Genomic DNA, 126,486 nt, shown 5'->3' with positions numbered 1-126,486 from the left:
CAATTCTGCAAAGTGAATACTTTCACTTTTGGTTCTTATAGTATATTTTAATATGAATACTTTTGTACTTAACATTTTGAACTCTTGAATTGTACTTGTAACACAGTATTTTGTATTGTTACTTCGAGGTTTTAAAATACTTTGTTCACAATACGAGAGACACAGCACCAGGCTACAAGTCATCTTCAATCATAGCCTTGCTTATACTTCATATCTCACACGTATCTCTGATTTCAATATGCAGTAAGTGTTTGTAATGTACATGCTTGCTGCGTTTTATCAATGTGTTGATTTAAGAGCAACAGCGTGATGTCAGAGACTTTTTTTGTGAAATACTCGCAACAATTATTAACTGGTTTCCATTTCAACTGGGCTCTTCGCTCTGCTTGGTCGTGCAGTACTTTCATTCCAAACAAAATGTGCGTCAGATATCTTGGATTTGTTCTTCTGGCTTGTTTTCCAGGATTGCTTCACGGTAAGAACATTAAATAATATCACCTGTCAGTTGATTTATTTATCTTTTTAAGCGTTTCACTGCAGCGCTCTCTTACTTATCACTGTTTCAGCACAAATTGCAACTCAGCCTTGTTCAGCTCCCACACTGAATGGTGGTTATTTGGTCCCTGAAAAAGACACATATAATCATGAAGCAAAGCTCACTTATGCCTGCGATAACGGACGTAAACCAGCAGTGGAGGGCTGGTGGGCGACAAGCACATGTCTAAATGGCACATGGTCTCCAGAAACACAATGTATCGGTAAGTGTTGAGATGCAGAAAGCCTTTTCACTTGTTTTTCAGCATAAACTGTCTGTCAGCTTCAATATTTTATGGGTTTTTTTCAACACTGCTTGGCAACTTTATTATATTCATACAATGTATAAATACTTCAAAATAATGAAGTCCTCTATCAGTAGCTTTAAGACACTGTCGAGCATCAACTATGTTTTACATTTCTGAATGTTCAATATTTATATCCAAGAATTAAAAATTACTGAAAATTCAGATTTTTCATTCAGATTCAAGGCAGTGGAGCATTCCCTTTAATCACGTATTTTAAGGTATTTGTTGCTGTAATTAATCAAAAGTAAAAGATGTTAAAGACAGCCACCGTGGTAACATGTTTGTTTCTTTTATCCCAGATGAAAAAGCCTGCTTTGCACCAGATATACCCAACGCACAATACACAGAGAAGAGTGGTTGGTATAATGATGGACACAAAATCAGGATAACATGTAATGAAGGATATGACCCCAAAGGCCATGATGTCACAACCACATGTATCAATGGGAAATGGTCCTCTGTGCCGGTCTGTGAGAGTAAGTCTGTCACATGTTTTACACCAGCAAGCTGTAAAACCAATACAATCAATTCTTACGTTTGAATTCCCACCAGCTCCACTAATCACTCATCCTTTAACTCTTCTTTTTTTCCCCCAGAAAATATCCATGCTTGTGGAGAGCCCCCTCAAATCCCCCATGCCGTCATCATTCTTCAGCGATACCAGGACGTCTTTGCTGCAGATACAGGAGTGCAGTATGAATGTGAAGCTGGATTTACTGTAGAGGGAGGAGACGCCAAGAAATATGTCTATTGCATCACTGGAAACTGGACTGAAGGCCCAGTGTGCAGTAAGTGGGCAATAAGCTGAGACATGAAGCGCTAAAAAGACTTTTTTCTTGACTGCAAAATCGATAATCATCCGATCTCTAAGCAGGCCTTCTCCCCATGCTGAAATAATGTGCACAGGAATGTAGTAAGACTGATATTCAATATCTAACGAATTTGGAGGGGGGGGGGGGGTCATAAATAATATATTTTTCTTGATAAAATACAGTAATTATGTCCTCTTTACCCCCAAAAATCAATGACGTAGTCTTGGATACGCCACTCCCAAATTACGAGGCAATGTTTTTATGTTCACTCCACATGAAAACAGGAAGAAATCTAAATGCTCAATGTTCAATACACTTGAACAAACGGGAAAATGAAGAATACATGTCTGTGTCTTGGTAACATTTCAAATAATGATTTGAATCGTTCTGCAGGTGAATTTAAGAATTTGCGGTTTGTCCATGTTATCAAATATCTCTCTGCAGTATACCGTTTGTATAGTAATAATGTTTTTCCACTCAGACAAAGGTAGTGAACCGGGTGCTGGACTGGGTGGCTCTGCAGAGGTGGGAACAGGTGGGAGACAAACTACATCTGCTGGCAGTGGGACACAACCTGAAGGTGAAGGGAGGTTATTGACAAAGTAGATATGAATGAGTAATCCATCTATCTATTCTCACTATATATATATATATATATATATATATATATTATAGTACATCAAATGTCTTTTCTTATTCCCACTTAGCCAGCAGCCCTGCTACTGGACATGGTGGAGGTTCAACTGGCAGTGGGACACAACCTGTAGGTATGTTATTGACATGTTTATCATTGATTGAAAAGAAAAAAAAGAAGGATCATGGTAAACTTGTTTGGCCGGTACTCTGAATCAGAAAGAAAAGGATGCTAAAGAACATCCCAGAGTGATAATAACTGGTGTGTCTTACCTTTTATCAGGAACATCCACCGCCTCTGGCTCCAATGAGAGAGACGGTAGACCATTATACACAAAGGGTAAATCATTTGGATTCATTGCTCTTTTTAAATCACATTTATCAAACTTGGTTTTTGTATTCACTTGATGTAACTTTTGCAAACCTTGCTGACCAATTTATGTAATAAAACTTAAATGTAAAGCTACTGACCATTCAAAATAACTCTATCTGGCTTGAGCAACAACTCTAATTGGTATGTAACTATTAGTGTTTGTTGGTGGGAAGCCAGTCAGCGATCATGTCTTCATCACTGCACTGATGTTTGGTTGGGGTGCAGCTGGTGACGTCATGGAGTGACAAACACCACGGTGCAGGGGAACTACACAGGAAAAAACAAGAATTAAGTCAATTACAAAAGCTAGCCGGCAAGGTTGTAGTTAAACAAAATGAAATCATTCATTCATTCAAATAAATCATTGTATTACAATAAGTTGTGCTGTTGTGATCAGTGTTTCATTAACGATGTTAAATAACCTCTTTATTCAATTTCAGTCGAACACTGTGGAGCATACCCAAATGTTCCAAACGGGGATGTTGTGCAGCAGAATGATGAGTTTTTGAAATACCAATGCAACGCCTTTTACGCACAAGTCGGATCAGACATCGTGAAGTGTTACAACAATGGCAGCTGGTCACAACTACCCATCTGCCAAAGTATAAACAAGTCAATACCAACATTTGCTGTTCACCAAGTCTATCAAAGAATTACAGTTTTACGTTTTTTTCTGTTCATTTTTTGTAGCAGCGTTCTGTAGCCTGGATCCTGCTGATCCGGTGTGGACTAATTTAAGACTGTCTGGAGTTGAATACATAAAGGAAGGAGAGGAGAAGTACATTCGATGTATTTGGCGGTCTTACTTCAGCCTTGTTAAGTGCATCAATGGAGAAACGTTTTATACCCAGTGTAAGTATATAAGTATGCTCTTTACAGTTTCATTTACCACAATGCTCTTAATTTCAGCAGTTTATTTGCCAGATAACATACAGCATTTGAATATTAACTACATCTAAATCACTTATTTCCAAGAAGAATAAAAAAGTGTTTGCCTCTGTAGCTAAAGCCTTATTCCTGTTATTCTTCTGTGCCATAGAGTCGATGTGTCCTTGAGCAAGATACTTAACCCCAAAATTGCTCCCGTAGCTGTGCCTACGGTGTAGAAATGTGATATCTGAATTGTAAGTCGCTTTGGATAAAAGCGTCTGCTAAATGACTGTAATGTAATAGAGCTCAATTGTTGTCCAAAGTCTATTGAAAACACGTCAGTGAGCCACACTCTTGCATTGGGGAACATGTTCCTTTATTCGATTGAACATGGGCACTGTAGTTTATGTTGAGTCAATCCAACAAACGCCATCCTGGGAATGAAAATACTCACAAGCACACCTGATGAAGTTATTATAGCTTCAACGAGAAAGATCTTTCACTCTGAAATAATACCCTGTTTCCTGAAGGAGTGGCCAGGTCTGACATGACAGGAGAGTTAGAAAACAAGTGAATGAACAGACTGGGAGAGGAAAATGAAAGAATGTCTTTAGTGCATCAGACTTCAATAACAAAGTTTCTCTGAGTAACTACTGAAATATTCACTGCTGTTTTGTATTTTTAGGTTCATTCTGATGACCGTTATTATGTAAGTGTTTTGTGTGTTTAATATTGGAGCACTCTATATTAACATGTATTACACCTAGCGGTTTTGCGTGAATTTATTAACTTGTTTCATTATTTCTTATTGTCTGTGTTGTAACCAGGGACGTTGCCTGTAAAGCACAGCAGAGGAATCACTGCTGGGCCGACTACCTTCCATGAAATAGTCTCCACCAGAAAACAGCCGCACTCAGAAACATGTCATCAGTCACATTAGTATTTGACTTTTTTATTTTTTACCTTTAACATTCTCTTGTATCTTTATGATTGTAACTCTTAATGCACTAACAACTAGACCTATACTTTGCATACAAACTAAGTTACTTTGGTCTACAGTAGTCTGAATAAAATGTTCACGATAGAAATCTTAACAGAGTTCTTTGCATTGTTTACTTGACCCATTGGATATATATCAGTGCGTTTTAGCTCTTCTTGTTTTGAAATATGCGGACACGTGGACCGACAGACCACGACGTCCATTGTCTGTTTCAATGCTTCATGGTGGTTTCATAACTAAATACATTTTAAAAACAGAAAACACAACAATTCAAAAACATGTATAGCTTGTCTGCCATATATCTTTGAAATGCTACAGGTAGATCTGTGGCTGCCTAAACAACAATGATTCAGAAGCACAATTCATGATTGTTCATTGACAGAATCATAAGTTTACCGATTCGATTTACTCATGACCTGCTGATAAGGAAACACATATATGGATAGATAAACAAGATAAACAAGAGGAGTCTACAGCCATGTCTCTGACATTAGCATTAACACACAGAGGGCTTTGAGCTACATGCTAACATCAGCATGCTAACATATTCACAATGGCATCATAAACACAATGATGAAATGCTAAACAGGTATAATGTTTACCAAGTTCAGCATCTTAGTTTAGCATATTAGCATGCTAACATGTTAAATAGCACATATTAGCATGCTAACATGTGTTAAATAGCACATATTAGCATGCTAACATGTGTTAAACAGCACATATTAGCATGCTAACATGCGTTAAATAGCACATGTTAGCATGCTTACATGTGCTAAATAACACTTGGCACAGAGTAAATAAAGTTGAATTCTCATAAAATGAGGACTGATTGTAACATGATAAATGTTCTTGTTATCTCAAGATAATATTAAGTTTTGTCAGAACAATAAGAGAGTTTTCTGTCTCAATCTAAACCCAACAGGAGCAGATGGAGGTAACGCACTCATACTACATGAGATTATTCAATCTACATGTGAAGTGTATACAAAATGTAATAAACCTTCAAAGATTTCACCAAAGCAAAGTATTTGCTGGTCTGATCTGGACTCGGCTCTCAGCTCTGTGCTCCCAGGCTGGATGGTTTCTTTTCTCCAAAGCAAGAGACTTATTCTGATGAAACACGGCTGACCCATACCTGCAATGATGGACGCAAACTACAGTGAAGGGTTGGTGGGCAACAAGCACATGTCTAAATGGTAAAGGGTCTCATATATCACAATGTATAGGTTGGTTCTTTTTATTTTATTTTTACCCCATGGTTGTACAGTCGCTGTGGGTCGGTCCACTCCTTTGAAATATATTCAACAACTCTTGGATGCGTTTCCATGAAACTTGGTACAGGCATTCATGTCCCCCTGTTGATGAATTGTCATAACTTTTGTGATCCCCTGACTTCTCATTTGCTACCATCATTTAATTTGTCCAATAATTTGGTTTATAACCAGCTACCTGACAAAACGAATGATATTGAGATAATAACTAATGAGATTGTGGATCCAGGCCCTTAAAAGAGCGGCTTCGGTTCCCGGTGGTCCTTAAAGCAGCGAGAGTTTGTGCAGCGCCCACTTCCTGTCTGGTGATGCTTCTGTTTGTTAACAGCTACCTAGGTAATGAGTAAGCTAGAGGTGTGTGTGATTCAAACCAATGATGGCTAAACTAAATAATATTGATTTGCTTTTGTAGGTCAGAGTCTAACGAACTGCAATAATCAATAATCAATAATCTCTCTCGCTGTCTCCGATCTATCATTGAGATGAAGCTGCCGAGTTCAGCGGCACCAGTGCCAATCCATCGGCAGTGAAGAGACGCCTCTATTGACTCGCTATGAATTATAACATTGAATTACATGAATTATAACAATTGTTGAACGTCTTAAGACGTTCAACAATTGTTGTAATACATTTAAGCTCATATAGAGTTATATAATTAAATTAGTGCTGGGCAACGATTAAAATATTTAATCGCGATTAATCGCATTGTTATGGCAAAGTTCAATCATGAATTGAAAAGTAGTGTATTGCGCACTTTTATTTTAAAAGTACTGCTATATTAACAAAAATGCAATAACATTTGGTTCACGAGATGCAGGTAGCATGTTTTATACTTAATGTGAATATAATTCATACTTTGTTGGCATCTTATTCTGAAAACCGGATGTTCGTCTGAAGAAACCGGATGTTGTCTCAAGTTAATGTTTCCGCTAACTTTCAAAGTCCTTCGCTCGCTCCCGATCTGTGCCGTTTAAATGCGTTTACCGTGAATGTCAGCATATAGGTGCACTAACATGTAAGTGTCTGCTGAGTTGACCACGGAGATCTGAGTGTCTGCTGACTTTACCGCAGCGATGTCCAGTAGTCTCCAGGGAGAGCAACAGCTGACCGCTCCTCCCGTTTTGGCTCTCTTCCCGTCTCTTCGCTCTCCGTAGTGGGATGCGAGTGGCCAGCTTTTTTTTGACATGCAATCACACCGCGTATCGGCCCGTGCACATAGGCTGATGTTTTCCGGAGGTGTGAGAGGATATTCATAACAGGTTTTACACTTCGTTCTGGTCCCGTCTTCACCTGCAGACGCTGCCAGCTCCGGTCAGACATGGAGAAGGTTGTTCTTGTAACCGGCGCGAGCAGGTGAGTTACATGAAACTGCGTTATAATGATGAATAGACACTCGGTTTGTCACGTTTCTTACAAAGTGACTCCTCTCACGAGCTAATGAACACTGAATGCATTTGTTAACTTGACAGAAACGTGCTGTAATAATGCTTACTCGTTGAATTTTCTTTAATTCATCAAGTTTTTGTATGAGCGTCATAAACACAATAATAAATGCATATTAGAAAAGTCAAAAACATTTAATACAAAATATATTAAAAGTGAAGAAAAAAACTCATTATATATCATAGGCTGCACATACTTGTAAGTATTAAGAACTTACAATGTTGAGAAGACTTCAGTTATATGTTAATGCACTTGTCTGGAATATTTTGATCAAAATGATGTGACTTGCGTAGATATAGAGTTCTCTCTTATTATCCAGGTACATTAAAAAAAAAAGTTTCTTATCTGCCTTTTATAATTCCTTCTCCAGGTGTTACTCTCATCCCTCTATGTTTACCAGTTGGTATTATATTACATTTAAGTAATTACACAGCTCCTTAGAAAAGTTTGTTTTCACGCTTGTGTTTTCTGTCATCCGTCACTTTACCCAGCGGCATCGGTCTGGCCCTGTGCGACAGGCTGCTGACCACGGACAGCCGTCTCCGGCTGTGTCTGGCCTGCAGAAACATGCAGCGGGCCGAGGCCGCCCGCTCTGCTCTCCTGACCTCTCACTCCAACGCGCGTGTAGACTTGCTGCACCTGGACGTGGGCTCTGTGCAGTCAGTGCTCGCTGCTGCTCAGGAGTTCAAAGCCAGGTACCGTCACCAAGATATAGTGATGTCATGAGGCTGCGGTCTCACCTGTAATACCTGAACTATGATTGAGATTGCTCTTTGATGCACATTTGTGTTTTTCCACAGATACAACAGAATTGACTTTCTGTATCTAAATGCAGGAATTATGCCCAATCCACAATTTGATGTCAAAGCTTTTTTCAAGGGTCTGTTCTCCAGGTAAAGCCCCCAAACCAGTTCCTGACTTGCTTCATTTGATTTATGCCTTTTGATTTCACACAGGTTCAAAGCTTGATGGCTGTATACTAGTGCAAGCTGTCTATTGCCCAATGCTGTTGTGTAATAACGCACCACCTCACTCACTGCAGGAATGTCATCAATATGTTTGTGACAGCAGAGGGTCTCTTGACTCAACAGGACCGGCTCAACTCAGACGGTCTGCAGGAGGTTTTTGCCACCAACCTCTTCGGTCATTTTCTCCTGGTACACAATGGACAAATTCCTTAATATGGCATAATATATATGTAGTCCTCATCATTATATGGTGTGAGATAGTGTAGTAGTATTTGCATACAGGATGGATTTAGTTTCTGCCTCTGCATATAGTGTTACGTGAATCTGGGGGGTGACCCCTCACGATTTTTAATTCGATAATAAAAAAAATTAAAAATTAATTAATTCATTTTTATTTTTTATTTTTTATTATTAGAATAAGTATCAGTGTGGTTTGGAGCATGTAAAGAATGCCATCAGTAATGTACCGAGCTGGATCAAACACAACTTACCTCAGGGGCTGAAGGGGATCTGCTGAGGCGTAACCCCTCTCTGGGCTGGCTTCTCAAGAAAATATGAAGAAAAGGATTTGGTCGAAGAAACTAATTCGTTATTTATTTATTTGCATTTAAATCAAAGTATAGTCTCTTGGTCCAAAATACAGAGAAAAAAATCGTTAATCAAAGTATAATCTCTTCAGAGCAGTTTACAGACAAATGATCTTTAAAAGCCCTGACTCAGCCAGCAGACGGGCTGGCTGTGTAGCCTACGGAGGAAAAAGTTAATGATTCACCCAGCGCAGGACTGGACAGAGTGAGCTTTCTCTCCTGACTCGACTTCAAAAAATCTTCTAAGTATTCTTAAAAACTCTGACTCTCAAAGTCCGGAGACCTGCAAAAAGTTAAAGTTTTCCTCCGTGCAGGCAGAAGCCTGTCAGCATTTTCAGTGACTTCACGGTCAAGGGTATGTTTATTCATATGTACCCCGGGGCCTGACTAACGACCTTAACGCCCTCCTGTCTCCCTAGAACTGCTGACTCGGTCTTTTTGACTTTGTCTGGAAGTTCCCTATTTTTCTCTAGAAGAATGATTAACTATTTTAATGGCCAAAACATGTTCGGGTGCCTCTGTCTTTCCGGCCGCCTTGGTGGCGCCCCCTCTGCTTGAACTTCAGGCTTCCCCTTTCCCTCTCATGAACCGAGAAGCACGCCTGGGGGGGTGTGTGGGTGTGTGTGTGTGTATAGGTGAATGAGTGTGCGCCCACCCGTACACATCAGTGCAGCAGGGGGTTTTGGACAACAGAAGCCTGTCTGTCTAACCGGTGCAATCTTATAAGAGCCTCCGAGTCATATGCCTGATTTAAACAAGGCTTGGCCGGTAGAGACATCACGATTTCGCAAAACCTCCACCGTGTTCAACAATAGAGAGAAGCATTAAAAATAGAATTGCTAGGATGGATGATGTGGATAAAATCTATCACTGTATGAATGTTTTGACAGAAAGAAATATTGTGGTGTGGTATATGTTATAGATGATGTATATGATATAGAGATGTTTGTTTTTGTCGTTGAATTGATGACGTGACAAATTAAATTGGGTCAAAAGTCAAAAGTACCTGATGTCCTTGTCTCTGTGGTCTAGATCAGGGAGCTGGAGCCTCTGCTGTGTGAGGCAGCTCACACGTCCCGGATAGTGTGGACCTCCTCGAGTAACGCCTGCCGCTCTGCCTTCAGCATCGAGGACGTGCAGCACGGAAATGGGATGGAGCCCTACAGCTCCTCCAAGTACGCATCAGACATGCTCAGCCTGGCACTCAACAGACACAAGAACAGCCAGGTTTGTCAGTCACACAGTCTGCAGATTACTGTCACAGCCACCCACATCCCAGAGTCAAAACCTCACATTAGGAGGAACTGAAACATGCATCTGTTATGTGGAATACATGTTTCCTCTCTCTGTGACAGGGGCTGTTCTCCTCCGTAATGTGTCCCGGACTGGTGATGACTAATCTGACCTACGGTATTCTCCCCTCCTTCTTCTGGATCCTCGTCACGCCCATCATGTGGTTGGTGAGTGACGTTTGTACTCTGCTCATCTCCGCTTGAGTCGAGTTGCGTATGAACAGTCTCATGCTATTGTGACATATTTCTTCCTGTGCTGAACAGATTAGGATCTTCACAAACACATTCACACTCACGCCATACAACGGAGCAGAGGCGCTGGTATGTTGTCGAATCCGTCCTGTTAACTTCTCCTCAATGACTGCACCATGAACACTAAATGTCCTGCTCTGGCTTTTCACAGCACTGGTTATTTGTACAAAACCCAGAGTCTCTGGACCCGAGAGCAAAGTATCACAGTTTAACGTCGGGACTTGGAGCTTGGAACTACACTCAGCCTCGACAGGTGAGTAACCAGAGGCCGCTGCTCCACAGACATTATATCCTGCTCAAGTCTGCTCTACGTGAACCTCAGATAACCTGAATCCGAGAATCAAATATTTATGAGATTGACTGGGATCAGTTGAGATGCTTTTTATGGAATACCGAGCAGGAAACCTTGAAAACGTGATTCATGTGATCTGCTTTACATGCAACGAATTCTAATTTCCTGCGTGTTTCTGTTCTTGTTTCAGATGGACATCGATGAAGAAATGTCTGAGGTCCTCTATTCAAAACTTCTTGATCTTGAGAAAGTAGTCAGAAAGAACGAGTGCGAAAAATGCTGACAAGGACGCTCATGGACTTTAGTGAGCTAGAGTAAATGTGAGTCTTATATAAAGGGACGGTTTTGGTCTATTGTGTCTATTGTGTACACGTGAATCCTAAAACATGGAAAAGAGGCAGCCTTTATTTTACTCACGCTTACCAGACCGTTGTGTATTTCATTTACAGCCAAACGTTTGCTTTCAACTTCAGGTGTTTGCATTCACGCTTCAAAAATCATAAAAGTGGCGTTCATTTGTGAAGATTATCTTGCTGAACAAACCATGAAAGTATCTTAAACTTGTGTCTTGTGTGCCTTTTTTCTGCAATAATCTTAAATCCATTGTAAAAGTCTCATTGGCTTTTTGTTGAGGGAACCAGTGTGATGCTAACTTCCGGGGTTGGCGTACAAAAATAAATCATTCCTGCACAACTCTACCAGCCTTTTTCATATTTTAATGTATAAATATCTTTAGAATGGTTGGTCATACACAAATCTAGCATGTCCTGAACCTTCCACCCTCGTGAGATCAATAACCAGCAGGAGTCTAACCTGTTTCTCTATGGTTGTAATGTAGAAACCACCGCCTGCTGCACCTCCACCTGATATCTGTATCATGTTTATTCTACAACAGGCGTGCAGCTTTAATTAGCGGGTTTGTGTATGGTCTGCTTTACTGAGTCCACCCACCGACCACCAGCACCACCGTCGGCTGTCATCAGTGGCTTCCTTGTCCACAAATCATAAATTACGATGCACAGTTGGGTGAAAATAATGTAATCGAGCAAACACAGTGTCAGAATAACTCGGATGTTTGAAATGGCATAGTGTGATACATCTCGGCCTTTCACATCCTCTTATGCACAGGCTTTGTTTGAGTAATATCCTCTCACTGACATGTTTAATTGAACTGCTTTGGCAAAAGGCTTTGCTGGATAAACTGCTTAGTGCATGAGTTCCTTTAGCGTTGGCTGTTCCTGACAGACATGCACAGCTGCCACACTAAGTTGCAAGATATTTGCCTTTTTGCCTCCTCTGTTTGAGATTGACTCCTGCATTTTATTGATCAAAAAAAAGATGGAAATAATTAAATATCTATTATTGCTTTATTATAGAGATGAAGAAAATGGGAAAGTAAAGAAAATGTACTTTTTTTAAAAGCTATTTTAGATAATTCCAGCTAAATACCTGAAGCTTTATGAAGGAAATATTCCACATTTGGCATTTATTATTAAATAGTTTCATTGCAACAATGGAGGCGTTTCTCCAATTGAAAATACATTTATTTAATATGCAAATCCTCACACACATTACCACTGGATCAGATTGTGAGCTTACAATCATGTCTCCATGTCTTCGATGGTCAGGTGAAAATGAGCAATGGCCCTAAACATCCAGGCGTGCCCTGGACCCTAAATGGGTTTTATTCTTCTAAATTTTATTTAAAACCAACTGCATCCTCGACTTAAAAAAAGCATGCCTCAACTTACATAAAAAGCTTCCTGAATTCATGTCCTACCGGTTTGAAAGCTTTTTAAGTGCGCTGAGAGCTGCACGTACAGCGGGGAGACTTGTTATCACCAACTGTTACTCAGCATGTCCCTGCTGGCCCTCACCACAGCATTTGATGTTTTTTATGAACTGACAAATCCCACTTCATCTTATGATACGTGTGGCCGTGGTATCAGCACAGAGCCATAGCTGCACATAAGGTGCCACTGGGGTTTGACCTCACTAAGGCAGTGCAAAGTAATAGAGCTATGGTATGATATAAGGAAATATATCAATATGCATTTATTTCGGTAAACCATGGGATATGTCATAACGCATGCACATTGTTATTGTTTTGTTCTGTCATCATGACCTGGTTTACTGCAGCCACATATTACCAGCCTAACGAGAGACTATTCAACGCTTCCCTTGCATGTCATTTCCTCTTAATCAATTAAAACCCGGATTATTCTCCGAGGACACGAGAGCAAATAGTTACATAATGTAAATAAAAACATTGCACGCCACCGCGCGTGGAGATTGGTGCGCGCTACGCGATGTCCCGGATGGTGCTCGCACCGGAAGAGAAGGGGCAGCTCTCCCAGCCATCTTGTGGCAGCATCCAGCGATTTGTTCGCATCAAGCCTCGTAGAATCGGAGGTGAATCCCGCTGAAGGGGCGCCATCATGCCCGGACACCTGCAAGAAGGCTTCGGCTGCGTCGTGACCAACCGGTTCGACCAGTTACTAGACGACGAGTCCGACCCGTTTGAGATCCTGAAAGCGGCTGAAAACAAGAAGAAGGAGGGGGCCGCCGCTGGTTCCGCCAAGTCCGCGGCTCAAGCCGCCAAGCAGCCGAAGAAGGAGTCACAGAAGGACAGAAAGAACCCGCTGCTGGACAAGAAGGACGAGTCCCAGGCTCCGGTCCCACTGAAGAAAGAAGGTTAATAAACACAATTCCCCTGCTCTCTTGCTGCAGTGCATGTTTAATTTCATCTTTATTTCGCATCAACTGTCATAGGCATCCCCCCCGTTTGCTGCGTTAGCTGATGCTGTTCTGAGCGTAACACAGCGGGAGGTCAAACCTGACAGACCGAGGTTAGCGAGACAACAAGAGGCTGTCCGCACCGAGGAGCTGCACGGAGAGGCTCCAGGTGGAAGCACACCTGCAGAGCTCCGTGCAGAAGGCTGCATCGCAGCCATGGTTCCCACCAGCATCCTGCAGGAAGGTGCAGTGTCGGGTTACCGTCTGGTGGATGATGCTACGCAGCGGCCGGTTAGCGGCTGCAGGCTTCGCAACAGCGAATGCGCAAAAATATTCACCTGCGCACTGACGGACGGCTCTTTGTTTGAGTTGGAGACGTCTACCTTCAGTGAATACTTCATTTTTTTTTTGTTTTAAAGCTTAGTCGTCTAAAATTGAGCCCTAAAAACTATAGCACCGAGGTAATGAAGAGAGAGGCCCTGCTGGCCAGTATTGTTAACAGTATGCACAGTGTAAGTAAGTGCAGCGTGCTGTTGTTGGTGGGCGTATCACGAGGTGGAGGAGTAGTTTACAGGAGAAGGAGGTGGGTGTACTCTCCTACATATTTATGTGGCTTTTTGGCTGATACACTGTAAACTACCATAAAGAGGTGGGTACACCCCATTCACCTGCATGTATCCTCCACTCTACTGTTCCTGCACATACATGGTTTTAAAGGGTGTTTACGACAAAGCAGCCTCAAAAAGGACTACATCAAGGAGTTATTCTGCTAATACAAATGACTTCCTTTGACTCCACTTCTATGGTCTTGTGATTGCCAGGTATCAGGCGAGTGGGCCGGAGACCAGACCAGCAGGGCCAGCCTGGTTCCCAGCATCAGGGTGGGCAGGGTGACGGGCGACCTGGAGACAAGCGGCCGGACCGGAGACCTCCTCGCGAGCGCCGTTTCGAGAAGCCGCCTGAGGACAAGCCCGAGGGAGGTGGAGAGTTCTCTGCAGACAAGTGGGTATTTTGGAATGAATGACGGAAGAGCATATTTTAAACATGCTGATAAGCTGAAGGCTGTCTGGTGTGATCACAGGACCGTTGGTGGGGGGGGTGGATGCAAGAGTTTGATATAATCTTAGCCAACTCAACCTCAACACCACCGCACAGCCATCTGTAGATTGTTGCCGCTGACATTATCATTGTCACATGATTGTCATAAGTGCTGATCACTCCTCTGATGAAGGTCCTATTTACACTTTTTATTTTTTGGGGTTTAATTTAGAGTCTGTTTTTGTCCACCAGGCCTTCTGGAGACCGGCCCCCGAGAGGGCGTGGTGGCGGCCGAGGTGGGCGTGGTGGAAGAGGACGGGGCATGGGCCGGGGTGAAGGCCGAGGTGAAGGCTTCGACTCCCGCGGGAAACGAGACTTCGACAGGCACAGCGGCAATGACAAATCGTGAGTCAGTCCTCAACTGAGACCATAGAAGACCAGTGAATATATCAATAGAAAGGACTACATGCCAAAGCACCCTGTTCTTGAATCTTTATTTATTATCAAGAGGCCCTTTCTGGAGCTAGTTAATTGCCAAAGGATTCCAGGACCAGGTGGCACTTTTAACATTTGTGTTGATTTAAAACTTCAGGTCTAACCGGGCTAACATGTCTACAGGCAGTTACTACAACGTTAGACTTAACATTGAATAACAGTCGGAGCCAAATGGCACCTCAAAATGTTTCATAATGACGTCTCAGACTTGAGGTCAAAGGATTTCGAATCACTGTTCGTTGTGGGCAGTGAGTATTTTAGTTTTTTTAAGGCTGCATATCATTGTGTGCGTTTTCCTCTGTTTGCTCCAGCAATCAGAAAAGCGAGGAAAAGCGCAGCGGCAGCGGCTCACACAGCTGGGGCAACGTGAAGGAGGAAGTGAGGTGAGTTTATCCGAGCGTCACTGTCTGCAGGATAACAATGTGCCGCTGAAGTCTGTACAGACTTTGTTGTCCACGTGTGGCCGATAGAAAGTGGCTCTGTTTTTGTGTTTTGAAAAAAAATTCAAGTGCTCCAGTTTTAATGGAACATTTTACAGAATAGTGTTTGGTGCGTATCGTGTTTTGGGGGTTATGGTCCACGCACCAAGAGAAAAATCCTGCTCATTCAGTCAGTTTAGCTTTTTGTTATTCTAGCAAATGTGTAGTAACATTAGATAGACTGGATGCAGCACGCACACTATTGAGCGTATATGTGCATTTGTGATCTAGCTTGGAAAGGTACAACTTAAGAGGTAATGTTTCAGCTGGAGGTAATGTATTCGTATTGACATGGTGGCTGTGTGTGTCTTTTGTTCCCAGTGAGGCTGAACAGACTGCTGCTCCAGAGACGACCCCAGAGGGAGAGGAAAACGCACCAGCCGGCTCCGAGAACAAGTGAGTGTCCATTTCCTGTCAGATGTTCAGGTTGCAAGTAATCAAGGAGGCCGATAACTGATACTTGCAACAAATATACAATTGCAGTAAAAATTTAAATCTTTGATCACAACGTTGCCGTACAATTCTGTGGTTTATCATTTAAGTGCAACTACACTGCAGACTGGATTCTGTACTGACGGCTGACTCGTATGAACAGGACACTTACTGAATCGAACATCTAATAACTACTATTTTTCTTTTATGATCTTTTATGATCCCTAGTTTGTAACTGGAGTTATGTCATCACAGGCGTTTTCCTTTGGATTCTGCACGTTGTGCTGTGTCACAAACGATTCCTCTGCATGTGCATTTTCGTTACAAAGCTTTAGCGCAAACCGGGTGAACATTGTCTCCGACCTTTTGGCTTCAGGATTAAAGAGCATGTATAGAGCCAAGAGGATTGTCAGTTTGAGGTTTAAAGGTCCTACATTGTTGCCGCTGGCTTTCCAGGGAGAACGAGGCTGAAGAAGTTAAAAACGAAGGCCCCAAAGAGATGACCCTGGACGAGTGGAAGGCCATGCAGGACAAGGAGCGCACCAAGGTGGAGTTCAACATCCGGAAGCCCAACGAGGGAGCCGACAGCCAGTGGAAGAAAGGATACGTGCTGCACAAGTCCAAGAGTGAAGATGTAAGTACGGTGATTTATTCTAACATGGAGAACAGAAACCTTTTCTCCCCTCTAACAGAAACCTGACAGACTAGTCTGAGCACTGTTCATCATACATGTAACATTATCACAAAGCTCACAGCCTTGCTCTGCCGATTGATGAGTTTCAAAGGAACATTGTGACACCTAGTAAGGTGACTTCTGTGCCGCATGCACAAACTTGGATTCAGATGCACATCGTTGTCTGTCTCGCCAGCTCATCGGACTCTGTTGTCTTTGACTTTCAGAGGCCTGTTGGAGCTTTGATCGACGCCGTAGAGACGGAAGCAGAGCCAGCGCCGGTGTTCAGCAAGGTGCCTGCAGCGCTCGCACCACAGTCCACAACTATCAGTGTTGAGTCTTAATAAAACCCCCCTGTTAGAAAATGGCCAGTGGTTTAATACACCTTCAAATGTTGGAATTAGTTTATTCATTTTTATTTTGGGTGGCTCCAGAGGAATTGATGAATCTAAAGTGTGTTGGTGCTAAGCAGCTAAGCGACACATGTTCACTCGTTTAAAAACAAAGCTCAGTACAGAGGGAAGTTAATGTCTGACATACTTTCATCGTCTGTTTTTAGCCGCTGGGCGCCCCCGACGAGTCCAGTGACCACCACTTCCGCAAACCAGCCAACGACATCACATCTCAGCTGGAGATCAACTTTGGAGACCTGGGCCGCCCCGGACGCGGGCGCGGGGGAGCCCGCGGAGGCAGGGGAGGCCGCGGCGGAGGAGGTGGTGGTGGTGGTGGTGGTGGTGCCGGGGGAGGCACCAGGCCGGCACGCGGCGGAGGACGGCCCGAAAAGGTAACAATAAAATCTGTTGCTTTCAACAGCAACGGTTTAGTGTCTCTCACAAAGGGTTCCGCGCACTGACTGTGAACAGGCTGGAAAACCTGCTGTGGAACCACTAAGGCCCTGAAATAACAGAGCAGTGACAGTTGTTTTCTCATTTCGTCAGTTGAGTGTGTGTGTGGTCTATAACATTTTGGAAGGCAGTGAATAACGCCCCGCACAATTTTCCAAAGATCAAGTTGATTTATTCCGAAATCCAAAGATATTCAGTTTACAATCAGAAAATAAACAGAGATTCACATTTGGGAAGCTGAAACCATTGGTGCAGACTACTTGTCTGTCATTCAATTAATCCACTTATTGTTTTAGCTCTACTTAAATTACATATTTACTGAGTCAAATATTTGTACTAATTTCAGACTGTTTATTATATATTTAAAAGTAAGCAGTGTTTCCCACAGGATTGAGAGATTATAAGGGAACACCATTTGTACCTTTTCTAAAGTTAAATGCATCAATTTGTTGAAATCAAGTGTTAAGTTGAAAATAAATATGAACTTTGTACAGCTCTGACATGTTCTACACATACACAATGATGTCAAAATACTTTCAAAAGATTATTTTTGTCTGTTTCTGCTGAAACACTTCATTTGGCTGACGGGAACTATAAATTCACTGATTTATCTGTGGGTCTGTCACTATGACCGACACCTCTCGCATACAAGTAGTATTGCGATCCATTAATATAGAAGTATTGATTATAGCACTCTAACCTTGTCCTGGTTTTTGTGTGTGTGTGTGTGTGTGTGTGTGTGTGTGTGTTGCTCCAGGCTAGTGGAGTGTCCGTCCCCAACGTGGACGATCCGGAGGCCTTTCCAGCTCTGGCCTAAAAGGTTCCTTTTCCACCACCGGCCCACCGATCAGCCCTTCCGGGCCCCTCCTCTACGAGGCTTGCATGCTTACATCTTCAAGTATATAAGAAAAGAGAGAAAAAAAGAAAAAGATTTTAAATGACAAAAAAAAAGACTCATTCCATACCACTCACACCACCAGAGGATTAAAAATGTTACCTGTTTTAAAAGGAGCACAAAAGACAAAAAAGGACCTCTTGTTACACTGAAGTTTTGTATTTAGGAACATGAAAGCAGGGATGTTTTCATACTACTTTTATTTATTTATTTTTCAGAGATTATGCATACTTCATTGATTATTTTTGTGCTGCTTGAATTAATGCATTTCTGCAATTAGGTTGAAGTGTGTGTATCTCTTCCCCTGAAGCTTTTGTGCTTCCCCCCCCCCCCCCCCCACCCATGACTTCAGCTCAGTATTATGCAGTCATCTTAGAAAATACTTTCTACTGGAGTTTTTCCTCCCAGTAACACACACTGATGTGGTAGCACTACACTACATAGGATACGTGTACTAGATATCTGAAGTATGGCTAAACATGCATTTAAAGTGTAATTACTCTGATCCTGACAACCCATCCCTTTGCGAGGCACAAATTCAGGATGGGTAACCAGGCAAAGTAACTTCTGACAAAAGCTCGGTATTTTTCTGCTTGTTGTGCAGTGAAAGTAACTGCCTCGTTTCCATTTTTATTTTATTTTTGATAGCTTGCCTTTTATTTGGTGGACCAGTGGTTAGTGATGCTTTGTATCCCCTGATCCAGATGTGCTACCTGTGTTTTCAAGGTGTCCCAAGGCCCAATGTGTATATCTTTAGGCTGGTCCTCGTAGGGCATACAGACTATGCTACTTTTACTTCAGGACCACGAAGCAAATATTGTATTTTTTTGTTAAGGGTGTGTGTGTGTGTGTGTGTGTGTGTGTGTGTGTGTGTGTGTGTGTGTGTGTGTGTGTGTGTGTGTGTGTGTGTGTGTGTGTGTGTGTGTGTGTGTGTGTGTGTGTGTGTGTGTGTGTGTGTGTGCGCGCAGCTAAGTGTGAGACAGACTGTGAATTTGACAGCTAGTTACTTAGAATTTAAGTATTCCTCTGTTCTGAACTTGCCACTCTCAAAATAGAAGACAAGTTATCACCTGAAGTAGTTCATAGCGTCTATTGAGACGTGATTGTTGAAATCTAAGTGAGAATGAGACAAGACTGGACATATCTTGCTATTAAGAGTATCTCTAATGTTTTTCTCGGAGCACTAGGTTTTATCAGCACCAGTCCTCTCAAGATTGTTTCCCCCTTCTGTAAACCGTACTTGCTGTTTTTTTTATTTTAAATTTCATCAGTGCATACTTTGTCTGAAATAAAAGTTGGCCATCATTGTCAACAATCACAAGCTACAGAATGTAACGTACGCTTACGGTGCTTTTAGCCACCTGTGTCAGCATTTCCAGTGAGCATTTTCTGTTAATAAAGCGGGTGTGTTTTACATTAGGTTTAGAGGGGGTGGGATGTTATGAACACGACGGGGTGATTTTAAAGCTTTACATGCTGTTCTGCAAATACTTGCTGGCGATGCACTGATACAGACGGCTGGAGCACTTTTTCTCGTAGGACTGTTTGAGCCACATGACGGTGAAGCGTTCTCTGCAAACATCCCTGTTCTAATGAATTGCTTTAGAGGTGTTACATGTATTCCGCCAATTGCTGTTTGGGTTGTTTGAAATCAATACTGTGATTTTAAAAAGTTGTAAACAAATGTGCTGTGGATTCTTCATTGCTTAAAGCATAAGGAAGCTGTGGTGTTTCATGTCGATGCTTTTCCATTTAAATCCCATATGAACATGAGGGTGATGTAAACAAACCAGAGGGGTTTGTTTACACTTAGTTGCTAGTTTATTAGGTGCAACTAACACATATTAATGCAGTTCAATACAATAATAATGCGCGACATGAATCATTTAGCCTGTGTCGAATAAAAATATTTCTATTTAAAATAGATTACGGGTTTTTCTACACTCCCGAATCTTCAAAGGATGTTGTTGAATCGAGATGTTTCACTTCTTTCCGTTTCCGTCATCGCCGACAACATGTCGCGTCACTCCGGTTAGATCGTTTTACGCATGTGCAGAAGGACTTCGTCGATAATCACGTAAACAGTATGGCAGAGCTCCACCAACGTCGACACGAGCTCGGCGACAGAAAGTTGCCACTCGAGGAAGCATCCCGAACGAGCACAAGAGCCACATCCGGTGACGGCTCCACGGTGCACCTGAAGCTGTGTGCGGCGGGCTTTTACGGAGTCAGTTCATTCCTCATCGTTGTAGTCAACAAAAGCGTCCTCACGAGCTACAGGTAGGCGGTGCAAAGTACGAGCAACCGTTGCAGGAAGCTTCGCTTCGGACACTTGACCACCTGCATGTGTGAGCAATGACAGCAGCAGACAGATGTTTAAACGATGGAGATAAGAAGTATGGAGTAACTGGGCAGGGTTAGATTCTGTCCATCTTGAGAGGATGCTCGTCTTTTTTTAGGCTGACTGTTTTGGTCACTGCTTAATACTTGGACCACATGTCCGTCCAACACACCTGGAAGCTTCGACCAGCCACCAACCAAAAAGCATTTTTTGTATTCAGAAATAAAATGTTTCCTCTTACAAATTTAAAGTTGAATTCATATGCAATAAAACCTTTTAAAATACTCAGGGATTTACACAATGTTATCAGTATAGTTGCTATTTCTGTGTAACTAACTTAACTTTATGACTGATACTGTTAATTAAACTAAGTTACATTATTACAATGAGTAAGCAGCTTTGTAATGTTGGTGGTCTAAGTGGAGTTAATTATAATTAATTATTTAACACTGGATAATTGTATTTACTCTAACAATGCGTTTATTTATATATGCTAATTTGGGTTTTTTAAAGTGTAATCTTTAGTAGGTTTTGGGGGGAAATAGTAAATGAGACTTATCTTAATAGCCCAAAAAACTTCCAAATTTGCATCCCATGAGGTCCACGATGTAGCTGAACCAGGCTCCATTCATCCCTCATGCTCCAGGGATCAGCACACCTCCAGCAGGGCCTTGATGTCCAAGAAAGTTTGACACATCCAGCCGGTTCTTGGATCCCTTTAATAATATATCAACTGTTTTCTTTTTAGATTAAAGATGTCCAGTTAAACTTGAAATGCTCTCGTCCTTTAGCCACTCTCACTCCTCTCTGTTCTCCTCCATGCTGCTTTTGTTAGTTGATCACAGGTGTGTCTCATTTATCTCCTCACCTTCCATCTGATAGCAGCTATGAAAGTACTCAAGTAAAGCCTAAAAATCAGTCGTATTAGCATTTTTGAGTCATTTTCCTCAACTCGTCTACATGTTTTACAGATTTCCATCGTCAACATGTGTTGGAATCGGCCAGGTAAGTTTGTCTTAAGTTGACTCACAGTCACTTTCTGTTCACACAAACAGAGCCTGAAACCCTGTCTGCTTGCTCCAATAACTCTGCAGATGTTGGCTACAGTTGTAGTTCTGAGGACTGGGAAGATGTTTGGTGTTATCTCGTTTCCAGATCTGGATCTGAGTATACCACGCAAGGTGAGACCGTGAAGTAGTTCTCTCACATGATAATAAGACAAACCTCATATTAAAGATTTTAAAAGAATACTGCTTATCTTACTCCATGTGTTTTTGTGTCTTTCCAGATGTTTCCACTGCCTCTTCTGTATGTCGGGAATCAAATATCAGGGCTGTTTGGGACACAGCGACTCAAGTTAGAGCTTCTATTCATTGGCGTATTATCATATGATATGAAACATAATTTCCTTCATGCAAAACTAAATGGACCACGTTTTCCTTTTCCCCCAGTTTGCCCATGTTTACAGTTTTGAGGAGGTTCAGCATTTTCCTCACCATGGTGTTCGAGGGACTCTTGCTGAAGTAAGTTTAAGTCGACACAGTTTAACAGGAATGTTCTTGCGCCTGCAGACGACTGATTTTAATCCCTGCGACCCGTTTCCTCTTCCTCACAGGAAGACTTTCTCTGCGTCGGTTAAGATCACAGTGTTCACGATGATCTTTGGTGCTTTTATTGCTGCCAGGTGAGGTGTTCACACACACAAGGACACCCTTATACCGACCTCATCCGGTTCACGTCTTCCTGTGTCTCAGTCGTTGACACGTTTTGTTGTTTTGTAGCGCGGATTTAGCTTTCGACCTTGAAGGATACGGCTTCATAATGATCAACAACGTCCTGACGGCGGCCAGCGGAGCGTACGTGAAGCAGAAACTCGACTCCAAGGTGAGCAGCGCTGCTACTCGGTGTGTGTGTGTGTGTGTGTGTGTGTGTGTGTGTGTGTGAGCGAGAGATGCTTCTTTGCCGCATCGCCTCTTAACGGATTGTTCTGTGTACTGCTGTTCCAACAGGAGCTGGGCAAATATGGGCTTCTCTACTACAACGCTTTGCTCATGATCTTCCCCACTGCGGCTTACGCTTACTACTCAGGGGACTTGCAAGTGGTGAGGAATGCTTTTTTTTTTTTTTTTACACAAATGTCTTCATGTTTATTAACAATTTAGAGTCCTGCAACTTGAGAATGTCCTCTGTCTGTCTGTGTGTGTTTGAGCACAGGGGTTGGAGTATGACGGTTGGTCTGATCAGCTGTTTGTTGTGCAGTTTGTGCTCTCCTGTGTCATGGGGTAAACTCCAGATCCGTCTTTTGTTACTCCTCGATAATGTCCCGCAGTGCTGCTCCGATCTAATTCCTCTTCAATGTGTTGTGCAGCTTTGTTTTAATGTACTCCATCATGCTGTGCACGCAGTACAACTCGGCGCTCACCACCTCCATTGTTGGCTGCATTAAGGTGCGTCATAACACGCCGGTCCTGCCCTCTGCGGGCTGATAGCATTGATGAACACAGATGTGTGCAGTGACTCCGTCCTCTCCTGCAGAATATCCTCGTGACCTACATTGGAATGGTGTTTGGAGGAGACTACATATTCACCTGGACTAACTTCATCGGTCTAAACATCAGGTAAGACACACAGTTTAGACTGTGCTGTTGTGGAGCTGGTGTTTTATTCATTTATTTATTATTTGTTGTCCCCTCTGTGTCCCACAGCATTGCTGGCAGCCTGGTGTACTCCTACATCACCTTCACACAGGAGCAAACAAGTAAGAGCTCTTCAAATAATGTGCATGAAAGCCTCCCTAGAATTACAAAAAGCTGCAATGTAAACGTGCTGCGGGTGTTTGGTAATTGTATCACATTTAACAGAAACGGCGTAAACCACGGAGACCCGACCGACATCGAAGACCTGCGAATGTCCACATCTCGTCTGATTTTAAGCTGTCAAAATATTTTACACACATTTATGTATTCTCTGTATTTTGTCAGCACGTTTCTACTGCCAAGTAATTAAAAATTATCCAATTTTATGTCTTTAATGAAGACAAAGTGCCTTCATGTTTCACTGATTTAATACCAAGTCATGAGCATTTTTATATTTGACAAATCAATAGATTTAAAGGATTGATTACAATTTTTGTAATTCTATTTTAATACAGTACTTAATTATTGATGACTAATCATTCAGATTTCTTCACACTGGCTTTTAATATATATTTTCCTGTATGTTCCTGCAGCAGACATGAGGCTCAGCTGAAAGCTCTTCCTAACTTAAAGCCTTTGTTGCTCAGACAAAACTTTATTGTTTGCGCCTAATGATTTTGTCCTCTTTTTCTGAAGTGTAATTATTTTAGGAAGGGTTTCTGATCAAGGCCAGTATGTTGTTTAACATATACATGTATATATACACACACGTTGCATTTGAGTATTGTAATACAAAAATAATCAAATAAAGTGTTTGTTGTATTCAAGCGTGTACACTTTGAAAACTCACAATACAACAACTCAAGACTCATTAATACATTTATTAAATATAGCCAATGTTATTCCATTCATAGTCTTGGAATACACTTTTATTTATGTCATTTACAGAGGAAAACAAACAAGACATTGTCAACAAAGGGAAAGAAAAGACTACGTGGATTAACAATATTGAGACAAACTAATCTTAATCTGTGAATGTAAAGTCAAAGCTGGAGTACAAAGTAAAACACGGAAGCATCAAGCCGAACAGCTACTGAACCAAAACAAATGATGGTCTCGCAGGTCACATGTCGACCTGGTGTTTCACTGCTGGAGATCCACTCGCTGAGGAAAGACGGGAACATTGGTTGAAACGAAGCACTTTGAGTTTGAACCAAAGGCGAGCAGCACACTCAACCACAACGTGGCGCCTTTTCTTTGCACAAAAGACGATGCTCTCTGCAACAAACATTTGCGATTGTGCGAGCTCACACAGGAATGGGAAGTGCTGAGGGAAAGCGGAATGGCTACTTTATTTATTACATCCATCTCAGAGCAACACAGGAGAAAGATCTCTAAACAAAAAGCACAGCAGCCTACAAGGAAGACCTGAACATCCGCAGATGAACAGACACGTTATATATATATATATATATAAAAAAAAAAAAAAAAATGTACCAACTGCTCAAGGTAAGAAATCTATACAAACTTTACAATAAAAATCACGGACATTCTGTCTAGTAAAAACAAAGCGTTGAGCAAAGCACCGACTATGAAAATCCAAAAATACAGCGATCTCCTACATGAGTTATAATACAGGACATCACTGATGTCAGCTGCTTCACACAAACAAACCCTCATTTATCAGAATCAAACAGCCGTGACGGAGGCTGGAGCGGCTTTTATGAAGAGAAGTGAAAACGTTAATTCTGCTGGGTTTTATCGACACCGCTCCTCATCAGTACAGATGAGAACCATACAATCAAAGTGCAACTCAAAGAGCCGGCGACAGCACCGGCCTCACTCAACTTGTGTTCGCCCACTTTTGACAATTTAGGCACGTGATCGTTTTAAAACGCGCGTCCCCCCCGTTTCATCAAATGTAGGTTCTCAAATCGCTTGAAACAGCAGTTGTCATAGTTTTCTTTTTGTTAAAAAATATAAATATCTCTTGTGTAAAAAAAATAATCACAGGTGATTTATTTTCTATGAGTACAAATAGAAAAAAGGAAATTCTTGGCAAAAAATGTTTTGTCAGTCAACTCTCCAAAAAGTGAATCCAGACGATGTTTAGTCAGAGATGATGGAGCTGTGGGACTTTGGGAGGAGCTCTGCAGGCCGCCTGTTCATGGATGGGTTGGAGGGACGGGGAGACCACCCCCCTTCCCCCCCTCCCAGAGGACCAGCTACAGTTTGGTTGGCTGTGTTGTGTGAGTCTTTGTTCCCAGGAGATCCTGCTCTCACGGGCCAAGCGGGGCTCATCTTCCCTCATCTCCTTCACTTCTAGGTGGGAAGGAGGGGACAGTTCCCCCAGAATTCAGCATCTATTAGTCCACGTCACTGATCTCCTTCAGTCCTCCTGTGTTCTGGATGGTTCCACCTCACTTTGGCCCAATGGCTCGGCCTCCGTCCTGCACCTCTTGGCCGGCCGTTCGTGTGCTGCTGCTGCTGCCTCCGTGTCTCTGTGGTCCAGCGAAGGCTCCAGAGAACCGTTTTGGTCGTGGCTGGGCACGCTGGGTTGGCTGCAGCCGTTGGAGTTGTCTGAAACGGGAGCCGGAGCTTCCGCTAACGGATGGGAGGGACCGTTGGACTGAACCAACTCAGGTTTCACTTGATTTATTGGGGCCAACTGAGCGCCATCCACTGGGAGACTTGAAGTGTGGCTTACGATACCTGGCAATAAAAAGTGAAGAGTGAGTGGTTTGAGACTTTAAATGTTGGATCACCCAAATTACAAAAACCAGTCGTACCCGGCCAAGCAAAAGCTTTTGGATTTACTTCACCAATCTCAGATTTCATCCTTCGTCTGAATACAGTGGAGGTGAATGAGATGAGAGTTCGATCAACACTCAAACGATTTTGTCAACGAATTGATTAAGTTGATTTAATCTCCTCAATCCAAAATGACCGACTAGTCAAGCGGGGGGAGGCCTTAGTTTTATTTTATTTGTGCCACTTGTGACATTTTAGGTCTTGGGTTAGATTCAAAAATTCAAACATGAACTATATATTTGTGTGTGTGCGTTCACATCAGTACTCTGCAATGCACTCACCGTTCTGGCTGCTGCTGTCCTCCCTCTCCGAGTGGCTGGCGCTGCTGCTGGAGGTGGTGGGAGGCGGCGACGCCGCCCTGCTGGACGTGGCGCTCTCCGTTTCGTCCAGTAATCTGTCCATGTAGTCTCTGAGGACACACAGCGGCACACACGCCGTTACACACAACCACCACTCTTGGTAAACACGTAACCGTAATAATCTGTGACTGCAGGTGGGTCCTAGTTAAGAGTCTAAACCTGCAGCTGTAGCGTTTAAAGCTGGTCGCAATAAACAAGGAGCCAATCAAACCGTGTGTTGTGTCACCAGTTAAATCACCACATCCAGGTGTTGTTCCATACTGCTACATTCATGAATTCTCTCAGTCCGACAGACAGACTGGGTTGCTCTTTTCTTTACTGTTTGACCCCGGCAGTGCATTCAGGTTTCATTACACCCATAAATTGTAACGAGAGTCAAATATACGATCTTTACTAATTCATCACAATGAGACATGAACTGCACATACATCAGGTCTTAACGTCCCAGTGCTCAGGTTTGCCTTTGAGCACATTAGACTTCTCGTGTAATAGAAAGACATTTTATGGGCTTACTGGAGTATTTTAACAGAATACGGATATTTAAATTGATATTAAATATATAGATTTTTTTTCTAAAAAGGGAAACTCACCTCATATTTCAATAATTTAAGATATGTGTTTTTTGAACAAAGCTTAAAGTATAATTTGTGTCAGCAAAAAAGACCAACCAGCTGCTGAATTGAGAATATTACAACAAACAACCAACATGACCGAACACATCGACATGAAACGACTCCTCTCATAAATAATTCACACAAAACGGTATATGCATTTATTTATTTTTAAACTTACGTGACACCGGGGTGAAGGTTGTATTTCCTTTTCCCAAGTCTGGTTTGCTGTGCAAAGAAATCATAACGCTCAGACTTCTTCCACATGTAATAAAAGGCCACACATTCTCCTACAGACCTAGTTCTCACCTGAAAGATTTAATTCAGCAGACATGAAATCACCATTATTACCATCGCCTGAAGAGATTCAGTACAATATCAAATGAGAGACAAATCAAATCATTGTTGAGACTCTGACAAAGGTCATGTGATCTACACTTAAAAACACTGAAAGATCAAAGAAATTTGATTTGTCTCAAAATGCAACAAGGTTGATTCCAACCCTGCGCATCACACAGCAAACACATGGACATTTAAAATGAACGTCATGATTATCAGAATACTTATAATGTCATCAATATGTACTCATGACATCATAAACGGTTCACTAATGTCTTACCTTGTTGGCCTGTATTAAATGAAAGTCTTTTCCATAAGCTTTTAGTCCTTGTTCAAAATTTCTACATTCCTCTTCAGTCCAGACAGATAGCTCCTCTGTTGCAGACAGAATACGTGTTAATCTTGCTTCTTAAGAAGATCCAAGAACAGAACATCATATTAGAATAAAGTGGAGGTCAATGGGTTCGTGATTGTCTGCTTACCTCTGGCTGCTTTTACATTAAACCTCAGTCTTCTTAAAGCTTCCTCTGTGTCAAAGTCACACTTCACTAGTTCATACAACGCCTAAAGGGGAACAAATGATCAAACATGTTCAGCATCACTCCTTTCACTTAAAGCATGATGATGGAGAAATTTAACTTTTTTTCTTGTTGTCAACAAACTCATAAAAAGACCAAAATAAGTGTTTGTGTCCGTCTCTAAAACTCAACCTGAAGACCATTCCTTCATACTCAAGATACAAATCTTCAGAAGTGGTTAGAAAATATATCGTTTCATCTTTTAAAAGGCTCAGCTGGGAACTGTAGTCTTTAGCCAACATCACAAGGGTATTTCAAACAATGGTCGATGGGACAGAGGTGTAAGATATATCAGGCTTCGGCGACACAAGTAACAGACTGTTAATGTTTTGGTCTCATCGTGGGATTTGTTCACAGTAAGAAAACGTATTGGCCAACGTCATCCTCCAGCACAAGCTGCGGATATGTAGCCGTCACCTGTTCATTGTCTTTGATGTGGGATCCCTCTGGGACGGCATCCACTCCCTTCTCCTCTCCCGTCCGCCTTGACGCCTCCGTCAAGAACTCCACCACTTTGCCTTCAGGAAGACACTCGGGGTTCCACAACAACTGGTCGTCGTTTTCATAAACTACAAGAGAAATTCACAGAAAACAGGCAATGCCGTGTCAACTTTCTGTACCAACGTTTTAGACCCAGAAAGGACAGGCAGTGTTACAGCATAGACATGAGACCTCAAACAGTTACCTTTCTCGTTGTCTTTATATTTACACAGGCCAACAGGAGTTTCTGCCTGATACATTGAACCCACCATGATTTCCTGTTGGGAATAAACACATAATTTAGATTGGCTGATTCCTTATAGATTGTAAATATGACACCTGCTGACAATTTCAACTGCGATGATAATTTCTGCCAAAATTTTCTGAACACGTTTGGATTTTTGTGAATATTCTTCCATTGTAAATATTTCTGATTGTCCCCTTTTGCAGTGGGCTCAGTGTGACATCGTGACAGCCAACTGTGATAGCCGAGAATTTATCAAATTCTAAATGATTAGACGAACGTGAAGAGACACTGCACATGCTGCATAGCCTGACATGAATAGGAGGAAGTCTGTATGCAAATTCATCTGATCGAGACATTTAGCATTTAAAAGAAACAATGACTGACAAATGTCTTTGTCAGTGTCATGTGAATCAAGCTCCAATCTAGCAGTACAAATGTCTGATACTCTGATTAATAAAGTTCTGACGCACCTTTTTCCAGTCTTCCGATGGAACATAGTCCTCATCTTCATCCGACTCCTCCTCTGCATCATTATTACCTGAAATACAGTCATGTCTATTTAACCAGCTAAATATATAAAAAACAATATATGCATTTATGTGCAACAAGAAGAAAGAGGAGAATAACTCTGAGGTAAGATGGCTCATACTTTCAAAGTACTTGAGTTTTTGGGGGCGAATGAGTTCCACTGTGCCAAGAGACCTGACTGAGCGCGTGCGGACCTCAGAGGTTGCCTGGGCCTCGTCCCCCTGTACCGACGAGATCTTAACACCCTCAACCTGAAGACACACACACATACACAAATAGTTGCAGACAATGCTGAAACTACACAGTCAACACAACAAAATAAAAATTAAAAATAGTTTTTGGAAACCACATCACTGTCAAGAGACTCAGAAAAACATCGACTTACCTCATTTCTTTTTAACTCGCCGGTGCTTCTGCTGCTTTCATCATTGTCGAGGTCCTCTTCCTCATCCTCGTCCTCATCATCCTCTTCTTCCTCGGGTTCCTCTTCCTCCTCATCATCTTCATCTGCTGGTGAACCGCCCCCATACCCATACAGACTCAGCAGCTCATGAATGGGCATCTCCCCCTCCTGTTGAAACAAAAGCGACACGTTTTTTCTAAACTGTAAAATAAACCAAACTAAGTTGATGATCTGATCTGATGACTAAAGGAATCGTTTGGTCTAAATTTAAAATTCAAAACTCAGGACTGAGACCGATAATTATTCCCAAATTTATGAATAAGACTGTCTAAATTCTGAGCTACACATCAGACAAAACCAAATATGATCTAAGCCTGAAGCTCACCCGTGCAAGATCTTCGATCTCGTTGGCGTTGGTCTCATCTGATGCCTCCAACATTTCTTCTTCTTCCAGCGTGCGTTCATCGTCAAAGTCATGGACAAGCATGTCTACCGATGGGTCGAAATCATGGTCAACGGAAACTGCTGAACCTCCTAGAAAAGTGACCCCAAAAATGAAAATATTACTTCATGAAACATATATTTAAGGACGTTATGAACAAATCCAATAAGGGTGCAGTTAGTATTTTTTGTTTGAAAACATATGTAGACTACAGATATATTAAGGTATGGGGGGGGGGGGGGGGGGAGATGGATCACATCTTCTATTCCAGTATATGTAATTGTATATCTGTAATATTAATATATTTAAAAACAATCTGGATTGATAAATTGCACTACAGGTAAGAGGAAAAATATATAGTTTGGATTTGGGGGGGGGGGGGAACTGTCCCTTTAAATAGTAAAGGGACTGATAGCAGGGTATGAACACGATGACACAATCTCTGATGGTAAACATCATCTTATCGCCCAACCGTAGCTTGAACAGATAGATTGTAGATATATTCACATAAGTTTAATTTGAAGCTGCTAAATAAGCTTTTTTTTATAACCATGATAACAATGCGTTTTATTGTTGTTTGCCAACATTAAAGGTGTAAACAAATCACTGTTGTTTGTTAGTGTTAATAACAATACAATATTTTACATTAAACATGTCATTAAGTCTAAAAATATCAATTTCTATCACTTCTGTGTTTTGGATTTTGGTTCACGGTGCTTCTTCCCTTTCTTTCATTTTGGCCAAAATGGTTGCTTAACGAATCAAATTGAATATGTTTAATACATGTTTGAACAACTTGTATTTGAAACTTTTTTCATGAATCCAAACAACAACAACAACACTCCAGCTTTACGTACCTGGGCTCGAATTCCCGAGGGAGGGCTGGAAAAGGAGAAAACACATAAATAAAGTTAAAGAGCCGCTTCAGAGGCAAACATCTCATCAGATGTACATTCACAGAGGGTTCAGAGGCGAGGAAAAAAGCGCGCTCGTCTCCTAGAAGCTGACTGCAGTTCAGAAAAGAAAAGAAACAAAGAAGACGGTCTCCACTTCCTGTGGGGGAAACGTACGTTTCATCTCGATAGTCCCACCGGTACAGTGAGTTAACCTCCTGGGTGCAGACACAGTTAACACCAACAGACCAGCGCTCACAAGGTGGATTTACTCAGCTGGCTAAGTCAGTTACATACGAATACAAAGCTAAAGCTCCGTTATATATTTAACGTTAGCTAACGCGTCCAAGTTACGCTTGGTATGAACTGCCTGCGATTAACAATCGGAAAACCACACACATAATATCTCAAAGCATGAAACTACCGCTGCGTGTCCAATTTAAAACGTCAAAATAGATAGTTCAGTATTCTTGAACAAAACCGCGAAGTTAACATCGCTAACGCCGCAGCTAACTAACGTTACCTTCCGTCAGAGCTATCTCAGCTAGCGTTAGCTAAACCCGAAGTTTACTAAACATTCTTGCGTAAAGAAGTGGATAATATCCAGCGACGCAAACATCCGGTTCTTAATTCCGTGTGGATAAAGCTACAGTACACAAACGATGTACACGTCGGACTGAACTAACTATTTTGCAGTATAAATTTTATTTCCCCCCTAATATTTATTTCACTTTCTTACCTCCGCCATGTTTGCAATCCTGCAGGGTCACGTCAGGGGTTGCGGCGGTTCCCGGATGTAGAGCCCCGCCCACCTGCAGTATCAAGAACATAGTGCTCCCAAAGCATGGACTTGCAGTTATCATTATGTACGTTATGTAATATTGTATTTATAAAAACAATATCACTTGTGCATATAGGTCTGAATTGTATACACTCTGTTAAAAAAGGTTTAGGCAAATTTAAATTCATGAAATGCAATGTTCTGATATGCTCTAAAATTAGAAAAGCATTAGTAAGGCATAGATAAATGCAAAATGTGTTCGGTTTTAAGATGCCTACGAGAAGTTGCCTTCTTATCCTCAGGATTATTGACACTTTTACTGGAAAAACAAAAGAACCAATCCCAAAAAGATCTATTCAAAGATGTTAAGTTCATAACAATATGGGATTCCAAGAAGACTTCCTACTTTGTGTTCACGAAAACAAAGGTATTAAAAAGGTATGTTGTTTATACTGTAACTTCACATGTCCAAGCTGTAATGCTGGTTACATGGGCAACACTGCCCAAGAATGATGCCCAAGAATGATGCGTATGAACATTTAACATGTAATATATTCAAACATCTAAGACATTATGAGACCTCTAAACAGGACTTGACGAATATGTAATGTTATTAATTACACATATAGATTTCTCCACTTAAACTCCATCCCTGCTATGAAAATGGTCTATTTGTGCGTTGATAAAAACAGCTGCACTGCAAAGGTTAAGTCAAGGATGATGGAGGATGATGGCGAAGCTCTCATCCCTGATGAGCCACGCCTCCCACCCCATGCAGGACACTCTGGCAGCTCTGCACAGCTCCTTCAGTCACCGGCTGATTCACCCCCGGTGTCTGAGGGAGAGGTGCCGCAAGTCCTTTCTCCCCGCTGCTGCCAGGCTGCACAACAAACTGCTCTCGGTTGACCACTAACACTTTGAACACGAACACTTGAACACGAACACTTTGAACACTTCTGAACACTTTAATTCATTCACCTGGTGCAATATCTAATCCGTGCAATCCCGTGCAATATCCAATACGTTTAAGTATTTATCTTATATTTGTATTCCGTCTGTATATTCTGGTATATTTAATACTCTTCTTTACAGTCTTATTTCATTACTGTTTTACTGTTTAGTTTATTATATTACTTGATTTTTATCTTTTATTTTTTACTTGTGAGCAATGCTGATGTAATCCTGTAATTTCCCCACTGAGGGACTAATAAAGGATTATCTTATTTTAAGATATAGTTATATGACAAACCATATATTTTTATTTGGGTTATGCTTGGCCCTGCTATTGATATCTAAAAATGTGTTGTGAATGACTTTCATGGTCAACTTGATTCCAAGACACAAGTGTAGTGGTTAATGCAACAGTCTCTTCTGGGAATCACTGATTGATGGTCATGATAGTGGGCACACACTTCACTATGTTGCTATGTAGAGAGCCATCATCTCAGTTTGTTGCAGGATGGATATGTCAAGTGATCCATTAGGCAACACTTAGCCAAACCCATGGCAATAAAAAAACCTGCAGTTCGGACATAAAGGAGCAATTATTACTCATAAACATTCAATGAGTCAATCAGTGATCATCACAGTGGCCTAGATTCCCACACAAATCCTGAATGACATCCGCTGCTAAAAGCCAGATGGTTATCAAAGATAATACACACCTATTGACACAGGTATTACCCGAGGACGTCTTGGGGAAAGTCTGTGACATCACTGGAGACTCTCGATAAAAGGGTTTGCCAGGACCACAGTGTAACATGGTCAAGACAGATGTTTCCTTGAGAACAAACAACATGAGATCCCAACTCCTGCTTGCGATGCTGCTGTGCATGTTGTGTGTAGCGCAGGTTCAGACAGAGGATAACACAAACGCACTGAGGCTGTGTGGCCGGGCGTTCGTGCGAGCTGTGGTGTACACCTGCGGAGGATCCAGGTGGAGAAGACTGATGGGAGAAGAGGAGGCTTTGCCAGCCGGTGAGTACACAATCACTTGAAATGGTCTTTGTAGCTTCGAGGTATAATTTCACAACTGATATATAAATGACTGATTGGCCGATGTCTCTACGCAGGTAGCAGGGAGCCAAAACTGAAGATGACAGATGAGCCAGCAATAGAGCGTCATTGGCGGGACCAGAACCAGGCGCTAATATCAGTGTGCTGTCAACTAGGCTGTCGAAGGAGTGACCTCTCCATGCTCTGCTAGAGGAGGACATACCAAGAGGGTCATCATCAATCTGCTATTAGTTTAAAATAAAATATTCAGAACATTGTTAGGACAATGTGATTTGATTTTCCATGCTACCAAAAATGAAATAAAAAAACATGAATCTTGCTTTATCACTTTATACGTGGCAAAATATACAACATGGATACAGAACTCTTCAACAGAACTCTACAGTTTTTGAATCGAGAAATGCACAACCAACGTGAGTCTATTCACTGTCTGCTTCAGTCACTCTAAGTAAACAGCGTAGACGGTTGCCAGGCCAAACAGAGAGCTGTTCTTGAAGGAGTAGGACGCAAAGGTGTCATTAGATGCATCCCACAGACAGCGGCTGCTGATTTTCATGCTCTGCCCGGTGAGCTGGCCGATGTGGACCAGGACGACAATCCTATATCGGGGAATCATGAGGTCTTTCACACGGGCTCTTATCACCTGAGGAGGGTAAATCCAAAAGACTGAAACTCATAGAACAGAAATTAAAGGTATTCAGAAGGTGCTTTTTAAAGTTGTATTTACCTCACATATTGTTTTTGTCATTGTTTGAGACCATTCGACTTCATATTTCGCCTCGTGAAGATAATTGGTGAGTACATCCTTCAGTATGTCTGTGACAGTAGGAATGGGCATGCGTCTGCAAGGTCCTGTTGTCCAAAACACAAAAGACAACAATAACATGACAAATGAGTTTTACTTGATGTGCAGTTGCTTTGGTTCGTAAAAATGATTGTTATGGATCGATCTGAAAGCAAACAATTGAAATCACAATTAATATTGCATTGAAATGTCTGCTACTTTGACATGTTACTGATCTTGTTCCATCCTCCGCAGCATGTATCACGTTTTTGTAGTCAGAGGAGGCTCAACCTTCATTTTAAAAAATGTCATTTTTTAAGTGCCTTGGTGTAAAGTTTTAATGATGGCGGCTAAAGTACTGAATTCGCCAAATCAAATCAAATGAATAAAATTGAATTTTTGCCCAAATATTACACTGTTACAGTATTAAACTGTTACAGTATAGTAGTTGGTGATGATGCTGTGGTGCAATCTCACCCATCTGGTAGGTGTTCTCCATTGTTACGGCCAGCTGGGCGTTATCATCATGGTGTGGTTCATCTAAGTTCGACACAATACTTATAGAGCTGAAAGACATGATCAGGGTGAAGGAAAAGTCAGGAAAAGGGACCTTGGTATATGTACAAACTGTGGCTGACTGACCTCATGTGTATATAGAACTGCTCAACCTATACACATGTATTGGGTAAGCATACCTCACTGGTTTATGATTGATAAAGATGATGGTGGATATCGGGCCATATTACCAGCATAGTCTACTCACTCTCTTGTCCTGCCTCTGAATCCATGGCTTATCTCTGAGTACCTCCTGCTGTACCTCCTGCTCTCTCTTCTTTGGAATTTTTGCAGGTCAGACATGACAGCTTTCCCTTTGCTTGAACGCTACCTTGTCTTTACACGACGACAACCGAAATATATTGACGTTTCAGTCAATTATTATCGAGGTAAACAACATATACAGTGGTGACGACATACAGTAGCTCAGTCCAGCAGTTGAGCACGCGGACCAAACACAGCTTGCCGAAATGAAAACTCACGTTTATCGTTAAAACTATGCAAACATTGTTTCGCTAGTCCTTCTGGGTAATATTAGCTAACGTTACGCTAGCGTTGTTAGCTGTTAGGAGTTGGCTTGTTTTAAACCCATGATTATTTTGTTGTCAACTTTTAGACAACCGTATACTTTTACAGGTTATGTCGTGTCAAATTGGTCATAAAGAAATATTACAGAAGGGAAATTTAACACATATTTCTTTACCGGTTTCAGGACCTCTTGAACAGAGCAGAGCAAAGTAGAACGCTAGTAGAGCTTGGTGTTGTCGTGGCAACCATGAACCATCATTCAGTGGGCGGGGCTTCCATGCAGGTGGCCGAACGGCTGCAGAACGGCTCCAACGTTTGTCATGATATTAAAATATTTCACTGATACATCATTCATAACTTCATCTGCTGACAAAGACTGTGAGATGTGACTGAAAGCGATTGAAAGCGCATAAAAACTTAGAGGATCTAAGTTCAGATCATTCTTGAACAATCTCACTGTAAGGTCTGTTTCGTAGCTGTTTTGTTGATCACACCATGATTCAGCATGGAGTTTGCTCCATGGATTTAAAGATGTTCACACATTTCTTTTGTTGTCTGAGCACTTTTTTAAGGTCAATAATTAACTTTGGACCTCAGCTTTTAAACCAACATGGATGTGTAAGTCGCCCACAACATGGAATGGACCTTGCAGTGAGATTGTTTTAACACTTTGTCCCCAAACCCTCTCCTGTCTGAGGGCCCACAGGGCCGAGTTGAGGCTTTGAGGAACCTAGAAGTTGATCATGAAGAATATTAATAAAACATTCTTAATTTAACAGTGGAAATCCGGTTGAGAGATTCACTTCACATATTGCAGTGCCATTTTATAATCTCGCAAATATCCCCAAAGTATACTTTTCTATCCTTGAACAAATGAGAGATATAAATGTCTCATATTTCCTCTTCTTTATTACCAAGTAAAACAGGTATTACATTATATTGATTTTTTTTACATATATTTACTTTGAAAATCTTTGGATGGGAAATGTACATGACATGTTTGCATATTCTGTGTCTAATGCAGTGAAAGGAATACAGCCAACAAGTTGTAGAAAAAATGAACTTACAGAAACCCTCCCGTACGGGAGAATGGTCAAAAATAAGGCAAAGAAAAACATAAACATCATTAACAGAAACACTGAGAACTGTTGCTCTCAATTGACTGAAATAACCATCTTATAATTTATATTTAAAATGATTTTCAAAACTAAAATAAATATTACACCTAGGCCCAAACTGTGAGTCAACAAAACATTCTATAAAATGTGATGTTCAAACACGTATCAACATATGTGACATAAGTCCATGAACTGTTTAATTAATGAAATTTAAAGTGTGTTTTGTGTGCAAGTCAAACACAGGAGAATGTCAAACACCTATATCAGATGCATGGAATGGGAACATCAAGGAATGCATGCCAAACTTATTGACAATGAGTTTCTGAAGGTGCAACAACAGCAAAACAGAGAGTGGAGGTTTAAGTGAAGGCAAAAAGTCTCCTCTCATAGCACGATTATACAATAACACACGTATCAGGACCTTATTGAAATGGATGACTTGGTATTGCGTTGATAAGACTGGAATGGACGAATGCAGATCTCATGCGGCACCATTTGAGGTTATTCTTCAACAGCAACACTTTGTTTTGGTACAAGAAACCCACATGTCAAACAATAGATGAAGAGTGGAGGTGTTGTTACACAGGACCTAATTCATCATGAGCGCTGACATCAATAAATCAAGAGACAATCACAGACATCCATATGCCCAGAGAAATATTTAAAACCTACCTTTTTTTTTATGTACACTTTTTACACTTAAATATTGCTATTAGAAAATGATAAAACATTTATTATTTAACATGGTGGAAAAGGAAGAAAATAAGACAGGGACAAGAATAGCGCTGTCATTTCTTTCTTCTGTGACGACCCCGATAATCTTTTCCAAGACCTCTATCATAGGTCACGGTCAAAGGAATTGGCCACGTTTTTAAGCAGCATCAGAGGGAACTCCTACAATCGTCAGCCCTCTGTATTCATCCTGAATCTTAAAGCAGTGAAAGTAGCAGCTTCTGTTATTCACACCTTGTTGTTACAAAATTTGACCACTCGCACACCACCGCAAATACGACTAGTCTCGCGTCTAGTCCTTTGACATGGGAATGTTTATGTATCTCAGCATTGCACGTGCTCGTAGTGGTAAAGTAATGCATTTGTTCTTCAGGAGGTCAAACCTCTGGAACTGATTTACTTACAGTTTCAACTCTCTGCTCTCATGACCCGTTAAAGGCAAAAAGCCAAAGCTGCATGTGCAAACATATTGCATAATGTGTGCTTCGATCCTGATCGCAGGGCGGGACGAGATGTGTGGGGTTTTGTTTTTGCAAGCACACAAATGATATTTCGGAGAGCAATTATCATCACTCAAAAATGATTCCATCGGCGCAAAAGAAAAATCATAAGCACGCACCCTAAACCTGGAATCTGATGACTTGTTGTCTACTTGTGGGCAGCGGCAACCGGCTGTGAACACAACACACCTTTTAAGATGACATGGTGACCAGTTGACACATCAAGCAGACACTCAGTAAGATGAGCGTTCGTTTGGATTCATGTTTCTGGCCACTGGATGAATGTAAACCCAATATTTAGTCTTCTTTTCGGCCTGTTTTTAATCCCTACCAACTCCTGACGGAATGTCTGCCTTTTTAGAAGCTAAATGCTCCACAATGTTCACCAGCTAGTTGCCAACTTTGACAGCGTGTTAATCTGAGTCATCAGTTAAATTGTAGTCTGGGAAACTAAAACCATGAACTGAACGCTATTTGGGTGAATATTCTCTGTGGGTTTTGTCACTAGGAGCAACGTCATTCACATAAAGTAATCATGTGAACCAGTGCTACTACTGTGTATAACATTTTGATTGTAAATTTAAGATTAAAATAATTGATCTGCTCAAATTGGAGTATTCCTTGCGTGACGATGGAACGAAATATAATTCATGTTCTTGCAAACAAAATGTGTTTACTGTGCTCATAATTCCCCTTCATGCGATCCGGAGTGAGACACAAACAGAATTCCATGTCTTCGTATTAAGAGTGCTGTTCCAGCGCTGCGGGACCTTTTGATCTGTGAGCTGACCTTCAATCACAAGACTGATAGAAAGGACTGTGCCATTTCAAAGGCTGTCTGCACAGAAACATCCATTCTGCTTCGACAACGATAAAAGATCGGTTTCACATGGTGGGGGAAAAAAAAACCTCTGATTTGATGTGGCAGTGTAAATCAGATATTACCATGGAACCTAGAACGTACTGAAATACAACTGCAAAGCAACTCTAAACTACACTTCTTCTTCTTCTTTTTTACATTTTCCAGCCTTTTCCACCGTGTTTAAGATTGTTTTAATATTATATAATCTATTCACATTATCTTTTACAGTGCATTTGCAATGACGACCAATTAGACAACAAGAACTGCAATGAATAAGGCTGGATCACCGTATGAATCCACAATTAAGTTAACAAGAACAAAGGATCAGGGTTTATACTTTACTCCATAAGTCTCCCAAGTGCACGAAACGAATGATTTGTATTCCCTTGCATAAACTCAGCAGCCGTCGGTCTACTGAATATGGTGTTATGAAGTCAAATATCATCTGTGTGTGTGTTCCGTTATTCTGTTAAATCTCAACCATTGACTCTAATGGCTGCTGAAGATAACGTTTCAAAATGCACTAAACATGGGATGGATCCATAGTCTTCACAGTCTTTAAGCCATTGATTCTTTTGGTTCCGTTCACAAAAAGGTCCACTAATTATCCGCCAAATATTTCCCTGTGAAGCAAAACGAAACACGTCAGAGAGGCGGAGGCGTTCAGCCTGGAGTGTCTGTGTAGAAGAGGTCACACACATTTCTGATGCTCAAACTGACCTGCAGCAAATCTCTTCTTGATCAGCGATAGCCGGTAGCCAGTCCCAACCAGCTGGATGTCGCACCCTGACAGAGTGCACCCCTCACTGCTGAACTGGACTGCCAGCTGTGAGGGTTTACAGGGACCTTCTGTGATCTGGAACCGGCCCAGAAGAGCCCCTACTCCTAGGACACAGATACAGTATAGATGGGTTTGTATCTGGGCTTTCAGTTCAATCCAGTCACATAAGGGAAAAATATAATGAACGAACGCAAAAATGAACACTTGCCTCCATTTTCAGATCTATGAGAGAGACTTGGGATTTTCCACTGTATCGTCTGCTGCTCTGGATTCCTTTATGAGAAAGTAATTCCACATGACAGAGGACATGTTGCTGTCTGATGTGCATTAAAGCCACAGGAAGCAAATTCTGACTAATTCCATGTCCACGCCAACACAGAAAAACTTGAAGACATAATACATTTTCAGTCTAATGTGGCATTTTGTGATTGAAAAGCATACATTTCAAACTTGCAACATAGCATCTAAACATCCCATCATTTGGTCCAAAGGGTCGGTAATGGTGCGAGGTTGGCCCTCGCCCCTCTACATGAGACCCACGTGGCGATTCTGAATGCAAGCCCTTACCAGGTGGCGGGGGGGATCATGGCCTGGAGTTTGGCCATGCCTCCATCCACAGGAACCAGGAACTGGAGGTTGTGTAGTGGCACGGGGGCGGCCATGGCCTCTGTGTTGTATTTGTAGTCTATTCTAAGGTCTGTGTGTGTGGCGTCGCCTCTCCAGCTCACCGCCAGGTTGAGAGGACTGGACTGGATCCCCTCTGTTGACACCTGAGGTCACACAGAAACACCAGACGGTGAGGTATATGGATGGAGAGATACTAACGTTAGATCAGCTAGAGACATAGAAAAATGGATATTTGATACCTGATATTTGATCATGTCCACGTTGTAGTATGTCGCCTGAGGCTTCTGTTCAGCCACTCTTTTCAGATGGCTCATCAGGTTTGGCATATTTACCCAGAACTCCTTGGTGTCCACACTGTCTGTTATGGAGTCACTGTGGGACGAGAGGCACGTATTTGGTCCAAACAAAGACCAGCGATGCTGTATTGTGTGTTTGCCTGAATTGTAATTCTTACCAGCACAGCAGCTGTGGATTGGGGAGGACCTGCTCCAGTCGGCTGTAGTTGCTGATGCAAAAGGTGAGGATGGGTTGAGTTGGGTGGCTGGCAAAATGCCTGGTTATGCCCGCGGGGAAGGACAGCACCATCTCCCCTGAGATCTTCACAACACATCTGGGACAGAGGGAGGGAAGAGGCAGATATCAGAGGTCATGCTGGAAAAAAACACACTCCCAGAATCATTTTGGTGTCAATATCTGTTTGCATGTGCCAGGAATGTATTCACTTTATAAGTCTATAAGAGGAGACTCTGCATCTTGCTGCTCATAACTGTTTGTCTGAATTTCATCAATGCATTCTGGTCGTTAGATCAGTAATGGTCACACTGTCCAGATCAAGAAAATGTGGGCCTACTTGCTGGGGTCTGCGCCTTTGAAGTAGGCATTGATGGTTTCTGTGAAGGCAGCCGCCACTGGCAGAGTGTCCTGGGGTCCCATGGTGAGTGGACTGGGTCCTCTGGAGCATCCTGTTGAAAACACACACACTAAATACACAAAATATACACGTAGACTTTGTCTAATGTCTTGGCTCCTTCCCTATATGCTCAAATATTTAGCCATGGGTTATACACAAGGGATAGGTGACCAAAAAAAAGCAAACAATTAAAACTCAACAATCCATCTAGAAATAAGATTGTGGGTGAGTGAGCGGGACATGGGATGGGATGGGCAGCAACATTCTGGCTCAGTGAGCATGAGCGTGGAGAGGGCTGCAGGTAAAAGGAGGGCAGTTGCTTTCAGCCCGTGCACTGGTGGGACTACAGTAGCAATCTGGCTCGACTCACCTTCAAAAGCGAAATAAAACCTGCCGTGGTCAAACCATACCAGAGGCTGTGAGGCCTCTGGGTGAGCAGAGACATGAGGAGGAGAGAATCATGGAGAGGGACAAAAGTGGGAGGCAAGGACACGATGATGAGCGACAGACAACGTGGACACCGCCTGAGATGAGAGGCTGAAGTAAAAACAAGAAGAGCAAGATGACGATGCTGGCAGTGTACCTGCGGCGGACATGTTGAGGTCCCGTCCTAAGGTTGGAGTGGATGCCGCACTCTGCAAAGAAATGGAGGAGATGGAGGAAGAGCTCTCTGCCCGGGCCAGGGGGGCGAAAGGTGGGGGGCTGGCTGAAACCGGCGGACTGAAGGGCCGAGTCTGGACAGAGCACACGACAACAATTGAACCTATTTCATTCAAATAACAGAGCGACTGTCATCAAAGGAGAGGAAGGCAACCAGAGACAAAGGACTTGTTGACATGTACCGGGTCTGTGATGGGTTTCCCTGGGGGCAGCTTTGGTCGCGAGGAAGGTCGAGGAGGAGGAGGCGGAGGGACCGGACTGCCTCGAGACTGAGGCGTGGCGGGACGAGCTGGGGACGAGGGGCCTGCGGCACATACCAGTGTCTGTGGTTAGCACTGCCTTCAGATCACAGTGAGAGAGATTATCATTCAACATCAGCTCAAACATTACCACTCATGTCACTTTCACAGAGCGAGTACTGTTCGCCCCCACCGGGACGTTCTTCAGAAGAAGATTTTGAAGAGCTGTTTGTGGTATTTTAACATATTTTACTTCTACAAGTAATGGAAAAAACAATCGTCTCTTACTTCTAACTCTTTTCAGGAGCAGAAATAAATGAGGGCAGCTGTCGGTCTGGTTCTGGGATTCCACAAAATCACTGCAGAACCTTTTAGAGGTGCTTTGGGTCTGAATCATCCAAAAGTCTGTGGCGAAATACGCCCGCTTGACCACAGGCACACACTCTACCCTGTGACATAGGTGGTCACTGAATGCTGCGGTTGAGGCTCCTTTGATAAACGTCTGACATGTGACATCCGTTATCTATAATCACCAATTGTAGGTCAGGACAAAAATCCTAAAATTGTATCTGAAATAAATGTACAACTTTTGTTTGCCTCACAATCAGTGTTTCTTATGACATTGTAGATAACGCTTTGATCTGTGATTACAAAATGAACCACATTACGTTAACATATGACGTATATTTCTTTTAGGGCAGCATTGTTGTAAGAACTCTTTCTCGAACAAGTGAACGAGAAGAAGCACTCTCATTAGCCGGTGCTCATGAGCTCAAACTAACAAAACTATTTTTGGTGACTGTATGAATATGTTGAACAGACCATGAAGGGGCAAGAGGAACTGCATTTGAAACATCTCTGTGTGATGTTTTGATGGTATGTATGGCAGCGTCATTCTCACTTTTTCAAACAAACCAGCCTGAAGGACACTCCCGAGTTTAAATAGACTGCTCCAATCTTGCGCAGGCAGCTTAGTTATCACTGAAAACATTGAGAAAGAGAGCGGCGTACTCACTGCTGCCTGAGTAGGGCCCTGGGGAAGACATAATAGACCTGTACGTGGTTGGAGGGAGAGGAGGTGGCGTGCCCCTGGAGCTCGGCGTCAGCTCTCTGGGTGAACCCACAAAGTCTGGGATATCATCTCTCAGGTACGTTCCCTCTGGAGTCCTCTTCCCCCCCACGCCCCCCAGGACCAGAGGAGATGTGACTCCTGCCCGAGGAGACCTCCGCTCTGCTGGCAGAGGCGGCACGGGGCTGGTGGGGGCCGGGGACGAACAGTACTCTGCAAACTGCAGCACCTCTTCATCGGCCCCCTCGTCGTCGCAGCACAGAGGAGGCGAATTCGAGGGGGAGAAGTCGGGAGGCAGGGGAGGGGCTGGTTCATCCGGAGGAGGAGGTCCGAGCACGATGGAGGGGGGTGATTCTGGTGGCGTGAAAGGAGGAGGAGACCCGGGCGAAAGCGACGGAGGCGAAGGCGGGGGCTCGTTGGGCGGTGGTCCTGGAGAGAGGCAGGGGGTGCAGGGGGTGGAGGGGGTCGACGAGGGCGTGTCTGGAGCGGGAGAGTCCGGCGGCGGAGGAGGTGCGGGTTCATCGGGCGGCGGCGGTCTGTCGCTGGTGAAAGTAACCCATCTGGGAGACACTGTTTCCTCATCGGTGCGAGTGCCGTCCGCGGGGCCGAACACGTCGTCCAGGTCGGGGACCGGGGAGCCCCGGTAAGAAGCGGGAGACCGGACGTTCAGGTAGATGGGGGCTGACCTGCGACCTGCCCTTCCATTGGGGAGACGAGCTGCAAAGATGGGGAGGTAGCATTCAGAACAAAGCTCTCAGGGGATTTAGCGGATACACAATGCTGGTTGTTAAAGCTGAATTTACCAGCACAATCTGAAGAAGAGGCGTAATGACTTCTTGATGGAATGTTTTTCGGAGGAATCGGAGGAGGAGCTGCAACAAGCGTGACAGTTGTGTCCAGTTCAGCACTACAGAGTGCAACATTTTAAATATGTACTGATGTTACTGAGGTTCACTCATGCCAACTCACCTCCTGTTGGGAAACTTCTGCTCAGCGGCGATTCTGAGCGTGGTCTCGATTCTCCCCATGCATCAGCAGGGATCACTGTGATTGGATTAGGACAAAGAAACAATCAGCGTCTTGAAATATGCTTCTGCTGCATGCCGTGCTTAGTATCAATTAAGCTGATGTAATATCGATAGGGGACGGACCATCATATCTGGCATATTTGGTCTCTGACGGCAGCCCGAAAAAGGCAGGAACGTTCTGCGACAGCCTGTCACTGCAAGAGGGAACATACAATCAAAAAGTAACTCCTGCTCTGACGTTCTTCAAGGCTCATCTGTCGTGGTACCAATAACACGTGGCCTGAAGATCAGTCAGTGGTCAGTGATGCTATAACAGGGACAGACCTTGGCGTCTCAGGGGCAGGACTTGGTGTGGGGGTGGAGCGTCTGGGTCTGGCAATCTCTTCACCTGAGAAACACAAGTAGCACTTGTATTTACTTATATCACAAAAAGCTTATTCATAGTCTATCTAGCGGTGAGGCTCTCGGGATGGTAACGTCGGCCTGTTAGTTGGTCCGGACTGAGAAATCTCAACAGCTATTGGATGGTTTGCCACAAGGAGGATCTTAGCCTTGCTGCATAATTTGATACAGACATTCATGTTGCCATCAGTCACTTTGGTGATCCATGAACTTTTTTCATCTGACGCTATCATCAGTTCAAAATTTCAGTTTGTCCAACACTTTGGTTTTATGTCCAACTCGTGAAAAACTGACATTTCCATCAGCCTCAACTGTATTGTGTGCTTAGCGCTAATCAGCAAATGTCCGCATGCTGACACGCTGAACTAAAACTGTGAACGCGATACACGTTTTACCTGCTCAGCATCAGCACCTTTGCATTGTCACTGGAAGCATGTTAGCAATAGGTGTACTTACAGGACAAGTTCCTTTTCATCTGCCCCTGTAAAAGATAGAATCCAAACACAAGATGAAATGAGGATGAAGACAAACGATATATTGTGACGATGAACACCACAAACAAACGTCCATCTTAAATCATCTTGAAACAGTTCTTTTCTTAAAACAAGTACCAAAGCAGAAATATTAAGTGGAATCTTAAATCAGGTAGATCACTTTCGTCATATCAAACAAATATATTCATGTAAACAAAAGGAAATGCATTTTGTTTTGTCACCAAAAATATCAAATTTTTCTCTTGGTTTAGTCAAATTTGAAAACACTTAGCACTACTTAATACTAAATCCTGATTGACTTAGATGTATTATTCTTATTTGATGAATATCCTTTAACTTTCTGCACTACATTTTTGGAAACAGACCAGACAGCAGAGATTATTAGAGAGCTGTGTTTCAGGCTGTCAGCTCTGAAACACAGCCAGCAGATGGCGTAAGACACTCACCGGGCTGCGTCTCTGAGACCAGCAAAAAGGAAGAGAGAACAGACCTGGGTCAGAGAGTGAGTATCAGTCAAATGGACACACACTAAAAACTGCACACATCGCACCGCTTTACTTGCACCGCAAAGCCTTAATAATGCAACATGAGCCATAACACCTTTGAGATCATGAGGACAATACCAGCAACACACGCGGCGTTCAATTTAGCAGGTTGCTCGGCATGTAAGCGCCGCTGAGACCAAATCAATGGGTTCGGAGCCTTGTGTGAGTGTTATGTTTACCGTGCATTATGTAACACAGACACTTTGCCAGACACTGTGAGGTATTTTTAAGGTCTAAATATGACAGAAAGGACTCTGAGGGTGAGACACAAACTGCATGCAGGAAAAAGGGTGACGCTATAAAGAGGATTCATCAATGAACTATCAAACGGAGATAAACTTTCTCAAGCATCTCAAGGGAATTCATGCCATGGGATCCTTGTTGGTGGTGATACAGATGTGAAAATGAATGAGAGGCTTACCGGACTTCTCTTCTACAAGATGACAGCAGAGGAGCGAGAAGAGGAACACAGGGAGGGTGTAAGACAGAATTCAACAGCTGTTACGAGATATAAATTGCAGCGTGTGTTCCCTTCAGTCGATGCTGTTGTTCAGCAGCACTCACCAGAGACGGAGAGAGGGCTAGGCCTCCCACTGAGGCTTTTAGCTCGTCCATAGATGGAGGGACACACTTGGCACTGTCTGCCACCAGGGGCTTGATTTTAATTTTGAACTTCTTCTTGCTGTCCTCGTCTTCCTCGGAGTCGCTGGAGGAGAAAAACTGCTTCCCTTTGGCAGCCGGTGAACAACGTGTCAAGGACAAAGGTAGAACAATGTGAAATACGGAGGCTGATTCAATCCACAGCATTTTAAGATGACGTATTCTTTTAAATGTCTCGAAAGAGGAGGGGGATGTCAGCTCTGTGTCTCTGTCTGCTGTGTCCCAGTTAACTGCAATACACCTGCTTTAACTGACACTCGGTTAAATCATCGTGCTGGTGGGTAGTCGCCACTGTACCAGCTCTCTATGAATCTATTTCAAACTTACAGCTGCTGACACCTGCGGGAGGAAAAAAGTTAAAATACCAGTGAGCTGGGGGTCAGTTGTTAATGACAACTGTGGCTCAGTGACAACTGGAAAGCCAATCTGGAGGTAATGTGACTGTCCGGAGGCCCTCCTGCTCCTTTCTTTTTCCTTTTTCTTTTCTTGCAGCTGCAGGGGCATACTCCTGTGATGTGGCAAGAGAGGGAGAGAGTATTGATTTGGCCTATTTAATGCGGAGAAGCACTCATCCAATGAGTCACTCAGCCAAACAGGTCAATAGTTTTGCAGGAGAAGAGTCCCAAGACTGCTCGCTCTCATCACTGAAAGGATATCATCGCCCTCTTCACCGGGCCGGAGGCTGAAGCCCTCCTCGTCCACGTCAGGAGAGGCCTGTTAGAGAGAGAGAGGGGAAAGGTGATAACCGTTTCCAGTCTGTCACACGCTGTCACACGCGTCGCTAAACTCTTCCTTGTGAACAGCTCTGCATATCAATGCGGATCAGATTTCGCAGATGTCATGCCTGAGACGTTCAGCTTCCTGGCTGAAGCTCCTGCTGACTCACAGAATTACACCTCGTGTTGCGTGACACCGGTGGCCACAGCGAGGATTTCATCATGGCAAAGCCGCAAAGTCGCTGCTTGGTCAGAAACATTGAGAAGGAGGACGAGCAAGTAGAACAAGGAGTGTACTTACATATCTGTCCCAGTCAATCTCCCCATAGAAACCATTCGGTGCTCCATTGGCCTTTTTCTAGCAAAAACAATGGAGAACAGACAGAATAATAAAAAAGGAGAGCTACATAAAGCCTACAGCAAGTAAAGTCAGTCTAAAAGTGTCAGTGCAAATAATTATTTCTGTCAATAAATGACGAACTAACAGTTGTTTTTTTCGATAAAGAGTCTGGTTTATTACAATTTGGTTGTTCTTATTCCTATAATTCCTATCAGTAAAAATAACATTATGTCACAGTGAATTGTGGCAAAATTGCTAAAAATAAGTAAGACAGAGCAAGAGCTTTGAGCATTCAGATGAAAAATCTATTTAGCTTAAAACCCAATGCTATGTTAACTTATTTGGAAGAAAAGATAAATGGTAACATTAGAACCCAAACTGGTTGTAAACATCCATTACAATGTATAGACTCTAGTAGACTCCTTGTTCTTTCCGGTTTAACTTTAACCGATCATAGTTGACGTAGCTGTGTGCGATGAGGGATTATCACTGACATTTCAGATGGGTTCACTTTTGTGTTTTTACCGATGATAAAGTGGTTTTGATCAAATGTTGTTGGCTTGTTTACGAGATTGTCTGACTTCTCATGTTTCTGGCCTCGTCAGACTTTGTTGCCTTGATGTCACCATGTTTCTAGATCTCAGAATTTACAGCGGCGAAAAGTTATCAGAACAAACGACGACCAAAACTATAAAGAAAATAGGACCCAAGCTAAAATAAACCTAAGTTATCGTTTAAATGCAGTTATAGCTGTGTTGTAACACACTGTTAATCACTGGCAGTATTCCATAACAATGTCTAAAGTATCACTTTGTCACTTCTGTACTTGGATGAGTTCCTTTGTTAAACAGGACGATATCCTTACAAACCCTGAGATGAAGAGTGAGAACAGAGAGGAAACTTCACACCTTTTTCACTGAAAACGTACAAATTTACATACATTTCCTTTCTTTCCGCTTCCAGTTCCTTCTTTGTCAGGTGAACTCCTGTTTGAACAGCAGGGAAGAAGAAACCAATTAAGATGCGGGCAAATCCACTGTTTGAGGTTTGGAACTCATACAATCTAACCTTGACTAATATAAACAAAACGAAAAAAGATGACATTTTGGACATTGGACAAAATATATATATATATATAAATACTCGCCATTCAACATTTGACAAGGCTGGAAACATAACTTGGACAGTACCATAAGACTATTTAGGTTTGATGCCCATCCCTCGATGAATTCACATTCTGAAACTGATGAATTTTCAAGCTGTTTCAGAGGGTGGTTGTAAAACTCTGCATGTTAATTATGCGCCTGAGCAAACTCACGTTGCATCTGCATCCTTGTCTCTCTTGCGTAAGCCCAGGACTTTCCTGGTTCGGTTTTTCAGTCCTAGTGCAGCGAGAGGGAGAACAACACCATGAAGAATTAATTCACTGCTTTAGAGCCTAATATAAAGTTAACTGTCTTGTCGTTAAAATGCACTTAAAAGCAAATAGCATAAAAGAGTAACAGTTTGATGTACAGTAACTTGAGGAGGAAACTGTCCTAGCGGATACACAGGAAACACAGTAACCCCAATAAGTTGATATGAATTCATGTATCGATTCGGGACACAAACATCCTGCCATCTGGAGAAAGCCTCCAAATAAAATGAAGCGGCGCAGATGCAAATCCCCTTAAGTGTCCCCTCCCTGACTGTATAAAATGGAAAGAAAACACGAGCAAAGGCTGATCAATGTGTCCACTTCATTAGCGAGATTCAGGGGTGAGTGGGGAGAGATCTACTAGGCGGCAACCGTCAGCCGGACTGGGTGCCAAGACGCCTGCAGCGCTGACGGCTGGCACCACACAGCGCTCGAATCAGGACGACTGGAACTACACAAAGGACATCGTTCAATCTCTGCAAAGTGAAAGTTCCTGCATGAGTAAATATTGCTCGGTGTAATTCTAGAGTAATGCTGCCTCTGTGTTTTTAGTCACTGACTTACATTATGTATGTAACCACAAAAACTTCTGAAACTATGAGTGGACTGACAGAAATTGATTAATTTATTTTGACTCATTGTTTCAGTCATTTTTAAAAGGGAAAATGTTTACGGCCTTGTTTTCATATGTTCCCCGTCTTATGGTAAAGACTTTGAGGTTTTTGGATTTATTGTCTTGTGGAGGAACAAAACCATATCCAAAAACCTGCTGACATTTGTAACAACGCTATTGAACTAAAAGGAAAAAAAGGTGCGTCGTGTGGCTCGCGTCATATGTTTGGATATAAGAACGTTTTTTAGTGGCATGTAATTAGACCTGTAGGCTAAACATCACAGCGTGACAAAAGAGGAGAGTGGAGGGGCGTGGTGCGCTCAGACATGTCTTTGATACCAGCAGGACAGAGAGGAGTGAACACTGCAAACGCTTTAAGCCAGCAGAGATCACAGCTAAAGAGTTGGCTCATTGAGCGTTGGTGAATTTTATGGATATGGGTGAAAGTAAGTGACGATGAGCCGCGCTGTTGTGCTTTTAAGTTTTCATGGAAGCTGTAGTTTTTGTTGCGCACACAAAGTCTATGTTGTTTAACTTTGTTAAAATCACAAATGTTTGAATTTACAGCAGCAGCTGCTGTAGTGGATGTTGATTTAGTCTTCGAAAATGGAGAGTAAACCTCAGGAACATGCTTCATGTTCTCAGAAAGACTGACGAAAGAAATGCTGAGTAAGAGATTGCATTAAGTAGCAGAAAGCTAGTGTAACAAAGGCCAGCGCGGATGTGACTCAATGACTTTGTTTGTCTGTTAGTTTAGTGTGTTAGCATGTTAACAGCTGCTAACTAACTAACTAAGGAAAAGTCAAAGGACCAACAAAGTTGGAAAGATTGATACTCTGGAGATCGTGACTGTCCGTAGAAAATGTCATGGCAATCCTTACAATAACTGTTGAGATGTTTCAATGTGGACCGACAGACCAACTGACCACAGACAGACGGACATTTCTATCCAGAGAGTCATGAGTGTGGAGACTTAATGACGCTTAATGAGTTCATTGACATTGACAATCCTCCTGCTGCCCTCGGGTTAAAGATGTCAAATGTTGTATTTAACACGTACCTCTGATAAAAGAAAGACAGCTCACCACATTAGTAAAACACAAAGACTAACAGCTAAACCCCCTGGAGAAAAAGGAATTTTCTCTTTTTTATATATTGGCTGTGTAACATGTTTTTTTTTTTCTCCAAAAGAGACAAGCGACGTGTTTGCATAACAGTGTCTTAGACGACAAGAGAGCACAGTCGATTCTCACATCCATACAAGAGCAACAGGGACACGTGACGGCCGGTTGGGCGGATGAACATTTTGTGCTGCTCAAACCGCTGCTCAGTTTGTGTTCTCCTCTGTTCCATGATGTCTTTTTGTAATTTGTGAGCTGTGATTTAAAAGAACAGGAACATACTGTACTACTGTGTGCCCTAAACAGACATCTTGCGTTGTTGATGTCTCGTTTTATATGCCAAATAAAGTATTTGAATACAGTAGTCTGGTGCTGAGCCCTCCTCACGGGGGACGAAGCTCTCCTGGGTACTGAAGGACGTGTCAGGGCCTGTGATGTATTCGTAGCTATAGCCGGGCTGCTCAGTAGCACCGATTATTCCTGCATCACGGCTCTTTATCTGTGGAGACAGCGAGCCTTCTGTCCACTTCTAACCTGCATGTGTCTTCTGTGATAAGGAGTAAAACTAGAGAATCAATCCTGACATTAATATCTGACAAACTTGCTGAACGATACAATAAAGCAGACCGGTTACAAAGTCTGCCTGACGAGAGCCCTACAACGCTCACGAAACAAGGTAATCAATGCTATTAGCTGTAAATATAGTTGAGTTTATTCATTTCGCTTCTCAGAAACGAGATGTTTGGACACATTTCAGCTGAACCCTTTGCTGGGACCACAGTGGTGATTTGTGTTACCCTGCTTACTAAATAGGGCAGATACTTTACACACGACCGCTGACCATTTGTCAGTGAATCATAACGTGACGCAGCATCGTAGGGTTTCAAAAGCATACCCTCATGCTTTGACACTAATTTTAAAAAAGAATTTAGACCGATTCCCACATCGGAAGCCATCTGTCCCTGTCCATTCCACTGTGGTATGAAATTCATTGAGACGCTCTAAACTTGGCAAAATGTTGAAATGTTTCAGGGAAACTCGAACATCTGAGATGTGATATCCGGTCATGAAACAGCAACTTTTTAAATCCAAATAACTTGCGCACTGATTCAAAACATTTTCACGACATCTGACTTTCTTGCTCTCAACTCAAGGTCCACTGACTAGAATTATTTCAACCTTAAGCAGAAAGCTCCAGAAGAACTCTGGTAACCTAAGTGAGACTTCTTCCAGAGCTTTCAGCGGCATTTGGTGGCCTTCATCAGTTCATGGAGTTTACAAGTGAGCAAACACGTGCAGATGAAAGCTACCAGATGCGACTGAAAGCTCCAGAAGAAATGTTTTATTGTTGGTTTATTTGGACTAAGGTAAAAAATGAACCCTAAAATGTAACTTTCTTCCTGTTTGTCCTCTAGGTTTGGTTTTCTGACAAGCTCATTACGTGCGGTCAATCTTTTCAGCAGCGGACTCTCACGTCTCTGATGATGGAGTTTCAAACACATATCTGAACGAAGCAGCAAGAAGACAGTCCCTGCTGTCACTGCTTCAGCTTCTGTAAATTCCTAAAACAGACAAACTGTCAGTTATCCATGCCGGATGTCTGTTGTGTATAGGTGTGAAAATTTATTGCACACCTACCTCTGCTACACCAACACTGCCTGCTTAACAACACCACGCCTCAGTGGCCAGTGATAGAGAGGAGGATTGAATCAAAGAAGAAAGACTGAAGCAATACAACCAAAGTTGGGACCAACTATTTCAGAACAACGTCCAGGACAGATTTGTTCAGAGCTGATACACGTTGCGAGCACTTCGCTCTACACGTTCAACTCCACCTGTAAAGGTACCTGTAAATACAGTATTTCTATTTTCTGTATTGTTGACTTGACCTCCAGTCGATTTTTCATTTGATAGTTTGATGATATGAAGAACATTGTCTTATCTTCCCATCTACCAACTGAACATTGCCTTTGGCAGTGAGCAAACAAACAAATGGTACATTACCACCACCTACTGATGATTATAATATATTTCATATTCTACTGTAAATACACCCTGCTCTATGATGTCTAGCTTCTCAGCCCACCTTCTTATTGGCTTTACAGCGTGGTTGGATGATGCGTTGAGCATCCTTTTGTCCTTCTAAGTGTTCCCTGCAATGGATCGCACATGTGAAGAAGGTTTCAAGTTTTGGCAAGTTGATTTTACACAGTCCTGGGATCAACTGCATCAAGAGGCTGCTTGGAAGAAAGGAAATCAATGTAACGCCGTACGCCATGCTCTGTTTGATGGTTGACATCAGTGTAAAGTATGTTTGATTTGTAGTTACAGGGCAAAACCACCGGTACGGACCATGGAGTCCATCCACAGTTGTATGAACTTACAGGTCAAAAAGAGTTAATTTTCACATATTTGATAAAAGACTCATTTCTAAGTAGTCTAACATTATAGTACATGTTCTGGAGATCTTGCATTATCTTGTTATAGAGATGATAAACCCAAATTTTGCATAAACAAAAAGGTTGCAATTGCAGCACTTCTGTTCTGCAGCCATGTTTGAGTCAAAATAAAATGTACTGAGTCCAACTACACCTGACAGTTTATAGCGTGTGTGTGTGTAGCTAACGAGGGCTATGATGAGCCTGTGACGTCTGCCTTGTTGTGTAGCCCACGAACTGACAGTATCATGGTAGGCTGACTGCAGGCCTTTTGCTAATAATAGCCAACTTCCATATCCACGTTGGCATTAATGGATGGTAAAGGCCCAGCAACTGTCATGGAGGGTTAGACCTATGATCCAGCTCCTCCATCATAGTTTACAATGTACTTTACCTCATTTCACCACCGTTAACTTTGGTACAGCATCCTTTACTTCAAAGTATGCAACACAGGCACCTAATTATGCATTGTTTAATAATCATCATTTTGGCACGATACAACATCATGCACAGATAGCAACAGCAGCAGAGGAATGAATGAGAGCAGATTCCTCGGCTCCTGGAACACGTATTGCTGTGATACAGACTGAGTGTGTAGCCACAGACAGAACTATAATGTGATGCACACAGACACATGTGAACACACAAACAACCAGACATTAGCAAGTGCAGGACCGCACTGCTCTTCCTTTACAAATCACACCTCACACACCTTTGCTCTCCTACATTTTCTCTCAATCTGTCACAAACAACGTCTCACGCACACACACCCACACACACACACACACACACACACTCTCTCTCTCACGATGACACTGTCACACTGATCATTGCAGCTCAAAGGTCCTCACGTTACGACGGATCACATCACTGGATTCACTGGCTTTAATGGCCCAGCAGGACACAAGAGGGCAGGAGGAGGACGCAGAGGGAAGGAGTGCACAGATCGTTTACCTTGCATCATGACTGCCGATGTTCATCCTATGTTGTCCTCCGGTGCGCAGGCGGACAGCAATGAAGAAATCCAGCCGGTCAAAGGATGCCTGGGCAGGGCATAGCTAATTCTGCACAGCTCCCCAGCGAAGCACACGATGCTGATTCCCTCCACCCCCAAGGGCCCAACTCCCAGACACCCGCACAGGGAGGTGGGGTGGGGGAAGATCTCGAGAGCCAGCAGCAGCGGAGGACACAGTCAAAAGAGACACCCGAGGAATATGCAGCAAATACGGGGGGGGATAGGGTGGGGGAGGGGGAGGGGGCGGGGGCTCCTCTCTGTGTGCACGTTAGGCCCGCCGAGCAGCACCGACACACGCCATCTCTGGGAGGGGGGACGCTGAAGGAAAGGCAAAGGAGAAAAAAAAGCAGAGCAGTGCAGAGAGAGAGAGAGAGGGGTAGAGAGAGGCAGAGAAAGAGTGGGAGAGAGAGAGGGAGGCTCGCTGATGTCACATCTGCACTGAACCAATCCCTGCTACCATGGTCACATGGCTGCTGTCCCCTGGTAGCACCTCTCGGCTTGCCTCGAGCAGACACTCTGCAGCCATCTGCATACATATTATACAAGGTTTCACATGGTATCACGCACTGTTGGAGAAAATGACTTCTGCTTGAATCAGAGTGTGTCTAAATGTTCACTTTGATTTGCTTTAAAGAGAAAAAAAACAAGGATTTGCTATATTTGGTGGTTATTTTGGTACAATAATTAAAATGTGAAATTTTATTTCTATTTCAATTTTTTTTTGGGCTCTTGAGCTTTACAGGAGCAAAGATAAATGCATGAATCCAAAAAGTGGGACAAAAGCATCACTCACCCAGAGACATACCGACAAACACAGGATACAAATAAGAGGTCAGGCACTGTTATAAAAGCCTTAAGTCTCCTTAAGTTCTTTGTTGAAATCATGAATAGACTGAAAAAAAGATTTAACAGAAGAGGAAAGATGATCCCATCAGTTTTTTGGTCAGTTACTGAACCACATGATTTTGTCTTTGAGTGCAGCGACAGATAAAAGCTCTGATAAAAGCACCTCAAGTTTCTTAGGGGAAGGAGTTCAGCAATGTGTGCCGTGTGCTGGGAGACCATGCAGTGCTTTTTGTACAAATACTCTACGACTAAAGCGGGACCAGTGAAAGGAGGAAATACTAGGAGTAATGCTGTTTCTTTTCCAAATCTTGTTATGAGGTATTGCTGTAATGTTCTGGACTGCTGTGGAGGTTAAATAGATACGTCTGAGTGATACCAACAAGTTTGACTTGTTTGAATATGACAGCATGGATATGGGTAACTTACTATGAGTAACAAAATTAACTGAAACTTCATCGTTAACTCCATCGATGAAGTCAAGTCAAATTTCAATGCCGAATCGAGCAATTACATTTGGATATGGTTAAACATAAGGGAGGCAAGTTGTTTTGAAGGTGTTATCAAATGTAATCAAACCACATCCACAGCGTCTTGATGAAGCTCGCTCGGATATTTTCTCAATCAATAAAAACTTGGAGTGTTCTTTAAACTTTGACGGTTGCTTATTCGGGCGTGAATATTTGATGTTAAGAGACAAAACTTGAGATTTGAAAACAAGCTTTCAGGGGCTTTAAAGAGAGATTAAATGAAATGTCAACAACATACGAATGGCAGAGACATATTTTTGAATGGTTTGGCCAAATGGGGCAAAATAAATGAAGAAGAGGATTGGACAAACAGTCGAGCCTCAGGGTTGCCTGCAGGATATGGATGCTGAGGATGAGCAAGAATTACCATAAATATGAGGAAAACCCGTCTAAAGAGAGACACTTGTGCTTCAGCTGATGGATCAGAATAATGTTGCCTGGGGCTGTCAAAGGTTAGACTTTAGAACAAGAGAAGATCATTTGTCCAATTTTCAGAGGATGGATTTTATTCTGGAGAAAAACTGAAGACAGATGAGACAGTTGGAAAAAAACTTGTTTTTATAGCACTCTGGAAACTGAAGAAAAATATATCGACTGCACACAACTGCAAGTCGTCTCGCTGGAGCTTTATAAATTCCAGCGTGATACGTTTCTTTAAAAAGTGTGTCACACTGGAGGACAGTGTGTCTACCACTGCAGAGTACACACTGTCAGCTGTGATCATGACACATGCTCACTCACATTTTAGGTTGAGAGAGAGAGAGAGAGAGAGAGAGAGAGAGAGAGAGAGAGAGAGGCAGAGGACAAATTCATCCTAATAGTATTATGCTCTTGTGTTACAGTTTGGTAGAAAAACTGGTGCTTCAGTCAAAGCAATGGTTTGATTAGTCAGCTGCTTTAATGGCTGCGTATTGAACTATCTACGCAGAGTGACTCATCCCCACTGATAAAGAAAGGACAGATTGAGCATAGTGTTGTGTGTGCGAGTGTGTGTTTGGGGTAGAAAGGTTTCCGCTGTGGAGGTCATGTATTTCTAAAAGACGAACATTAAAACACAAAAAAACAGTGATGTATTTGAACCTACACATGGTGTGTTTCCTCTCCGTCTGCCGTCTCTATTCTCACATGTTGAGAGATTGACCCTAACCCTAGTGTCATCCCTTCTTCGGTTGACTATTCCCACTACTGTGGTTTATTTGTAGCCGTTGTCAGGCGTCCTGGAGTAACTGTTAATGAGCTTACCCAACACACCGCGGGCTGCTCCTGTGTGCTTTCTTTAACCAGCTCACATAAGATGCAGTCAAGGGGTCAGAGGTCACGGTAACTGGGATTAGCAAAAGGAGAGCTGGCCAGAGCAAAGACGAAGAGCTGTGAGCCGAGGGATACTGGCAGTAATACTTGGCACTTTAAGGGAAGCAGAATATTCTGCTCTTTCGCATAAAAACCAAGCTATACTATATTCATAAAGAGTTGTACATTTCATTTGTGGGAGTGTTCCATTGTTTTCTATGAGACAATGCACAGGCAGTTTCGTGATATCCCCGCACTTGTGGTCTTGAAATAAAATCCTGAGTCCTCATTGTCTGAGACTGAGACCAGACAGAGTAAATATACGGTCAATTCCCGAGACCTTCAAGAAGTGCTCTTGAGACGGCTCTCGAGTCCTACAACACGGCAGAGGCCCACCTGAAGGAAACAGTGATGAGATTACGATGCGCTGTAAATCCGTTCACCCCGTGTGGCTCAGTACCGCCACCTGCTGAAGAAAGTGACTGAAAGCTACATATTTCGAGCAGTCAGTCGTCATCAACATCATCATTAACATATTAGGCAGAAGCTCAATTTTATAGCCAGTGCTTTACCCAGAAACCAACGTTGCACTGTGCATGGATAATATTGATCAAATGGAGAGTAGGTTGGGCCGGTGATGTATTGAATGTATTCATTAATTACATTAAAATGTAATAAAGATCCTGTCAATATCAGGACAAATCCTTTCAGTGTCTGGGTGCCTTTTTTATTGCTGTTGTTTTTGCCGTTTTGCTTGAGCACTACATCATATAATAATGGGGATGTGGACACACAAACTTGTGGCTTTAATGCAATTCGAACGGACATCCTTATCATTGTATCTCATTGGGTTGCTTGTCACAACGGGTTATAACCAACAAAGTTCCGCACAATACGGCACTGAATTCATAGCGGTCCTGTGAATAGAAGCTAGCAAGAAGAACAGGCAATATTTCCCTGTGTGCACATTGACATGTGAATAACATACCTTGAACAAACATATCTAATCCATAACGTCTACTTCTATCTGTGCAGCAGGGAAGTTTAAGGAAGTTAGGATTTATTTTACACGTACACGAAATTTGACTTCTGCATTTGACCCATCCCTGGATATAGGGAGCAGTGGGCTGCCATTGATCGGCTCCCGGGGAGCCGTTGGGTTCAGTGTATTGCTCAGGTACACTTCAACACGCGACACGTCCCAGTCGGGGATCGAACCTTCCGGTTCCCAGACGACCCTCTTAATCCAGTGCGCCAGGGTCGCCCCCCAGAGACTGCTTGTGTCCTCCGTGTGTGATTATTGTCGTCCATCCTGTGTGGGTCAAAGCAACACGACCCCCTCAGGGGCTGACAGAGCGACGGCATCACTGTGGGTCATTGGTTGGTGCTGTCGGACATGAGCTGATGTAACCTCACCGCCGCTCTGTCTCCTGTCCGGAGGTATTCCACCAGAGGACAGGAGACAGATGATAGTTAATTCATCATTTCTGTTGATTTCTGACTCTTCATTTTTATCAAGAGAAATGTAAATACATTTAAAAATGAAGAAATATACTGATGGGGGGGCGACTGTGGCGAAGTGGATAGCAGGGCTGTCCTTCAATCAGAGAGGCGGTTCGATCCCAGGCTCAGGCTCCACGAGTCACATGTCGATGTGTCCTTGAGCAAGACACTTAACCCCAAAATGTCTCCTGTAGCCGAGCCTTTACAGTGAACTACTAGACTATTATCTGAGATAAATAAATCAATAACGTGAGAGTTTTAGGTGCTCCAGCAAAAGCGATATTTTGTGCGTCTACTTTGCTTCCTCTGGACGTGTGAGCTGAAAGACAGATTTCTGTCGCTGCAAAGAAAGCCAAAGCCTCCCTGAACTCTCTGTGTGCCTCCCAGCAGGAGGATCAGCTGAAGAAATCAGCTGCTCTCTGAATACATTGTGAATGAGGCCAAGCTGAAAAGGGGAAATGCAAGCAGAAATCAGTTCCACGCAGAAAGTCTCCTCTGACTTTACGTTTGGTTGAGTAATACGAGACTCTGTTTCACTTGTATCGTTCAACAGACGACAGAGAAGTTCTTTTACCTTCTCCAATAGCTTCAGGTACAAAGAGGAAACTAAATCGGACTCCTCCATTTCTTCAAGTGCTTATGAGGATGCCTTTGCAAAGAAGACATAAACAGTGAGAACAGACCAGCCGTTCTCATGAACAAACGCTTAGACTGCCTCTTAAGAAGTTATTGAGCAGGATATGCGTTGGCCATCTAAAGACAATCCAACACGGGGAGACAAGGAGCTACCAAGATACACCAAACTGTTATCCACATCCAGAAATGATGATATGCCATAGCTGTACTAAACACAAGCTGAATGGATGCCACCTTACTGAATAATTGATACTTTCTTTGTCTGGTCAGATGCTCCTGGACATAAAACAAATGTTGTATTTCAAATGATGTATTATATGTGGTGTGATAGACATGAAATAACAAGATGATCAACTTTTATTGTCTTCCATGTATCACTCGCTTGTTTCCTCTCCATACAGGAAAAGGGGGTTAGGGGTTAGGGTTTCTCTGGTGGATGTGCACGTTAGCACTACTCACTTTCACATTTTTAGTTGTTTTGTATTAGTTTCAAATGGATGACTGGCTTCTTTGGTGTAATTGTTTGTGTAACCTCACGTTATTTGTCGTAGTGTTCTGCTTATTGCTGTCTAATTGCGTGAACTAGGCAAGCGGCAATCACGTTAAATGGGCCGATGCCAAATTTGAGAGTAATTTGAGCTCCAGAAGTGATGAAAAAATCTCTACACAAACTCACAGGAACACAAAGAATAAGGCGAAAGCACACCGCTGAACTTAATTAGCCGTATAAAATAAATATGTTTTGCCAAACAAAAGTCTCTGTGTGCTGAAGGATCTTCCCCTCCAGCGCTGTAGTTTTGATGGGGCGGATAACAAAGAGACACTAAGTGCTCATGGAAGCTGTGCAGTGGTGTCATGACTGGCTCTTAAAGTCACAGACTCGTGGATGTCAGCTGACAACACAAAGAACTACTGAAACACCAGTACTTCTACATCCAAAAGATGTATCAGGCAACAGAAAGATGTTTTCACACTCCATCATGGTGTGAACATTTTGGTTAAGAATGCCACTGTATACACGGATAATGGAGTAAGAGTTAGATTCTTCTTGTTTTCTGCCAATAGATGGCACAATAGCACTATGCACACACAAGGCACACACTGAAAGACCCGAGTCAGCTCATAGTGGATTATAGGTGAACACAAAGCACTTGCATCTGTTGTGTAATTTCTTTCTACCAATGAACATGCCACTGAACTTCCAGTGATATCGAAAACTACAGTCAATACGGTAATGCCATTTGTTTGTGAGCACTGTGATCTGATCAGAGAGGTGTGACGGATCATGTCTAACATCATGAAAAGCTCAACATGCCACTGAAGGACGACGGTGCGTCGGCTCCGATGGTATCGTGGATCAGGAGGTGGCAGTGTTACACACCGGTGAATTAAGCAATTGTCTCTGGGCAGAAAAAGGCTGAACACTGAGAAATGTGGCGAGGGAAGAAGAAAAAAAAGGAGCAACAAGAATGATGTAATCTTTTAAAGGGACAGTCCCAAAAATAAATATGGGAGCCGTCGATACGAGGCTGCAGTAGAGCTGAAATGACCGTGTACAAACACCTAAATGAACGTTGATTTATTTTTTATGATCGTTAAAAATGCTCATCGCAATTCCCCAGAGCCCAAAGGGACGTCTTCATATTGCTTGTTTTCTCAGACCTGCAGTCCAAAACACAAAGACATTTACAATCATTTGAAACAGAAAGAAGCGGGAAATCCTCACATTCGAGAAGCCGGGACAAGCTCGTGTTTCTGCTTGATAAATTACTTTCACGATTATTATCGAATGGTATCAAAATAGTTGCTGTTTGATCTGATGTCATTCGACTTTAGTTTATAGCGTCTCTTGGAGTACAGAGTAATGTTTCAGCTCTTCAATCATTTGTGATGAAGGGTGTGTGTAAGCAGGAATGTGATGCGATAAAAGTCAATAAAGAGCAACAGGTGAACTATTAATAAAAAAATATTTCTGAGTTTTGTGGCACTCGTCTTGAATTCAGTGGCTCGTGGCTGTTAGTGTTTTCTGTGTGAGATGTAGTCGGACACATTAATGCTATGAAGAGCTTAATGGTCAACAAACAAATCAATTAGGGGAACTGGTCTATGAACTCTACGGAGGAGTCTCGAAACATACATTTCAGTTTCATGGAATAACTTTGCTGGCAAACAACCCTGAGGTAAAACACCTTGAGGTATTTTCCAAATAATTGATAATTTTCTGTTTTACATAAAGTAAATTAAGGGTGTGGTGCGAACGTTTTGGCTGTAAAGTGGGTAGTATATTACATTTCTTAATATACTTTGATTATATCGCCTCATATAGCCAGTTAAGAACATATTTTATGAGGTCCTTATGATGTGAAAGATATGCATGCAAATTTAAAGTTTTGTAAAACACACGGCGCAAAACATTTTGCACTGTGTAAAAGCCGAGGCCTTGGACCGGCTTGTTTGCATATGACCTCAGCTCCAACGCCTTAGGCTAAACAGAAACACCATCCATTATGAGGAGTGGTAAACCAGCTCTCTCCCAAATTACAGTGACTCTGGGCTCCCATTTTACTGATTTAGCGGTTGTGTGGTTCCCCATCTCATGTTACTTGCTGTTATAGTGAGATGTACTCACGCAGGCTATCCTCCCCTTATGAAATGGCATTTGTTGGCCATTTAACAGGCATCAAGGAAAGATCCGTGACATTATTTGCCTATTCTACAAAAACACACCTTTTTAAAATCATACTGGAGCGAAGTTACACTGATCTAAAATGACCAGTGTCTCACTGTTGCTTCACAAATGCAGCCCCGAGCTTCTCGGCGGAGATTTGACCACATCCTCCGACAAAACGCAGGAGGAGCGTTTCACCACCCGGACCAAGAGGCCACTGCACAAGGTTTGCCAGAGAGCTGGAACATTTCCTGAGCATGTATGACTGCTGTGACTGAACCACCGTCCAATCCCTTTCTAAAGCTGCTGCAAGCGACAGGTCATTGGTCTCGCTGCGGTATGATGGTGATTGGCAGCCGCGGAGAGGAACCGAGACAACACCCAGGTTATAGAGTTGACCCTGCTTTTAACCTGCCGGCACACCTCCCGTCTTCACCCTCCTCTGCCAAACTCCAGGCAAACCCTGACAACATTTACCCAGCACCTTGTGCTCCACTCCTCCACACCAGCCTCCTCAGAGACATCTGAACCTTTTTTTTTTTATATATATTGACCTTTGACCTCTTGGTCTAAAGATAAGTTAACCTCTACTACCGGGGTGCGAAGCTACCACCATGGTCTCTGGTAACACTCTTATGTTAGCGCGCACGAGGAAAACTACGGAAACATGTTTTTTTTTCTCCTCACTAAACAGTTTGGTTTAACAGTAAAATCATATGAGGAGTCGAGACTTGGCGTTTGAGAGACTCTTATGAAAGGAAGTGTGAATAGCTGCAGAACTATTTGCCCCCTCTCTCTCCCTACCTTCCTGCCAGCGCAAGTCAAGGGATTTTCCTTCCCACCATCTCCGGCTGGAACACTATTTCCGGATTATGTCGTTCATTTACTTAGTTCGCGGAGCACTCGGGAATGAGAGGCCATGGAAAACTGAGTGTGGCAATGTGGCTAGAGCGGTTGCGAGGGAAAGACAGAGAAAGGGAGAGAGGTGTGTGTGTGTGTGTGTGTGTGTGTGTGTGTGTGTGTGTGTGTGTGTGTACGTGTGTGAGAGAGAGATGGAGACGGAGCTGCAGAGAGCTGGATCGTCAGAGACAAGCCCAAGCAACGGCCTTTACTAAAATAGCACGAGCAAGAATCTCTGTGGGTAACATAAATTTGAACATGATGAGTGTAATCAAACTGAGACGGGTCAGACATGCGAAATAAACTATCTTCAGGACCATGTGATGTTGAGGATACCTTTGTCTCTCCCGTCTCTCCCAGAGCGTCTAACGTCTGTCCCGTTAAAGCCCGGGTACAGGCTGTTAGTGACCTGTTTACCTGGCATGTCCTGTGTTGATTGAAGCTAACCCCGTCTGACGGGCATAATTGTCGGAGAAAGGTGGTAATACAAGCTTATGAGGCCTTTGACCTCCGAGCGGCGTGCTCTATCCTCGTCAGACGCTCAAACAGGATTGAGTCTATTCACTAAGCTCATCTTAGTCTTTACTCCACGGGGACTTTACAGGGCGTATGGGGCAACAACACCAAGGGGCATTCGACCCATTCGGCCCCTTTAATAACTATGTTCAGGACCTATTCAAACCATCCACTCTATAGGGGGAAACATGTTGTGAGTCTACACAGACACACACAGAGATGTCACCACAACATGCTGGTGTCCCACACATGCGCCACAGACCATTGTGGTGGGACATAAAAACACAAAGCAGGCTGTTAGTGAGGCTGAGATTATGGACTTTCTAACTCGACTTCCTCTAATTATATTTGGTTCAACTTTCCTCATTAAATTGTGCCAGACCCCAATAAGAGGCCGATACCTGTCTATTGATTTCTTCTGGTTCTCACCATTATAATAACATCCGATTGCTAAACTATATCTCTTGTGAAATACATATATTATTCTTTTTTTTAAATGTTCTATGGGTGTTCTTTTGTTATTTTATATGATTTTGTGTAGTTTGTCTTTTTTCCTCTTACATTCAGACTTATTTTAATGACGTTGTAGAACTAGTGTAGCCTGTTTTGCCTTCGAAATTGTCAAGACGTAAGCGATTATTATAATTTGGCTGTTATTCTGCAGCAAAAACAAACAAAAACAAAGCTGCATAACCACCGAAAGCGGAGTCGACTGCCCCCGGGAAGAGATGGATGCGAAGCTAACCCAGCTAGGACTCAAGGCTACTTCACCACCCAGCCTACTCCTGGCTAATGTCCGGTAAAAGGAAAATAAGACGGATGAAATAAGCCTTCACATCTTCACAGTGACCTGGTTCCATCGTGGCGTCCCGGATCAAGCTGCTATGAATGGGAAGAGACAGAACTTCTGCATGACCGGACAAAAGGAGGTATACATCGATAATGCTTGGTGCTCAAACATAGTCCGTGTGGATTGACAATGTGGACAAATCAGAACATTCACTGCTGTTTTTCTTTTGTTTTGTCATGTTTTTCTTGGGTTGTAAACGGGCTACAACTGCATTTTGTCGTGTAAACCTGTGTTGCCTAATGACAATAAATTGGGAGTTTATGTGGCATAAATCGTGTATCCAGATTGTTGCAGAAGAGATTTCAGGGAACAGACCAGAGTGACTCTTAATCATTTCGATTGTATTTATTCTGTCCTTTAATGTCAGAGAATGTTTTATTCTTGTAAAACGTTTTCCAAAACTAAGTGAACTATTTTGACTACATCGGAGGAGGCAAAAAAAGGGTCACATACTAGAACCTGATATGGTTTGATTCTTCTGCCCGGTAATATAAATTCATTCATAATAGATTCATTTAGTAAAAAAAACAATCAAAGACCTACTTTAGTTTGCTGCTGATACAAAGTAGCCTAATGCTATTACCGGAGATAACGGGGACACAAAGTTAAGTTAAACAGATAATGATGTTCTAGAACATACATCTCAACCTAGGGCTTTAAAGCACCAAAGTAAATCCCAATGCATGACGCAGAAAATTAGTTAAATGCTCACGGCTCAAGGTGGTCTGATCTACACAGGTCGCCGTCGCTGCCATTGTTTGTGCAGGAGACGTGTAATCCCAGATTCCTTGGTCCTATCCTCTTATTGTTACGGCTCCTAACGGAGCGCTTAACGCATGCTGAAATAACTTCCTGAAGACCAAAGTAAGCAAGGTTATCCCATATGATCTCCCTAAATAAGCAGGGCTTGGTTGTCCATCTGGTTGGCTGTTGAGAGCCCCCCCCCCCCACCACCACCCATTTAACACCCACCACTGCAATCCCAGGTCTGGGGGTCTTGCCTTTCTACCTCCCACTGAGAGGATATGAAAAGGGCGACAAAGCTTTCCATTCTCTTCTTTTTACTGTCAGATTTCTGGATCAGTGTAATCCTCAAATGGCTGCAACACGTGTACAGCGGTTTGGTTGCTCCCTAACAACTAACTTGACAACTAAACAATGCAATGGTTTGCACCGAAAAAGGGACACTCAAAAAGAATTTTGCACGTCCAGAAAAGATTCGGACTCCATGCGTCGTGTGCACACACACACACACACACACGCACACACACTCACACACTCACTCACATAGCCAGGCAACCAACCAACATCCCCTAAAAAGTCCAAAAAAGCCAGATCCGTCCCCAGTCCAAACTGCCTCGGGCTCCCTTAAGCTATTCAGCGTGTTCAAATGAAAGATGTGTCTTGGAACAGCACAAGCCTCTCGGCAGAGCAGAGACGAGCCTCGTGCACAGATATACACAGCAGCCCTCTGGACAAGTTTGGCACCCACACCAGCAACTGTGGGCCAAAACTCATGTTGCGTGCTAACTCTCTCCCTCCCCCCATCCCCTCATGCTATCCCGCTCTGCAATTATATGCTACGCTCCCACCCAAAGATGCAAGAATAGGCCTTCTCAGTCAACAGACAAACCGAGTCATTCTGTCCTCAAACCATGACATCATGACCATTTGACTTCAGAGTGAAATCAAGCTTAATTTAACTTTGTCAGGGGAAAAATAAAATGGTGTATGTTACACTGTCAGAGTGCTGTTCTGGTGTGAACAGTAACTTTATGCAGTTCTGGGAAGGCACAGCTAATTTATTCTGGAGAATATCACACTCATGAGGAATATGTGACTCATGATAATCTCACACATCGTGTATTTACTGAGAGAAATGGTTCGACTAGGCTTGTGCACGAGTAGAGCAGGACAATTCTGTCAAAGTCAAGTACAGTCATATTCCGAGCACCAATGCCATAACAATATTTTAGGCGTGTGTACTGTTATATAACATGAATTGTAAACTGTAAAAAGTAAAGTGTCAGCTTTGTGTGTGCCAGACAGAGGCATGTAATTAGAGCAGTCACATGAAATCAAATGATCATATAATTTAACTATCGCACGGCAAAAAAAATGAGCCGATGACATCTTGACTTCTGCCACAATGTGGACATTATACTAACATATCTGCCACGTCAATGGCCTCCAGTTTGTGGAAGTTTCACGGGGTTTAGTTGCCCGAGAGACATCTATCAAACTGCTGACAGCTATTGTGCGAGGCACACCTCATTTTCCAAATCTGCCATGCAACAGAGTCTTCTCCTCTGTCCTTGCAGCTTCGGGAGGGGTTTCTTATGTGTGTGAGCGCTTTACGTGAGCGTGCATGTGCATGTATATATATATATGACAGAACCGAACCAATGACAGGCACCCCAGCCCAGCCCTCGCAAAACAAAGAGGGCTGGTGGGTTTCACTGCAGCCCCTCTCGCTCTCCCACACGCTCATAAATAACCATACAAAGTCTCTGCCCTGGCCAAGGGGAGAAAAAGGAGAGAAAAGAGCCATTTAGGTAGAACCGCTCCTCTCATGCCTTCCAACTGACCTTTTCCAAGGGTCAATCAGTCCTACCACAACTCCTGACTGTGACCCCCCCTCCCTTCCCTCCCCTCCCCTCTCTCTCACTCTCTGTCTCTACTCGCTGACACCAACCTGAATCATCCCAACACTGGCGCTGTGGAGAGAAGCCACTTAGAAGGCTCGGGTTATTGTAATGGAACATTTAAGACCTGGAAGGCATAAAGCCTCACAAGCCTCTCGGTCCCAGAGCATATGAGATGGCAAGCACGGGGTCAGAGGTGAAGGTCACAATATGGGAGGAGGGGAATAAATCCTGTAGCATGGACGACAATGGCTGCGATCCCCGGCTGACAATGATGCCATTGTGGGCCATGGGTTGCTTAGTGTGTCCTGGAGCTGTGCCTAACAGAGTTATGGTGCTGATGTGATGGCTGTGTAGCCGAGCAGTGTCCTTTTTATATAAAGGGGGGCAACAGCCGAGGAGCTTTAAAGAGTCCACGGCTTCTCAGTTTTTGCTCTGCATGAAAGCCAGGGACACCAACAATATTATCCGACAGCCTTTTCTCATCGGTGTTACCAGCTTAACTGCTCTGAGTTTCCAGCCATGAATCCTTCGCTCACGGACACACATCCTCTCTGCAGAGACTCATAGTTGAGTCACAGTTGAAGATGCATCGCAGAAGTTGTTCTCATGGTGACGTGCAGGTGGGCAGTCTGCATCAGGAATAATACAGTTTTAGTTTTTGAGCAGTTGGGAATTTCAGAATTGAATCAAGCCGAAAATACTGCTTTACATCATAACAATTTGAACGTCATTGGGCTTTTGACTGTTGGTCGGACCAAACGAGCAATGTCAAGATGCTACTTTGAGATCTGGGAAACTGGAGATTTTTCATTCTTTCATTAATTTACATCAAAACGCTTCATCGGAAAGAAAAGACCAACAGATTATTCAACTGTGAAAATGACACTTTAAACCTTACCTAACAAGGACGAAAGAAAACAGGCAGCGTCCCACTTCCATTCTTCATGGTCGGGCCTTCGTTTGACGCAGGGGTGGGGAAAGTTTGTAGAGAGACAGAGGCTGCTGATACCACAGGATCATAATCCGGAGCATTACTCAGACACTCAGCTGGTAAACGTTATGTGGTGGCATGCCGCGAGTACCTCAGTTGTCACCTCTGTTCGTAAGATTAGACTCTGGCAGAATGGAGTGACAGATGATGCGTGTTGGGTATGACCACCGGGTGCTCCAGGACAGAGACAGCGAGGGAGAGGGCCGGACTTCACATACAAAGAGGCAGACAGACACTGGAGCGTTTGAAAAAAAAAGAAATGGTATGTCAGTTTTGCTGATGTCTATAGTAACAGTAGCCTCCAATTTGACATCCACCAAACATTGGTTTTTCTGATTTTTTTTTCCTCTTTTTGGCTTCTCTTTGACCTCCTTAAAAGAGCAAGCTATGTTTCCCAGGGCCCAGCTATTTGAAGCTCATAGTTTTGGTCATCCAAAGTTTTCTGTTCCAACTCAAGCCGTTCAGACACTGTCCCCACTTACGTTTCCACAATGGCAGGGTCCTGGGGGCCAGACCATAGCCGCCCTAAACTCTGCCCACAGTCGAGTTGCCTCTGGCATGACTTCTGCGTGCTTTGTGTGCTGCTGCTGGCCGGCTATCAGGGAAACCCCACAGTCTCTCCATGGTGGATGTCGAACGCCCTGCCAAAACCATTATGCATGCCTTCAATGGCCGTGAATAGCAGCACACTACAGTACAGAAGACTTGAGAGATGTACAATTCACCCTGGGCTACAATGCGAGACCACGACACAGATACCAACACTGGTGAACTGAACTAATTCCTCACATTGTTTCTCCGTGTTGTGTCTTTCAGTCTTTTTCTTTTTCCGACAACAAACAAAACAACTCCTGATAAAATGCATCCTAGTTGCAAAACAGTTGATACATAATATTCCTAGTGAACAGAATCTAAACAAGCATTCGTCTAAAAAGCCAGGAGATTATTCCCCTGATTCTACAAATACTGATTGTTGTGACCGAGTCTGGCTGAGTGAATGACAGCAGGAGGCCTATCATATACACATTTAACACTCTTAAATATGGGGATTAAAGCAATTGGGGAAAGTGACATGTCGTGACAGGCCTCAAAGGCTCAAAGTAGGAACACATGTAAAATACACACACACTCTTGGCGCCCTGGTCTACTGAACTGGTAGAGCGAGCTCCCCATGTATTAAGTCTGATTCCTTGCAGCAGCTGCATCCACCCAACGTGTGCGCACACACACACACACACACACACAATAACATACCTGTCAAATGGTGGATATCATGCCAAAAAAGAAACCTGCTAACGTCCCATAACTACCTTTTGGTATGCTAAACAGCATTTGCATAAACCATGATACACCGTTTTTTTGTATTTTCAGAGACGCTGTCGAGTGTGTTTTTTCCCTGTCTGCCTGTGAGGGCAGCCTGCATACAGGCTCTCTTGCCGAAATACGCTGCATCGTGGCTAGTTTAGGACGTTTCATGGGCACTGACATGGACGCAGGCAAGAATGGTCTTACTGATGGGTAAAAAGGGACGCTGGAGGCAATTACCTCCCTGACTCGCTGTCCTCGGGTCAAAAGGGGAACGACCATAAACGCCCGGACACCAACAGAGAAAGACCTCTGACCATGCAGGCCTTGTTTCACTCTCCCTGCAGCTACTTCTGTCAGCTGGATGAAGAGGCCTTGGTCGTTTAAATTTATAGCACAACGTTAATTCTGTGCCATGAACGAACAACAAACAACGCATGCATTCACCTGACATGGAGATATTAATCCTGGTACTTTGTACCACATGAAGATATAGGAACATTATGAATTTCCCATCATGAAATAATAAATTCTTTATACCTTTACATTGATTTCCAAGGCCCTGATGTTAACACACCTGCTATTACCTACCATGTCTTCAACTGGACGGTGTCAGAGCAGCAATAATTCTGTTCCATTTTTTTGCTGCTGAACGTGTTCGACAAGCTCAACAAGAATAAAATACACACTTGTCAAATAGGCAGGCAACTCTGTCACCTCTCAAACAAAGGGCTTTGAGTCATGGTGCTCTCTGGATGCCAAACAGCTGAAGACGCTTTTATTATCGTAAAATCTATTGCATGATGTCATTCTATTGAAACATATTCACTGACTGGTAAATTGGGGCTAAGGTTTCAGAAAAAATGCATTAATTCCAAGTTGTAGAACGTATTGAAACACATAAGACATAGGTTGTGTTGTCATTAAATGATTCAAGCTTAATAAACTAGATTTTTCAATTTCCATTCATGCTCTGAAAGGAATTTTTCAGCTGTTAGCTGTGCAGGTTGGGGAGAGCTGAATGAAACGGTCTGGAATGAACCATTACAGCTTAGGGTGTCGCTAATGTGGCACACACCAACTATCCGCGAGTGGAATTCACATATTAAAAAGTTATTTCGCAAATTATACGTATAGCGACTTGTTTTCATTTCAACTATGAAACATAAACTTGACTGGGAATGATTTACATGACCGTGAGACCTGCAAGAAAAAACCCCGCCCCTGCTGTAGGTTGGACTGCGCCAAGATGATGTTACGAACAGCCCTTTAAAGTCGCTCTACTTCCGAGATGAAGTAAAGTAGAGCTCCGCCGCGCAGCAAGAAGGCACGAAGTGACAATCTATATGTGCGAAATAACCCCAGTTAGACAGGATATGTTGAGGATACACAGTCGGACTTTGGGATGGTTCATGAACTCGGAATTCAGGGACTTTTATTTTTGTCCGAATCTATGCTGGACGTGGCGGTTCCGACTGCACTGAAGTAGTCTAAATTTGAAACGACCGTTTTTCTTTAATATTTTTCATTTACGTGCCAAGCCACCAACAGCAACCTGGACTACTCTTTTGGACCAGGAATGGTTTATACTCCCGAAGGTTTATTCTACATCGAAATGGATCAAGCACCGCCAGGTAAGTTAGGGTTAAAGGCAGCCATTGTCTGATGTGCGGAGGGTCCAAAAAAAAAAATTCGCTTTTTCTTGCTTTCTCCTTTTGCTTGCATCCTTTCATGTAACGCCTTTACTAAAGCTGACATCTGACAAACGCCGTGCAGGTGATAGTAAAAACGTTATAATGGCCCGGGTCCTCGCTGCTGAGCTCCCCCAGTGGCATTGCCCAGGCATGCATAGCGCAATTCACTTGCCAATTACGTAATACCTTTCGGTGGAACCAGGCGCAGTGGCTTTCTTTTGTCCCGGGCGCAGATGTCAAAAAACTTGGGACACGAAACGTATGACAGTTTTCGCATCTCTCCCGTACGAATCAAACGCATTCACTGCATGCGTGGTGACAACGTGAAGAGTGCGTTTTTAGAAAGGGAACGTGGTTTACAGGGTTGCGTTAATAAAGCGCCGCATGAAACGACCGCTTTGTTCTCCTCTGCAGCCAGCCGTGGTTAATTTGTGCGCTAGCTCTGGAAGTAGGCTAGAGGCAAGCGGGACTGGGCAGCTCGTCTCATGACTTAACTCCGGGCAACTCACGAACACTTCATTTCTTATTTACATGTTGTTACTTGACCTCAACCCGTTATTGCGTTGGCTTATTAACATGTGCGCAACACTTTAATTGTGGCGCTATAGTGCCTTTATTCTAAACGACCACCTGGCTAATTAAATTTGACACTAGTTCATTAAAATTGCACCATAATGTCATTAACTATTTTATGTTTATTATGAATGACTACCGCAGTTGATATGACACAATAGAGTAAGGGCTCAACGTGATTACTACTGACACACCATAACAACAATACAGACGCGCTTTATTGTTCATGATGTCTGTGCTGTAGAGGCACTTTTACTGACACTTCAGACTCCACTGTCTTTTCTGAATTGTACACATTTGATTTGTTATTATTCCACACTTATTATTATTTTATTATCATTATTACACGCTCTGTGCTGGTATGCGCGCGTGTGTGTGTTTTGGAAGCCGGTAGAGTTTCTTGGCAGGAGACGGACAAGGGGGGAAGGTGTGCGGATTTAATTTTGCTGAGTTCAGGAGCTTTCGGCTTTTTTACGTTTTCGTGCCCGCCACTGTGCTGTTGCACCTGCCTTTTGTTTATTTTAAGGTCAGGAAAAAGAGGAGAGCGGATGGTGGGAGAAACCCACATTTCCTCCTCTCTGAGGCTGCTCTTGTATTCTCCCTTACTGCCTCATGAAAGGCACTGTTGTCCCGCAGTGAAATATATCGCCCTTCACCTCCTTCTTGATGCGGTTTTAGGGTAAAACGCTTTAGTCGTTCAGCCACGCTCGCAGATAATATTCCTTGAAAGGTTGATGGAAAACTTAAAGAGTGTCTGTTGGCGTGCAATTGTTATGAAAATGGGCGGGGTGGTCCAAGAGACTGATAATATAATGTAAAGATTACTCAATGCCTGTTCGTGCACTTCGGGACAGAGCCAGAGGCTGCTGCAAACTGAACAAGTTTGACTTTTATCTGCCTTGCAAGAGTTGCAGGCAGCTCGGCACATAAAGCGTAGAATTTCTGGAACACTAAAAGAAAACATGTTTCACATTTGTTGACTAATGGGGCTCAGAAAATGAGGACTGACCTCCACATTTCCTTTTTTTTTTTTTTTTCGTGCCGACCACACTTAGTAATGACTTGGCAAGTGACATCTCTTGGAGACATGCCTGGGCTTGTCCCAAGATCTTGACAGGCTCCATCAAGCAAGGGTGTGACAGTGTGTGTGCGTGTGTGTGTGTGTCGGTTGGGGGGGGGGGCGGGGGGGGGGGCGGTATACATTCAGAACACTGCATTTCCTAAACATGCATATACACAGACATCCTTGACTGTAATAGTCATAATATTGAGAGAGCCACATTCACAGTACTTCACCTGATCTCATAACAGATGAATGCTATGCGATCTCTGATAGATCCTTTGCATTTCCTTTTCTTAAACTGCCTCTTTCCCTTCTGCTTGTAGCTCTCCCCCCCAGGTCAACCAAGCCAGTGTCCTCCACCATGAACAACAACGGCCCTTCGCCACCTACATATACGCTGGAGGACGCCGAGTGGTATTGGGGAGACGTGAGCAGGTAAATGAGCTCCACTTTAAACACTGCAAACACCGAGTATGTGTTGTTTGATTGTTTAGCGTTTTGGTAAAGTAGACCCGTTAACCGATAACTGATTTTCCCTTCAGGGATGAGGTGAACGAGAAGCTCCGAGACACACCTGATGGCTCTTTTCTGGTGCGCGACGCCTCCACGAAGCTACAAGGAGACTTCACGCTGACGTTGAGGTAAGCAGTAACAGAGTCTGATCGTAACAGCACGACCACAAACACCATCAACATTATTACATTAATGATCTAATTTTGCGATACGACGCTCCGCTTTCTCAGGAAAGACGGGCACAACAAGCTGATCAAGATTTACCACTGCGATGGGAAGTACGGCTTCTCCGACCCCCTCACGTTCACTTCGGTGGTGGAGCTCATTTGGCACTATCAGCATCACCCGTTGGTGGAGTACAACGCCACGCTGGACCTAATGCTCACGCATCCCGTGTCCCGCTTCCAGCAGGTCAGTGAGCGCCAGTATTTTAGTTTTCAAGAGTCTGAAAGCGTAAAAATGTGTATTGTTTGCTAGGGGTGTAACTGTTCACAAAACTCACGGTTGGGTTCGGTACGATACAGTGGAGCCATGGTTCGGTACAGTAGAAAACTATAAATGCCAAAGAAATGTACTTGATTTTTAAATATATTTATTCATTACAACTAACATCATGAAGTTATTCTTTGACTTTGAACAATGATGGAACTATACCTGAGTGACCCATCTTCTGGGGTGTCTTCTTAGCAATACATAAGCATAAAAAACAAAAACTGCTCCTTAATGTTATGTAGTATTGTTACTTACAGCTTGCTTACATCTTGTATTGTTACTTACATCTTGCAAAAGAGATTTTTAATCTTAATGGGACTACCTGGTTAAATAAAGGTGTTTTTGTTTTGTTTTTTAAACATTTTTTTATTATTTTTTTATTCAAACGTATTCGGTTCGTCATGCGTACCGAACCGTGAGCCTCGTACCGAACGGTTCAATACGAATACGCGTACCGTTACACCCCTATTGTTTTAATATGGAGGATTATCAATTGTACATATCAAGTGTCGTTTGTTCATTTTACGTCAGGTGAAAGGGGACAGTGTCGATGTCGCTGGAAGAAAGCTCAAGGAGGTTCACTGCCACTATCAGGAGAAGTCAAAGGAGTTTGATCGGCTTTATGAAGCTTTCACAAAGACCTCACAGGTAAAAGCAAGCCTATTAAATGAGCTCTGCATGTTCCCGACTGTCTGTGACGTCAGTACTTTGTCTGAACTGTAGGATTTACATTGATCGGTCTCCTGAGTCTTTTCTAAGTGGATGTATTGTTTGTGACAAAGGAGATCCAGATGAAGCGAACAGCAATTGAGGCCTTTAACGAGACGATGCTGATCTTTGAGGAGCAGTGTCGCGAACAGGAGCGCTACGGAGAAAAGTTTGAGATGAACAAGCAGTCCGAGGGAGCCGACAAAGATCTGGAGAGGTAATTCATTTCATCACGGTCCGAAGACTGTCCCTAAATTTGATTCAATTTGGCTGCATGAGAAACTGTCGTGATCTGCATTCAGACCTGTGACCTTTACTTCCCCTTGTTAGCTTTTTGATAAATTATGAGAAGCTGAAGTGTCGTCTCGGGGAGATATACGAGAGCAAAATCCATCTGGAGGATGACCTGAGAACGCAGGTGGAGGACTACAGAGAGACGGACAGGAAGATTAACAGCTTGCGGCCTGACATCATCCAGCTACGCAACATCAGAGACCTGTACCTTAAGTAAGTGTACTGTCACAACATTGTTTGTGGTATCTGCGGAAAATATTTCTCTCACCGTCCTGTAAAGTACAACTATTCTATATCAAGATTAAACCTTTTCTTTACACTTGTCCCGACTAGCTGGCTTAATCACAAAGGCGTCAGGCAGAAACGCATAAACGACTGGCTGGGGGTACTGAGTGACAGCCTTGATGAGTAAGTATGGAAAGAAACATTCAACAATCAAACTTTTAGCTTATAAATGAGAGACTTTTAACACAACTCTTTTTTTTTTCTTCTTTTTTCTTTTTTCCAGCACATATGTGTTGAAGGGAGACGAGAAGAATTTGCCACATCAGGATGAGACAAACTGGTTTGTTGGCGAGCTGAGCCGGACGCAGGCCGAGGAGATGCTTCAAGATAAGGCTCCTGGAACGTTCCTGATCCGCGAGAGCAGCAAACAGGGATGCTACGCCTGCTCTGTTGTGTGAGTGTAATCATTTTTTGGAAAGCAAGTATCTGGACAACGGATCGAATTTTGAGATTATTATGCATGGTGTAATTGTGCGACACTCACTGATGAGTTTTCTTTCCTTTTTATTTACGACAGCGTGAATGAAGAAGTGAAGCATTGTATGATCTACAGCACACCGCAGGGATACGGCTTTGCTGAGCCGTACGACGCCCACTGCTCACTGAAAGACCTTGTCCTGCACTATCGCCTGCACTCCTTAGCGCAACACAATGACGCCCTGGATGTTCGGCTGTCGCATCCCGTGTACGCGAAAGCTGCAGCCACCACGCCTTCTCAACACGCAGAGGAACGCAAACTCTTACAGACTCCGAAACACACGGCGGGGCTCCCGCCTGCCGCTCCAGAGATGTAATCCATCGGGAAAGAGACAAAAAAAAAGGACATGTTTACTGTATCCTGCGAGAATGACTGCATCGACGGTGCATCGTGTTTCGTTTTGCACTACAGTGATTCCATCGTTTCTGTGAATGGGATGTCACAGATTGAAGTGGGAGTGGAACTTGAATGTCAGCTTGAACTTTTTTATTTTTGTTTTTTCGAAGAGACTGTTTCAGCTCTTATTATTTAAAAAAAAAAATTTTGTACTTCATTTATTGCCGATTGTTTTTTCGGTGGGGAGGTTGACAAACAGAAAATTGCTCACTGACATCGGGTGCTGCACCTTTTGTTAGACTTTGACTTACTTTTACAACCAGAGTTGCTGGAGATGTCCATTTCTCCAGTTAAATTGTATTCAGTTCAGAAAATTTGACCAACAGTTTAGAAATATATTTGGAGTTATATTTGTGCCTCATTCTTGAGCGTGTGATGGCACATTGTGAGCACAGAAAAAACACTTTTGGAACACATTTATATTTAGTAGATGAATTATTGATGATGGAAAGACTATTTTAATTTGAGCAAAAGACGTAAGCACAGAATGAGAACCTCTTTAACATCTTCCCTCTCGATGTGTACATTTCATTAAATGGAATGGTTTTGTTGGGCAGAGGGTGCTACTCCTCGTTTTGTAAGGTGGTTCATAGTAAGTCAGCTAGCCATGTACATATTCAGGGCTCTACACACTGCTCTGGCAATCACAAGGGAAGCCAATTAGCTCAGCTAGCGACTTGTTATATGGCAGACGTTAGCTAGCAACCTACCGAGATAACTAGGCTGCAAGCTTATAAAGTAAACAGTAACTAACAAAGGTTCATAAAACCAGGTATGTCACCAAACCTGCTTAGACTACTTCTGTGGAGCTGCTTATGATCCTGTTTATCTTCTGGTGCTTCCCTACTCTCCTAGTAACCGAAAATACTAACAATCAGAAAATGACTTGCTCCGGTGTTATGATTGACTGGCATTGTGGCATATTGTAACACGCCGAATCGGAAGTAAATCTACATCGTGGCCAAACGGGGGAATTACAATTTCCAGTTCTGTCACGTGATGCCATGGGGCCTGGAAAGATTGTTCCCCATAGACTTACTTAGAAAGAGATTTTTGTTTGACACTTGAATAGCGCTCATTTCAGTCATTCGGTCCTAAAAGTTGTAAAATGCGTAAGACCGACGGAAGATCCGAGTAATTTTATACCCCGAGGTCAAACTTTTTTTTGCTTCATGCGCCACTGAGCAACTTTACCTAGAATGAACTGAGCCTCCACCGCCGTATACAGTTGTCTTTACACATCCGTGACGAGATGTTGAGAGGAAGCGAAACAGTGAACTAGTGTTAAGTCACACATTGAGAGTGGAAACGAGTAAAACTGTGGCGCAGGTGTGGATAACAGGCAACACTGTCAGAAGTGTGTGTTTTAGTTCACTCAAATTAAACAATTCTTTGCATGACACTCTAAAATAAAATACAATTTTTGATTGTAAAATGTATTTTTCTGTGCTCCAAATGTCCCGTTGTGTTCTCTTGAATGAGAAATGCGTTACTACTACTTGGTGCATTTGTGCGGGGGGGGGGGGGATTGTTCTGTAAACAGGCTGATTTCCGTCATACTGGTTTGGTGGACCAAACCGTTTTTTGGGGGGTAAATGCCACGTGTGAATATGTGAAAAGTCGTGGTGCATCTTGACAATTTGCCCCTTTTCTTAACAAGACATTCATATACAGTGGACAACTATGTAGCATTAACATCCTGTAGAATACCATTGTAAGAGCATACTCAATGTTATACCCATTGACCAAAGCACTTAATAGTGAGCAAAACTACAGCCCTGTTAAGTCTGGTTATTGCAATTTGGGCGAGGGAGGGGGCAATTAATGTACACCTGCTGATGTGCTGATCAAAACATAATCTGAAGTACTGTATGTTATATTCTGTTACTCAAAGAAGTATAACCTTTTTGTATTCTATATATATTTTTTCTATAAACATGCCACAAGATGAAAGCTTGAAGAAAGTGCAATCCAACAGTATTTCTACTGTTGCAGTGTGTGACGATGATGATGATGGTGGTGGTGAAGGTAATGCTGTTATGAGAGGTTGACATTTGCCACAAAAATGCACTCTCTTTGGTGGTGTCGGTATGATGTGGCCTCCGATGTTTGTGTGAACTGCCAGAGGTCCGGAAGTATCCTGCCTCCATTACTTGAACTGTGGCATTGCTCGAGCTATGAATGTTTTTTTTTCATGACATGCAGCCTACATAGCTTAAGAGGAAAGGAATCCATGTTGAACTTGGCACATTTTTCAAGTTTGAGGACAATAGATACTCTGTACAGAGAAACTGTCAAATGTATTTCTGAGGTTGGTTTATGGAAAGGAGGGTGATTAAGCCTCTTATAAAAATATAACTCCACTGGGGGATTGAGGAAACTCCTCGGGTGAAGCTAAGCAATGTGAGATCCTGACCTTTTTCTTGCTGAAAGACAATAAACTGATGAGGGTTTTGTCAACTTACGTAATCCGTTGCTTTCTTTCACAGTCCATTGCTGAAAAAACAACAACAGACACTGTGCATTATGTCTGTTTTTTTCACTTATGGTATTTCTTTGACACGAGTAGAAATATCCAATACAAAGCATAGACTGACAAAATGAGATAAGTAGTTCAGTAAAATGCACCGTATGTCTCTAGTGGAGCCGTTTGTCGTCCTTTGAGCTTATCCTCGGGTCAGCAGAGATAGGAGGCAGCGAGGGCACCGGAGGACACGCTGTGGACAGATGGAAGAGAAAGGAAGCGATAAGACAATAGCAGGATACGTGCCGGCCCTTTCCCTACTCAGCCCGGGCCGCCGTTGAGTCACCAGAAAACAATTCATCAAACCTACTCCACGAGGAATTTGCCCCGTTGTTAAAGACAACTTTCCTGAAGCTCCTGTGAAAGGAATGCCGCTCATCCGTGTACATTTAGCACCAGCTGGCTTGAGTTTGGTTATTATTATGTTGATAAATGTTTTTATTGTTTAGTTTTTAACAACCACCTATAGAGATACACTTGTGTTTGTCACTGATGCTGACGAGTACCCTCAACCCCAGTGGCACCACCACTGGTCCTCCGTGACCAGAGCAACAGGTGGCCTCTTTCAACTATCACATGAAGTCTGTGTTAGGTAAGGATTAATGAGGTGCAGAGGGCAGGGATGTTCTGGGGTAGAGCCTCAGTTCCAGGCCACGGATTACTCCCTCTTACCTGTGTGTCAGCACACAGAGAGAGCTGGTGGACAGGCATGCATTGCGTGCCCTGCTAGGATGGACCCACCCGATGCAGGGGAGGCCGATAGAAAAGACAGAACAGACCGTACCAACAGCTGAGTCACACTCAGGAGAGAGTGGGTAGAGGAAGTGTGTGGGGTAGACAGACAAGGGGAGGAGGAGGAACAGGAAAGAGTGCATTTTTCTACCTCCTGTACAGGATGGTATGAAAAAATGAAGGCCGGATAGGTGAAGTTAGACTGTTGCTGTATTTCCTTCGACCTGAAACTACCCCCCCCCCCCTCCCCCCCGCTTTACGCCGAAGCTATTTGCTTTCACAGCACTTCAGCATTTTACTGCCCAGTCCCACTTTTCATTGGCTCCTTGAGTCAAAGTTTAATCTGTGTAAAAGCCCCCACGTCTTTTTTCTTGCTCATACACACAGCACTTATCTTCCCTTTCTCTTCCCTTCTCGGTACACCTCAGTCGCATAAACTCGCTCGTTTAAATTCATAGTCATTGTGCTTTACAGTTCTCAATTTAAATAAGTTCTGGCCGTGGAGGGGGGGGGGGGGCAGGACGAATTACCTTTGGAGTCACGCCTAAAACACACACACACCATCAACTGTCTCACAGGCTCACGGAGGAAGAGGTTTTCGCTTTCAGTTTGGCAGCAGCCAATCGCGTCTCTCCTCCCCTCTGTCTCCGTCCGATTCCAGCGTTTTCACGCTACCCGACGAGCCAATGGGAGGCCGAGAACGTGCCGGTGTGACGACCAATCAGCGACTAGTTGCTATGTTGGAGGCAGAATCGATAAGAGGCATTTTTTTTCCCTCTCTCTCTCTCTTTTTTTAAATTTTTTTACGAGCTCACATTATAGCTGGCTTATAGGCTGAAGGCAAGAGATCCTGTTGCCTGCCAAGCAGCATGCAGGCTACAGATTGAACCCTTAAACATACCAGCTCCACGTTTCCTTTCAAACCTCTCTAATACCACCACAAATAGACATAACAGTTTGTCTGTATATTGTGTATCTGTGTGTTTGAATGTATCTTATATGCATTGAATGCATCTGTAAATTAACAATTTCGGTTCACAGGTTGAGTTGTTGAGGTCATGGAAAAAGCTAGAAAATGAAGGTGGAAAATTGCTTCCAGGCCTGGCTGGATTATGGGAAACTGATGCACAATCACACAGTTTCACAAAGAAAATGATGTTGTGAAAGTTTGTAGGTGAGCTTTTCTCTTCAGGTACTTTATTCCTCAATATCTTGGCTATCATTTAATGAAGAATAGCCAAACAACAACGTGTCTGGTTACTTGCAGTAAGCCCCCAATACAGGCTGAACAATACCGTGAAGGCTACAGTGAAGAGGCGATTGTACATGTTCAACTAAATATTTAGGATAACATTTAGGCACACAGGGATTTTTAAGACATATGTCCTACCAGACGTCTCTTGCTTTACTGATCTGTGAACTCAAATAAAAACCGAAAAAGAAGAAAATGACACTAGATCATGGAGCAATGGAAATTGCATGGAATAACTTCACTAAAGAAACTTTAATGATAAAGAAGAATTCCCTGCTGTGGCGTCACTTACTAGTCACTGATGCTTCATCTATTTGCAATGTCGGTGACCTCTGGTGACAGTGATTGAAGTCGGGCCTCAGATCACACTGAGATGAGAGGTGACACTGAGCACGCTCTGATTAGGGGACAACTTAATGCTGCTTGCTGACAAACCATTCAGGGGGAAATGGCAATCCAGATCCATAACCACATCAGATTCAGATATACCAGCTTAGATGGGGATGGAAGCTGATCCCAGATCCTTGAAACAGGTCGAGCAAGATACGCAACTCTAAAATGATAACCTTCCTTTTGGATAAATGCTCCACAGCTTGCATGGCACACATATTACATTGTACTTCTATTTCTCAAGGGAAAAAAATCCTAACTAATGATTTCAGCTGTAATAAATGAAGGACCTCAGCGTCCCGCAAGCTCGCAGGACAATCTCATTGTGGGAGTTCAGCTCTCAAATAGATTAAAAAGAACCAGCAGGCTCATGGCCAGAAAAACCAGCGTTGCACCGGACCGACTGAATGCAGATGATTGAGGAGCTTCAGAGTTCAAATCCAAAAATCCAGCTCGGTCTGAAAGCATAATGCTGTATGTACATTGTAGGAGGTGAACTCAATCAAGATAAAGTAGGATTTACGCAACTCACAAGTCCTGTCAGGTGATCGGAGAACCTTTGTAGATTAGATAACTTTTGAAACTACAATGTATTTGTAATAAGAAGGATATTGTATGATCAGCACAAAATAAAATGCCCTCATCATACAACAGATATCTTTACATAATAAGTTATATGTAAAAACTCGTACAGAGCCCTTTTATTACTTGTTTTGCATTATTTGGTTTGGTTTTAAATCAAGTACAAGTACCAAGTAAAGGCTGAACTCTCAGCTTCCTCTCATGATGTTTTTCTTTTTTGGTGAAAGCAACGTCTAGCCAGTAGACAGAGGGCTGATGAAAAAGTCAGACATACCCTGCACTTAAAACCGAATGGTAATTATGGTGAAGGCTTTCCATAGGATGACCGTCACACTATTTACTTTTTCTCCCACTACATGGGAGATTCTGGGAGCAAGGCAAACACTCTGCCTCCCATCACCACAATGGAGAGACATGGTGATTGGTGAAAATGATGACAAGTAAAAAAATTGCCAATAGGAGAAAGAAAAAAAAACGAGAGACTAGAGCCATTCCTAAAAGAAATAAAAGCATAATGACACCCTGTAACAGAATCCCGTTCACAAAATGAAGGCTATGTCACCACATACAAATTCATTTTAGCACGTACTTATTAAAACCTGTTTTACAGGAAACACCTGCCCAGGCAGCATAAAGAACAAAAGGAAAAGAAACACATTCATACAACAAATGAAACACATAAAGCCTTAACACGAGGGATAACACACGGGAACTCTGCAATTCAATTAATTTAAAGGATTTAGCAGAGGCAACTTCATGCATCTCTAGTAATGAAGTCAGTCAAACAACGACAAATGCCTCTGAACTATTGAAACCACATTCTGACGGACATATTATCACGCTGGACTTGTAGAGAACATGTGTGTCCCTCACTAACATGCATCATCCATTGATTGAAGGGAGTCTGTTGTCAAACTTATGAGAAACTAATGAGGCTTTTGAATTACACAACGGCACTGATCACAAATATGTAACGTGAGTAACGCTACTCAGGCTTGGGTGGAAAGTGACAGTGCTCGAGCTCGAGCCACCATTGAGAAAAACAAAGGATGAAGGTTACATCCTTCCAAATTTTCATATTTTTGGCCTCCTATGATAAACATGTTGCCAAATTAAGATTGTTTTGTTCAGCATTTAAATGGGGTAATTTAACAAAAGGTGTCACATTACAGGTTAAAACATTACAACGGTTCAAGTTTGCTCATGGAAAGATCAATGCTGAAAGTATATCATGAAAAATTGTAGTATTATAATGCATATATGATATATGTGAAGTATTTATTAATTTGAGTAAAGTTAGGCTGTCATCACAGATTTATTTTGGTGAACAAATTATGCTTTTCATGTTCATAAACCTTGTAGTTTCTCAGGGCAGACAAGTAACATAGTGAGTCTAGATTTCCAAATAGCTCCCAAAATATTTGAGTGATAGGGAAAGTTAGTATTTTTTCAAAAGGGCGAGCTTTGCTTTATATTAGTTTACTCAGAGTCCATTACAGCTGTATCCAATAAGCTAATTGTTCAGCTGAGACAATGGAAATGATGGATGTCCTTTAGGGAAACAGGACACGCTGGAAATGTAATAACAATACAGGGCAGACCAAACCAAACGTGTAGTACAAAGGGTTGCCAGGTTGGAACACATCTACCTTTGAGTTTTAATTGGCCAACGTTGGTGCCACCTCATATTCTCTCGTACATTACTGGCTGTTAGTTTCTGGGTGACACATTGAAACAGCAGGAAATACAAGTCAAGTGACAGTTAAAAGACTTTTTTCCTGCAGCCTAACTGTCACATGCGTTTTTTCTAATAGGCCCAGGTAATGCTAAAGTTGTGTAAGTGATAACAGGTTTCCAACCTCATATTTACATAAATTTGATGTCAAGCTACTGATGTAAACAAACCAGACTGCGCATTGCCTGTTGTCTAAAACGTAGTGTTCAGTGGAAGAGGTTACAGCCAATAGAGTGGAAGATGGCTGCATTTAAAATGACCCTGCTGCTATAGGCTGACATGCTGAGAATAATATGATCATTTAACTACACGCTAGGTTTCTGTGGGTTGTTGTCAAGGACTTTACATTTGTTTAACTTATTGTTCAAAGGCAACACTGCCACCTGGTGTTGTGTGTTATAACAAACTCCAAACTGAGAATAATTGCGTAAACTGACGGGAAAAAAATGTAAACTTAAACTAAATGAGCCATACCGTCGTGTAATCTAAAGTTCCGTCTCCCAGGGCTGTCAATACAATACAAAAAATGATGCAGATACATTAAAATGCAACATTCTCGAGGTTTGATTAGTTATGACTGGACTGGAGATGCCAGACCAGAGCAGTCGATCCAGTGTTGACAGTCCGGAGGGCGACATCCTCATCAGTAAACTTATGGGTAAGTCGCAGCTAAAATCAAGCTGATTTTCGACATTTTTTGTTTCCTACATAAATCCGCAATACTCTTTAAGTTGACACTGTCGGAGAAGGGATTAATCGAGCTGTGAATGTGTCTCATTACAGTTCATTTGATTGATGAACATGGTTGAATCCACCCTGGTATGCCTGTTGGCTAGCATGTCTGGCTAACGGCGGCAGTCGATGTTTCTTTTTATAACCAATATATTAACAGGGTGACGGACAGTGACTTTGACTTCAACCATGAGACAGTCAAGAAAGTTTATGGTGTTATTATATTGCCGATATTTCCAGGCGTGTCACTGACTCCGGGTTGTTTTGTCGTTGGTGCATCAGTTCGTGTGTCTTTCAGGTCTGTTTCATGCTGAGACTCACTGAAGAGGTGGGCCTCCCATGTTTAACACAGACCGACCCCAGCTGCCATGTCCTCCACCTCTATGTCAACATCCACCGGCTGTGTTGGTGGTGATGCCCAGGCGGCGTCCGAGCAGGCTCTGCTGGCCTCAGACCGCTACGCCAGACTCATCCTGGCCCAGATGAACAAGATGCGGCTCCGCACCGACTTCTGTGACGTAGGGCTGAGGGTCGGCAGCCGGGTCTTCCGGGTCCACAGGCTGGTGCTTGCTGCCAGCAGCCCGTACTTCTCCGCCCTCTTCTCCGGGGGGATGAGGGAGGCGGATAAGGCGGAGGTGCAGATCCTCGGAGTGGAGACTGAAGTCTTTGAGGTTTTGCTGGACTTCATATACACAGGTGCGCGCGTCCATCCTGATGTTCCCCGTCATCACCTTCCACAACATCTGTGTAATTTCGTACCATTTTTGCTGAGTGGCTGTGTGTACCCTCTCCTATCAGGCGTGATCAGCGTGACAGTGGAGAACGTCCAGGAGATGATGGTGGCAGCAGACATGCTGCAGTTGAACGAGGTGGTGTCTATCTGCGGAGAGTTCCTCAAGGGCCACATGGACCCGTCCAACTGTGTGGGCATCTTTCAGTTCCTGGAGCAAATCGCCTGCATGGACATGTTGGAGTTTACTGAGAACTACATCCATGTTCACTTTCTGGAGGTATGAAACAACAAGAGGCACTGTATGTTATATTATCTCTCTGACAATACTCACCTTATAGGGTATGTGTGTGTGTGTGTGTTGCTGTCAAACTCTGTTCCAGATTTAGTTTGGTGCTAACAGATCGCCTCTATCAACTGCTTTAGGTGTGTGTCACCGATGAGTTCAGGGGCTTGTCGAAGGATCAACTGGTGAGGCTGCTGAGAAGTGAGGAGCTGAGAATTGAGGACGAGTACCAGGTATTCACTGCAGCCATGGACTGGGTTCTCCAAGATGTGGCAAAGAGGAAAAAACATGTAGTGGAGGTGTTGGAACCTGTCCGCTTCCCGCTGCTGTCTCCACAGAGACTGTTCAAGTACATAGAGGGTGAGGGACACATAATATTTCACACATCCCTTTTATATTTGATATCATTTTTGATTTCTATTCACAATAATTGCTGTACAATTGAGTAGATCACGCATGTTAAACAACATCTTGAAATGTTTGACATTTTGACTGTTTTTAAAGGTATTACGGACTTTAGCCTGCGGGTGGCGCTGCAGACTCTGCTGAAGGAATACACTGAAGTCACAAAGTCTCCCAAAGAAAACAAGATGTACAGTCAGCTGCAACCAGCCAAGATGAGACCCAGGAGAAAAGCCAGGAAATACCTCTATGCCATAGGTTCTTTTCAAATCTTGTATCAACATAGAAGAGTAACCAGATGCATTTTGGGGAATAAAGACTGTATCTCAGTTGTTCCAAATAAGAAATGCCATTTAATCTCTGACTTTTACTTCCTGGTGGCAGGAGGCTACACTCGGCTGCAGGGCGGCCGATGGAGTGACAGCCGGGCATTGAGTTGTGTGGAGCGCTTCGACACCTTTAACCAGTACTGGACCACCGTGTCGTCCCTGCACCAGGCCCGCAGCGGGTTGGGGGTCGCCGTACTGGAGGGCATGATCTACGTGGTGGGAGGTGAGGGAGAGCTGACGCCATCTTTGTGTTTGTGTTCAAGCCCAAAAATAACATAACCTCAACAAGGAATCATTTTGTTTTCTCTCACCAGGGGAGAAAGACTCGATGATTTTTGACTGCACTGAGAGATACGACCCAGTGACCAAGCAGTGGGCCGCTGTGGCGTCTCTGAACTTTCCGCGCTGTGGAGTTGGAGTCTGCCCCTGCCATGGAGCTCTGTATGCACTCGGTAAATGCCACACTATCACCATTTTTAACCAAAATACAAGATGTTTTTAAGGGCGCAAACCATCGATTTTTAAACATGACGCTCAGTTTGCTCGTCAGTGCTACTCAGAAACAGTTGCATAAGCGTCTTCTGTGGCTCTGCAGAGTCTGAATCAATTTCTCAGACTTGACAAAAGCTCTTCAGGAGTTGGAGCACTTGAGTCAATACTGGAGTGAAAGTGAGATTTACCAGGTGGGAAAAGTTTAATGAAATCTGCTATTAAGTTGCATCAAGTGAAATGTAGGATCTCGTGTTTATAATAATCAGTAGACGTATTATGCTTGTAGATTGTGAAAGAACAAAACAAAGACTTACAAGCAATGACACAGCTAAGACTGGCTCATAGAATCTCATCAATATCAGACCGAAACAACATGGAAATACAAGCATTAAAATACCACAAATTACTTTGTGAAATGATAAAATTATAAATAGTAATTCAACCAATAACCAGCATCTTGGGACACGTCAGACAAAAAGCATAAGCTGATGATTGCGCTGTGCCTCTGTAGGGGGATGGATTGGCTCTGAGATTGGGAAGACCATGGAGCGATACGACCCGGAGGACAACAAGTGGGAGGTCATCGGCAGCATGGCTGTTCCTCGGTACTATTTTGGCTGCTGTGAGCTACAAGGTGTGTTCCTCCCGGTTTGTTGAAGTGAAGTGCTTTTCTCAGTGTTGCCGCTGAACTCCCCTTCTCACTTCGGTTCACTACAGTGTATTTCTTTACTTCTCTGATGACTTGTACTCTCGGTAAAGCAGCTCTAAACTAAACGCTGGTGTCTCTCTCTCTCTCTCAGGGTTTATTTACGTGATTGGAGGAATCAGTGATGAAGGAATGGAGCTGCGTTCAGCCGAGGTGTATGACCCGATCTCCCGCCGATGGAGCGCTCTGCCCGTCATGGTCACGCGTCGAGCCTACGTGGGCGTCGCCTGCCTCAATAACTGCATCTACGCCGTGGGCGGCTGGAACGAGGCCCTCGGTGCACTGGAGACAGTGGAGAAGTACTGTCCGGAAGAGGTGACGTGGGACCAGTTCATTTATCAGTTTTCTGTAATCTGTGTCCCCAACAGTGTCCTCACTGCTGTAACTGGTCTTTCTACAGGAGAAATGGGTGGAGGTGGCTCCAATGTCTACTGCCCGTGCAGGCGTGTCGGTGTCGGCTGTTAACGGGCTGCTGTACGCCGTCGGCGGCAGGGCCGCCAGCAGAGACTTCTCCGCCCCGGTGACTGTGGACTCGGTGGAGATCTATGACCCTCATCTGGATACCTGGATGGAAGTTGGCAACATGATCACCAGCCGCTGTGACGGCGGGCTAGCTGTGCTCTGATAGCCACGAATATTCAACTTGTGGACATCCACATCAGCACTTGAATCATCCCAAAACTGCATTGACTGAAAAAAAATGAAAAAAAGCTGTACCTTAAGAAGCACAAAATTGTGTTTGTCTCGTGTAGGCTTTCGCGTGATCATAGATGTTATTTATACATGGATTGGACATGTTTTTCCTTTTTTATTTCTCCAGAACGTTTGACATTCATTGACCATATCTGAAACTGGAAAAACTGCCAAAACTACTTCCACCGATACACGACTCGTCTGGGTCTCTATTTTCAGTCCACTAAATACTTTTACAAGGATATCCGTGGAATTTGAAGACAAAGCGATCCTTGCGATAAGGATATTTTTCATAGCAGAGGAGTTCTATTTCAGATGGAGTTCTGCTCCTTTGGGAACAGTTCTTGGATAACATGTGAAAGCACGGTTTGTTTTGTTGATTTTCTCTTTATTTTTTTCTTCAAGAAACGTTTGAGGTGAGTGCGTTGCTACTTGGAAGATTTATCAAACCACTTGAGCCGACTGAATAATAGAACCAAAGCTCCATGGGAAGTGGTTCCTGTAAACAATTATGAACTTGAACACACCAGAGCACTTATTCCACTGGATTCTTTTTGTATATATATATGATACTGTATATAATAGTGCCTCCTCTTAATCACTATTTACACTCAAGGGTGTTTGGTCATTCCACGCCTGACGTTACTAAAATTTAGATTCAACTTGCTGATGTTGAGATAAGCAACATCATTATAAGACAATGTCTAAACCGGTATGTATAAATATTTGTACCTTTTTTATGGTAAGTTATCTCATGTTTCCTCTTTGGGTGTTGGGACTTCATCACATTTGCAAGCTGACTGAAGTCGTTGCACAGTAACAGTACTTCCAATCCATAGTAATAGCTTTTATTGATTGCTTTTCAAACTCGACAAAAGAATAATGTTCTTGCTGGGTTTAAACTTCACCTACGTTACCTCTCTCCTTATTCAGGATAGTTAAAATTTTAAAAACTTAAAACTGTAATATTATATTGATTTTGCACATACAAGTCAAACACGTCTGAGTCGACTGTATACATTTGCAAGAGATTTTCTGCACTGTGCAAACAAGAAAATATTGGACCGCTTACCTCCAGCTCTGCCACTAAACTCAGCACTCGTGATTTACACGGAACATTTACGTTGAACGTCAATCTCCAGTAAAACTCTGAGATATATTTTGACCTTAAAGGTTGTGATGTGTGAAAATGTATCTCCTTTATGTGACTAATTACAATTCTGGTGTCTGAGTCGTATATTGTGAAGTGAAAGAGATCGTTGAGGGTGTTTTTGAACCGTTAACATTAATAACAGGACTATACTGACTCGTATCGGTTTGGAGTTGGAAAAGAAAGGTATGCAAATAGTCCAATGTTTATTGTCCCCAATTTGCTCATTATGAATTGCCATAATCAAACATTTCAATAAGGGTACTTTGTGTCTGTTATTTTCACAGCAAAGAATGACTTTACAAATGTTTTCTGACAAATGTTTTATTCATTTCAAAGTCTCTTGTTCTACATTTTTATTTTTTAAACTCGCTGGAAATTTCTGTGCCTATTTTGCAAATGTTCTTAATCATTTTCTAAATGATATGCTACAGCTACACATGTCACATTTGTCCCAAAAGATATTAAACGTATTATAGGTAACAAAATGACTGCTGTGCTTTGGTGTACTGTATGAACCCACCTGACTGTCTGCACATCTGTATCTAATTTCATATTTCTATTGACTCCAAACAGCTCAAAGCACAAACTGTCCTCTTAAATTAGTTCCGAATCTCTTTGATCTTCTTCTCAGTGCAGAGGTTTTTAATTGTCAGGGTAGCCACCAGTGAGAAGGTGGCGACCAGAGTGAGGATAGTCCGCATGGCTTTGAACCAGGAAGGGTAGCCAGGCAGCAGGGTCAGGTCATAGTGCAGAGAGAGACCCAGTCCCATAATAACTACCAGGGCTCCCTCTGCAATGTTGTCCCTGCAGAGCAGTGCCAGCCAGGCCAGAAGGGAAGGCACCACACTGTTGCCCAAGTTCATCCAGTCAGGCTGAGCAGGACTACCGGCAGGGAGGGCAAACCCCCAGCGGGCACCTCCCAGGAAGGAGACAATAGAGGCTCCATAGACAACTTGAGCATATGCCAGTTCAGGGTAGAAGGACTGTGTGGCAGCCATCAGGAGAGGGACAGACAGGAAAGGGATGAGCCCCGAGAGACCGAGGTAAAGAGCTGGTTTGGGAGCCTGGGCGAGGGCCCTCAAACTGAAACCCTCTTTGCGGTTGCCTCTCTCTGAGGTGCCTTGTGAATCCCTGTGGCATAGACACGAGACTGGCCAGCTCACAGGCCTGATGCTCAACAACCCGTTGGTGGGAGTTAGTCTGGATGGCATTGACCCTGAGGCAGCTCTGGAGTGAAACAGCTGCTGAGTTTTTGTTGTGATGTTTGGTGCTCTGGTTGTCTGCTGAAGACATCTCCATACTGGAAACTGAGAAATGAATCACAGAGGTGCATAAACATCATTAGTGGGCAGATTCAAAGGTTTAGACCCAGGCAATACACATCATGACTTCTTGTTAGAATGCTGGCACACATAGTACCTCTATATTAATGAGAAAGACGCAAGCTGCATTGATCCAACAGTCAAAGTATCTTTCTCACCCCAGAAATGATGCGTCTTCCAGATGCAAATCGAATCATCCTCAATCTGAAAAAGAGACGTGATTAATTAGTAATCAAACACTCTGCATAGCACAAACACACATAACAACCGCGGGCTAACAGTGGTGCCATTAACAGCTAGCATGCATAATCTCAACCTGATGCAACACAGAGCTATCCGACTGTAACAACCAATAAAACACAGCTGTTGCAATTCACTAAACCTTACCCTTTAATTATTTGTCATCCAATGGTGTGCCACGGCCACTGCAGGCACAATTGCATGGAGTTAGTAGGTACAAAGTTAATGTTAACTGGCTAAACTAAAGGTCGTTTGCAGGCTACCATTCTATCGGTGCTCGACTAAATGCCTGTCTCCTACTGAATAAGGCCGATGCTGGTTGGGCTGTCGGTGGCGGGGAGGTATTAAGTTATATTCAAGATGGCAAAATTTCCATGTCCGTGCTACCAACAACATGTTCTAGAATATATATTGTTATAAAATATTTAAAAAAACATCCTGTAATAATTTCACATGTGGACACGTTGTTTTATTTCAATATAAAATGATTTGCAGACGCTAACTCGTAAGCCTGTTCGACCTTAAAAACACTGCGAAACCTCGTTGAGTTGCATAATCGCGACAGATCTTGAACGTAGCATCATTGAGGTTGTTCGAGTCCCACAGTGCCAGTGCCAGCGCCAGTGGTAAGCCCTCCGAAAATCCAAACAAACATCAATAGCCTATTAGTAAAGAAGTATCGTTGTGAAACGGTGAAGTCTGGTTAATGAATTCAGATTTTATATATATATATATACTCGAACCACTCTCTATCGGAGGCCATGCTGCTCAGGAGAAGGTACACGGTATCGCCATGAAACACTGCAAGTTAGCTCGCTAGCACTTAGCAAGCTGATAAATGTGTGCTGCCGCTGCTAAGGTAGCCATTTTGAAACTGTGTTGTTCCAACGAAGCCAGGTCTGTTTACCTGTATTGTATGTACGTGACAGCTGCTCAAATATACAGTTTCAGCCACCGTGAGCACAGTGAGTGCGTTATTATGGTGCTAAGCCTTCGAACCGTATTCATTTATTTCAACTACCTAGCCGTTTACGCTGGCTGGTGTTACTTAATAGGCTAGGTAACGCTATCTTATTAGCTAACAAATGCTATGCTAACATTAACCTTAGCTAACGTTAACTAAGCAGAGTTAGCCAGCAGCAGATTTGGGACAGATCTGATAACGTTACTAGTGACCGATTAACGTTGAGTGTTTAACACCAGCGACCGTGTTGCGTGGTAATTTATTTCTATGCAGTTTATCGTATAGCATCGCTCAGCTAACGGTAGCTAGCTTGGCGAAACGTGCATGTAACGCTGCTGTGTGTTGGGTTGATCTGCTGCAGTGTTTGTAGACCACATGGTGGAATAATGTGAAACTGAATATGCAAGAATAGTGTGTTGCTGTCATTCATCTGAGAAGTGTTTTACAGTGAATTAATGTTAAATGTCTGTGCCGCACATTGTAGCGCGTGTCCGTGACAAACTAATTGGTTGAGCGATTATGTCAGTGGGAACACGTTAACTGGGTAGCTCTGTGTTTGTGCACGCTGGGATTCTTTTTTTTTGTTGGTGTTTTGTTTAAGTTGTGTACTGGTTGAACGTGTCGTATGGTTGAATATCTGTTGAGATTGTAAACCTCACTTTCATCCAGCATTGGCCTGTGTGGATGCGCAGCGGTCTGGGGAGAAGTACCGATGAAGTTTTTTACACAGTTATAAATAATTAATTTACCTAATTTACCATTTGTCACACCTTTTTATAACATTATGGCTGAACTAAATATTAGAGACGTATCACAATACAAACAGCCTCACTAACACACTTTCATGAAGGTCGGGTTTTATTTATTCATTCTTTGCAGTACCGGTGTATTCATTGTAAGCTAGGTGTACCAAATAAACTGGCACTGTAAGTATTTGTGTATTTCTGAACCTGTAGCTTTGAGATATTCTTTTCTTAACAGAGGCTGTTCTTTATTTGCAGGTCCGGTGTGGTCCTGTGCAAATACCAGTGAACCCTCAGCAAGAGCACTGAAAACTGCACCGCTGTAACTTCATGTGTGATGAAAAAAACTCATTGAAGAAGGGAAGACTCACTTGACTGTCTCGGATTGTCAAAACGAAGTCGATTGAGCTATCTTGAGGATTTATTTTTGGACGCGTTTGATTTTTTTTGCTGAAGAACTCTTGTCCATCATTTGACACGGGAGACCTTTGGACTGGAATATTTTTGTGAAGCTTTGGCGCTTGCATATCTATGAAATCAGAGCTATACCCTTTATCTGCTTCAATCCGAAAACAGCACATAATTAAATGGGCGTCTTACAAATGTGATATTAAAACATATAAAGATAAAATCAGCATTATAATGCATCATCCAGCAGCATCTCTATTTCACTAACCCAAACTAAAAATGATGGCAATGTAACATCGGGTTTTACTTCCTTCATTGTCATGTGACTTTGAACCTTTGGTGCATTGTTTTTTTCAAACTCGGACAGTCTTTTTCATCAGTTTAATGAGGTGAGCAGTGGTTCTCAGTGACCTCCATCGCCAATAAAAGTCTCTTAGCTCACTATTTTTCTTTTCTGCATGTGTTCAGGTCGAGCCTACAATGATTCGTTAAAGGTGAGTCGCCGTGAAGACGTACTGGCACGCAGTGTGGCAGGATAACACCCGGCTGCTTCCTTTCATCTGGTGTCAGAGTGGAACTGCTACAAAATCTGCTGTCCTTGTTCCAGGGCGACCGACTTTCACAGACTGCTTCCTTATATTAATAATAACACAACCTGGTTCTTCCTCACCGGTGGGACACATCACCTGTCAAACCAATTCAGCATAAAATCCAATCATGTTTTGAGTCTTACTCCAGACAATAGGAGATAATGACTGATTAGTTTCACTTTGGGGAAAAAAAACAACCTGGACTGTAAACGGCAGCACACAGACGTGACCTCCACAGGAGCCGTTTGGGAATCCGGTTCCAGTAGGAGAGTCGGTCCTTCGTCTACTTCTCGCCCCGGCCAGTTTTCTGGATCGCCATTCCAGAGCATTCCTGCAACCTCGTCGACCGATCGCTGCGTTTCATCCTGGACGGAGGGATCTGCCTCTGGGGAAAGGGGCTGTGCTGTCCTGGAGGAGGTGGAGAGTGGGTCGTCTGTGTGCTGCTCTCTGTGATCGGTGCCAACAGGCCTGAGGAATCGAGCCCAGCAGCACCGAGAGAGGAGGCAGAGGACTTCAGAGCCACAGACTCTGGGGTAACGATACAGCTTCACCCGACTGCCATGGCTGCTGCACACATGCATGCACTCAATAGACGTGGGACTAATTGCTGTAGTGTCGTCCTCAACAAGTCATTTGTCAACATTTTGTGGGTAGCAGGTGTTCATATATCACCTTGTATGGAAACCGTTAAAGGAAAATGAAGAAGCATGAAGAGCTAATACATTTTTATCACATACACGTGTAGAATATAACTTGTATTTTTCCATCCAGGCTGTCAACCAGTTATCAGCTTCAGCAAGTCGAGCTTTGTTTCCTGCTAAGAATAGTCCTCTGAGTCTTTTAATACGCACTGAGTTTCTAAAGAACTGCTGGTAGAAAAAAACACTTGTAAGAAATTCTATGAAATCAAAGAGGGATGGGTGGGAAAAGGGAATTTAATTCATGTTTCTGGCTTAAATTAGCTGTGAGTTTCAAAGATGTTCTCTTCTTCTGTTAGATCCTGGCCATGAGGTTTGATGCCTCGATCCACTGACCGGAAACACTGGACCTAAATGGCGCAGCATGACTTTGTCCCTGCCTGGCTTAACTTCTCCACTCCCCAGCCTGCCAAGGTGTGTGTGTGTGTGTGTGTGTGTGTGTGTGTGTGTGTCTGTACTGTATGTATGAGTGTGTGCCAGTTTATTACAGGAAGAAAATGGAGAATTGAAATAGACAGAGCTTTAAATGATACCTGTCGGTGTCACTGCTCGAACACCGGATGTATTTCTGTACACCTGAGTGTGTTTGTGTGACGTCGGCGATGTGTGAGCCTCGTGGCGCGACGGTGCAGTCAGCGCACAGTTCAGCAGAGGGACACCTAGACGGTGTACCTCCATGAGAAAGACTGATGACGGAAGAAAATAAACCATTTCAATAACATCAAATGACAACTCGGTGTACTGGTTGAGAATTTCATGGAAGGTTTTTGTGATTTGTTTATTTATTTTTTAATATCTTTTACTAAATCTTCAGTTGCTATTCTAAAAAGCCAAACTTTGAGGGACTTGCAAATAAATTAAAGATTGTAGGAAATTGCTGGGATTCAATGAAGGATAACAAATTACCTAATTTTAGGTGTTCCGTTTGGAGATGAAGGTATATTAAATTCATATCTTCATATGGTGCTACGGTGTCTGGCTATCCTAATATGCTGCCTTGCTTAAAGCTGCAGTCGAGTGATGCAGTTTCTTTAAACTAGCTAATTGCTGCAGCTGAGTGAAATGGAGAACAAATACTCAACCTGTCATATCCACATTATCACTTATTTAGCTTTCTATCATTCTGATGAGACTAAATGGCAATTTTGTTGCTGTCTCTTTATTGTTTCTGGCAGAGGATTTGACGTGCCTTATTAATAATAAAGTGGTATGTGACTGGCACAGCTGGCCGCTCTTAACATCACTTTTTAAGGTAAACACTGAAGCTGAAACAGTCTTAACAGTTGGACCAAGTTGAGTCAGTAAAAAAAACACTGCAATTAAGATGGTGAGGCATCATCACTGTTCCAACATTGAAACAAAGGCTGTGTTTAATTATGGTTATGAAGTGTTTGAGCTAACTGAGATTTGTTGGAGGCAGACGGCTCAACCTACCGGTACTTATCGTGTTGTCCATTCAGCAGATGTTTGGTAGCGGACGAGGAGGCTTGGCTGTGTGACATTTTGTGAGCGAGCAAAGTTTATTTTCCTCATGTTTTAGGATGTTTAACCAAATATGATGAGCACTGATTAGACTGTGCACTGATCTGGTTACAGATTGCCTCTTGTGAGGAAAATTGTTGGAGGGAAATTGCAGATGAAGATGGGTGAATGTTGTTGGTGAACGATTGTATTGATTTGTGTTTTAAACTGTAGATCAGGAAGTTGCTCAGTTAAGAGGCCCGTCTGTGAATCCAAGAGACAAGACAGAGAAACAAGTGCACAGTCGCTGTCCTGCTGACGGATGACGTCATCGCAATGTCATTTGTCTTCAGAGATTAATTTACGTGCACAGGCGAGAGTTCATTCTCCTCCGTTTTTTTTTTTTACATCGTATTTCTGTATGTTGTCTGTGGAAGTTATAAAAACATCCATGAGATGACGCCTGCAGAGAGAGGCTGAAGGACGCAGTCTAATTTAATCTTTGAACCTCCGCTTATGTCAAGGATATGATTCAGATGGAGCTGAGCGTTTGCCGACATTATTATGAAACACAGCTGTGTCAGTGACTTCAGGATCTCTTCCACAGCGGCACATCTCCCATGATGACGCATTCTAAGGTTGTTTTCAGTTTCCTATGACGTGTCTCTCACGAAGAATAGATCCTCACAGTGATGGTTTCACTGTGTGGCATTTAAGGTATCTGAGGTATAAAGAGAGGAACTCAAAGTATGGAGATGATTTCTGCTCGTCTACGTTTCTTCACAAGAGGATGATGTCGAGAGAAGTCCTGAAATACAGTTCAAGGATAATTGCCGTTTCTGTAGTTTTCTGTTCTTTTGTGCGATTCATTGTCCACCGTCTCGGTGCCACTTTGACTGACCATGTCCCCTCTCTGTCCTCCTCCAGTCCCCTGCTGCCAACCTTGACAAACAAGGTGAGCCCCACCACCACAGAGACGGCAGAAACTCTGTGAGCCGCCGCCGCCACAACTCCTCCGATGGCTTCTTTAACAACGGCTCCCTGCGCGCTCCAGCAGGTAACCATTCAGAGCAGTTACCCTCTTTGTTTGTTAACCCGGTTACTGTTGCTGCAGAAACCGTGAGAATATGAGCAAAAACAATGAAACCGTGATGAGCTTAGTAAATACCGGAATCTTCTACGATGCAGTGCTGCTGCACCAGTGTTCATATCAATCGTATGTAAAAGGCTTTGTTGGGAAATGTCTAATGTCACCAAACTATATGGACTAATAAGAAGGAAATCCGGGCAAGTTGTCCCGTCAGAGGGTACATCCCAAGTCTCTTAATTGTCATGTCCTCGTTTCCTCTCTCCTCACATGGTTTCCTTGCATCCCTGGTGAGAGGGACTAAGATGCAAGGAAAGGATGCAAGTGAGGTAAACGGGAATGCAATTAAGAGACTTGGGATGTACTCAGAGAGATAAGGAGACTGTCAATCAAGTGCAGTTTGTACACCTGAGAAGTCTAATCAGACACATGAGTGGAAACACCTGTGTGCTTGGTGTAAGGCCTTTACATGCATCTTGAACGTCTGGTGTTTCCTGGATTAATTTACACTTAACTACATGTAGTGTCGCTGTTGACCAGATTACAAATCTGATTACAATCCGTCTTGGTTTTCCCCTCTACATGCAAATCGGGGCCAGTCTCTACCTGTTGAGGCGGTGGTTTGGCACCTGGAGCTGTTCGATAACTGCCAAAAACACCAGAAGAAGAACGACTTCTGCACTTCTGTTACAGCAGTAACATTTTAGCTAGCGTTGGCTAACAACAAACCCATGAATGAATCGTAGTTATGAGCTAGATAGCTGTTTCATCACGGGTGCTAACCCGCTCTATCGACACTCGCCCAGATCTTTCAGTGGTTGAACTACTTCGTGTGCCTTGTTTTTGATGGTATGTGGATGGTATGTCCTTGTTGCTTCATTGAGCCAGAGAAAAAACAGGTTATTTCAGTGTAACTTTAGCTGCAGTTCTCACAAGCACGGAGGGAGAGAGGCAGATGGGTTTGCACCTTTTCAGCATCTGGCTGGAACGTGTCGCAAACCACCACCTGAGCTGGTTGAACATAAAGACGGATACTAAAGTTGAACACTTTGTTTGTCATAGTTACGGGTTAATACACTGACAGAATTGTTTGTGTGAAGAATGAACGGGTAGAATGTGGAGACTCGTTGAATGGTCTCTACTTTATTGACCTTTCAGGATGGAAATAATGCCGGTTACGTTTCAAACATTAAATCAGTTTTCCAAGTAATAACAGAATAATTCAGCTGGAAGTTACAGATGACTTCTACTTGGAGGACATGATTGAGGTCTCCTGCTCAGAATACGTTACAGCAGTGTTGCAAGTAGCAGCCAGGTGGCGTTGGAGTCCTTTCCCTTGTTGACGCTTCCTTTTACATGACTCATGTCTCCTCCTGTATACACTCATTCAAACCAACCTTTGCTCTAGATTATGGACATTATTTGTTTTCATATCGGTGTCCGTACTCGGCACACAGACGTCGTTGCTCTGCTGATGTGTGGGCATAAGAATCGTTGTGATGTTTTTAAAATGCCACTTTATTCTTTCTCATCTCGTCCTGCTGCTCAATGCTGAAGATCCAACAAGCTGCTCTGTGGTTTGGTGAAATCTCATGTTTCCATTTAATTATGTTCGGTCTCGGTTTGTGCTGCGCCGTGGTTCTGGATGAATGGTTTTGTTGTGGTGATCAGTACCAGGATGCTTTCAGGCTCGGTGGCAAAGTTCGATGCTGTGTCCACGCAGTAGTCAATTAATCAATTAAGCTTCCTGTTAAACGGGTTCTTCCTCCATTTGTCCTGCAGTCTCAGGGGCCCCTCACTTCACGTTACCGTTGCTGTTGGTGCTCTTGGTCCTTCGGTTAAGTTTGTTGTGTCTGTTGAGATTTATTCCAGGAAGCTGTGTCTGTGAATACATCCCTGGTATTCAGCGCTTACTCCAGCATGACGACACTATTCTTACACACGATGTGTATCTACTCTCTCTCTCGAGGTGACGGATGGCAGCAGCCCTCTCTGCTTCTGAGGCATGACTCGGTGGACTCGGGGGTGGCCAAAGGAGGGCACGGCGGGCTGGCGGGGGGCTCCTGTTGGAAGGAAACACCCAGCTGGCACGGAGCGCCGCGGGGTGCCCATGACGGCCACCACCACCACCAGGGACGCCACCCCAAGCGGGTAGGAGTCGACAGGGACAGGCAGGTGGGGCACCGGCAGCGCAACGGCAACTTTCATCCCCGCAAGGGCCCCTCGTATCAGGACAAGTTCCCCAACGAGGAACGCAAAGACGGCAAGGACGACAAGCTGAAGTTTGTGGAAGAGGACTTTGTGAGTAGCTGACCGTGATAATCAAAACTATTGTTAGAAACACTTTCATTCTCTCCCCACATCCACCGTGTGACACAAAATGTAGTTCATTACATCACAAGAGTTTCTCTTCACTGATCCATCCGACTCAATCCTGTGAGCAACAACATGCTCAGACTTTTGGATGTTGACTTAACTTGAATATACAACATTTTAAATGCTACGGTATTTAATGCAGGCGTTTGTCCTTTTAGCCTTCCCTCAACCCTGAAACAACTGGAAAGCCTGGGACTCCCATGCGAGCAGTGGCTCCCCATGCTGGAGTGTGGGGTAAGAGCCCAGAGACTGTTCAAATGTTCAAGCTCTGTTCAACAGTTTCTCGTCCTCGTAACACTTCCTCTCTGATTTATGTTCCAGAAAACCCCCCGAGTGGCAAACAGATGGTGTCCAAAATGCTGGTTATCAAGAAAGTTTCCAAGGAGGACTCCAGCACGGCCTTCTCTGCTGGGTTTGCCATTGCTGGCGCCTTGCCCTCCAATGGCAGCAAAGTTCCCATTTTAAGCGCCAGCATCTACAAGAACCTGGTCCCAAAGCCTGCCGTGGCCCCCACCAAAGTAGGAATCATTTCAACAAACGCATGACGCACATCTGTATTTAAATAACGAGCGTTGTGTGTATTTCAATGTTAGTTATGTCGTTGCCGTGCTGTGATGGAAGCTGTCTCTTTGTTTGTGAAACAAATATGTTCTCTCTTTTTCTCCAGAGCACCCAGTGGAAATCTGGTGGTAGAGAGATCACGAAGTCCGGCCTTCACATGCCGGGCCGAGATTCCGTCTTCACCAGCCCCGTCTCTGCAGCCAAACCCAGCACCCCCGTCAGTGCACCGCTGCACAACACCCCGAAAGAGGTAGGAAACAGGACGGAGGAGTCTGTCATCACAACAAGCTTCAGGGGAATTTCCAACCCCACCATGATGCAGCAGTTTACTCAGACACCCTGCTAACATGTAAAACTGCACAGCAAGCAAACCCGTAGCAGTGTTCAACTCTCGGCTCTTATGGCTGCATGCGTGACTATTTGAGTAAATCACAGGTTTTATGGAAACGTAGTAATTATGTGTCTGTGTGGTTTGCATGAAAGTTTTCCTCTGCAGCAGTGCACGTGCTGTCAAGAGTCGTAAAATGTTAACTGAGAGGGGAGTGAATCTGTCAACGCTTCGAATGCACAACACCTACAAGCAGTTAGATAAATCTGAACTCTCTTTCTATTTAAAAGTGCTTTAATATAGAAAACGTCACATTTTCAATACCAGTATCTATGAGTTACCTCGGTACATAAACATTACAAAAACTACTGCAAATGCTCAAATCTGGTTTTAAAAAAACAATTATAAGAACATAGATTTGGCTCTGCCTCCTAATCTCAGTTTGTCACTGCCCAAACAGATTTCATAGTTGATAGGTTGATGTCCCAGTTGAGAGAAAAAAAGGAATATGTTATTAACTCTCCTCTTTCTCTTCCCTCCCTGCGGCACCGTCTCTCCTACAGCACCCTTCCAGCACGACTCCTCCCATAGACATCGCCCCATCGAGGCTGAAGCTAATGCGGCGCGGTCCGGACCGCAAGAGCGAGTTCCTGCGAGCTCTGAAGGACGAGGGCACCGGAGAGCTGGTGACTAGCAGCAGCCCAGGAACATCAGGAGAGGTAGGCGCCACTTTGACGTAACTTTATCAAACCGTCGCACAGCACAGTAGTTACAGAGAGGAGGACGTGCTGGTCATGTTAGATGAGACACAATAAGGACATTCTAGTGCTAAATTCAACTGCTAAATATTGCAAAAGAAGAAGACATTTTGCCGTTGTTGTATCGGGTTGCTGCACTTCTCACTGCGTTGCAATTGGAGGAGGTAAATGTTTTGTGTGTTGTGTGCATTTTGTCAGGGTGACAGCAGCACCCCAGAGCCCAAAGCCTACAGCGAGGAAGTCTGCCACGAGAATGGTCTGTCCTACTCCATCAGTGACTCCGACACTGAACACCTGTCCAGTTCCCTGGAGGCAGAGCACAGGTAGGTCACCGCTGACCGGCTTCTACACACGCACACACACACGCCTTCTCTTTCTCTCACAACAATCCACTAAGCAGAAAAATTGCATTGCTTCTGAAGGTTGCTGAAGGCCATGGGCTGGCAGGAGTACCCAGAAAATGATGACAACTTCCTGCCTCTGACTGAGGACGAGCTGCGAGAGTTCCAGACTAAAACTGAACAGGTGAGCTCAGACGGAAGGACTTTGTGTTCCTGGAGTGCCTTGTTGTGGCTTTGTTTTTTTTGGTCCTTACTCCTCATGTGTCCTTTGACCAGTTGAAGAGGAACGGCATGCAGAGGAACGGGGCTCTCCCGAGGGCGCGGGGTGTGACCCTCCACTTCACCCCCTGGAGGAGTGTGGCCGAGGCGCACGTCGAGGAGGGCTCCGAGTCGGAAACCAGTAGCAGCAGCCAGACCTCCGACGACGACTGCATCAAATCCTAACGTGGCTTTACGGAACAAAAGAAAAACATCAAACACAAATGCCAACAAAACATCCCAGCAAGCAAATCCCCACTCTTCCTCTCATCTTTTGTTTTTTAGAGCACCATTTTGAATTTTTTTTTTTTTTTTTTTTTTTTTTGTCGTCCTTGCACAAGGGAAAAACCAATCATATCCCAGTGAAGGGGGAGATTCCTGCTCCGCCAGACGTTGTTTTCCCTGCGTTTCCGCCTTCACTGCAGTCCCGGTTCTCTTCGACTCCCTTCCTCTTCCTCCCCTTCTTCCTTTTTTCTTCCTCGCTTTGTGGAACTGACGTGTTCATCAAGAAAAGAAGGGCAATGAATGCACACTTGATTCTGCTTTAAACAGACTAACTCATTTCATTGATGATGCTGATGACACATTATTAATGATATTAATAAAAATTGGTTCCTGACAAGCTGATATGTTTCAATATGAATCTGGCTACTGTGGTGTTTATTATTGATGCCACACTGCTCTGTGGGAAGATGAGTGTTTACTAAAATGCTTTGTAAAAAGAACAAACTGCAGATTTAATGGACTTCATCAATTTAGGGGGAAAAGCTACTTGCAGAACTGTTTTATACTTAGTGTGTAACTTTATCCTCATTTCATTAGTTTAAAGAGGTTTTTCACAGCAGGAAAAGCAGATTACTACGGTAATAACTCGTCCGATGGCTTAACTCCATGTAGGAGTCTCATAATACAGGGTTGTAACATTTGGACCAGAGCCATTATTATAATTATCTACACCTGTGCCTTTAATTTTATGACTGGTCCATATGTCTGCTGTGAAGTGTGTGTGTGTGTGTGTATAATCCCTGAACCCTCAGGGACTTAATGGCATCACCGGTTGTGTGGGCTTGAAATGGTGGAAATACGAAACACTTTGCAACATGTTACTATGTCAAAATAAGTACTGTTGTGGGTGTTTCATACTTTTTACTCCCCGATTTGAATGTCTTCCTGGCGCTTTCTCCTCACAAGATGGCTTCAATGACTGTTTGAATAACTAATGTAATCTCTGCGTTTACGTTCCAACACATGTGCCCTTATCTACCAACGTCTCCATGCTTCCACTGGTTACCCAGTTAGTCAGTGCTATGAATTGGAACGGGGGTTCAGTGGAACCGTGGAAACCTAAATACTTCTCTTGTGAGGAAGGATGCTGGAAGATATTAAAGTAAAAGGATGAAAAAAGTAAAATACCTACAATTGTTCATAACCCGTCAGTGATGCCTAATTTGTGTTTCTACCACTTGCAGCCTTCTGCAAAGTCAGAAAGCCCTCGAGGGTTTAAAGCTTTCGAGATGTTGGGATTGGGCCTCAGACCAGCACCACAGTGAAGTTAGAAGCAACATTTTGAACACAGGATGATATAAAGTATTGTCCAGGTTGAAACCATCTATTCATTTGTAGCCACATTGTTCATCAGAAAACAGGTCAATAGTTTTGGCCAGCTTAATTATACAGAACGAGCAACTCATTCATTCAGAAATCAGAGTACGATCAAACAAGGTTTATCAAAGAATACTCTTTATTGAACGTTAAAGGTTACACATGTGAACACACATCACAACAGGCATAGAAAAAGTCAGGCATATCTACAGCAGCAAACAAGTGGAGCGCCAGTAAGAGCTCGTGCTGGTGAATCTCTTCATGGGCCGAGACAAAATAAAAAGTCCATCTTCACTGACTGGAAGAGAAAGAGTTGAAGTTAGACTCAAACAGAGGAAAACAAATGTACATTAAAGCTCTGGAGTTATTGGAGATCTGCTTTCTTTCACTTGTTTTGAGCTATAAATGGTTGAAGCGACATGAAACTATTCTGGAGGAGTTGGGGCCACGAAGACCTCATCCAACACTGCGTCTCTCACCTCTTGACTTCCATACTGTTAGCGTCTCCGTTGGCTGTGTGAACATCGTTCGTCTGTCCGTCATCCTGCTTCATCTTCTTCACCAGGCCCCCCTTCACCGGACTCTCGACTTTCCTCTGAAACACACGTTCATGCAAATAAGACAAAGTCTGATACGCAATTCATTTTTTGCTTCTGTTAAAAACATCTCGCTCCCTCACCTTCTTCCTGACCAGGTGGGAGATGTCCGAGACTGCAGCTTTGGAGGCGTGTCCGTTGGTAGAGCCGACTACGACGGTCGACTGTGTGTGGAGGACAAAACCCAAGACGTGTCACTACTTAGCCAGAGTGAAAATGTTTAAGCCAAACCAAATATTCCTCTGTAGGCAATACCAAATACATCTATTCTTCTCATAAACACAGAGGCCCATCAGCATTTCTTCACTACAGATGCTTCAGAGTGTGATACTTGCCTTTGAGCTGGATGAGGAGTCACCGGTCTGCACAGTGGAGGCGGGGAATGCAGAGGAAGAGGAGCCTCCGTCCTGACAGGAACATTAAATGAAGTCACACTCAAGCTTGTATACAATTGGTCCTGTTGACTCACACCTGCAACAAGTCTGAAGTTTATAGTAGAGTACATCATATGTGGATCTTCTAGTTTAAAAATGATATTGCACATTCCATTAGCTTCTTGTCGAGGACACCAGTGTGATATTACCTGCTGGACTATAAGTAACACACCATCCCTACAGCACTATTGATATGCAAAACCATAATCTATACGCGTCTGAAATACCTACATGGTGACATGACAAACTACGCTCCTTTCCATCCCTAACCTACCAGTGCACCCTTCCCATCCTCAGTAGCCGTGCTCATCATCTTCAGGCCCTCGGCGGCGTCCTCCACCTTCTCCTGGATCTCCGGCAGCAGATCCTTCAGCTCCTCCATCTCCTTCCTCTCCTCTGGCAGAGCATCCGGAGCCTCAGCCTTGTCAAGCAGCTCCTGCAGTTTGTCTGCCGGACAAAGTGGAAACGTCAGCACACATACCGAGGACAGTGGTCACAATCTGCTGAACACACGGCGGCCGAGCCCGCTTACCCAGCCTGCTCTTAATGACGGCGATGGAGCTGTTGAGCTCCTCGATGGCCCGGCTGTACTGGACGTCTAAGCTGTAGGTCAGACCGAGATGGTAGTGCGTCTCCGCCAGCAGCCGGTTGTCTGAGTCCAGGTGCTTCACCAGCAGCTTCAGACACTCCCGGAAATCCTCCAACGCCTGAGCGTAATTTCCTGGAAGACAGGCAGCAACTCAAGACACTTTAAAAGGCACGTGTGTTTTGTTAAGTTACTCTACAGTCTAATAATAATAATAATAATAATAATAATAATAATAATAATAATAATCATCAGATTCATTGGGGGATCTTTTAGTACCTGATTCAGAAGAAACTTCACCCAGTTTCAAGTGAGCCTGGGCTGCCATGAGTTGATCCTCTTTGGTCTCGTTCCTTGTAGTAAAAAAGAAAAGAAAAAAAGGAAACATAAGTCAACATGGAGGCTGTAGCTAAGAGACTACAACATTGAGATCATCTCCATTATGGCTCAGTACATAGCTGGCGTCTCCATTACCTTTTGTAGATGACTTTAGCTACTTCCAACATCTCCCAGGCGAGCTGCAGGTTCCCGACCTCCTCCTCCTCACTGTCCTGAACACACACGATCAGAGATTTAAGATCCGACACTTAAAAATCACCCAGCAGAGTCATTCTGAGGTGTGCTTGAGCCTGTTGGTCAAGTACCTTTTCAGCAGCACCATCTTCTTCGCCTTGCTCTTCAGCCTCCATTTCTGCATCATCGTCTTCCTCCTCCTCGCCATCTGAAACATCAACACCATGTGTTCAGATAAACTGGGCAGCGCATCATTACAACCATCAGAAAGCCTTTTGCAATCAAAGTCTGTAGTTGAAGAGAAAAGTCACCTTCTGTTTCCTCTTTCTTATCACCCGATTTGTTCTGGGCTTCCGTGTCCTCATCTTTATCACATTTGCTGTTTTTTTCCTCATCTTTCTCTGGAGTGTTTTGTTGCTCTTCACCAGCGTCAGCCTTCTCGGCGTCGCCCTGCTTCCCTTCGTTCTTCTTCTCGGCGTCGCCCTGCTTCCCTTCGTTCTTCTTCTCGGCGTCGCCCTGCTTCCCTTCGTTCTTCTTCTCCGCGTGGCCCTGCTTCCCTTCGTTCTTCTTCTCCGCGTGGCCCTGCTTCCCTTCGTTCTTCTTCTCCGCATCGCCCTGCTTCCCTTCGTCTGTCATCTCCGCGTGGCCCTGCTTCCCTTCGTCGGTCATCTCCGCGTGGCCCTGCTTCCCTTCGTCGGTCATCTCCGCGTGGCCCTGCTTCCCTTCGTCGGTCATCTCCGCGTGGCCCTGCTTCCCTTCGTCGGTCTCCGCATCGCCCTGCTTCCCTTCGTTCTTCTTGTCTATGTCGCCCTGCTTCTCTGCATCGTCGCCTTCGTTCTTCTTCTCTGCCATGGCGTCATACACCTGCACCCTCAGCTCATCTCTGGTCTTCTCTGTTGAAGTTGGAGGAGACAGTTAGGAGGCGCAGTGGAGCAGCTTCCCTGATAAAAAAAAAAACAAGCCCAAGTAGAAAGGGTTCTCTTTACGTTTAAAATGACTCCCTCACCATCAATGTTTTCTGTGCTGTCAACGTTTGAGTCTTTGGGTTTTTCTTCATCTTCCTCTTCTGGTACTCCTTCCAGAGCATTACCAAGGACCGAGTTCTCCATCCTACAACAACAGCGTCAGTTAGGTCTACATTCTCACAAATTCCTTAAAATGCAGAATGACCAAGACAAGACTGTAGCCCTTACCGTGCCAAATCCAGCAGCGCTTTACCACACCAGAAGAAAGCCTCTCCACACTCGTCTGCTGTGTCTCCATACTTTTTAGCCCTGAAAGGAGACAAATTAAGTCATAATGTCAGATTATAATCAGTAGGAAGGCGCACCTGGCAAGCACTGATATGCATATGCAAAACAGCTGCACGAAGCTTCCATCAATTGAGTAATAGACCTTTAACTTTCATTAAAAACACAAAGCAGGCTGTAACTAAACTACAATTATAAAAGTTATATATAAATTAACATTGGGGCTCGATATTAAAAAAAAATCTCACGTTAATAATTATCAGAATTATTTAAAAATATCTTTTCTTCTTACTTCTTTGTGTTGGTTTAAAGCCCGTCAGCTGTCTGACTTAATATCATTATGTGTTTGAAGCTTCTTTCTATTGTCTCCTCGTTAAACTCACAGCATGCCGCAGGCCTCTTGCAGGTCGCTCACCGCCTCCACCACCTTCCCCATCACCAGGTGCTTCTTGCCCGAGCCGATTAGCTTGTTGGCCTCCTCCATGTTTGATGAACTGGACAGACAGAAAACTACTTTTAAACCAGACTTTAACCAAACCGAGTCGACCCCTACATCTTTACAAATAGTAACTTCCTGTGTGAAAGTCTTATGTTGAACAAAATGGTATACCTTGTCCGAGAGATAGCGACTGAAACGTTAAAACGCGGTGCCGGTTGGTTTGTGTGTCGGCAGCTCGTTACTACTCCGTTGTTTCAACTTGGCGCGAAATATTCATGCCTTTCCCGGTCGATTTCCGTGTTCGTAAACCAGCGCGGGATAATTCTTAAAGGCACAGAGCAAAGCTAGACCAATACGAGTTGAGTGTAAGAGTGCTACACCTGCTACTATTGTGAGGAATTGAAGTGTTAAATCGCTCCTAATTATGGACATAATGTGATACAGTGTATTTACTTGTAGGAGTCTGGTCATTGCATGCATTAAGTGTCTGTGAGAGGGGGTTTGAGGAATGTGCTGGAGCGGGGGTGGTGTGAAAGTGGCAGGGAGAGGTGTGAAGTTTAGGACAATGGATCAAGGCCCAGGGGGGGCTTGTTGGACTACAGCCAATCATTGAGCTGATCGATATGTAATGTGAGACTTTTCAGAGAATTTGGGGGAAAAAGGAGATGTGAATCCAGGAGAGATTCAGACCTTCTCCTGACCATGTCTGTCATGTGGCCCGGACGGGGCCTCACTTTCATTTTATGTAGAAGTTAGTTTTGTTATTAGTGGTGTGATTCGGTTTGTAACTGGCTGTATCTGTTTTTATGCTTCTTGGATAATAAATCCATTTGATTTTTACTTTAACCTGCTGTTGTGTTTTGGAGGCGATTGAGACAGCATGGATTTCTCCCTGTGTCCAGAAGGTATGGCCCTAACACTATAGTGTTCAAAATTAAATAAACATCATATTATAAAATCATGAATTGAAGCAATACTGACAAAAACTGTTTATTATAAAAAAAGTGAAATTATCAATACATGTTTGACAAAAAAACGCCTTTTATGATTATAGTTGATTTAATTCTGATTTAGCTTTGAAAAGCAGCCTGTTAAAACAACATTTGATCTACTTCTGATTTTTTTTTTCACATCATTTTTATTTAATTTCAGCTGTTTTTCTTCTAAATGTCTTTTTTTCTGTTAAGACAAACAAGGCCGAGCCAGTTAAATAGATTATTGATAAGGCCTGCACGAGTAGACCTGCAATCATCTGTTATTGTGAGAAGAATAAGGATGAAATAACATTTCATATGTATGTAAGTGTACAAATGTAGGCTATATGATTCTTTACATGTCATTTATTTTGTATTTTATATGATACTGAGCATTTTGGGTGTCCATGACTACTAGGCCTAACTGTATGCAATTGTTTTATTAAAGCTGTTCAGTATAATACAATACAAATTAGGTGGTGTGTGTGTGCGTGTGTGTGTGTGTGTGTGTGTGTGTGCGTGTGTGCGTGTGTGTGTGTGTGTAGTGCTGGTGTCATGTCCTGCTGTGAGGGACAGGGATCAACCAGCTCCCCTCTGAACACCTCCTGCTGGCTCCACCGTGTCCCTGCCTCGTCAACACAAGTCTGGACCTGGCATCCAATCAACCTCACACTGAGACAGCCGCACTCGACCCGCCTCACATTGTCATCATCAGAGGCAACAGCTATAATTTCCCAGTAAAATCCACCGGCAAAGCAAACCACAGCTCGTTTAGCTCACATTTTTTTCAATCTAGAGGCAATCAGTTTGAGAGGGAATCTTCTCGGGGGAATTTATTTTTGGTAAAAATCAAACTTGCAGAAGGTTGAAGGCTTTACGAAACACGTTTCGTTGTTTGCCATTGTCTATATTGTGTACTCATTCACTTGGGTCATTCACTTATTTGCGTTCTTGCCGAGAGTTAGATAAGAGGATTGATACACTCTCATGTTTAAGAGTCTAGTAAACTTCTCATCTAATTCTCAGCAAGAAAGGGAATTTGCATTTCCCAAAATGTCAAATATTGCTTTTTATTTCATTTAATTCCATGACAATGACACAACAGAAGTACATTTCAGTGGTAAAACATTCTCAACTGCAATTGAAACACTGCAATACTCTTTGATATCTGTTTCTTACATCTGTTGGGCGTGTTAGAGCTTATAACCGATGCAACTTTGATGAACCCCACACAGCAGTGCCTTTCAAACATCCTTTCAGTGGAGTAGATGCACTAATTATGTGCATATTGTGAAACGGCTGTTGAACACGAGGATGCGTTTGATGATTAGCCCACGATGGAGCTTCTAACAGGAGGTTATCGTGTGGCCCCCTCTTATCTGGCCCTTGATGCGGTGCCCATGGCTACAGCATGCAAAGACATCGCTTGGTGACAGCGGAGAAAAGAGGCTGGAAAGGAGGGGCTGTTTGAGCAGATAGCATCCTCTGTCTCTCCAGGTTATAGACTCAGGTGCACTAATGCAAAACAACACAAGTTTCACTGAAAAAACATACAGTATGTAGAGATTTATCACTCAACAGGACAGTATTTCTCAACACTTACTTACGGTATGTTGTTGAACTAGCATCAATATTTAGTGAAAGATTAACAAGCAGACACACAAAACTAAACAATAGCAGAGTACTTTTTTGTAACTTAAATAATAAGGTGTTACTAAATGATGTATATCTTATTTATAACATACTCTCTTTGTAAGAAACTGCTCCCAGTGTGACAATGCATAGAGGTTGGTGTTCCTCAGCCTCGTCATTGAGTAAATATAACAGTGGCCAGGAGGAAATGAAAAAGGTCTTCTGCAGCCAACAGGATAACAAGGTGTTGCAACAGGGCACCACCCACACGTGCCACTGTAAATACAGAAGAGCTTAGTCGATTCTGGAAACATGGAGGAAACTGACACATGTAACGGTCTTATATATATATAATGAACAATATTTTAAAGTGTAATCGTCACAGTCTATCATTAATATAATTGAAGTACATTGAATTTGTTGTAGTTTGTATCTGTTATGGGGAACTCCTTAGTATGGAAATTAGTTCCCTCAGTTTCCTCTGAAATGCTCTCTGGTGACAACAATTCACCATCATAATGTAAAAAAACACTTCAATGTAGAATGTGAGCTCACGTTTGTCTTGTTATATGTCTGAGGGTCAGTTCACAGACCAGATGAAAGCATGTGGGTTTTATGAGGTAGGGTTTTATTTCCTGAGCGGGAAAGTTAATCATTGATAAGGCACTCACACTCTCTGCAACAGAGAGCAATGTAAAGGTGTTGTTTAATGTCTAATCATGATGACAACTGACTGGCTCTGCATCCTGGAAGGCTGCATGTCAACTTGAATCAGGGAACTCCAAGTCATTAAAAACCAGCTGTGTTTTATTTTAGATCAATAGATTCAGTGTTCTGCATCACAACCGGCTGTAGAACTAATTCAGGTTGCCCTGATTACTGAAGATGGAGGAAGTATATGGAGGTCAGGTGTCCCACAGGGATTATTATAAATAAGTGTGAGACTTTGAAAATGAAGCGTGGAGAATGTTTCCTGTGGGCCACTCCTTCTGTCGGTCTCCTCCTCTTTGATTTCATCGGGTTTCACAAGAGCACAACATTTCCCCAGAAAAGTCAGAAGGAAGAGTGCAAAGTCATGATGTGTAGTGGGAAGTTGGTTGAGACTGGATCTCTGGACCGACTGAAGGCGCCTGTAGTCACGTTCTGACAGAAGTATCGCGAGAAGTGAGCCTTCTATATATTCCCTCACTCGAGTCTGCCAGTCCTCGCACTCTCTTGTGTCTGTTGGTGTGGCGTGAGAAGAACTGGGGTATGTGTTATACAATGCATTTTATTATGTTTTTATTATGATATTTTGCTAGTTTGTTTTCTATCGGTTTTTTTGCTTTAGTTTCGTCGCGTTAGCTGCAGGATTTACAGTTCAACAAGTGGGTTTTTTACGAATGCATTTTCTTGTTCATTCTGAAAAACCGACGCGGTTTTAAAAGTAGCGATTTGAGAGTGCGAGAAAATGATAATTTGTTGTTTTGTTTTTGTTGACTGGAAGTTTCCACTGACAGAAATGACTACGTTACGGTTGATGGCGGAGTGGATGGTCCGGAGATAGAACTCAAATCTCAGGAGAAATGTTTCGTGCTGCTGTTGATGAAACCGCATTGTTGTAGATGCGGAAACACCTGTTAATTTAAAAAAGAGAAGAAGTGAAAATGGTTCATAGGTTTCGGTTGTTGTCAGTTTAAATGCTTGGTGCTTAATATCGATCACTTTTCTTGCTTCACCTTAATGACAACAGACATTTTGTTCAGACCAACAGACAAAAACTTAAAGAAATTCATAATAGAGAAACTATACAAGGGAATGTTTGGTGTTGTTGCTTGAACAATCTCCTTTAAGTCAATCCATTATCAAAATACTTTTGACAAGACAATTGACGATTCATTGATTACCAACTATTTGACAAGTTTATTGATCAAATTTTGTTTTGCGACTGGTATAAACATTTTCTGGCACCAGCTTCTCAAATGTGATGATTTGATGTTTTTCTATGTTACTTCACAGCGAAATGAATCTGCTTAGGTTTTAAACTGTCACCGTGGGCTCTGGAAAACAGATATCTGCATTTTTCACTTTCATTATTTACAATCAATTACTTTATTAATCCAGATAATAATCAGCAGATGAGTTGTTTTGGGAATTCATAATTAGTTGCAGCCCTCAAGCTCATAGTGCTTTTCATAAGAGACAGAAAAAATTCTATATAAAGGAGACAAACCGTTTTTTTGTCTTGTAAATGAGGAAAGGTCTCGGTTTATCCGTGATTGTACACACAAAAGAACCGATGCACAGCTGTGACTATGAGAAGAGATTGCGTAACACATCGACCTGTTTCCTGTTGTCCAGTTAGACTGAAGATGGCTGCAGGCAAAGCACAAATTGGAAATCTGGCTCCAGACTTCACAGCGAAGGCGGTGATGCCAGACGGACAGTTCCAGGACCTGAAGCTTTCCGACTACAGAGGTACACTTCAACCTGTGTCTCCTGTGAAGGACACGCTTTGATAACGCTGTCTTCTGGACTATAATTCACTGCGGCTTTCAATGTATCTAATAGACCTTCATTTACACTACTGAAGACCAGAATGACTGAGCCTGTAATTACCGCAGGTCCATTGTGACATTACAAACGCAATAGATGCTTCTGTTTTCTTTTCCTTTGGTGCAGGGAAATATGTCGTCTTTTTCTTCTATCCGCTGGACTTCACCTTTGTTTGTCCAACTGAGATCATCGCTTTCAGCGACGCTTCCGACGACTTCAAGAAGATCGGCTGTGAGGTCATCGCCGCCTCTGTCGACTCCCACTTCTCCCATTTGGCATGGTAGTTACAAGCTTTACCTTTTACACGTTGATTGTGTGGATTCACTCTGGCAAACGTCTCACTTTTGTCCTTTTTTGGGGTTTATGCGCTCAAAGGGTCAACACACCACGAAAGCAGGGCGGTCTGGGTGCCATGAAGATCCCCATGGTGGCTGACACACGGCGCACCATCTCCACAGACTACGGTGTCCTGAAGGAGGATGAGGGCATTGCCTACAGGTGGGTTTAACAATGTAGAGTTTCATAAAGATTAGAAACATTAAAACCAGCTGGAGGGAGATGGCACACTTTTCTTTACATATCATGAAATGCACACGCCTAAAGATATTTCTGGGACAACATGAACTTTCCTGCGTTCACTTATCAGGTCTTTGCAGACTCTCGTGAACGGCTCTTTCTCTCTACTTCAGGGGTCTGTTCATCATTGACGACAAGGGCGTCCTGAGACAGATCACCATCAACGACCTCCCAGTTGGACGCTCTGTTGAAGAGACCATGCGTTTGGTCCAAGCCTTTCAGTTCACTGACAAATACGGAGAAGGTAAGTTACCGCTGTAACGTACTGCAGACCTTAAAGGGACAGTGTGTAGGGCTTCCTGGCGACAGATTGCAACCAACTGAATACCCCTCCGGCCTCCGCTCACCTCTCCCGTTAACACGAGCTGCCGAGTGCAAAACTGTGGAGACGCCATTCGCCTCGCTCAGAGGCCATCCTTACCGTAATGACACTACTTCAGGTGCAACGTAATTCAGACGGCGGTTGGTTGTACCACGGTTTTGCTCTCTTCAGCTCAAGTTACAGTAGTGTCACAAGCATGCACTACGGTGGCCTTCAGGTAACGTAACAGCGTGGACACACCCTCTCTAGAGCCAGTGTTCGGTTTGTCCATTCTGGGCTACTGTACACGGTGGACTCCGTGCAGAGGACCCGCTCTCCATGTAGATGTAAAGGACTCATTCTACGCTAATGAAAACATAGTTATGACTTTTATATTACATTTCTACTCATAAATCCCACGTAATGCCACACACTGGCCCTTTAAAGTATGTGACGTATTTCTTTTGTGTCCTTTAGCAAATAACATTATTTTATTAAACACTTCTGTTGCTGTAAGGTTTTTGAAATGTGATATAATTACTCCCACCTCGCTCTTCATGACCCAAATATGGTAATGATAACTTAACCTTTGTTAAGTTGTCATTATATTATTTTGGATCCAAAGTTTCATTTTCTAATTGTTTTTGCGACATACATGTCAGACAGGGCAAATTCATCATTTAATATTCTTATCAGTGTTAATATTCATGTAAACTGAGACATTAATGTTGAAAGGAACTCAATACATTGCATTATGAGACCAAACATTTGATGCATTTCCCTGCTTCAAACCAAAGGCACTAGATGTTATATGTGCGTCACATTGGCAGACGTCTTTGTTTCGTCTACCGGGCCAGGACTCATTACAGGCTTATCTTTTCAGTCTGCCCAGCTGGCTGGAAACCAGGAAGTGACACCATCAAACCTGATGTCCAGAAGAGCAAAGACTTCTTCTCCAAGCAGTAACCAGCCCAGAGTCTGCAGCCTGCTGGAGGAGATTTCATTTAGAGATTACATTTCCAGAGAACCAGCCGCTGTGCCTGTGGAGGAGGAGTTGGGAGACTGTTTCTGTTGTCAACCTGCTGTGTGTTTGTGTGTGTTCAGTTGTCTGTAGAGTGAATATTGCACTTATGACCAAAGTATATCATTGTGTAATTATGTTGTGGTAATGTATGCTATTGTTACTGTCAGGCTGAGCTAAATGTCTGGTCTTTCATGTCATTCCTTACTGTTGTTAACATACAAATGAAGCCACAAGCACATCTCTAAATTATGTTGCGCTTCTTTCTTTTTTATTTTTTACAGTGAACACATTTTGTCCGAATAAAGAAGTTAATAACTGTCCTAAAGGAACATATTTACTTCAAACATCACAAAGGGAATGTTAGGATGTTTTTGATGGTGTTACCAGTATTTTTTGTGTACTTTCAAAATAGCACAGCATTGTGGTACTATGATTATTTTATATTTATCACAACTATTGCCTCAGTGAACAATTACAACACATAGTGAAACAAATAAAGGTGGAAGATAAACTCCAGTCTTAAGTATCCTAAATAAGCTTGAGGCTTGTGCTGAATTATGTCCATGTAAAACATTGCGACACTGAGTAATGTGTGAAGTTTAAAATACATTAGCTTTCCCTCACAGGTTACCAGATGCTTACCGGTACTTGTTTGCAAAATGCCCCTGAACACTGCCACACACAGGTGTTTTCACGTCATTTGGCTGATTAGTCCTCTCATTACTATCTCATATGAGCGTCGACTCAACAGGTTTGATTGACATCTCCTCAACTCTACTGTTTTAATTCCCCTGTTGGAACAGAACAACCCTTAACTTTGACTTTTTTGAATATATGTAGTTCAGTGACCTCAACATAGAGCCACCCCACATTTTAACTTTACCTGAGAGATGGGCTTTATTATAAAACTTCACAGCAGAAGTTTTTCCTTTCTATAGGGTGAAAATGAATAATCATAAATCATGACTGTGTTCAGGGCCCTGTATTGTGCAATGTTGACTGGCACCCTTAAATCAAACAGGGCCACCATTAATATCATTCATTACACCTGTGTTGTTGCTGCTAACTGAGAAGTACCTAGTAGTGAATTAACTCTTAAAGTATTTAACTTAAATGAATAAATTAGATGTTAATGTTAATCCATGGAAGTGGATTAAGTGCAGAAACAGCCGTTATTTTCTGATGTACGTAATTTATGTAGAGAGACGGCGATACCTTTGGCGGGAAAGACCAACTACGCTGTCTAATGTTTGAGTAATTATACCGTTTGAGTAACTTTAACCTGAACTTAACTTAAACCTGTTTAGACTTGAGGTAGGCGTTTCAAGACAGCATAGAGCAACATATTACAATATTTAAGTGAGGAAAGGTGCCATTACTAACGTTATAGTTTAGTTGTGTGTTAGCTTGATGCTGGTGTAGACTGTCGTCTTATTTGGTTAATTAACCGTTAGCTTTCGAGATCCCTCAGCTCCAGAGGAGGAGAACATGGCCGCTGGGAAGATGTGCATCAGGAAGACTAAAGAGGAAACAGCCGAGGTTTGACCACACAACACATACACGCAAACGACAACATGTTTATGAGTTGATTTAATTCGTTTCTGCGTTTTATAAATCCATGTTTATCATGATTATCAAGTCTCTGGGGGACACTTGACGTGGACAACTGCGCCATCGTGTGGTTTTCAAGTCCAATTTGGTCAAGATGTTTTCTCCCGTTTCTCAACGTCTTTATTTATCTGTTTTAAAGTGGACCGGGTTGTTCCTGAAGGACTTGAAAACACAGCAAGAGTCCCTCGTCTTCGTGAAGAGGATGATGGCTGTGGCGGTCTCCTCCATCACCTACCTCAGGGGGATTTTTCCAGAGGATGCCTACAGATCCAGATATCTGGAAGGTGACTACAGATGACCACACATGACAATAAATACCATAAATATAGTTTAGGATAAATAGGGAACATTCATGCATGGTCATAAGAATAAACTTAATGCAATATCAGAACTCGTTTTTACACATTTCATTAGTTTTTAACTGTGTTTTTCTACATAGTAATTTCAGCATTATTGGAAACCTAGAAATCTGGAAAAATAACAGTTTAGACCTCTAGCAAAAGTAGTAGAACTTGACAGGGTGATGGTGGTAAACGTTGCTTATTAATTATCAGTAACTAATACATGGTTTTTCAAAACCTTTTTATTTTTTTGCCATTTCACCAGATTTGTGCATCAAAGTTTTGCGTGAGGACTGCAGCACCGCTGGTGCCAGCAAAGTTGTTAAATGGTAACTATAATATTCCTGCTCAAATGCTTCCACAGCAGTGATTTGGTCTCGCTGAGCACCAGGAGTAGGAAGTGGGCAGTGATGAGCAGCACTAGGTGGCTGAAGGACATTTCCTTTCCTAACTGATGTCTTCATCCTGTTTAATCTCTTATGTTCCAGGATGATGGGCTGCTTTGATGCGTTGGAGAAGCAGTTTGTAAGTGCATCCGTGAACACTTTTAATTTGTAATGTTTCATCTTTTGATCCATACTGCTACTTCTTCTTTTACTCTTGTTCAATGTTGTCCTCTTAACAGCTCCAGATTGTATTCATCGGGGTAAGTAAATTAAGTTGCTACAGCAACATTTATAGTTAACACATTGCTTACAAAACAGAGCAGTGACTCTGTACATGTTTTTGCAATCTAGGTCTACACCAATCCAGATGAACCAAATGTAAGTTGGCCCCGGAAATACTGAAAAACGATTTTAAGATTTTGAATAGAAACACTATTCTGTGATTCCACATTTCTCCCTTTGCAGTGCATCATTGAGTCCTACCAGTTCAAATTCAAATACACTGAGAAGGGACCAGAGATGGACATCCTCAGGTTTGGATAGAGTTTCTATGTTTGCATAGATGTGTTGGATGAAGCCTCCATATGTGATGATGACTCTGTGAAACCACAGGAACAACAATGTGAAGATCCAGGTGACGCTGGAGGACACCAAGAGAGCCTCGGTGCTGCTCATCAGGAAGCTCTTCCTGCTCATGCAGAACCTGAATGTCCTCCCCAACGACGTGTACCTCACCATGAAGCTCTACTATTATGACGACGGTAAGATGCGTGAATGTCTCTTAAGACTCTAGCGTCATTTCTTGTGTCGCACACTGAACGTCTCCTCCTGCTCTCCTTTCAAAGTCACCCCAGCTGACTACCAACCACCGGGCTTCAAGGAGGGCGAATGTGACAGCCTCTGGTTCGAAGGCATGGCGGTGCACTTCAAGGTGGGCGAGGTGCAGACGGCATTTCACACCTTGAGAGTGCGCGTGTCAGCGGAACAAGGCCGGCTGGAGAAGCTTCAAGAAGGGAACCATCTGAAGGAGACCGAGCAGGTTTCTCAGAGCAATCCTCAAGAGAGGGAAACGGTCACGGTGGGTGCAAAGATCTAGCTCATTCCTGATCAGTCTTAGTCAGTTCTCCCATGTACCAAGGTTATTTTTGTAGCTGGTTACTTGTAAGTTCATTATAATTGTCTGGTTACAGGATCCTCGTAAGGATACATACGACGAAGAGGATGTACCTTCTGAAGATGGTACGTCTGTGCTGCTACTGTTACAAAACTGTGAAAATACATCAAAAGGTTTACACTGTTAACTTTTCCTTCTAACAGAGTCTGCACAGTTCAAGAAGCCTAAAAGACCCCTCGCAAAGGTATAGTTGTACTAGAGACACGATTACACAGTGGAAACCTCTCATACGGATCACTATATTTCAATTATTATGATCATTTTTAGAGAATACGATATATGACACAATGCAAACTTGACAGGTGATTGTTTCTTTTTGTCTATCGTAGAGAAAGGCAGCTGTCAGAAATCTGTCAAGGAAGAAAAGGATTTAGACATTACACAAAACAAAAGCTCCGACAGTAATGCGAACACAAACATGAATTATTTCTTCATTTTATTGAAACGTTAACACAGTTTTATGTTATGTTACAATATATTTGACATGAAAATGTGTCAAGACGGGTTCCTTACGTCATTATTTTTCCCACCAGGCAGGATGTTACTGTCTAGTTCTAATTTAAACAACATTGTACAAAAAGCATAAATGAACTGAACAATCTTGATTAATTAAATCAATACAGCATTCAAGGGGCTCCATTTTTTTGTGTTTATAAAATTATATTGATCAAGAAATACAGCTCGACTTGTAAACCCTTCTCTGTTGTGAAGTACAACTCTGTAAAACTGTTATTTTGCACATGGGCGACAAAATATATCAAGTGAGAAAACATACAGTGCAAATGATCACAGTGTCACAGTAGAGCTGAAATCAATCACGGTTCAGCAACGATCTTCATTTGATCCATTTCACACATGATAACTTTGATTCAAATGTGTTTTAAGATTCCTGTTATTCTACACAGCTAGTTGCTTCAGTATTACATTAATTTCACATTATAGCGTCTTTTCAGTACAGACTTGCGCTCCTCTGATTCAGGCGTGTTCCTCATCACTTTGAGCTCTTTCCCTGAAGTGTTGTCCTGGTCCAGACCGTCGGTTTCAGTCTCTGGGTCACTGTCACATGTTCCTCTCGTTGAGCGTGTCCTAGAAGAGGCTGTCCACATCTCCCATCTCCACAAACACCGTCTTCAGCTGGGAGTAGTATTCCACCGTCACCTGGCCGTTCTCGCGCCCTATGCCTGGTGAATGTGGAGATTACAAGGAATAAAAGGAAGTACTCCAAACAATGATCAGATTAGCTACTGATGTTTTGTGATGGTGATGTATAAGAAACATATCACAAATAACACCTCTATAGTGCTTCAAGCAGACTGAAATGATTTTAACAAAAATAGATAACAGGCCAGTGGCGTCTGGCTTCTGGTCCGTCTGTACCTGACATTTTGAAGCCTCCAAAGGGAACCTCCACTGGAGTGATGTTGTAGTTGTTGATGAAACAGGAACCAGCCTTGAGGTGTTCCACAACACGATGGGCTCGCCTCACGTCCCTACAGAAGTTGTGTGTTCATTTTAATAATATTTACACACCTATCAATTGTTATATTTCACTGAAACTGTTGGTCATTTTGCTGCCTTCAACTTAAATCTAGATTCTTTAAGTTTCAAGACAATCATGGTTCAAAAGTCTCATTTACTAGTGCGGTCGCCCTCACCTGGTGAAAACTCCTGCAGCCAGACCCATGGTGGTGTCATTGGCTCGCAGCAGCACCTCCTCTTCTGTCTCAAAGGACAACACAGACATGACGGGACCGAAGATCTCCTCCTTCACACAGCTCATCTCATCTGTGCAGTCGCCTGAACGAGGAACAAAAGAAAAGGACAAACACACACAAAGTCACCCATCCAGACTGTATTCAAGTCAAGACGAATCCCCTTAAATGTTTGTGATGTTGCAGCCAGAGTTAGAAAAGAGGTCAAATAGGTTGCAGCACTGTACCAAAGAGTAAAGATGAATGCACTGTATTTATGGAGGTCTTACCCAATACACATGGAGTCATGTAGTATCCACCTCTGAGTTTGGGATCTGATGGTACAAAAGCTTCACCTCCGCACAGCACTGTAGCTCCCTCCAAACAGAACAAGTTACAAAAAGGTCAAATTAAAGTTGCTGCACAAGAAGCAAAATGAATTATTAGGACGAGTCTTACCTCTTTCTTTGCCTGATCAACAAAGGAGAGGACTTTTTCCAGATGTGGCCGGTTGACCAGCGCTCCCATTCGTGTGCTCTCCAGTAGTGGGTCTCCTATCTGGATGGCCCGTGTCCTCTTCACCACCTCCTCCACAAACTCAGGCAGAATATCCTTCTGGACAAAGACCCTTGTACCATTGCTGCAGACCTGTTGTTACATTTAAATCAAATAGAATATGCTTTTAATTTGTAGATGGGTCACATGTTGTGTCAGCATATAAAAATATACAACATCTACCTGGCCTTGAGACAGGAAGTTGGCCATCAGAGCTCCCCTCACAGCGTTTTCCAGATCGCTGTCCTGAAAGATGAGCAGAGGAGATTTCCCCCCAAGCTCCAGAGTCACCGGCTTCACCCCCTTGGAGGCCATCTCCATAATCTGTGGGTCACATGGAAGAATAACCATTGATTGTTCTGCTCACATTTAGGATCTACAAATCCTAAATCTAGGGAATTAATCAGTTGTGTTTACTATTTAATACACTGCACTAATAAAACCAGTCACAGTTGACCCGGTGTGTCGATTTTTAAATTCTACCGTGTAAATAGCACCGACCTTCTTGCCCGTGGCCACACTCCCGGTGAAGGACACCTTGGCGACGTCTGGGTGGTGGCAGAGTAAGCTGCCGGTCTCCTGGCCGCCCTGCACCACGTTCAGCAGCCCCTCTGGAGCTCCGGCCGCGGCATAGATCTCTGCCAGCATGACCGCTGTCACAGGCGTCACTGGGGACGGCTTGAACACCATGGAGTTGCCTATTTTAGACGACAGACAACAGAGTAAGACCCATTGTTTGACTTATCGAATCAACGAGAAAGCACTCAGAGATCAGACTGATGTCAAGTAACACAATAAGGCACATACATCCGCTGTGGTTTTAGGATAATACTTCAATTTGGAATGTTAGGGCTTATTACATCAGAAAATGATGCAATGTGTGCAAAGAAACAGACTTATGACTACTGGGATGTGACCATTAAAACACATTATGTTGCCGTAGTGCCATCTACAGGTGAAAATCCTTTACATTGTTCAGGATTGCTAAGAGTAAATGTGCGTTTAAACTTGGCTGCAATTGCAAAGTTTAAGTGGGTGAGTTGTAGCAGTTTATAAGCCTAATAATTCAAACCTAAAATAATTTGGAGACCAACTAAAGAAAAATGACAAAGAAAAACAAAAAACAAACCGATTCATCCAATATCCCAAAACCGTGAAGCCTTTTCCTACTGTAAAGACTTACTGTTGAAGAGTTCAATGAATGCTTTAACATGTGGACATTGTGGTGTTATCCAAAACCTTTTCCTAAATTCTTAAGAAATGTCACTGAATCTAGGTAATTTTTGAGACATTCTGCTAAATAAATAAAAAACATAACCTCCCTGACAGGAGAAACCATTTAGGTGTACTCTATGTTATTATTTATGTCTTTAGTAACTTTAGTAGTGTCCTTTACCACAGGCCAGGGCTGGAGCTGATTTCCAGGAAGCGATCTGGAAAGGATAATTCCAAGCACCGATGCCGACACACACTCCCAGAGGCTCCCTGCGGGTGTAGGCAAAGGATCCTCCAGCCAACTGGACATGCTGGCCTGGACAAAAAGAAGGCAAAAGTATTTTGTAAAAACAGGTATAAAAAGGTGACATTTTTAAGCTTTTAGTTAAAAGAAAGTGCAGACAGTGTAAATGTAAATAATATATTGCATATGTACCAACCTGCTAGGGTGCTAGCCAGCGCTGCATAGTACTCTATACACAGTCTGGCAGAGTCCACATCCAGACGGGCCTCTGTGATGGACTTCCCATTGTTGACCACCTCCATTTCAGCTATCTCCTCTCTCCTGCTCTGAACATGAGAGAGGAGTAAGTGTAATACCGTTTGTTTGTGTTCGACAAGATCTTTCATGAATGTTTAGTTCAGCTGAGTTATTTATACTACAAGTGTTGCTGAGGTGATGATCTCTTCAAATGCTGAGACAATAAAAATTAAAATGTCTCTGGTATTTTTTTTTTTTTTTTACATTAAATATACACAATGGATAGTGATTCCCACTCTTTAGATCTTTGTTATGCTAATTTTGGGAGGACCGCCATCAAATTACAGACACACTGAATGATTTTGGAAACCAGGGGTAGCAAATGAACCAAACAGAAAAACACCTCAATGATACGGGCAGCTTCTATCATGATCTTCGCCCTCTCCATCCCAGACAATTTGCTCCAATGGCCAAACGCCGACTCGGCAGCCTTCACAGCCTGATCTACCTCCACAGCACCACACGGCTCCAAATGGCACAAGACTCGCCCTGCACAGTGACACACGTGATGGTGACAACAGTGAGGTACACAGGTTAAGTATAAAACATGCTTGTTCATTTAGCTTTTACTGGTTCAAAGTCATCCTTTAATAAAGATGGAAGTTAAGTCGAAGCCTGTAAAATACTAAATGCAGCATGACATCGACACTCTCTTTTCCGGGATGAGTGATAAGATAAGAAGCATACCTTTGTCTGAAGACTGGGCTGCACACAAGTTGTGTACTAGCTCAAATGGAGTCTGCATTAAAACTAGGAACCAAGCCACAAAGAGCCTAAAAATCAAAACCATCATATTGACTCTGATGAAGACACAGTCGTGTTGAAATGTCTGTTTGCACAATTAAAGGCTTTCCCTTGAACGGTTGCTGACCACGAGCTGAGAAGCACCTGATTCAGCTGCATACTGCGCAGAGAACCGTGTTTCGGACATTAAGATCGATAAGACTGAAAAATCTGCAGTGTACCACAAAAGCTATAGTAGCGAGGGAGCGACCATATTGCCCACTGAAGCTGGTCAGGGGCCATAACTGCTTGCACAAGATTGTGGCCATGTGTGACTGGATATGTGGATAAGCATGTAAAGGAGTGTGTTGCTGAAAATAAAAAAGCATGTGTGCAAAGTTGACTTTCCTTGAAGAAGTAAATGTCATAAATGGAAAATGTATAATGTAAATAGACTATCAGAAAAGTCAATGTAACATAACAAAATACATTATATTGTGCTCACATGTCACACAGCAATGATCAACGTCCAGTTCGGAAACAGCGTTAATATGTGTGTGGCTTTACCTGTTGCAGGTTCGTAAACATGTTCCTTATTACATGTATCTGGGCTCGTCTGTCTCTTCCCAGCCCAGAAGTTCAGCGGGACCTTGACGTCCACTGACCCCGAGGAGACACATCGTACCGCCGCCGCGAGAGGAGCCGCAGCAGCGGGCAGCCGCAGGGACGCAGCGAGCCTCTGGAGCATAACGTCACTCACAGTGGCTCTTTTGCTTGAAGTTTAGCCGTTAACTGGAAAACATTCATGCTGCTGGTAAACGTAATGTAACACCGTCCCTTCATTTAACTAAACAAAACAGACAACATTAACGTTAGAAAACGTCAAAAGGAGTTTCACGCGACTCGGTTAACAGTTTAAAGTTAGCGACAACAAGTGTATAACACTGTTAACGTGCAGACTTCTTTTTCCTCGCTTTGTCATTTGTTATGTTGCACATTTGTCTTTACTCTGCAAAAACTTACGTACAAGCGTCTTCCCAACTGGTGCGTCTTTTAAGGTTATAACTTATAAGTTATAACTCTAACTTCACCGTAAATAACTGTTCATAAACGCTAATGTTCGGTCCGCGACATGATTTTGCTGTTGAGCAACCAGGAGTCGGGGCAAGTGAAATATGACCGTTGCTCGAGTCGAGCAGCCATCAAGGCGTAACGGACGGTTGGTTATTTTCCCTGTCAATCACAAAAAAAAAGAAATATAAAGGTAACAGCTACAAATTACTTATTTAATCGAATATAAACTTTAACGTCAACCTATGCTGAAAATAATACATGTAAATACATTTATGTAAAAAATATGTAGATTAATTGTCGAAGATGTCATAAAATGAACATTGGCGTTGTGGGAGGAGCTCCGCCTCATTTATCTTCCAGCACAGCAGCTCTGACAACGCATTGCAAGCATGGCCGGGGACAGCGAAACCCACCTAAAGGACCGTGTCGAGAACGCCAACAACATTATCCGACAGCCTTTTCTCATCGGTGTCTCCGGAGGTACCGCTAGCGGCAAGGTTGGCACTCCAGCTAGCTAATTTGACAGTTTGTTTTGCGAATTACCGTTTTATTTTGAGCTAAATCACGGCGGAGGTTTCTCGGCAGCCGGGTGTTAGTTGACCGCGTGGCTACAGCGACTCAACCCCCATGCGCTCAACGTTTGAGTTTTGATTGACAGCTCTTATCATCTGTCTAACCGTCCGCTAGTACCGGCTTTACTTGGTCAGCGTTTAACATAGCCTGTTGTGCGTTAACATGACTGAATTTCGCCTTTGTTCCGTTATTTTCTTTCCATTTCGTACGTTAGCAGGACCAACTACCGTCAGACTACGTGGAAAGCGCCGTTAGCTTACTTTAGCCAAGTTAGCTGCCCGGCTAAATTCCATCACATTGGAGCTAGTTATACCGGTTTGTGCTAACGGTAGCTAGACAATGAGCAATCTAGGCCACCAGAGTGTGTTACCTGGTATAACCGCTAACGTTAAGTTAAATAACGGTAACATAACCTAGTTGTTGGTGTAGCAGTCCTAACCAACACAGGCTCTAAAGCTGTGTCTTGCCATTGCGTACACGTCCTTTGTTCTGTTTAGGTAACGTTAAAAAACAAACTGATGACCATTCTATAAGTCTCCTGTAATATGTAATTAGCTGAAATAAGCTTTAACAGACATTTGGTTTTCACCCGCTAGTTAAATGTGATATGCCTTTTACAGTAACTTAGGCGACGGTGCACGTCACTGACACACCCCCACCCCCATGTTTCACGGAAGTGGATATTTTCTATGACGTCGTTTTCTTTGTTTATGAACCGGTGTATTTTGCGACCTTTCCGTGTCACCAAAGACCGCACCTTGAGGCACTATTTGAACATAGAAGCTTGTCAGTGACAACCACGATTCAAGTGGAATCTTGATTCAGCTCAACGTGGCAGCAATGCAGATACTATGTTTCTCTGCCTCACTGCTGACGCTTCGGTTTTAAGGATGGGTCGGCAGTTCTGGTTGAATACAGAGAAGCATTTCTTTCTTCTATCAGTAATGAAAACAAAAGTTTAGACACTCGTTTGCTAAATCTAAGCATCAATTAACCCATCAATCCCTATTTACAGTACTAAACTAATATTGTCATATAATAGACTACAAACCCCCATCAAGTGCCACCTTTTAGCCTTTGTGGAAGTGATTTACTGTTGAAACGCTTTCTTTTCACTTTATGAATAACAATGGATTATTTATTGACTCACTTTATGGATTGTCAATCTAGAGTTTGAGCATAAAACATTGTGCTGTAGATTGCCTTGGTAAATGTCAGTGTGGATTTGTCTGTTCCTCTGAAATTGTTGCGTTTGAGTGTGTTGACACAACCTACCCGCTATTAAGGGGGGGGGGGGGGGGGTCCCAATTCATTGTACTACAATTTCATTTACACAAAGGCAACAGAGGCTCGGTTAACAGGAGAATGCCCAGTCAGCGCTGGGTTTGAGATTCATTTGGTTGGGAAGGTCAGTGGGGACAAACATGGTGGGCCGCTAAGCATTTCACCTATGATTGTGTTAGTTGACCTCACACACCCTATTTCTGGTTGTATGTGATTGTGGGTGTAACAAGTCTTAATTCCATTCAATTTGGACTAAATTGAAACACGTTTTTTACTCTTATTTGGGTTGACTGTTGTGAGAAATACTGGTGTTTCTGCAGATTTTTAACCACACACTCGTATAAGTTAATCTTTTTTTTTTCTTTCTATTTGTCTGTTTCTGCAGTCGTCCGTATGTGAGAAGATCATGGAGCTGCTGGGCCAGAACAAGATCGACCACCACCAGCGGCAGGTGGTGATCCTCAGCCAGGACAGCTTCTACAAGGTGCTGACTGCAGAGCAGAAGGCAAAAGCACTTAAGGGCCATTTCAACTTTGATCACCCAGGTATGCACAGTGTATGGGATATATATCTCCTCTGCTGGTTTGCAGTAGGCACATGTGTGCCATTCATATCACAGATTTAATTTGCACCAAATAATTTGAAACTAGCTTCTGCAAGTGCAGTTTCACTGTGGGTTAGTGGTTTTGAAATTCTCTACCTACCTGACTTAACCCAAATTTATATTGTATGAAAAGAGATGCAATAACAGCTGAGGCTGCTTTAGGACTACACCTATTTAGATTACAATAACTTGCAAGTTCAAATAAGCAATTTACCAAGATGACATAAAACATTTAAATCAGACTTGTGTTCAGCAGCATGCATTGCTGCCACGTTGACGATCACTGCGTCTTGGCAGAAGCATAAACTCCATTTTTGGAGTCTGACTTTGCCCCCTGAAGCTCCTGCTTCCTTTCTCGGCTGGTTTTAACTCTCTACAGTCAGCAGGCCTTTCTCAGAGGCAGCTGCTCTAAGGCTCAGAGACTGAACCCAACACCTGTTACAGGAAAGGGATTCCTGGGTTACCAAACATGCAGTGTGGGGTCCCACATGGGCATTGGCGCACACCAAGCTGGTTTAACTAGTTTAAGTTACACAACATGTCACAAAGATCCCAACTGAGCGGTTTGCCTTTTCTTTTCCTCAGATGCCTTTGACAGTGAGCTGATAAAGCAAACACTCAAACAAATCCTGCAGGGTGAGACGGTCCAGATCCCAGTTTATGACTTTGTCACTCATTCCAGGTGAGCACCTATCTGTAACACTTCACAGTTGCTGTTTGGTCAACACCCAATATTGTATTCTAGCAGAATAGTTTACCACTAATAGTAGTGTTGAATCAGTTTCCGATTAACTTGATTGTGTAATTGGAACATTTATGTGCCACGTGTCTGAATGTAGTTGCTGACAAAGAGGAGGAAATCTGTGTTTCAGGAAAGAGGAGGTTATTACGGTGTACCCGGCTGATGTGCTCCTGTTTGAGGGCATCCTCATGTTCTACTCGCAGGAAATCAGAGATCTGTTCCAGATGAAGCTGTTTGTCGACACGGATCCAGACACACGGCTCTCTCGCCGAGGTGTGTTGTGAGAGTTTGGTTAATGCACAGAGGGCGTAGAGCATTGCACCCCTTAACTTGTGTCGATGTGTTTAACGGCCCGTACTTATATTGTTTTTGTGTGCTTTCAGTTCTTCGAGACATTGGTGAGCGTGGGAGAGAGCTGGAGCAAGTGCTGGCTCAGTACATCACTTTTGTGAAACCAGCCTTCGAGGAGTTCTGTTTACCAGTAAGTGATGTTCCCACTGCACAAGCATCTGTGCATGAGAGTCCAACTGATGCACTGGGGTGCCCAGCGTCATCAGCCAGTTTTAGCTTGGAACATATATATTTTTTTTAATGTATGTGTCTGCTCTTGTGAATCAAGAACCTGCAGTTTTAAACTACAGAGTATCTGTGGCTCTATTGTGTAAGTATATCATCAGAAATGTTTTTTGGCCAGTAACTGTGACCGTATCTTTATTTCTACTAGACAAAGAAGTATGCAGATGTGATTATTCCACGAGGAGCAGACAACCTTGGTATGGACACTTTTTCTTCATCTGTCCAGGAGTCTGACATTGTTACAGGAGTGCAATGCTAAATCGGTGGGTTGCTCTGTGTAAACATCTATCTTCCTCATTTCCTGCAGTGGCCATCAACTTGATAGTACAGCACATCCAAGACATTCTGAACGGCGGACTAAGCAAGCGCCACAACGGCTGCACGAACGGCCACAGTATTCCACGTCAGCGGCGGACCTCGGAGTCCAGCAGCCGGCCTCATTGACCTAGTCACACCTCTCTTCACAGGCCGGGGAGGGGTGTGGAGGGGTTGCGCTGTAAATAATGCCGGTTGGCATTCTTGTATTTAAGAGAGGGGAAAAAGAGATGCGAAAAGATTTGAAATGCCTTTCATTATGACTACTCTTGTTATTGGGTACTTTCATTGTAATTATGGAACTTGGGATTTTTATTTCTTCAGCGGGTTAAAAGAGGAGTTGTTCTTGTGATGAGACCATGGGTTAAAAGTGACCCCATGCATTTTCCTCCCAAATTGCATTTTTTATTTAATTTTTTTATGTATCCCCTGCTGCTTGGTGGTAAATTGTGCCGCTAATGAATAAAAGAGGGGAACCCTTTTTCTTTATTGCAATCGCTGATAAAACTTGAATCCTTAAGGGGAGACTGATACATGTTTGGTTGTGTGCCAGACGAGAAGGATGCAAATTATAACATGAGTTAAAGAAACCGGGATTTCACGCTGTATTTGTACTGACAATCTTGGGAGTGTTTCCAATGCTTTTCTTGGTATTTAAGTTCCCTCGTCTTGTGTTTCACTCTGTTTACTACAAAGTATCCACCACACTGACTCTGTACAATG

At 43.1% G+C, this 126,486-nt stretch overlaps 14 protein-coding genes and 1 pseudogene across 22 annotated transcripts; 9 read left to right on the top strand and 6 right to left on the bottom strand.

Annotated features, from left to right (window-relative positions):
- Positions 1 to 7,119: 7,119 nt before the first annotated feature.
- On the top strand, positions 7,120 to 11,074 carry LOC306788685 (3-keto-steroid reductase/17-beta-hydroxysteroid dehydrogenase 7-like; the record flags this gene model as incomplete). Its single annotated transcript, XM_079284289.1, has 9 exons — positions 7,120 to 7,154; positions 7,736 to 7,939; positions 8,045 to 8,137; positions 8,287 to 8,401; positions 9,832 to 10,026; positions 10,155 to 10,259; positions 10,356 to 10,412; positions 10,495 to 10,596; positions 10,826 to 11,074. 9 exons carry the CDS (start codon positions 7,120 to 7,122, stop codon positions 10,916 to 10,918), a joined length of 999 nt encoding a protein of 332 aa, XP_079140415.1. The 3' UTR covers positions 10,919 to 11,074.
- Positions 11,075 to 12,988: 1,914 nt separating this feature from the next.
- Positions 12,989 to 19,925, top strand: serbp1b (SERPINE1 mRNA binding protein 1b). The gene is made up of 9 exons (XM_079284661.1): positions 12,989 to 13,329; positions 14,193 to 14,373; positions 14,662 to 14,814; positions 15,216 to 15,287; positions 15,705 to 15,779; positions 16,272 to 16,449; positions 16,716 to 16,781; positions 17,048 to 17,272; positions 18,091 to 19,925. The coding sequence occupies exons 1-9, from the start codon at positions 13,074 to 13,076 to the stop codon at positions 18,148 to 18,150; spliced, it is 1,266 nt and encodes a 421-aa protein (XP_079140787.1). The 5' UTR covers positions 12,989 to 13,073; the 3' UTR covers positions 18,151 to 19,925.
- Positions 19,926 to 20,314: 389 nt separating this feature from the next.
- On the top strand, positions 20,315 to 23,878 carry LOC306789792 (nucleotide sugar transporter SLC35D1-like; the record flags this gene model as incomplete). Its single annotated transcript, XM_079285862.1, has 13 exons — positions 20,315 to 20,508; positions 21,541 to 21,574; positions 21,664 to 21,750; positions 21,858 to 21,925; positions 22,021 to 22,092; positions 22,185 to 22,253; positions 22,351 to 22,453; positions 22,579 to 22,671; positions 22,784 to 22,851; positions 22,938 to 23,016; positions 23,105 to 23,187; positions 23,275 to 23,327; positions 23,431 to 23,878. The coding sequence occupies 13 exons, from the start codon at positions 20,315 to 20,317 to the stop codon at positions 23,439 to 23,441; spliced, it is 1,014 nt and encodes a 337-aa protein (XP_079141988.1). The 3' UTR covers positions 23,442 to 23,878.
- Positions 23,879 to 24,130: 252 nt separating this feature from the next.
- On the bottom strand, positions 24,131 to 30,881 carry mier1b (mesoderm induction early response 1b, transcriptional regulator). 3 transcript variants are annotated; one of them, XM_079284767.1, is made up of 12 exons: positions 30,861 to 30,881; positions 29,947 to 30,095; positions 29,544 to 29,729; positions 29,280 to 29,409; positions 29,101 to 29,168; positions 28,589 to 28,661; positions 28,321 to 28,472; positions 27,808 to 27,889; positions 27,606 to 27,700; positions 27,168 to 27,295; positions 26,298 to 26,425; positions 24,131 to 25,917 (listed from the first exon to the last, which is right to left on the bottom strand). In XM_079284767.1, the coding sequence occupies exons 2-12, from the start codon at positions 30,046 to 30,048 to the stop codon at positions 25,595 to 25,597; spliced, it is 1,467 nt and encodes a 488-aa protein (XP_079140893.1). In that variant the 5' UTR covers positions 30,049 to 30,095; positions 30,861 to 30,881; the 3' UTR covers positions 24,131 to 25,594. The 3 variants fall into 3 exon arrangements, with proteins under 3 accessions (XP_079140893.1, XP_079140894.1, XP_079140895.1); XM_079284768.1 differs by having other exon boundaries at positions 27,168 to 27,214; XM_079284769.1 differs by lacking the exons at positions 29,947 to 30,095; positions 30,861 to 30,881 and having other exon boundaries at positions 29,280 to 29,449; positions 29,544 to 29,645.
- A 3,251-nt stretch (positions 30,882 to 34,132) lies between these two features.
- On the bottom strand, positions 34,133 to 35,265 carry LOC306789791 (dynein light chain Tctex-type 5-B-like; the record flags this gene model as incomplete). Its single annotated transcript, XM_079285861.1, has 4 exons — positions 34,133 to 34,336; positions 34,421 to 34,545; positions 34,955 to 35,017; positions 35,241 to 35,265. 4 exons carry the CDS (start codon positions 35,263 to 35,265, stop codon positions 34,133 to 34,135), a joined length of 417 nt encoding a protein of 138 aa, XP_079141987.1.
- A 1,280-nt stretch (positions 35,266 to 36,545) lies between these two features.
- On the bottom strand, positions 36,546 to 53,827 carry LOC306789358 (SH3-containing GRB2-like protein 3-interacting protein 1; annotated as a pseudogene). The gene is made up of 24 exons (XR_013773191.1): positions 53,787 to 53,827; positions 48,562 to 48,625; positions 48,184 to 48,229; positions 47,205 to 47,261; positions 46,833 to 46,901; positions 46,092 to 46,259; positions 45,949 to 45,960; positions 45,429 to 45,440; positions 44,945 to 44,969; positions 44,411 to 44,474; positions 44,210 to 44,280; positions 44,028 to 44,102; positions 43,862 to 43,930; positions 43,005 to 43,775; positions 41,933 to 42,054; positions 41,674 to 41,824; positions 41,461 to 41,517; positions 41,031 to 41,142; positions 40,635 to 40,831; positions 40,420 to 40,552; positions 40,121 to 40,323; positions 39,756 to 39,826; positions 39,493 to 39,651; positions 36,546 to 39,395 (listed from the first exon to the last, which is right to left on the bottom strand). The product of XR_013773191.1 is annotated as an SH3-containing GRB2-like protein 3-interacting protein 1 (transcript).
- Positions 53,828 to 69,856: 16,029 nt separating this feature from the next.
- On the top strand, positions 69,857 to 77,454 carry LOC306789553 (phosphatidylinositol 3-kinase regulatory subunit gamma-like). Its single transcript, XM_079285560.1, has 10 exons — positions 69,857 to 70,161; positions 72,181 to 72,292; positions 72,400 to 72,498; positions 72,601 to 72,781; positions 73,394 to 73,510; positions 73,645 to 73,787; positions 73,901 to 74,077; positions 74,198 to 74,272; positions 74,373 to 74,543; positions 74,667 to 77,454. The coding sequence occupies exons 1-10, from the start codon at positions 70,107 to 70,109 to the stop codon at positions 74,941 to 74,943; spliced, it is 1,407 nt and encodes a 468-aa protein (XP_079141686.1). The 5' UTR covers positions 69,857 to 70,106; the 3' UTR covers positions 74,944 to 77,454.
- Positions 77,455 to 82,852: 5,398 nt separating this feature from the next.
- Positions 82,853 to 87,930, top strand: ipp (intracisternal A particle-promoted polypeptide). The gene is made up of 10 exons (XM_079285281.1): positions 82,853 to 82,896; positions 83,253 to 83,666; positions 83,769 to 83,980; positions 84,127 to 84,346; positions 84,491 to 84,646; positions 84,773 to 84,940; positions 85,032 to 85,169; positions 85,721 to 85,843; positions 86,010 to 86,230; positions 86,316 to 87,930. The coding sequence occupies exons 2-10, from the start codon at positions 83,339 to 83,341 to the stop codon at positions 86,538 to 86,540; spliced, it is 1,791 nt and encodes a 596-aa protein (XP_079141407.1). The 5' UTR covers positions 82,853 to 82,896; positions 83,253 to 83,338; the 3' UTR covers positions 86,541 to 87,930.
- Positions 87,931 to 88,066: 136 nt separating this feature from the next.
- LOC306789368 (transmembrane protein 69-like) lies at positions 88,067 to 89,605 on the bottom strand. Of its 2 annotated transcripts, XM_079285282.1 has the most exons (3): positions 89,471 to 89,605; positions 89,242 to 89,287; positions 88,067 to 89,068 (listed from the first exon to the last, which is right to left on the bottom strand). In XM_079285282.1, the coding sequence occupies exons 2-3, from the start codon at positions 89,278 to 89,280 to the stop codon at positions 88,361 to 88,363; spliced, it is 747 nt and encodes a 248-aa protein (XP_079141408.1). In that variant the 5' UTR covers positions 89,281 to 89,287; positions 89,471 to 89,605; the 3' UTR covers positions 88,067 to 88,360. The 2 variants fall into 2 exon arrangements, with proteins under 2 accessions (XP_079141408.1, XP_079141409.1); XM_079285283.1 differs by lacking the exon at positions 89,471 to 89,605 and having other exon boundaries at positions 89,181 to 89,288.
- A 329-nt stretch (positions 89,606 to 89,934) lies between these two features.
- gpbp1l1 (GC-rich promoter binding protein 1-like 1) lies at positions 89,935 to 100,539 on the top strand. Of its 3 annotated transcripts, XM_079284482.1 has the most exons (13): positions 89,943 to 90,101; positions 91,289 to 91,827; positions 91,907 to 92,561; positions 93,026 to 93,140; positions 95,115 to 95,244; positions 97,244 to 97,575; positions 97,809 to 97,884; positions 97,972 to 98,168; positions 98,318 to 98,461; positions 99,103 to 99,258; positions 99,496 to 99,620; positions 99,720 to 99,822; positions 99,915 to 100,539. In XM_079284482.1, the coding sequence occupies exons 4-13, from the start codon at positions 93,081 to 93,083 to the stop codon at positions 100,080 to 100,082; spliced, it is 1,491 nt and encodes a 496-aa protein (XP_079140608.1). In that variant the 5' UTR covers positions 89,943 to 90,101; positions 91,289 to 91,827; positions 91,907 to 92,561; positions 93,026 to 93,080; the 3' UTR covers positions 100,083 to 100,539. The 3 variants fall into 3 exon arrangements, with proteins under 3 accessions (XP_079140609.1, XP_079140608.1, XP_079140607.1); XM_079284483.1 differs by having other exon boundaries at positions 89,935 to 89,949; positions 91,289 to 92,561; XM_079284481.1 differs by having other exon boundaries at positions 91,289 to 92,561.
- A 1,086-nt stretch (positions 100,540 to 101,625) lies between these two features.
- Positions 101,626 to 105,594, bottom strand: LOC306789186 (histone-binding protein N1/N2-like). The gene is made up of 14 exons (XM_079285007.1): positions 105,488 to 105,594; positions 105,261 to 105,371; positions 104,821 to 104,901; positions 104,634 to 104,737; positions 103,939 to 104,520; positions 103,759 to 103,835; positions 103,589 to 103,665; positions 103,394 to 103,467; positions 103,061 to 103,249; positions 102,803 to 102,975; positions 102,430 to 102,501; positions 102,178 to 102,258; positions 101,978 to 102,093; positions 101,626 to 101,796 (listed from the first exon to the last, which is right to left on the bottom strand). The coding sequence occupies exons 2-14, from the start codon at positions 105,359 to 105,361 to the stop codon at positions 101,790 to 101,792; spliced, it is 1,734 nt and encodes a 577-aa protein (XP_079141133.1). The 5' UTR covers positions 105,362 to 105,371; positions 105,488 to 105,594; the 3' UTR covers positions 101,626 to 101,789.
- A 3,531-nt stretch (positions 105,595 to 109,125) lies between these two features.
- Positions 109,126 to 112,672, top strand: prdx1 (peroxiredoxin 1). Of its 2 annotated transcripts, none has more exons than XM_079284776.1 (6): positions 109,126 to 109,171; positions 110,263 to 110,379; positions 110,584 to 110,737; positions 110,833 to 110,955; positions 111,147 to 111,277; positions 112,218 to 112,672. In XM_079284776.1, exons 2-6 carry the CDS (start codon positions 110,274 to 110,276, stop codon positions 112,298 to 112,300), a joined length of 597 nt encoding a protein of 198 aa, XP_079140902.1. In that variant the 5' UTR covers positions 109,126 to 109,171; positions 110,263 to 110,273; the 3' UTR covers positions 112,301 to 112,672. The 2 variants fall into 2 exon arrangements, with proteins under 2 accessions (XP_079140902.1, XP_079140903.1); XM_079284777.1 differs by having other exon boundaries at positions 109,128 to 109,171; positions 110,267 to 110,379.
- A 1,174-nt stretch (positions 112,673 to 113,846) lies between these two features.
- On the top strand, positions 113,847 to 116,244 carry zte38 (zebrafish testis-expressed 38; the record flags this gene model as incomplete). Its single annotated transcript, XM_079285860.1, has 12 exons — positions 113,847 to 113,897; positions 114,109 to 114,253; positions 114,576 to 114,639; positions 114,799 to 114,835; positions 114,936 to 114,956; positions 115,048 to 115,074; positions 115,162 to 115,229; positions 115,309 to 115,457; positions 115,542 to 115,774; positions 115,887 to 115,935; positions 116,014 to 116,054; positions 116,200 to 116,244. The coding sequence occupies 12 exons, from the start codon at positions 113,847 to 113,849 to the stop codon at positions 116,242 to 116,244; spliced, it is 930 nt and encodes a 309-aa protein (XP_079141986.1).
- Positions 116,245 to 116,375: 131 nt separating this feature from the next.
- Positions 116,376 to 121,754, bottom strand: aldh9a1b (aldehyde dehydrogenase 9 family, member A1b). 2 transcript variants are annotated; one of them, XM_079284434.1, is made up of 12 exons: positions 121,619 to 121,754; positions 121,163 to 121,387; positions 120,216 to 120,361; positions 119,772 to 119,901; positions 119,513 to 119,647; positions 118,618 to 118,814; positions 118,300 to 118,440; positions 118,021 to 118,209; positions 117,852 to 117,939; positions 117,526 to 117,667; positions 117,248 to 117,360; positions 116,376 to 117,051 (listed from the first exon to the last, which is right to left on the bottom strand). In XM_079284434.1, the coding sequence occupies exons 2-12, from the start codon at positions 121,341 to 121,343 to the stop codon at positions 116,957 to 116,959; spliced, it is 1,557 nt and encodes a 518-aa protein (XP_079140560.1). In that variant the 5' UTR covers positions 121,344 to 121,387; positions 121,619 to 121,754; the 3' UTR covers positions 116,376 to 116,956. The 2 variants fall into 2 exon arrangements, with proteins under 2 accessions (XP_079140560.1, XP_079140561.1); XM_079284435.1 differs by having other exon boundaries at positions 121,623 to 121,742.
- Positions 121,755 to 122,031: 277 nt separating this feature from the next.
- uck2b (uridine-cytidine kinase 2b) lies at positions 122,032 to 126,244 on the top strand. The gene is made up of 7 exons (XM_079284432.1): positions 122,032 to 122,166; positions 123,912 to 124,071; positions 124,716 to 124,812; positions 125,003 to 125,145; positions 125,256 to 125,353; positions 125,597 to 125,645; positions 125,756 to 126,244. The coding sequence occupies exons 1-7, from the start codon at positions 122,059 to 122,061 to the stop codon at positions 125,890 to 125,892; spliced, it is 792 nt and encodes a 263-aa protein (XP_079140558.1). The 5' UTR covers positions 122,032 to 122,058; the 3' UTR covers positions 125,893 to 126,244.
- The last annotated feature ends 242 nt before the right edge of the window (positions 126,245 to 126,486 follow it).

This window comes from Melanostigma gelatinosum, assembly GCF_949748355.1.
Source record: "Melanostigma gelatinosum genome assembly, chromosome: 15".
Lineage (NCBI taxonomy): Eukaryota > Metazoa > Chordata > Actinopteri > Perciformes > Zoarcidae > Melanostigma > Melanostigma gelatinosum.
The sequence above is the reverse complement of the archived record's forward strand: the minus strand, read 5'-3'. Positions and strand labels throughout refer to the sequence as shown.

What these genes read in the sequence shown, in the direction of transcription:
- LOC306789368 (XM_079285282.1), bottom strand. Translation starts at nt 89,280, where the DNA reads ATGATTCGATTTGCATCTGGAAGACGCATCATTTCTGGG. An exon ending in GAAGACGCATCATTTCTGGG is followed by an intron (nt 89,069 to 89,241) that starts GTGAGAAAGATA and finishes TTCATTTCTCAG; the next exon opens with TTTCCAGTATGGAGATGTCT.
- prdx1 (XM_079284776.1), top strand. Translation starts at nt 110,274, where the DNA reads ATGGCTGCAGGCAAAGCACAAATTGGAAATCTGGCTCCAGACTTCACA. An exon ending in GAAGCTTTCCGACTACAGAG is followed by an intron (nt 110,380 to 110,583) that starts GTACACTTCAAC and finishes CCTTTGGTGCAG; the next exon opens with GGAAATATGTCGTCTTTTTC. An exon ending in CACTGACAAATACGGAGAAG is followed by an intron (nt 111,278 to 112,217) that starts GTAAGTTACCGC and finishes TTATCTTTTCAG; the next exon opens with TCTGCCCAGCTGGCTGGAAA.
- gpbp1l1 (XM_079284483.1), top strand. Translation starts at nt 93,081, where the DNA reads ATGGCGCAGCATGACTTTGTCCCTGCCTGGCTTAACTTCTCCACTCCC. An exon ending in CCACTCCCCAGCCTGCCAAG is followed by an intron (nt 93,141 to 95,114) that starts GTGTGTGTGTGT and finishes GTCCTCCTCCAG; the next exon opens with TCCCCTGCTGCCAACCTTGA. An exon ending in TGCACAACACCCCGAAAGAG is followed by an intron (nt 98,462 to 99,102) that starts GTAGGAAACAGG and finishes TCTCTCCTACAG; the next exon opens with CACCCTTCCAGCACGACTCC.
- ipp (XM_079285281.1), top strand. Translation starts at nt 83,339, where the DNA reads ATGTCCTCCACCTCTATGTCAACATCCACCGGCTGTGTTGGTGGTGAT. An exon ending in TCCATGTTCACTTTCTGGAG is followed by an intron (nt 83,981 to 84,126) that starts GTATGAAACAAC and finishes CAACTGCTTTAG; the next exon opens with GTGTGTGTCACCGATGAGTT. An exon ending in TGGCTGCTGTGAGCTACAAG is followed by an intron (nt 85,844 to 86,009) that starts GTGTGTTCCTCC and finishes TCTCTCTCTCAG; the next exon opens with GGTTTATTTACGTGATTGGA.
- LOC306789186 (XM_079285007.1), bottom strand. Translation starts at nt 105,361, where the DNA reads ATGGAGGAGGCCAACAAGCTAATCGGCTCGGGCAAGAAGCACCTGGTG. An exon ending in CAAGAGGCCTGCGGCATGCT is followed by an intron (nt 104,902 to 105,260) that starts GTGAGTTTAACG and finishes GTCTCCTTTCAG; the next exon opens with GGCTAAAAAGTATGGAGACA. An exon ending in GCGCTGCTGGATTTGGCACG is followed by an intron (nt 104,738 to 104,820) that starts GTAAGGGCTACA and finishes CTGTTGTTGTAG; the next exon opens with GATGGAGAACTCGGTCCTTG.
- aldh9a1b (XM_079284434.1), bottom strand. Translation starts at nt 121,343, where the DNA reads ATGCTCCAGAGGCTCGCTGCGTCCCTGCGGCTGCCCGCTGCTGCGGCT. An exon ending in AGCTCCAGCCCTGGCCTGTG is followed by an intron (nt 118,815 to 119,512) that starts GTAAAGGACACT and finishes CGTCTAAAATAG; the next exon opens with GCAACTCCATGGTGTTCAAG. An exon ending in TGGAGGCTTCAAAATGTCAG is followed by an intron (nt 117,052 to 117,247) that starts GTACAGACGGAC and finishes CACATTCACCAG; the next exon opens with GCATAGGGCGCGAGAACGGC.
- uck2b (XM_079284432.1), top strand. Translation starts at nt 122,059, where the DNA reads ATGGCCGGGGACAGCGAAACCCACCTAAAGGACCGTGTCGAGAACGCC. An exon ending in GACTTTGTCACTCATTCCAG is followed by an intron (nt 124,813 to 125,002) that starts GTGAGCACCTAT and finishes TCTGTGTTTCAG; the next exon opens with GAAAGAGGAGGTTATTACGG. An exon ending in TCGAGGAGTTCTGTTTACCA is followed by an intron (nt 125,354 to 125,596) that starts GTAAGTGATGTT and finishes TATTTCTACTAG; the next exon opens with ACAAAGAAGTATGCAGATGT.
- LOC306789553 (XM_079285560.1), top strand. Translation starts at nt 70,107, where the DNA reads ATGGTTTATACTCCCGAAGGTTTATTCTACATCGAAATGGATCAAGCA. An exon ending in GACTTCACGCTGACGTTGAG is followed by an intron (nt 72,499 to 72,600) that starts GTAAGCAGTAAC and finishes CCGCTTTCTCAG; the next exon opens with GAAAGACGGGCACAACAAGC. An exon ending in ATCAGAGACCTGTACCTTAA is followed by an intron (nt 74,078 to 74,197) that starts GTAAGTGTACTG and finishes TGTCCCGACTAG; the next exon opens with CTGGCTTAATCACAAAGGCG.
- serbp1b (XM_079284661.1), top strand. Translation starts at nt 13,074, where the DNA reads ATGCCCGGACACCTGCAAGAAGGCTTCGGCTGCGTCGTGACCAACCGG. An exon ending in CCAGCCGGCTCCGAGAACAA is followed by an intron (nt 15,780 to 16,271) that starts GTGAGTGTCCAT and finishes CTGGCTTTCCAG; the next exon opens with GGAGAACGAGGCTGAAGAAG. An exon ending in ACAAGTCCAAGAGTGAAGAT is followed by an intron (nt 16,450 to 16,715) that starts GTAAGTACGGTG and finishes TTTGACTTTCAG; the next exon opens with AGGCCTGTTGGAGCTTTGAT.
- mier1b (XM_079284767.1), bottom strand. Translation starts at nt 30,048, where the DNA reads ATGCTTGTCCATGACTTTGACGATGAACGCACGCTGGAAGAAGAAGAA. An exon ending in GCGAGTTAAAAAGAAATGAG is followed by an intron (nt 29,410 to 29,543) that starts GTAAGTCGATGT and finishes GTGTGTCTTCAG; the next exon opens with GTTGAGGGTGTTAAGATCTC. An exon ending in TAATGTAAAAGCAGCCAGAG is followed by an intron (nt 27,701 to 27,807) that starts GTAAGCAGACAA and finishes TGTCTGCAACAG; the next exon opens with AGGAGCTATCTGTCTGGACT.